At 59.6% G+C, this 136,663-nt stretch overlaps 8 protein-coding genes across 9 annotated transcripts in view; 5 read left to right on the forward strand and 3 right to left on the reverse strand.

The window, feature by feature from the left end:
• Positions 1–11,297: 11,297 nt before the first annotated feature.
• LOC308357231 (testis-expressed protein 19.2-like) lies at positions 11,298–12,353 on the reverse strand (the record flags this gene model as incomplete). Its single annotated transcript, XM_080826695.1, has 1 exon — positions 11,298–12,353. One exon carries the CDS (start codon positions 12,351–12,353, stop codon positions 11,298–11,300), a length of 1,056 nt encoding a protein of 351 aa, XP_080682821.1.
• An 8,641-nt stretch (positions 12,354–20,994) lies between these two features.
• Positions 20,995–22,050, forward strand: LOC308357232 (testis-expressed protein 19.2-like; the record flags this gene model as incomplete). Its single annotated transcript, XM_080826696.1, has 1 exon — positions 20,995–22,050. The coding sequence occupies one exon, from the start codon at positions 20,995–20,997 to the stop codon at positions 22,048–22,050; it is 1,056 nt and encodes a 351-aa protein (XP_080682822.1).
• An 8,547-nt stretch (positions 22,051–30,597) lies between these two features.
• On the forward strand, positions 30,598–35,538 carry UTS2R (urotensin 2 receptor; the record flags this gene model as incomplete). The annotated part of the gene is made up of 2 exons (XM_080826699.1): positions 30,598–31,696; positions 35,336–35,538. 2 exons carry the CDS (start codon positions 30,598–30,600, stop codon positions 35,536–35,538), a joined length of 1,302 nt encoding a protein of 433 aa, XP_080682825.1.
• A 6,780-nt stretch (positions 35,539–42,318) lies between these two features.
• Positions 42,319–61,374, reverse strand: OGFOD3 (2-oxoglutarate and iron dependent oxygenase domain containing 3). 2 transcript variants are annotated; one of them, XM_080825539.1, is made up of 9 exons: positions 60,805–60,998; positions 58,695–58,912; positions 54,938–55,013; positions 53,556–53,598; positions 51,248–51,312; positions 50,725–50,781; positions 47,522–47,675; positions 44,287–44,410; positions 42,319–43,228 (listed from the first exon to the last, which is right to left on the reverse strand). In XM_080825539.1, exons 1-9 carry the CDS (start codon positions 60,876–60,878, stop codon positions 43,092–43,094), a joined length of 948 nt encoding a protein of 315 aa, XP_080681665.1. In that variant the 5' UTR covers positions 60,879–60,998; the 3' UTR covers positions 42,319–43,091. The 2 variants fall into 2 exon arrangements, with proteins under 2 accessions (XP_080681665.1, XP_080681664.1); XM_080825538.1 differs by having other exon boundaries at positions 42,331–43,228; positions 44,169–44,410; positions 60,805–61,374.
• On the forward strand, positions 61,257–77,466 carry HEXD (hexosaminidase D). The gene is made up of 13 exons (XM_080825498.1): positions 61,257–61,390; positions 62,617–62,756; positions 66,722–66,831; positions 68,446–68,533; positions 71,639–71,803; positions 72,386–72,569; positions 73,450–73,521; positions 73,911–74,106; positions 74,729–74,811; positions 75,708–75,786; positions 75,861–75,962; positions 76,173–76,262; positions 76,832–77,466. Exons 2-13 carry the CDS (start codon positions 62,658–62,660, stop codon positions 77,016–77,018), a joined length of 1,455 nt encoding a protein of 484 aa, XP_080681624.1. The 5' UTR covers positions 61,257–61,390; positions 62,617–62,657; the 3' UTR covers positions 77,019–77,466.
• CYBC1 (cytochrome b-245 chaperone 1) lies at positions 77,401–83,600 on the reverse strand. Its single transcript, XM_080825557.1, has 8 exons — positions 83,000–83,600; positions 82,560–82,891; positions 81,776–81,897; positions 80,956–80,997; positions 80,154–80,227; positions 79,463–79,559; positions 78,828–78,972; positions 77,401–78,489 (listed from the first exon to the last, which is right to left on the reverse strand). Exons 3-8 carry the CDS (start codon positions 81,858–81,860, stop codon positions 78,369–78,371), a joined length of 564 nt encoding a protein of 187 aa, XP_080681683.1. The 5' UTR covers positions 81,861–81,897; positions 82,560–82,891; positions 83,000–83,600; the 3' UTR covers positions 77,401–78,368.
• Positions 83,601–89,140: 5,540 nt separating this feature from the next.
• On the forward strand, positions 89,141–108,285 carry NARF (nuclear prelamin A recognition factor). Its single transcript, XM_080825507.1, has 11 exons — positions 89,141–89,269; positions 91,049–91,129; positions 93,152–93,295; positions 95,971–96,103; positions 98,719–98,853; positions 101,025–101,143; positions 102,401–102,530; positions 103,549–103,612; positions 104,449–104,586; positions 105,032–105,189; positions 106,823–108,285. Exons 1-11 carry the CDS (start codon positions 89,243–89,245, stop codon positions 107,062–107,064), a joined length of 1,371 nt encoding a protein of 456 aa, XP_080681633.1. The 5' UTR covers positions 89,141–89,242; the 3' UTR covers positions 107,065–108,285.
• Positions 108,286–130,744: 22,459 nt separating this feature from the next.
• FOXK2 (forkhead box K2) overlaps positions 130,745–136,663 on the forward strand; it is a gene marked incomplete at its 5' end in the record, with an annotated part of 69,528 nt that continues 63,609 nt past the window's right edge. Inside the window, one exon of the mRNA XM_080825477.1 lies at positions 130,745–131,157. Within this exon, the coding sequence (XP_080681603.1) occupies positions 130,745–131,157 (413 nt within the window). The remainder of the gene's footprint in view (positions 131,158–136,663) is intronic.

The raw sequence follows: 136,663 nt of genomic DNA on the forward strand, positions 1-136,663 counted from the left end.
GCAAGCGTGTTTTCTGGAGAATCCGGGCTCAGGTCGGCTTCATAAAACCCCGACGCTTCGCAGAGCTCGCCGTGTCGCGTCCGGGCGGGCATCTTGGCGCCGTGGCCATGCCCCAGGCTTCCCTCGGTGCAGAGCTCCGGGACGCCCTCCGCCGGCCTCCGGCTCTCAGCCCCCGGGACCTCGTGACACCGACGCTCACACTGCTGTGTGCACCCTCACCGCTACATTTCAAAAGATGTTTTCAACCGTCACGTGTGTCGCCGTTTAAATGGGCTTCTCGGGGACGGTGTATAGCAGAGTTTTATTTGCGGGAGTTGTTTTCTTAGCAGAGAAGACATCCTCTGTGTAATTACAAGGAAATTCATTTCATTCCTTGGTTGCCTGGACAAACAGTGCTATTTCTAGACGTCTAGCAGACTCTCTCTCAGCAAAGTACAATCAGTGATATTTAGAACATCTTTGAATGATCACAGCACGATGACGGCTTTGAGCCTGCCAGCTCGGGTCCCATCCGAGGCCACCAGGGGCCCCGCCCGCAGATGCCCGGCAGCGCCCGAGACGCTGACCCCCGGTGTCAGAACACAGGCCTTCCCGGTGGCGAGCGGGCGGACTCAGACTTTGTATCTCTCCTGACATGAGGACATCGTCCTCCCCCCTCCCCCTGCAGCTGGTCTCACCCTGCCCCACCCCGACTTTCGAAGCCCTTTGCAAGCTGTGTGGGCGCCACAGCTCACCGGCTCCCCTAAGGACGGTTTGATGAGATTCGGAGGCTAGAGGGAGGTGTGGACCTCTGCTCCTGAGAGAGGGGCCTGGCCAGGGGCGAGGAGTCACGTTGGATGAGGGAATTTCCACTCTCGCCGGCTCGTAGCTGGCACGGGCGGATGAGGGGGCAGCGGGCGTGGGTCCTGGGTGGAGCGGTGTTCTCTTCTCCGGAGCCAAGCTGTGAGGGGCGGAGGGCCCTGGACGGAGCGGCAGGCCCACAGGGAGCCCCGCCTTCCGCCCCACGCACCCTGACACGCCTCTGGGAGGGTGCAAGACCGTCAGAGGGTGACCGGGTGGTGGTGGGAGGGAGGTCTGCGCTCCTGTCCTTTCCCAGGTCAGGCCTTCCCTCGCAGGTTCCAAGGGAGTGGAGCCTCCGTGGGTGCGCCCAGAGGGCAGAGTCAGGCTGGCCATCAGCTTCCTGCCGTCCCCGCTGTCCTGCCAGCCCATCGCGCGGCCCCCAGTGGCACCCAGCTTCCTGGGAGCTCAGGGCTGGTCCAGTGGGCGGCTGTCTGTCCATCAGGATGTCTGGGACCCTCAGTCCTTAAATCAGAAGGAGTTGGAAACACCCTTGCTCATGGGAGGAAGGAGGACATTCTCACCCAGGAATTTCCTTTCCCACTTTTAGGGGGAAGGAGGAGCATCCCCCGCCCCCCAGCAGCGACATGCCGACCACCCCTGCAGCCAACCCCTCTCCGGCGAGTGAGCGACCCTTCCCAGTTTCCTCCTAAACCCTAATCCGGAGGACCTTCCCTTTCTCTCCAGACTTGCCTGTGGTTCCCCGTCGTGTGCACGTCCTGCTCCGTACTTCCTCTAGTGTTCCCGAATAAACTCGTTTTGCTGGTAAAATAACTGGCTACTTTATTTTTAAGGTTAACAAAACCCCTCAGGAAAGGGCCTCTTTGCCTTCCCCCAGGATCCCCGACTTCTCCCGGCCACCTGCTTCGCACAAGGCCCAGACTCGCTGGTCCCTCCTGACTGTCCCCCAGGACGGGGGACACAGCCCGCCTTACAGGGACTCTGGGGGCCTCAGGGGCCCTTCTTAGGTTACTTTAGGGACCATAGGGGAGAGTTATATTCTTCTCGGAATGGGGTTTGGACCAGCAATTAAGTCGTCTGCACAGGCAGGGAGTGAGAGGAATGCGGTCATGTTCTTCTGTAGTGTCCTTCTGGATCCTTCCGGAACTTCTTTATGCAAAGAAAATCAAAGAGAATATGCTCTTGTCCACTTCCACCACACTGTTGACGAAGGCAGCCGGTGAATCCTGCGCGGGGAACCGAGCTTCTACGGCCCAGTGAAGGTGGGGCTGAGGGCAGCTGGGCTGTGACGGGGCCTTGGGCCTGTGTCCCGCCTTTGTCAAATGAGTCAGCCGTGACAGACACCCTCGTTCCTCATTTTCCAGGTCACGAGTGTGGCTTCAGGACAGAAGCCCGACAGGAGCAGCCGATCGCCTCCTCCAAGGGGCTGTGGTGGTGACGAGCTTGGCCTCCCCTCTTGACACGACTCCTGGCGGCCAGGGAACGCCCTCCATGCCCCGAGAACGTGCTGCCGGCCTCCCCCTCTCTGCTCTGGTTCTGTTCCTCCCCTGCCTCGTTCCCGTGAGCTGCCAACTGCCCCCCGCCCCGGCTCTGTCGTGGGCTCTGTCACCATGCAGGGTCGCCTGTACAAGTCAGAGGCAAAATTCTGAGCAGTGGTTGGCCTTTGCCTGCAGCTGTTTGTCCCCGTGAGGACTCACTGGCATGAAGTCAGACAGCCACGTGGGCCACTGCTCGGAGCCACGGCCATGTCCATCAGTCTCTGGACACAGCTTTCCTTGGCAGAGCCATCCAGCTGGGCCCCAGCATCTGTAGACATGGCTGGGCAACTGTGCTTCCCAGCCCCCTGCACGAAGGGGGGACCCGAAGATACCCATTGACCTGAAATTAATAAAATTCGAGGTCACAGGCACCTGGGTGGCTCAATGGGTTAAAGCCTCTGCCTTCGGCTCAGGTCATGATCCCAGGGTCCTGGGATCGAGCCCCGCATCGGGCTCTCTGCTCTGCAGGGAGCCTGCTTCCCCCTCTCTGCCTGCTTGTGATCTCTGTCTGCCAAATAAATAAATAAAATCTTTAAAAAAAAAATTCGAGGTCATTCCTAAGAGAGCTTGTTATGAGATTAGAAAAATTGGTTCTAAAATTCATATGAAAGAGCAGTGTCTAGAGCAGCTACGATGTTTGAAGGATGGAAACGGGCCTTGATCCTCTGCGGCCACGGAGCTCCCCGCTGCCCTGCCCCAGGCCGACTGAATGGGAGGGGCCGGGGCCGGGTCCCCCCCGGGTCCCCCCCACCTCGCGCAGAGCTGGTCCGGAGAGAGGGGCCCGAGGACCAGGAGCTCGGAGGAGCCCTCAGACCGGAGAGGGGGATGGGGGCATCTTCTGCTGGGTGAGGCTCTCTGACTTTCACGCCCCTCGGTTGTGTGGGTGTGCACAGGTGTGCGCCTGGGAGTGTGGGGATGCGTGTGTGAGCGGCAGTCCCTGGGGTGAGACGCGGGCCCGCCTGTGGGAAGGCGCTCTGAATGGGACGTGGCTATGACAAAGGCACAGGCCTGCTGACCGAGGACAGCTCCGACCCTCAGAAGACGCTGGGAAGGGGTGCGGAGGGGCGCGGCACAGACCCCCTGGGGTGGGCGGGGAGCAGACCCCCGTCGGGAGCTGATGCCGGCGGGGCCGGGGGGAGCCCGAGCTGAGGGCCGGCAGGGCCCCGAGGAGGCAGGAGGCTCGCACACCCTGGATGCCACGGAGGCCCCCAGCGCCACACGCTCGGCCTGCCCCGCCGCCCCTGCACTCCCACGCACGCAGGCCGCACGCATGTGTACACGCGTGTGTACGTTCGCAAGCGTGACGCACACACACTCACACGCGGCCGTCACAGGCCATCACTGCTTTCCTGGAGCCAGACGAGAATCGGCTCTGGGACAGGTTCGGTTCACAAACTGCCAGATTAGCTTTTACCTTTTTTTTTTTTTTTTAGTGTTTACCTTTAAAGCCACCCGCGGCTGAAGGGGCGGCTGAGGGGACCGGAGGGGCCTGCGCGCTCCGCAGGGAGAGGCGGGAGGGAGAGGCGGGCGGGAGCCAGCCCGCGCCAGCAGCCCCACCCGCAGCCGCCCCGAAACCGGGAGGCTCCGCGTCAGGCCGACCCGACGGGCTCGGGGGGCAGCCGCGGCCGCCCGGAGCCCGAGCGGGAGTCGGGGCCCCAGAGCTCCCGGGTCACCCGCCGGACGCGCGCCGCGTCCCAGCAGAGGCATGTGGTTCCCCAAGGATGTCCCCGTCGTTCTCTCCCGTTGGAGCCGACTTCCCGGTCCCGCGTGTCCTCACACCGCCCTGTCCCCGCTGTGGGAAGTGGCGTCCGGTTCCGAGGTACTTCTGGGCCCAGGGCTCGGAAGGACGGAAGACCCGAGAGCCGCGGGGCCGCCGGGCAGCAGCGCGGCGGGTCCTGCCAGGCCGCACACTCAGCGCCGCGCGGGGCCGCCCCCCACCTCTCGCCCCGACCGAAACGTGTGCGAGAACGTTCGCGGGGCCCCGTTCGTCACCCCCCGCGGGCGCTACGCCGGCCGGCTGCCCGCCGCCCAGTGGGCAAACGCCTCGGTGGGCCGGACGCGGACGCGGTGACGCGCTGACACCGGGATGAGGCGCGGGACCTCGTGCTGAGGGACGGAAGGCCACGGAGCCCCCCATGTGGGCTCCGTCTACACGGAGGGCCCAGCACAGGCAGATCCACAGAGGAAGAAAGGAGATCGTGTTTGAGGGGGCTGGGGGTGGGGAAGGGAGTGACGCGGCGCCCCAGGGTTTCCTTTGGGGGCTGAAAGGCCCCACGATGACAGACGCGCTGCTGGCACAGGGCTGTGGACACATGAACCGCCCCGGGACAGTGCACGCGAGGAAAGCCCGTGGGGCTGAGCGTGCACCTGACTTTGACCCTCAGCACAGTCCACTCTCCCACCCTATGTGCCGGCTCCGAGCGGTGCTAAGGGTGACAGCTGTGCCCTCACGCCCCTCTCTGGCTGGGGTCACAGCCACGTGCCCTCCAGTGTCCGTGAGACCCCGTCCTCGGTCCTCCAGGCTCACTGGGGACGTGACAGTTGACACCAAGTGGTTCTCCAGTGTCCCAGCGGAGACAAGACCAACCATCCTCACCCTGGGGCCACTGAGGCAGAGGCCTCAGAGAGGCTGATGTCCAAAACAGCTTTTATTCTGGAAAAGTCCCAGCGTAAACACAAATACTGAGTGACGCGGCTACCCTGAATCTCACCTTTCAAGCTCCGGCCTCGTCCATGTCCTCCCTGCGTCCCCGTGGAAGCAAGGTCTGGGGTCCGGGCTGGCGTGTGCGATGGGACATGGCTGGTTTCAATTAGCAAGTGACCCGGTGACCTCCTTCCCCCACAGGCCCGGCCCTGCCTGTCTTCCTGCGTGTGGGAAACCGAGTTTGCTGTATTGGCGTGCAGCTTGGGTTTGACGTGAATAGCATTTCTCTTACAAGTTTTCCCAATTACGAAACCGTTGGAACCAGGCTGACGTCCCCTGGACCCCTCTGTCCTGTTCCCCACGCCCCGGCACAAACACCTTACAGACCTCTCGGTCTGTTACTTCGAGGACGGGGCTCTCCCAAATGTCCTGAGGGTCACACTTCTAGCGTCGGGCTTTCCAAGTGGGAATGCAGGGCGTGGCTTCAAGCAAGGGGCCCGAATGGGGTGTCTGCCCCGTGCCGCGTCCCCTCCTCCACGGGCAGCACGTCACTTTCCCGTGCCACCTGGCATTTTTGAAAGCCTTGGATGTTAAGCAGTTGGTGTTTTCAGTTGTGCCAGGATGACCCTGGGGTCAAACCCTTTCATCGAGACGTGAGCACTGCCCAGTTCTCGGGGCCTCTCTCCCGTGGGCCCGGACAGAGAACACGGTGCTCGGGACAAGATGCCCAGAGCTTGAGACAGTCAACGTCAGGCCTGAGCCGCCAGCACGTGAAGTTCTGCAGACAAGGGTGACCTTTGGCAGGAGACACAGGGCCCTGGACTCTGACATGACACCCTACGTTTGTCCCGTTCTCAGGGAATTTCACTGGAGTTGGGGCCCAGCTGGTGGCGGGCACACCCAGCTGTCAGGTCCTTGACAGCCTGGCTGTTTGAGGCCTGAGACTCCCGACGGGGGACACCGGCCTCACCCCATCTTGGGGATGAACACGCCTTCCTATGTACACGGCTGTCGTCCTGGGTGCGTGCCGGGTGAGTGACCATCCCTGGAGCTTTGTGACAAACACCAGCTGTGGGCGACTTGGAGTCCCGGGCAGTGTTGCGGGCGCACAGGGCCACAAGGGGGTGCTGCAGGACCCACGCTGTCAACCCCCTGCTGTTTCTGGACACAGTCCCAGTTGTCACCGGTGAAACGGAGCAAGCAAAGGCGGACTTTGTCAACGTCCACGACGACAGCGCAGGAGTTGGGCCCATGTCGGCCCTGGTGCCTGGCCGCCCGGCCTGGGCTCTCTGTCCGCGAGGGAAGGTTGCACCAGTCTCCTCCTTGGCTGTTTTCCACGCTTCTCGGCGGCTCGGCCCAGCCTGGGCTGCCTGTTTGGCCGCCTCAGCAGTTCAAGTTCATTTCAGAAGCCACGGAAAACAGATGAGCAGAAAGGGTCGATGTTCTGTGTCCTCCACCTCAAAGGGGACTTTGGCCAGCATCTGGGTCAGCCCTTGAACTCTGCGGCCCTGTCTTCGGGGTCAGCCTTCCCCGGCCAGGTCCTGGGGTTAGAGGCTGGCTGTCCTGTTTTCTTCGGCTCTCCAGACAGGTCTGGCAGGGGTGGGACCCAGAAACCAAGGCCCCTGCTCCGAGGGGTCGGAGGGCGTGCACACACTCAGACACTGCACACCCACGCTCACACCTGCCAACATGCACCACTCACGCCCACACCACGCGCTTGCCCACACTCGCAGGTGCTCACGAACTCACAAGTGCGCGCTGCCAGCGGGTCTCTGCGGCGGGAGCGGGAAGCAGAGCTGGTTTGGTGGGACATGTTTCCCGTCCCACCACAGCCCAGCACCCAGGGTCCCTGCTAGAGAGGACCCCGGACCCCGGACCCTGGGAGCCGTCAGGAGCCCCGTAAAGTGTCCTGACCTCACAGGTCAGAAAACGGGGTCCAGAGCAGATTGCGGAGCTGGGCGCTCCCGGGGAGTTTCTGACGACAGGCGCTGGTGCTGGTTCTTCCTGGAGCCAGTGGGAATAGCACGTGGCTGGGGCTCCTTTGCTCAAGGCGGATGGTGTGGGGAGTCCACCCTGCCGGAAATGACCACCAGGGGCGCCATTGGCACACAGTCACTCAGACCGGCCTGGGCCTGGACCTGTGTGGGGTCTGGGACCCCCCAGGCCACATGGGGGCGGGGCGGGTGCAAGTTGCCACGGTCTCATTTTCACAGCCCAAACATTTATGGGTTTGAGTCAACCCAGTGTTTATGTGCCTAGTTCTCTCCAGTGGCAGATCTTTAAACCAAGCGCGCCGAGCCCAGCAGGGTCAGGAACAAGTGAGAAGGAGCCCAGCCCCCAGGGGGCTATCACACCCTCCTCCCTGCCTCCTCCGCGTGGGCATGTCGCTGTGCACCTCCGCCGCTGGCCTAGCAGAGCCCAGCCTGCGACAGGACCCCAGGAGCCCATCCAGGAGCCGGGTTCTGACCAGAAGGACAAAGAAGAAGGGGAGGCTCTGCTGCCTCCGTGTGCCCAGCAGTGTCCCCGACAGTGCCCCCGGGAGGTCCAGCTGCAGGGTCCACGATGGCTGTGAGGGCAGTGGGACTGACCCGAGGGTCACCCACGTGGGTTTGGTGGCCTTCTCTCCAGTGGCAGGGAGGCGCAGCCTGCTCCTGGGGTCCTCCCGGAGGGGAGCTGAGTGGGTGCAGCCCTGGCCGGAGCCTCCCAGCGGTGCTCTCTGCCGTCCGGTCTTGCTCTCACTTCAACATAAGCAGGTCGACTGAAGTCAGGCTGTCTTAACCAAAAAGGATGTGATTCGCTGAGCTCAGGAGACAAGGAGACGAGCCAGTGCCCTGGGGGCCCACTGGCCAGTCACTGGGGGAGGCCAGTGTAACACGGCTCCAGATTTTTTTTTAAGTTTTTATTTATTCATTTATTTAAGTAATCCCTACACCCAACATGGGGCTTGAACCCTGAGATCAAGAGTCACGTGCTCCGACCGAGCCAGCTGGGTGGGCGCCCCGATTCACCCAGAATCATGATCCTCGCCATTTCCTTTCCTGAGCTTCGCCCAACACATGTTTTTAAGGAGATGCCGCTTTCACTGGGCGATTGGACAAAAGAAGATGGACCAAAGGGTCTTTTATGTTGGGTGCATTGAAGCAAAGGCGTCCGTGGCTAACGTCCCCACACCCACGGGTGGGCCCCCCATTCCCGGTGGGGGGCCGAGGAGGAGGCTTGTCCAGATCAGCAGTGCTCGGAACTTTAGAAGGGGGACCCTCCCCCGAGCCCGTGCAGCCCAGAAGCATGAGCCCTGAGTCCCCGGCGGTGGTGGCTGGATGGGGAGGGCCAGATGGTCTGTGACCTCAGGGGGCCCAGGGGCACCCCACGGTGAATCACGGCTTCTGCAGGCTGTGGTGGGGGACGCAGAGTCCTGGGGGTGCGAATCTACCCACAGAACCTACGCAAGAGTGGGGAGCAGAGGGAATGTGAGCCGGCTGAGTGGTGGTGCCGCATCCTCCGGAGTCTTCTGGTGCGGGAGCCTGCAGCCCCAACGCCAAAGGCGCCCAGACTTCTGCGCCCAGCGGGAGCGGGAAGCCGAGGCCGGAGAGCCACGTCCAGGACGGTGGAGACGGGAGCCCAGCCCCTTCTGCGCCCACACTCGCCCCACGCACTCGTCTTCCTCCTCCTCTCACAAACCTGCTCGGCCTCCATCCCCTGCCCGCCTCCACCACATGGCGTACCCCAGGCACCCCCGAGAAAGGGGGTGCACCCCAGCCGTCCCTACCCCGCCACCGAGACAGGCAGGACCCAGCAAGAACGCGGGAAGAAGTCGCTCTGAAACCAGCACCCGGGCAGGCGGGAGCCCAGAATGGACGTTTTCAGCCCCGTGGCCCCGGTCACTCACCACCGGTGTGGCGGCACTTGAGGGAAACAGGCCCAGTCTGCTGCACAGAGGAGTCTAGAAAACACGACGACTGCGAGCCCAGGGGGGCCGTGTGGCTGCGGGGCCAGAACCAATCTCCCCCGGACCGACATGCGTGAGGGGACGCCCTGCTGCCCTCAGACCCTGCCCTGGTCCCTGACTGGGGAGCAGCGGTTCCCAAGGTCGGACCTCCCGGCTCTGGCCCATCCCCCGCAGCCGCCACTCCGGCCGCACCCCGCCACGGCTGCGCACAGCTGTGTCAAGACCCTTCCCCGAGGAGGGGTCTTTGCTGCCTCCACGGCGCGGCCTGTGCCCTCACCGTGGCCCCCAGCCGCCCGGAAACCCCTCTTTCCGCGGTGTCAGGGTGTCTGCAGACGTGTTCTGCCACAAAGCGAGGGCATGCACGTGCCGTCCAGACCCCCTGGCCGTTGCAGGGGAAGGCTTTGGGGCCCCCGCGCGCATTCGCCCCTTTCGGGCTCAGGGACCATCTCCAGCACACGCACCCCTGAGGCCGCTGGGAAAGTCATGGACTCTGGATTCAGGGGCACGACCCGGCCATGAGGGAAAAGAGGGGACGCTGGGCCTCCGCCAGGCGCTGGGCCTGCCCCGGGGAGATGGTAGGGCCCACCTCACCTAGACCCCACCCCGGAAGGGCTAGGGACAGTGCTGGCCACACGGGGTGTCAGTGCCTTGGCTGTCCCCCTCCTGCCTGACCTGCCGCTGCTCTCCCGCTCAACACTGCCACAGACACTACACTGTGAAAGAAATCTTTAACAAAATTTCTAACTACCCACAGAAAAAAGGCTATGAACGATACGAGCCAAACAGTGACAGCACTGGCTCTGAGAGTTCGGTTACTGCTGTTCATTTCCCTCTAATTTGCATATGTTTTCTAAATTGTGAGCAACGAATATGCATTATTTCGAAATAAACACTATCGGAAGCCGTTTCTAGAAGGGCGGCCTGGAAGCGTGTTATGACCCCGGTGCTGAGAACAGTGTCTGGGGGCTCTAGTCTCACACAGCACTCTGACACCCAGCTGGACACTTCCATGCTCCAGCGTCCTGGCCCTCTGGAAGGACAGGGGCCACCAACAGGTCACGGGGCTCAGTACGTGGGCAAAGCGTGTAAGACAAGGAAAGTAGGCTGGACGTGAGGGGAAGTTGCCTGCGGTCTCCTGGACACTGTTTCCAAGGGGCCCCACCACCTTTGTACACCTGACTCTCCTCAACCACTACCTTCTCCACCCGCAGCCGCCCGTTTGCTCTTCCGTCTCCCACCCTGGAGAGAAGCCCCACCCCCGGAAGCTCCCCATCTGTTTCGTATGTTGACGTATCCCGATACCTGGAACATGGCATGGTACATAGTAGGTGCTCAATACCTGCTTAGTGACGGATGCTTTCCCACACCAGTCACAGAAGGGGGTGTGCAACGTCCGTGGCACAATTTACTGACGTTCTATACTGACGCGTGCCTATGGCACATGGGACGTGTGGCGTGAATTAATGTGAACGTGAGTGCTGTGGATGTTAGGTCCGAAGTCCCGTAAACCATGCCTGGGATTTCAACTGGATGTTTATTGGGTTACTGCGGTGTCTGGCTGGGGCTGCGGGAGGGAGGAAACCCCGCCAGGCATTACTTCCCTCTCTTCCTGGGACACGTTCTCTACCCAGTCCTGATCCTTCCCAGGAGTCCTAACAGGAGAGCCGACAGGTCACCCTCGGGCTTCCCGTCGTCACTAGCTCGGAAGCCATGGCCTTCACGTGTGACTGGAGAAGCTGGTGTTGCCGGGACACGTCTGGGCCAGAACAGGAGAAGACAAGGCAAACCGACGGGGGCTTTCGGAGGGAGAGTCCCGACAAGAATTGAAGCAAAACTCTTCGGACTTTATTTAGTTAAAAAACAACACACAAAGAAACAGGTACTAAACGGTCCGACTGCATAGAAGGGCCAACCTCTGAAGCCAGGCGTCTCCCGGGGCGGACCGGAGGCCCCACGGCGGCTGGCGGGGTCCCGTGGGGCCCCGGACACCATCCGGGCAAAGGCAAGGCCGCATCCCCGTCGCCCCCACGCCCGCGTGCTCCTGGGACACGGGCCCCACCGGAGACCTGCCTGCGTGTGGCCAGGGCAGGGCCGGCGCCCAGACACGCGTCCCGCAGCCACTCACCAGGCGTGTCCCGGGGCGCGCCACGCTCCTCGCTCCGTGGCCTCTGACGGAGAAGAACTTCTCTCCCGGTTCCGCGCCCCTGGGTCCCCTCCACGGAGGCGGCGATGGGTCCCCTTTCTCAGTCCCCGGGCAGCTCCCCGTCCTCCCTCCCCAGGCACGAGTCCCCTGTCTCCCTTGCCACCGCTCCCCCGGCTGTCGCGGGGAGGGGACAGCCAGGACGGGAGCGGCCGCTTGGGCCGCCGTCCCTCAGTCCCGGGGCCCTGGGCCGAAGGGCTGGAGCGGGGGCAGCTGCCCCAGGGCCGAGGCTGCCCCGGCAGCCGGGCCCTCCCCGGGCCCCCCGGGCCCCCCGGGCCCACGGCCCTGGGAGGACGCGGACTGCGGCGTGGACGCCGAGGCCCCCTCCTCCGCCTCCCTCGTGGCCCAGGGCGAGTAGGAGAGGATGGTGAAGCCCCTCTTGAGCAGGGCCGAGGCCGCGGGGACCAGCTCTTCGGTCTGGCCCGGAGGCGAGGACTCCAGGACGCTCAGCTGCCACCGGTGCAGGTCCGGCTCCCGCGGCGCGTCCTGCAGCCTCACCACCCACACCTCGTCGGGCTCCAGCAGCACTCGCCAGCCCTGGCCCGGCGTCCTCCGCGTCCAGCCCGGCGTCATCTTCCGGAGGTAGACGGCGTCGTAGCAGCCCACCATGGAGATGACCTGCAGGTTCCTCAGCCAGGCCTCGGCCTCGGCGGGGTCCACGGCCCGGGCGGCGCCCAGCTCCAGCACCATGGGCTCCCCCGGGGGCAGGTCCACCTTGAGGAAGCCCTGCCACGGAGGAGGGAGGCTCGGCCAGTGCGAGCAGGTGGGGGGCCCCTCGAGTCTCCAGGGGAGGCTCTGCATCCAGTCCGCGTCCTCGGGCCCCAGGCCCAGGGGGGCCGCGTCCTGAGGCTCCAGCTCGGTGGGCACGAAGTGGTGGTCCGGGCCGGCCTCCTCGGACCCCGCAGGGGCCGGCGCCGGGGGCCCCGGCCCCCAGCCCGCCGCACCCCCCTGTGCGGGGTGACCTTGGCCCTGCCCCCAGCCGAGCCCCGAGCCCGGGGACCCCCCCTGCTCCGGCCCCGCCACCGGGACCAGCTCCGCCAGCTCGGGGTCCCAGTCTTCGTCCTCCCAGTCTTCCAACTCCAGCAGGTCTCGGAGTTCCAGGAAGGCGACCTTGAAGCACGCGAAGCAAAGCCCTGGCTGGGCCCCGTGTTGCAGCTGATACAGCCAGGACGCGTGGAGGTAGGACATGCCCTCGGCCCCGTGCCGCGCACTGACCGGGGGGCACATGGCCCTGCGGGGCGGGGCAAGGAAGGGGATCCTCCTGCGGGTATCTGGGCCGGCCCGATGCAACAGGGACCCGCAGAGGTCGGGGACGTCGTCGGACTTCTGGAAAATTCTTCAGCTTACGCGATGGCGCTATCCTCTGGGAAGCTGCAAAGGACAAGCCACTGAGGTTGGGGGCCCCCCAGCAGGCGGGGTGGGACGGTCGCCGGTCGCCGGGGGGAGCACGGGCAGGGGGGCGATGGGTCGAGGCCCGGCCCGGCCCTTTCGGCCCTGCCCTGCTCCGCGTAGCTGCTCCCAGGCCCGTGGGGCACGCGGCCCTCCCCGCCCCCCACCCCCACACCCCGGCACCCAGCCAGCGGAACCTGCGAGAGCCGGGTGGATCCCGACGGAACCTGAGGGAAGCTGGCGGGGCCTCAGAGAACCGGAGGGAAACTGAGGGAGGCTGACAGAAGCGGAGGGATCCTGACAGACCCTGACAGAACCTCCCAGAAGCTGAAGGGAGCTGAGGGAACCTGACAGGATCTGACGGAAGCCGACAGAAGCCGAGGGACCCTCACGCGAGCTGACGAAACCCGAGGGAACCTGATGGACGACCCCCACCCGCCACAGGCCGGGCTGGGCCCCGGGCGCTTCGGCCTCTCGGCGCACCCCAGCCCGCCCGCCCGTGTCCCCCAGACCCTCTCCTCAGCCCCAAGGTTCTCACCCTGCCCGGCACCGCCCTCCTGTGGGTGCCCCCCAGAAAGGAGGGGAAGCAGCCCCCCCTGGGAATATAAAGGGCCCTTTCCCATGGTGCCCTGGGCTCATCTGCATATCTCCCAGGAGCCTCAGCCCACCAGGAAGTGAAAGTGCTGAGTCATCGCCCCCCCCAGGAGAGCCCCGCGTGGCGCCCCCAGGGGGGCAGGCTGCCCCCTCCCCCAGCACCACCAGGCCTTCCCCGGGTCGCCCCGCCCCTCCCCCCAGCCCGCTCTTCTCAGGCTCTTTCCATCTGCAGGTTTCTGAAGCCGTGCGGGCGGGCGCCACTGTGATGGTCCTTGTCCCTTCGTGGGTGACCCGCCTGGTCGTGGGTCCTGTCCTGTGGCTGAAAGTGGATTCTTTCTTGTTGTCTTTTTTTTTTTTTTTTAAGAATGTTGTTTTTATTTGGGAGAGAGACACAGGGAGGGAGGGAACACAAGTAGGGTGGTTGGAGAGGGAGAAGCAGGCTTCCCGCTGAGCAGGGAGCCCGACGTGGGGCTCGATCCCGGGACCCTGAGATCTTGACCCGAATGGAAGGCAGAGACTTAACAACTGAACCACCCAGGCACCCCTCTTGCTGTCTTTTGATTAAAGGTTCCTTATAAATTCCTGAAACTGATCAAGTCTCAATGATTTACGTTTTAAACACATTGCCTCCTTTTGTGGCGTATCTCACTTTGTTTAGATTCTGCAGATATGGTCTAATGTGTCAGTCTTTCCTTTGAGAAAAGATCTTTTTGGTCTTTATACAGAACATCTTCAATTCCCCAAGACCGTAATGTCAGTTTCTTATATTTTTCACCTTATTCTTTTACTCTTTTGCTTGTTTCCTTTGCTTCATAATTTTTTATTTAAATATAAGTTGCTCTTGTAAAAATACAAGAATAGAGATAGATGGCTTTTTGAACAATTCACTAAATTGGTCAGGCCATTCGGCCCTTCTTTGGAAGTTTAGAAACAAACTTCCAACCCATGCATCCAACTGGCTCATCTCCCCCAGGACACCTGATGAGTGTCCCCAGATGAACAAGTCCGCAGCCAGGCCCAGACTGGGCAGCGCCTGCAGGAAAAGACACACCTGCTTCTGTCATTAGCTGATGGCAAAGTTCCTTAGATCAGTTTCTCAAATTTTTTTGCAATTCAAATTGTCTCAGGCGTTTGAAAAGTCCCGGTGTCCATGTCCCTCTATGTGGCAGACACCCTGAGGTCCCCCCCTGCCCGTCACCCCTCGCTGTGATTGAAGGTGGAAACTGTGACTTGTTTTGGACCAACAGAAGTAGCGAAGTTGATGGATGTCACTCCCTCAATTACATTATATATACACGTAGTCCTGCTTTTAGGGTACGTATTTTGCATGATTACATCATGTTTTACACACACAGTATTACATACTGGTATATGTTTCTACGTTCACACATGACGCGTATCTGCGCAGACCTACACGCACGCATGTACACGCACAAACTCCAACTTACCCTCGCTCTCCCTTCCGGCCCTGAAGAGGGAAAGAACCGGGCTGTGGACACTGGGCAGAGATTGGAGCCTTTGGTCCGTGACTGGGAGGCGCAGTTGGCTGCCTCGGGAGACTGGGGTAGGGGGACGTTCCATGGCCCGCGGGGATGCGCTGTCCCCCTTTCTGGCTCTTCCCGGGGCTGGGACTGTAATGGACAATAGTGGCTCCTCTGGTGAATGTTTGCTTGTCTGCTGAACCAGCCGTCAGCTTCCTGGCATGGCTTCGGCTGTCGACACACGCCTTTACCATTGCCTCTGTCACAGTGTGTGATTCCTTTGTTTTTTGAGCTCTCCTGACCGACCACCGGAGCGTAAGACTGATTCCGGGGCAGGTCTCTATTTGACACAGAGAAGAGACTCAGGGCACAAGACAAAATAATCTGGGGAGACGTTTTTTCATTTCCCTTCTCAGTACCCGGATCACCAGCCTTCTGCTGCACCAGGAACATCTTGCGGCAGGGCCCATGCCTCCACCCCTTACCCACACCCCTGTCTCCCCCTCCAGCAGATGAGCAGTGTTGAGGACAAGGGGGGCTGTGCCTGCAGACGTTGCCCTGGGCCCCCACTGAGAGGTCCGGCAGGGGTGATATCTGAACCCTGGCAGGTCCGAATTACCACCCGTGTGCCCAGGTCCCCATCAGCTACCTCTCCCTGGGGCTCGTGTGTCCAGGGGGCTCTCTCAGTCATGAATCCTCGAGAACTTGGCCATTCAAAATGACACCCTGGCTGTGGGTGTGGATGGACTGCCCATCCCGGCTGGCCCGGCTGTGTGGAGCGTGTATGACACTGAGAAGAGGGAAGACACTCAGGCCCCAGGAGGGGCAGCGCCCCCCCCCCCCTGCATCCGATCCACACGGGTCCACAGTCCTGTGACCCAGAGGGCAGAGCCAGCGCCCTTTGCTCCCTTGTTTTCCACTGATCCGTCCGCTCATCTGTTGGCCAGGTACTAAGTGGGCACTCTTGGGCCAGTGAAGGCTCAGCAAGGAGCCGGGGCCGCATACTGGCCGCCCCCGGAGGGTGCACAGACGTCAGAAGCGGGATGCGGAGCGAGTGGAACCAACGCCGGCTCCGTGCGGGAGCGGCTGCCCCCCGCGGGGCTTCCGGCGCGGCCGTCCACGGTAGGATGAATGGGGATTTGTCCTCTGGGAGCCACGCAGACATGGACACAGGCTTCCCAACCTCCGTGCACCCTTCAGAATGCTTGGGTGAGTCACGGGAGGAATCATCTAAGAGTTACAACCACTTAGGGTGCCCTCAGACCTCAGGTCCCTTCACAAACAAAAGGCGGTGGCCAGGGTAGAGAAAGCGGTGAATGTGATGTGCGAGTCGGACAGAAGAGAGCGCAGCGTTCGGTAGAGGAAGGTCGAAACCCGATCCTAGGAGGGGTGACCGAGAGAGGCGGGGATTTACAGGAATAAGCTTAAAATTGCAAAACAAGATGTCCATTTTGGAATGATATGAAGGAGTGGAAACTGGGAAGGCGCACCGGTACCTGATGGGGAACTCATCAGGATGTGGCCATCCCACACAGTACCGCGTCCCCGCAGAAAACTAGTTCTCAAAGAAGCCCCAGGGTAAGGTCATTAGCCTCCGTTAAGGGAAAAGAAAAAAAGCAGGTTATAGGTTTGTATGCACAGTACTCTCACCACTCTGTGAAAGAGGAAAGTCTGTAGCCATGTTTGCAAGTGTTGGGTGTGTACGCATGTCAGGTGTCACGTGCGTGTCCTTGCCCTCTGTACGTGTGTTGGGCATCACGTGTCTGTGAGCCTATAAAGAATGACCGAAGAGGAACGCACCAACATCAGCTGTGATCGCCTCTGGGTGGATTACGAGTCACTGAATTTTCTTTATAGATTTCCACATCCGCTTAATTCTCTAGAATAAATATGTGCTCTGACCGCACTGAAAGCCTCTGGAAGAGCTTCACGGCAGTGGGAGTATCTAAATCAGCCCTTCTCGGTTGGGGTCCTATGGGGTCCCCACAGATCACCTCCCCCAGCTGCTCTCTGGCACCTGCTTATCAGACTCCCTTGGAATGTGGACCCTCCAGGGGAGGCCTGGGTCCCACCCTCCACCCTTGCAGGCCCCGGCCAGGGGCTGGTGCTGGGTACATTGACAGAACAGTAGGGGGAAGGATGTCCCCACCACAGCAGGGCGGGGACATCCTTCCCCTGGCCTTCTACAGCCCAAACCCTTGTGGGGATGACTCTGGAGCCCTTGGAATCTCCCTCAAGTTCCTTTATGTCAAACCTCGTGAGTGTCTGAAGCTCTACCACAGCCAAGGCTGCCGCGTCCACACAGACCCCACGTGGCTAGACACACGCCCATCAGTCGTGCCGCTGCCGTCGTCACTTCCAAGCAGGGAGGCTCTGTGCCCGGCTGCAGCAGCTGTGAGAAGAGCCAGACTCAGGGTGAACTTCCCTCCAAGGAGGGAGCACCGGGTCTTCCCTGAGTCCCCACAAGACCGCCTCCTCGCACGGTGTTTGCCGGCCCAGCCCGGGCCCCGTCACACTCTGCCTGGGAGCAGCCGTGCCCTGGACGCTGCTGTCCTTAGACACGCTGCCCCCGCCCAGGGGTGCACTGGGAATGGGGCATCTTCAGAACCCCAAATCTCCCCGGAGAAACACCATCATCCTGTACGAGCTTCCCGTGGCCGCCAGACAAACAACCACTGACTGAGTGGCTCGACGCGACTCAGGTTTGCTCTCCTGCGGTTCCGGACTTGCGAAGCCTGTGGGCCTGCGGGGCCGGCTCCTTCTGGAAGCTCCAGGGACCGATCCCTCCTGGGCCTTTCCCAGGTTCCGGAGCCACTTGCGGCCCTTCCCCACCTCCCGGCCGGCAGCACGGAATTCTCTCTCCTCCGTCCTCCCAGAGTCTCTCTCTGACTCTGACCCCCACCTCCCTCTTGTAAGGACCCTTGGAGATGCCGTGAAGCCCACTTGAATGCAAGCTAACCCCCACCTCAAGACCCTAACTTAATCTCCACCGCGGCAGTGACATGGACGCAGGACGTGGGCATCTTTGGGGACACTGTCTAGCGGACGACCTACCCATCCTGGGCTCTAGATGGTTCCTGCCTGGCTCTGGAATTTCCAGAAAAAGCCTTTTTTCTCTCACTATGCGTGAGAAGCACCGTGGCTTTCAGACTCCCATTTCTTGGGTGGGTTTCTGGTCCTCGGCTCTGGCAGCTGCCGCCCCGACACCCCAGCCGAGCAGGACCCGCGTGCCCATCTGCCGGAGGTGGGAGATGGACAAGGAATTTGGGGCAGGGGAAGCACCTTCTCAAAATTTCAAAACTCGATTCTGTAACAGGTGGTAAGGAGCCAACAGTCAGAACACAAAAACAGATAAACAGATAAACGCTACAACCCAGCCTGCGTGGGCCCTGTGCCGGGGGAGGCCTCGCAAAACTCCCCAAACCAGGGCCAGATCTGGCCTAACCAGGCTTTTTGAGTTTCTGGGTAGACAGGTAAATAAAACTGGGGGGACCATAGGGGTTACCAGTAGCTTACTTTTTAACCCTAACCAAGGCAGCTTTCCAGAAAGACATTTTTCACACCGGAGGTAAAAAGTCCATACTTTTTTAAAAAAGTCCACAAGTGGGGGGTGGGAGGGGCAGAGGGAGAGGGAGAATCAGACCCCCCGCCTGGGGGCAGGGAGGCCGCCAATCCCAGGACCCCGGGATCCTGCCCTGAGCCGAAGGCAGAGGCTTCACGGACTCAGCCACCAGGCTCCCAGGACAAAAGGATTTTAAATGGAATAAATTTCACTTCACGAAAAGCTTTCTCCTACTTTTCCCCTTAGGCTTCAGAGCAAGGTGACTTTGGTGGCCAGATTCTGGTCCCTGCTGCCCCTGGAAGGGCCATGAGGCGGGTCCAATCATGTGCTTTCCAGTGTGTGGCAGGTGACGGTAAGGTGTTTAGTCACAGGTTCGTTGGTGATCATAGCTGTTTGGGCTCCATGCAGAGCCTGGGTTGAGTATGAGTTAGGCTAAGACCAGGGGAGGGTGGAGGATTAATGGCTCAGAATCTGTGGAAACTTCTAAGCTCATCCAGGTGTCTAGGCACTGGTTCTGGAATTGTACTGCATATTGAAAACATCTGGAGAGTCTGAGACACTGACCGATGCCTGAATCCCATGTGAGAATTCTGATATAACTGGTGTGGGCAAAGGTTAGTTTTCTGCTGATTTGTAACAGGTGACCGAATTTAGGCTTAAAACAACACACATTTATTTTCTAGTTTCCATGGATTAGGAGTTAGGATAGGCCTTGGCTAGGCCCTCGTTCAGGGTCTCACAGCTGCAGCCAAAGTGCTAGAGGGACTGCGCTCACGGCTGGCAGAGTTTCTATCCTCGTGGGCTTGAGACTAAGGGCCTCGGCTTCACTGGATGTCAGCTGGAGCCACTTTTGGGTCCCAGAGGGTGACCAGTGTCCTGCACAGTTCACGGCCTGGCTGTTTCCGTTTTCAAGGCCAGGAAGGGACAGCAAGAGCTGGCTTGGGGTCTTATGTACACTCGAAGTAATGTCATTGCAGGAGGGACACACAATGTGATTTCAGGCAGGAGCATCCACCCCCTGTACCACTTCTTAGGTAGAAGTGAGTCACAGGCTCCACATCCAGTCACAGGGAGGGTATGACCACTGGCGGTCACTCAGGTGTGTCTGTCACATGCTGTGACATGAGCAGTGGGACTCTTCAACTTCCCAAGAATATTTTAATGTACAACAAAATTTGAGACCCACCGGTCCAAGGACCTTTGCCTTCATCTTTTCCAGACTAGCTGTGTCTTGTCCTGCAGGCCCTGCTCCGTCCAGCTCACCAGTTAGGACAAATATACCACTGGTGCAGCTGTTGGTAGTGGGGAGGCTACAGACGTGAGGGGCATGTGTACAGGAACTCTGGACCTTCTACTTAATTTTGCTCTGTACCCAGAATGATATAAAAATAAAGTTTGTGTTCAAAAAAGAGTTCAAATAGTCTAATTTTGAAAATGAAAAGAAGAGCCACAAAAGGGGGCAATGTGTTTAAAACGTAAATCATTGAGACTTGATCAGTTTCAGGAATTTATAAGGAACCTTTAATCAAAAGACAGCAAGAGGGGTGCCTGGGTGGTTCAGTTGTTAAGTCTCTGCCTTCCATTCGGGTCAAGATCTCAGGGTCCCGGGATCGAGCCCCACGTCGGGCTCCCTGCTCAGCGGGAAGCCTGCTTCTCCCTCTCCAACCACCCTACTTGTGTTCCCTCCCTCCCTGTGTCTCTCTCCCAAATAAAAACAACATTCTTAAAAAAAAAAAAAAAAGACAACAAGAAAGAATCCACTTTCAGCCACAGGACAGGACCCACGACCAGGCGGGTCACCCACGAAGGGACAAGGACCATCACAGTGGCGCCCGCCCGCACGGCTTCAGAAACCTGCAGATGGAAAGAGCCTGAGAAGAGCGGGCTGGGGGGAGGGGCGGGGCGACCCGGGGAAGGCCTGGTGGTGCTGGGGGAGGGGGCAGCCTGCCCCCCTGGGGGCGCCACGCGGGGCTCTCCTGGGGGGGGCGATGACTCAGCACTTTCACTTCCTGGTGGGCTGAGGCTCCTGGGAGATATGCAGATGAGCCCAGGGCACCATGGGAAAGGGCCCTTTATATTCCCAGGGGGGGCTGCTTCCCCTCCTTTCTGGGGGGCACCCACAGGAGGGCGGTGCCGGGCAGGGTGAGAACCTTGGGGCTGAGGAGAGGGTCTGGGGGACACGGGCGGGCGGGCTGGGGTGCGCCGAGAGGCCGAAGCGCCCGGGGCCCAGCCCGGCCTGTGGCGGGTGGGGGTCGTCCATCAGGTTCCCTCGGGTTTCGTCAGCTCGCGTGAGGGTCCCTCGGCTTCTGTCGGCTTCCGTCAGATCCTGTCAGGTTCCCTCAGCTCCCTTCAGCTTCTGGGAGGTTCTGTCAGGGTCTGTCAGGATCCCTCCGCTTCTGTCAGCCTCCCTCAGTTTCCCTCCGGTTCTCTGAGGCCCCGCCAGCTTCCCTCAGGTTCCGTCGGGATCCACCCGGCTCTCGCAGGTTCCGCTGGCTGGGTGCCGGGGTGTGGGGGTGGGGGGCGGGGAGGGCCGCGTGCCCCACGGGCCTGGGAGCAGCTACGCGGAGCAGGGCAGGGCCGAAAGGGCCGGGCCGGGCCTCGACCCATCGCCCCCCTGCCCGTGCTCCCCCCGGCGACCGGCGACCGTCCCACCCCGCCTGCTGGGGGGCCCCCAACCTCAGTGGCTTGTCCTTTGCAGCTTCCCAGAGGATAGCGCCATCGCGTAAGCTGAAGAATTTTCCAGAAGTCCGACGACGTCCCCGACCTCTGCGGGTCCCTGTTGCATCGGGCCGGCCCAGATACCCGCAGGAGGATCCCCTTCCTTGCCCCGCCCCGCAGGGCCATGTGCCCCCCGGTCAGTGCGCGGCACGGGGCCGAGGGCATGTCCTACCTCCACGCGTCCTGGCTGTATCAGCTGCAACACGGGGCCCAGCCAGGGCTTTGCTTCGCGTGCTTCAAGGTCGCCTTCCTGGAACTCCGAGACCTGCTGGAGTTGGAAGACTGGGAGGACGAAGACTGGGACCCCGAGCTGGCGGAGCTGGTCCCGGTGGCGGGGCCGGAGCAGGGGGGGTCCCCGGGCTCGGGGCTCGGCTGGGGGCAGGGCCAAGGTCACCCCGCACAGGGGGGTGCGGCGGGCTGGGGGCCGGGGCCCCCGGCGCCGGCCCCTGCGGGGTCCGAGGAGGCCGGCCCGGACCACCACTTCGTGCCCACCGAGCTGGAGCCTCAGGACGCGGCCCCCCTGGGCCTGGGGCCCGAGGACGCGGACTGGATGCAGAGCCTCCCCTGGAGACTCGAGGGGCCCCCCACCTGCTCGCACTGGCCGAGCCTCCCTCCTCCGTGGCAGGGCTTCCTCAAGGTGGACCTGCCCCCGGGGGAGCCCATGGTGCTGGAGCTGGGCGCCGCCCGGGCCGTGGACCCCGCCGAGGCCGAGGCCTGGCTGAGGAACCTGCAGGTCATCTCCATGGTGGGCTGCTACGACGCCGTCTACCTCCGGAAGATGACGCCGGGCTGGACGCGGAGGACGCCGGGCCAGGGCTGGCGAGTGCTGCTGGAGCCCGACGAGGTGTGGGTGGTGAGGCTGCAGGACGCGCCGCGGGAGCCGGACCTGCACCGGTGGCAGCTGAGCGTCCTGGAGTCCTCGCCTCCGGGCCAGACCGAAGAGCTGGTCCCCGCGGCCTCGGCCCTGCTCAAGAGGGGCTTCACCATCCTCTCCTACTCGCCCTGGGCCACGAGGGAGGCGGAGGAGGGGGCCTCGGCGTCCACGCCGCAGTCCGCGTCCTCCCAGGGCCGTGGGCCCGGGGGGCCCGGGGGGCCCGGGGAGGGCCCGGCTGCCGGGGCAGCCTCGGCCCTGGGGCAGCTGCCCCCGCTCCAGCCCTTCGGCCCAGGGCCCCGGGACTGAGGGACGGCGGCCCAAGCGGCCGCTCCCGTCCTGGCTGTCCCCTCCCCGCGACAGCCGGGGGAGCGGTGGCAAGGGAGACAGGGGACTCGTGCCTGGGGAGGGAGGACGGGGAGCTGCCCGGGGACTGAGAAAGGGGACCCATCGCCGCCTCCGTGGAGGGGACCCAGGGGCGCGGAACCGGGAGAGAAGTTCTTCTCCGTCAGAGGCCACGGAGCGAGGAGCGTGGCGCGCCCCGGGACACGCCTGGTGAGTGGCTGCGGGACGCGTGTCTGGGCGCCGGCCCTGCCCTGGCCACACGCAGGCAGGTCTCCGGTGGGGCCCGTGTCCCAGGAGCACGCGGGCGTGGGGGCGACGGGGATGCGGCCTTGCCTTTGCCCGGATGGTGTCCGGGGCCCCACGGGACCCCGCCAGCCGCCGTGGGGCCTCCGGTCCGCCCCGGGAGACGCCTGGCTTCAGAGGTTGGCCCTTCTATGCAGTCGGACCGTTTAGTACCTGTTTCTTTGTGTGTTGTTTTTTAACTAAATAAAGTCCGAAGAGTTTTGCTTCAGGCCCCTGGGGTGAGTCATCATTTGGTTGGTCCTTGTTGATTGACATCGTCATCTTTGTGTCTTGCACGAGCCACCGTGACAGGTTTAAGTCTCCCAGGAGCAGGAGGCAGAGGTGGGGACAGCAGAGGCCCCTCGAGTCCGTGTTTTGGCTCACAGTAAGAGTTTGTTTCACGAGTGTTTGTCACATTATTTATAAACAAACACATGCGCGCTTAAGGGCATGTTGTGAACAATAATGACTGTGTCATCAAAAACAGATTTTAATCAATCCGAATCTGTGTCCTGACTTAAAAAATTTTTCAGGCAGAACATGAGTGAGGAATGCTAATATCATCAGGAGACGGAGACGGAGGCGGGGGCAGGTGCCAGCACCCCAGGGCGATGCTCACTCTGCAGTTCCGGGCACCAGGGCGCCAGAGGCAGGGGAGAGACTCTTCCTCGGGGAAGATGCTCTCAGCAGGTTTTCCTTCTCGCGAATGATGGATCTGAGGCTGCTGTCGCCTCAGCCGGCGGTTTCTGGCTGACACAGCCTTCCAGTGATTCCCGGCGGGCTGTTTGCGTTTCGGTGACAGATACAGTTCTAAGGGTTCATTCTGGAGGGTTTTACAGTGTGTTAGGCTAACGCTATCCCATCTGAGGCCAGTCTTCCTCCCATGGGTCTTTCCCAAGCACCTGGTCTTGAATCATGGAGGCTTCGGATGCTGGTTACGTGGGCAAAGCTTTAATGCAGCAGCCTTCCAACAGCCCCGGTCGTTCCGGAGCATTTCGTGAGTTGGAGTCTATATTAGAACATGAACCTGCCTTCTCTCCCAAACAAACCCAGCCCGGTCTTACCGTCGTCCCTTCTCCTTTCCATCCCTCCAGATGAAACAGTCCATTTATTCCTTATTGCAGCGAACTCTCGTTTTGGGCGGCCTTTTTTCCCCCCTTAACGACCAGGCTTCTTGCAGATCTCCCAGGGTGGCAGGTCAGGAGCAGGAATCGTGCCGCAGGCCCAGGTGAGAAAGCCCCAGCTCTGTTCGAGCAGCCGCCAGAGCGCTCCTCAGGACTCTCATCTGAAATCAGAAGATACCAGCTCACGAGTCACGGTGAAAATGAGAAAAGATAAAATACATCCTCAAAAAATGAAATCTCTAATTACCATATGAATTATGTACCCAAGCGAACTAAAAACATGTAGGTACATGCTCATAACAGCACTGCGCACGATCCACACGTCCAGACGAAGGGATAAACGCACCGCGGCACGGCCGCATGGCGCCACGTGCTTCACCGTAAACAGGGATGAAGAACCGAACTACGCTCTGACGTGGATGAACTTGGAAGCCATCATGCTCGGTGAAAGAAGCTTGTCCCAAAGGCCACATGCTGTAGGGTTCCACTAGGAAATGACTACAAATAGGCAACTGCCTACAGACAGCGCTGATAAGGGGTTACCAGGGGCTGAGGGAAAGGGGGAATGGCAAGGAACTGCTTAATGGGTGTAGGGTCTCCTTTGGAGATAATGGCAATGTTCTGGAACTGGACAGAGGCAACCGTTGGACAATAGTTAACTTTATGTTATGTGGACTTCACCTCAAATTTAAAAAATCAAATGTAAAAGTTGTAGCATATTGGTCCGGAGCAGGGATAAGTGTGTGTCTTCTTCCCGGAGGACGTGCGGAGAACACCCCCCCACACGCCAGATGCGGCTGCAGTGTGAATTACTCCGCTTAAAACAGCTGCAGTCGGTTCTGGCTGTTAGTGGAATTAGCTGGGGTGTGTGCAGCCGAATACCACAGAGCCTTTCAGAGGGGCGAATGAGCTCTTATTTTTCAGATTGAGAGGAAACAGAAAATCGCGAAAAGATAGGTACAGTCCAGTCCCATGTATGAAAATTTTAAAGCACGTTATTAAGTGCACATGGAAAATACATGGTCAAAAAAAAGTTTGGGAATTTCCCCAAAGTCAGGGCAGTGGTGCCTCTAGGGAGGGAGGAGAATGGGAATGACGACTAGGGACTTAGTACTTCCTAAAACAACACTGAAACAAATACTAAAAATACCAGCACTTGATCTAGATGGTGGTGCCCAGGTGTGTGTTATATACTGAGCAAATGTAAAAATGATGATGGCTTTGGTGATGCTGCTGCTGCTGATAGTGGTGGAGGTGGTGGTGATGGAGGCGGTGGTGGTGGAGGTTGTGGTGGAGGTGGTGGGGGTGGGGGTGATGGACGGTGGTCATGGAAGTGGTGATGGAGATGGTGGTGATGGTGGTGATGGTGATGGAGGTGGTGGTGGTGATGGAGGCGGTGGTGGTGGAGGTTGTGGTGGTGGTGGAGGTGGTGGGGGTGGGGGTGATGGACGGTGGTCATGGGAGTGGTGATGGAGATGGTGGTGATGGTGTTGATGGACGGTGGTGATGGAGGTGGTATGGAGATGGTGGTGATGGTGGTGATGGTGATGGAGGTGGTGGTGGTGATGGAGGTGGTGGTGGTGATGGTGGTGGTGGTGATGGTGGTGGTGGTGAGGGAGACAGTGGTGAGGGAGATGGTGGTGATGGAGGTGGTGGTGGACTTGCTGATGATGGTGGTGATGGGGATGGTGATGCTGCTGATGGTCTTAGTGATCATGGTGATGGTGAAGGAAGCCCCCAGGAGAGACCTGCAAGGACAAGACTCCCACCTCCTTGAATTTGGGCTGCTACAGAGGCCCCTTCATCAGTTTCGAGGCTGGGGCACCCCACTGCTGTTTTCATGAAAGGGGCTGATGGGCTTCAGGAAGGAGGCGGGGCTCCTGACCTCTTTGTTTCCTAGGGAGGTTGGGAGGAGTGGGGCCGCTGTGCTGAGGGGAAGGACACTGCAGTCTGCTACCCGGACGCTGTCAGGAGTTACACTCCGTGGATGCAAAGAGAACACAGGGCCTTGGCTAAACTGCTCGCAGAGAAATCTGGAGCACCTGCAGTTTCTAGCCTCGCTTGGGCATCAACCCCACCTTTGCAGATCCCGGAACGGCTCTCAAGGGCTCTGTAACCAGCCTCTTTACTCAGAACGGAGGTTTCGTAGACCCTGAATCAGGCCCTTTCCCGCAGGTCCCCCAGCCTCAGTGGCTCCATTGGTTCAGACCCCAGCACTTCTCTGGGCGCTGGGGGCCCACATGCTTTCCCGAAGGGCCCCAAGTGTCAGCTCTGAGAGAAGACAGTGTTTTGTCTACTTGAAATATCTCCCTCCTCTCCCTGCACTCAGCCCTCCGAGGCTTGGCCATTTGAAGTCAGGGGAGCACTCTGCCCCTTACACCGCTTTGTGTGGGCCAAAGGGCTTGCTCTCCGCTGATTAACAGGGGTTCCCCCAACTGGAGACCTGGGTATGTTTTAGTTTGGAACCAGGACTGGGAAAATTGCAGCTTCTGAAATGGAAAACAAGGAATAACATTAGCAGAAGCACCAAGGGAAGGGTCTCCTGGAAAAATACAATGAGCCACTGACTATAGAGGGGTCCTGGGGAGGTGGTAGGACAGATGGGAGGGTGTATCCCTGCTGGAACATTCCTCCTGGGCAGGTGCCCTTAGCTGTGGGCAGTGCCGGGAGCCTAGGGCCCTGACTGAGTTCTGGGTGGGGCTAAAGTTTGGCCATTTCTGCCCAAGGTGGGCCTCCTCAGATAGCCTTTGCCAGGACCCTGTCAGGGGTTCATTCCCCCAACCCCTAGTCATGCTCCCTCCCCTTTATCTATTTCCGGCAGGATTTGGGCAGGGGGTGGTGATGGGATGTGCCTCTTGGACCAGTCTCTGGTCCAGTTGGATGGGCAACTGTAAAGAGACTCACGATGCCAGATTTCTGTCTATGGAACCTCATTTCCCACGCAATTTAGTAATGCAATTGGAAATGAGTTCTTACAGAAAAATTATTATTTCAAAACATAATGAACCCAAAAGCAAAACTTTAAAGTCACATTAGTGGAAAGTGGGGGTTTTATGATTATAATTTATGACTCGATGGTTCACAAAGTGAATCACATGTGTGCAGTGTTACTTCGGCACAGAGCACACTAGGTTTTAGGGTTGGGGCCCCCACACCCCCTGAGGGCAACAGCAGCCCCTGCGTTCCTGTTTCCCCGAAGGAGCCCTGGCCCCAGGCCCCTTTCCCTTGCTCTGGACTGAGCAGTGAGCGCCTCTCTGTGGACAACCAGCTCCTCTTGGGTCCAGGGCAAGGTCACCGTGCAGAAGAGGAAGGTTCTCCTGGTCACCATGTGGAAGAGGAAGGTGCTCAGCGTCCCCCCACCTACAAGAGGCTGCCCTGGCCACCAGCATCTTCAGGCCTCTCCCTACCTCCCTGTCCCCATCCTTGGCCCCTGTCGCCCACACTCAGGACGGCCAAGCCCCTGCCCCACTGTCTGCCGGGTGTGTCCAGCACGCACACCGGATGGCACCTGTCCTTCCCTCGTGGTGCGAATGGAGAGAAGGCCGTGGACTGTGTGGCCGGCGGCTCTGCAGGACGTCCTGACCGGGAGATGGGGGACCAAGGCTGCTCTTGGGAAGGCAGGGACCTGACCCACAATTTTGGTGATAACTATCCTTGGTCACTTGTACATCCCAGTCTGTGGTCCTGGCTGCTCTCCCACTTTGGGAGCTGGCTAAGGGCTGTGTTCCTGGAGGTTTCGCTCTGTGACCCATATAGGCCCGGGGTGATGGGGGTGTTTGGACCAAAGGCAGCAGATAAGCTGAAACATGATGAGGCCCATCTGGCTGAATCACCTGCCCATGGAGGTGAGAATAAGACTTGTTCATGAATCCCCGGGGCCAAGAGCTGTGGTGGGGGTGACGCAGAGACGTCCCTGTACTGAGATCCGCAGGCTCGTGGTCTCCATCCATCAGTGAGAAATGGGGAGCAGTGCTCAGAGAGTCCTGGGCTCCTTGAAAATGACGGAGCCATCTGAAAAAGACCTGACAATAAGGACGGTTAGGATTTTTCAGAGATAAAAGAATAGCACCCATAGAAGGAAAAGAAAATTATTAAACAAAACAGCCACAGCTCCAAGAGGTGGGACGGCCGGAGGGTCACGTGTGAAGGACAGAATGTGGAGTGTACACACAATGGGGTATTACTGAGCCGTGAAAAGGAAGGGAATTCAGACACAAGCTGCACAATGGAAGAGCCTTGAGGGCGTCGTACTAAGGGACATAAGCCAGACACTAAAGGACAAATTCTGCATGGTTGCAGCGAGCGAGGTCCCTAGAGGACTGACCTCCACAGAGACAGAACAAAGACGCAGGGATGGAGACAGGATTCGCTGGGGCAGAGTCTCAGTTGGGGAAGATAAGACGCGTTTGGAGATAGTGATGGCTGCACGATGTGAATGTCCTTATCGCCCCTGGGTCACCGCCCTTTCGGTTTCTCGGATCCCCCACCCCCATGGTCCCCCCCGCAGCAGGCACACGGGTCCAGGGCTTGACCGACAACCAGAAGTCGGGGGAGTTCTGGCAACTGAGGGGAGCAGGTGGAGGGAAACAGAGGCGCCTGCCCCTGCCCACCCCGAGGCGCGCCGGCTCAGACGCCCACTGGGGCTGCTGCCCCGGACGCGACCTGTGGCCTCAGGGTTCCAGCGCCTGCCTCCCCCCCCCCCCCGGGGCTGTCGCAAGCCCGAACCCCAACCCTCTCGCCCTGCCTGGAGACGTCCCTGCGCTGGACCCTCCCGCCCCCAACGCCACCAGCCCCCATGAGACGCCCCGCCCCCCCCCGCCCCCGCCGCGCCCGCCCTCCAGCGCCCCGCTCGCCCCGGGTTATTACGACCCGCGCGGCGCATTCTCCGCTGGCGGCCGGGCCGGTGGCAGCGACGACCGGGTCGGACGCGGAGCCGCCGGCTTTCCCGGCGGGACCTGCGGGCGTCCCTCCGCCCCGCCCAGCGCTCGGGGACGTGCAGGGCGACCCGAGGCTCAGGGTGGACCCCACGCTGGGTGAGTGAGCGGGGCGCCCGCTCGAGCGCCGGGGCGGGGCTGGAGCAGTGGGGGTGGGGCGGGTGTCGGGGAGTAGGACAGGGTGTTGGGGCTTCGGGGTGTCCGCGTGGTGGGGTGCTGGGCTGTCGCGCGCCCTCCCGCCGGCCCCCTGCGGGCGCGGGCCCCACTTGGAAGCCGCAGGTGCGCAGGGCGGGATCCGCGGGCCTTTGCCACCGGCCTGGTGGTCCCTCCCGCAAGGCTTGCTGCCCTCAGGAGAGCGGGAGAGGGCCCCGGCCGGACGACGACCCCTGGCCAGGCAGCAGACCAGAGGCTGGGCCGGTCCTCTCGGGGCGCTGGGCTCAGGTCAGGCAGGGTGGGACGGTCCAGACTTTATCACGATGATGGTAGATCCTGGGCTGCAGAGGGAGGCGGCCGGAAGCCACTATTATCCCTGGACCCTGGGAGGTGGGGTCACAGGGGCCTCTCCCCTCCCCTCCCCTCCCCTGCAGTTAGGTATCCCAGGCTTCCGGTCGTCTGTCTGTCTGTCTGTCTGTCTTTTCCTTGTGAGGATGATCCTCATCCCGGAAGCGCAGGCCTCAGGTGCCCCTTTCTGTGCCCATGGAACCGTCAGCCAGACCGGCAGAGAGCATGCTTCGGCCCCCCACTCCCGGGCTCCCCAGGGCCCCCTACCTCCCCCAGAACCACTACTCTGACCTCCACTGTCACAACCGTCTTGCCCTCTGTGAACGTCACGTAAGGGAGCCCATGGCTGCATTCTTCAGGCTGGTCCCCTCCGCTCGTCGCCGTCACCCAAGTTACTGACCGAAGCGCGGTTCCGTCGACTTCATCGCTACCGAGCATTTTCAGGGAGATGCTGCAGTTAGTGTATCCACATTAGTATTTCTGGACGTTGCTTCCAGCTCCCGAGTATTAGGAACAGGCTGCTTGTCAACGTTCTCGCTCTTGGCTTTTTGTGGACAATCACACTCGTTTCTCTTGGGGGCAGGTGGAGAGAGGGACCGTCTCACTGATAGCCCTGGGCTGCTTTCTGAAGGGACTGCAAACTTCACACTCCCCCAGCTGCTCTGTGTGAGCCCTGACACCCGCATCTGCCCCCAGCTCCTCCGTGTGTGTCCTGACCCCCGGGACCTGCCCCCAGCCGCTCCGTGTACCCCGACCCCCGGGACCTGCCCCCAGCCGCTCCGTGTACCCCGACCCCCGGGACCTGCCCCCAGCCGCTCCGTGTACCCCGACCCCCGGGACCTGCCTTTCTGGCTCTGGCCATTGCAGTGGGCATGCGGTGGTTTCGACCTGTGTTTCCCTGATGGCTAACGATGCTGAGTGTGTCTTCCAGTACCTCTCAAACATTTGGCTACCCTCTTTGGAGAAGTTCCTTTTTCTTCTCTTTTTCTTCAAATCCAAACAAGTCGTTAGATTGTATGGATTTATAGTTAGTTCGTATAGTTTGGTTACTAGTTTTTGGCTTCTAATAATCTTTTCTCAGTCCATAATTTAAATTTTTACTCTCTTGGTGAGGTCGCTAATTTTAACAAAGTCCATTAGATTGGTCTTTTCTTTTATTGCAAGTGTTTCCTGTTCTTTTGTGAGAAATCTCTGCCTGTCCATGGTCACGCGGGTACTCTGTATTTCTGCCAGAGCTTGATTGGTTGGTTGGCTGATTGATTTAAATGATTCTATGCGGGTCCACAATCCAATTCAATAGTCCTTGAATTATTTTTGTGTATGGCATGAGGTCGGGGTCAAGGCTCATTTCCCTCATGTGGGTAGAGAGAGGTTACAAATGCTTTCCCTCAGCAGACATTACTTTTGCAATCTAAGCCATATTTTTTAAAACATGCAAAAGAACTAAATTGGGAGAAAGGACTACTCTGGGGTAAGCACAGCCGTCCGCGGGTCCCCCAGCCGGGTGGGGGCACTGTGCCCTCACGTGGCCTCCTGGGAGTGGGGGGGGCCCAGAGCTGATCTTTAATGAGCATCTACTCCTGCAGACCAAGTCTGCTGCCCACAGATGCCTCCTCCCCACCCAGAGGAGCTGCACAGCCCGGCACCAAGCCCCGTGTGAGGCAGCGGAGATGGCGCCGAGCTCCGAGCCCGTGAGCAGGTTCCCCGTGCTGGCCACGACGGGCAGGCCTGAGCCCGAGCCATCTGGCGCCCCCAACGCCTCCCTCAACGGCTCCTGGGCCGGCCCAGCGGAGCCCAGCTCCCTGGAGGACCTGGCGGCCACCGGGGCCATCGGGGCGGTGCTCTCGGCCATGGGCGTGGTGGGTGTGGCCGGCAACGCGTACACGCTGGTGGTCACGTGCCGCTGCCTGCGCGCCGCGGCCTCCCTGTCCGTCTACGTCATCAGCCTGGCGCTGGCCGACCTGCTCTACCTGCTCAGCATCCCCTTCGTCGTGGCCACCTACGGCACCCAGCGGTGGCACTTCGGCGACCTGGGCTGCCGAGTCCTCTTCAGCCTGGACTTCCTGACCATGCACGCCAGCATCTTCACGCTGACCGTCATGAGCAGCGAGCGCTACGCGGCCGTGCTCAGGCCCCTGGACACGGCGCGGCGCTCCAAGGCCTACCGCAAGGTGCTGGCTCTGGGCGCGTGGCTGCTGGCGCTGCTGCTGGCGCTGCCCATGATGCTGGCCATCCGGCTGGTCCGCAGGGGCCGCAAGAGCCTCTGCCTGCCCGTCTGGGGGCCGCGCGCCCACCGCGCCTACCTGACGCTGCTCTTCGGGACCAGCATGGCCGGGCCCGGCCTGGTCATCGGGCTGCTCTACGCGCGCCTGGCCCGGGCCTACTGGCGCTCGCAGCGGGCCTCCTTCCCGCAGACGCGGCGGCTGCCCAACCCCCGGGTGCTGCGCCTCATCGCGGCCGTCGTGCTGCTCTTCTGGGCCTGCTTCCTGCCCTTCTGGCTGTGGCAGCTCCTCGCCCAGTACCTCGGGGCTGCGCCGCTCTCGCCCCGCGCCGCCCGCCTGGTCAACTACCTGACCGCCTGCCTCACCTACGGCAACAGCTGCGTGGACCCCTTCCTCTACACGCTGCTCTCCAGGCGCTACCGCGACTACCGCCGCCGCCTGCCGCGCGGCCCACGGGCCCGGCCTCCCCCGGCAGGGCCCTGGCCTCTCACCATCCTCCGGGGGCTGGGGAGGGGCCCGCGGCCCCCTGTGAGCGCCGGGGTCCGGGGTGGGAGGTGGCCTGAGCCCTGCAGGGGACCCCCCCACCCCGGAAGGCAGGCTGCCACCCCCAGTCCCTCCTAGGCCCCCACCGCCCCCGCGACTTAGTTGTCTTCCAGAAAGTTCTCTGCTCTCCCTTCCATACGGCTCAGGGAGTGTCATCGGTCCAGCCCTCTTCCTCGTGCTGCCCAGAAGGCCCCACACCCAGACCGACTGGGAGGGTGCGTAGGAGGCTCAGGCCCAGAGCCAGCTTCTGAAGATCACAGCGGGACTCCCCAATCCACAGCAGTGGACGTGAGTGTGGCCGGGGCCTGTGGTGAACCACGGCAGCCCTCTGTTCTCCGGGCCGGGGTGCGGGCCCTGGGGCACCTGCCCCGTCCCTATCCCTGTCTGTGTTCCCAACCACGCGCCACCGTGTCAGCACTGGAACAATAAAGTCTGAGCTCTGCACCCAGTCGCGCCTCCGCGTGGGGACGGCACATTGGGGGGAGGGGGTGGGGAGGTGGGGGCGGGCTCAGGGTGCTGCCCAAAGCACCACAGGCGGGTCGCTCTGTCTGCAAGGGTGCGCGTCTTCGTCTGAGGCTTTGCTGCTGGCTGGTCCAGCTGTCCTGACCTGGTGGCCTAGTGCCACCCAGCCCAAGCCAGGCCCAGGGTGTGGGGCCTGAAACCCTGTGGTGAGGCAGGAAAACACTGGCCCGGCTGGTTCAGGGATAGCACTATAGGGGGTGGGGTCCGGTTCACACTTCTTCTCCACCTGGGGATTTATCTCCTGCCTCCTGGGGACACTGAGGCCACCAGTCTCCGCCCACAGAGAGCCCACGGGGAAGGGTTTTAGACCTCTACTCACCCCCAGAGGCCTGTACCCCCCTGTCCTGTGGCCCAGCTCCCACCCTGTGGGTGGGTCTCTGTGCCATCTGGGCCCTGGTCCCCTTCAAGGCCCGCCGGGATTCCGATGTGTGGGCAGGCAGAGAATGGCTACCCCTGCTGCAGCCCCTAAAGGGGGGTCTGGGGCCACTGGCCCCACTCAAGACCCCAAACGTTTCTGGAAAGGAATGGCCCAAAGTTTGCACCTTGACCGAGACTCCAGGTCCCCACTTCCCAAGTCCTGATTTTAGGATGCGCCCAGGAGCCCTAGCCTTGGAGAACAGACAGCCCCGAAAGCGTCCCTGCCGCCCCCATTCATCTGGACAGGAGAATGCTTTTGGCACCATTTCTGGGAGTGATACTGAGGAAGTTACATTTAAAATAAATTTCTTTTAAGTAGGCTGCATGCCCAGCGCGGAACCCAGTGCACGCCTTGAACCCATGACCTTGAAACCAAGACCTGAGCTGCGAGCATGAGCCAGATGCCTGCCAACTGGGCCACCCAGGCATCCCAGGAAGTTCAATTTTTACCCAAAACTTAAGACCTGGATGGAAGCATGATCCATGTCAGAGTGGACCTGAGTGTCCTGGTTAGTCCTCGCGGGGACACCCGGCTGTGCTGAGCCGCACGCAGAGGGAATGGTGGAGGTGAGGGCAGGCAGGGGGGCAGAGATGAGACTTGGACTTGGGCAGCATCCTGACCCGAGGCCTTGCGTGGGGGGGGGATCGAGACCGTAGTGGGGGCGTGGAAGGACTTAGGGTAAGGCTGTCAGGAGGCTGGGAGGTTAGGCTAGGAAGCCCCTGCCTCTGGGGTCAGGGGAGGCTGGGCAAGGGCAGTAGCACAGGGCAGGGCAGGAGCTGAGATGTTCTGGACACTCAGCAAAGGGCTTCTGGCCAGGGTGGGGAGACCCCCAGCGGGACGGTCCTGACTCACTGCCAGGAGGGTGCCTGCAAGTCCTGGGGGAGGGGTGAGGTCAGAGATACACACACATATGGGGCAGGAGTTAGCCACCTCCAGGGAGGGGGGAGATTCTGCTAGAGGGCCCATCAGAGCAGGGGAGACACTCGGGCCAGGTCCCTGCAGGCTGAACCGGGCCCAGGGGCCCTTTGGAAATACAAGATGGAGGTCCTGGCCCCGTGCGGTCACGCTTCGCCTCTGCCCAGCTGGCCTAGGGATTCCTGTCCTGTGTGTCTGTCTCCATCACTCAGGGCCAAGCCTGTCCTTCCAGCCTCACGGCATAGGTCCTTGAGCGCGGCGGCTGCCCCAGGACAGTCCATTCTTCCAGGCCTCCAGAGCCTGGGACGCTGGGACCTCAGATGTCCAACATCCACTGGGGCACAGTGGGCTCAGCAGCGCAGGTGCACCTGAGGCGCTGGGGATCCGGGAAGGAGGGACCACCTGGCAAAGGGCCGGGGCTTCAGGGGCAGAAAGGGAGAGCTCGAGGCTGCCGGCTTCGCAGGCCTCACGGCCGTGGGCTTAGGTCTGGTCAGAGACGAAGTCAAGGTTCAGCCTGCGGCAGCCTCCTCGCTGTGTCCCCGAGAGACCCCCACACACCGTGGCCATCCACCGTGTCTCCCTGATGACAACTCTCTCCAGTCCCCAGGCCCAGCTGACTGCGCCCATCCCTGTCCCGTGTCCTCCCACCCTCGCCCCCCGCCCCATCCCGTGTGCTTCAGAGTTTAGAACGTTAGGCAGGTGCTCGCGTGGACACACTCAGCTCCCACACTTGTGCACACTCTGTGCCTGTGCGCTCACACCCACACTGCCACGTGGAGACCCCACAGGCTCACTGTGGCTTCGCTGGTGTCCCTGGGCCCTCGGCCCGCAGCCCTGGCACCCAGGACCCACTCGGTCAAGGCCAGGTGACCGAGAGAGGCCTTATCGGGCTTGAGCCCCACAGCCGTCGGGCACGGTGCTCGGCTCTCCGGCACCCAGGACCCACTCGGTCAAGGCCAGGTGACCGAGAGAGGCCTTATCGGGCTTGAGCCCCACAGCCATCAGGCACAGTGCTCGGCCAGGGTGCTCTGCCTGCTCAGAGGTCGGGCTGGCTCCTGCAAGGGGACCCCCTGCCCGCAGGGGCCCCTTCCAGGGCCTTGAATCCCAGTCTGGGGCCCCAGGGTGCAGAGGGTTGCAGGTGGCCCGAGCCAGGGCAGGAGCTGGAGCTCGGGAGGGTCCCAGGGTGAGGGCCCCCGGGTCGGAGCGTGCAGCGGCCAGAATGAGCTCAGACCCGTCAGGGCCGTCCTTGTTCGGCTACGGCTCTCCCGAGGCCCCGTCACCCACCCCAGCATTGCCCCACCCGCAGGTGCACGCATTTTCCGTCGGTCTACAGAGCTGGGCGGGCGTCATCCCGCCCAAAGCCAGACTTCGACCAGAGAAACCGAACCATCAGCACAAAAGGTAGAAAGGGTTTCTTTGAGGAACTGACTCACGCCGCGAGGGGCTGGCCTGCGTGCGATGCACAGGACTGGACACTCAGGGCCGGCAGGCTGGACGCTCAGGCAGGAGAGGAAGCTGCAGCCTTGAGGCAGAAACCCTCCTTTTCTGGAAAAGCTCTGTTTTTTGCTCTTAAGGCTTTCCGTTGCACGGATGAGGCCCCCCTGCCCACCCATGTCATGAACAGTCTTCCTCGCGAGCAGTTAGCCGATCGGAGGTGTCCAGCCACGCCGTCCTGGGGGTCCGCACCCCATTCCTTTGCAGAGCTGAGTACTCCTTGCGGGGTCACGCAGCGTGGTCTGTCTGTCCCTCCGTTACGGGCTGGAGCTGCCGTCCCATCTTCCCTAACAGGGACGGAGCTGCTCCGGACACGCGTGGGCACGTCCCCATGTCAGCGCCTTTGCACTGTCTCGGGGAGGTTCCTGCAGAATTTCCAGGCTGTTTTCCGCCGCAGAGCAGGAGGCTTCCGGCGCCCGCAGGGTCCCATCGCCGCCTTCCTCCGGGCGCGCGCGGTTTGTATTGAAGAGCAGCTGCTCTGGGCAGACTTGGACTGACCCTGGCCGCTCTGGGACCTTGTCTGTCTCTCGGAGGCAAGCGTCTGCGAGGCCGGGGCCCCTGGCCTGGCTCAGACCCGCTAGCTCGTGTCAGGACGGCGCTGCTCAGGGGCTCGCGGCCGGCTGAGGCCGGACCGCTCCCTTCCCGAGCCAGGGGAGCCCGGGCTTCCCCTCCTGTAACGTGGGGGGGGGGGCCGCAGGGCCCCTCAGGAGACAGGGACGGTGTCACGGCAGTCCTCACCATGGGTCATCTTGGCTCCGGAGCCTCTTGGGTTGGGGATCATCTGAGCCCTTTTTGGCCAGTTTCCCCGTTTCTGAGAAGATGCTGACCAGATTCCCTCATCCCCCGTCCTTGGGAAGACAGCGACCAGGTCCCCCATCCCCTGGCCCAAGGAGGGCTCTGACCAGACATGTCCATGGCCCCAGCTGGCCTCAGATGCGGCTGGGAGGCTGGGGGCCTGTTCCCACATTCCCGGTTCCCAGGGAGGAAGGGACACTCAGCACCGAGGGGCCTTCTCTGTGAACCCCCTCATGTCATCTAGAGCATGCGGTCATAGGGCTTTGCTCGACAGCTCTCTTGGCTGATGGGGGCTCAGTGGCCCAGGCCGGCCTGCCTCCACGGGCCCTGAGGTCCATCTGCCGGCTCCTCCGCCAGCTTCTGGGGACCCAGGGGACTGCGCCTTTTCGGGGGACGAGTGGCAACTGTCAGTCGCAATGTGATGTTTCCTCCTTCTCCAGGAAAGTTTAACTTAGAGGGGAGGGTGCTGGTCGCGGGCGACTCCCGGTGAGCAGGGGACAGGCGGGAGAGGCAGAGCCAGGGAGGGACACAGCGTGTCTTCCCCCATGGGCCCTGGAGCAAAAGAGACAGAGAGACAGACACGGGGAAGGAGGGCATCGGCCGTCTGCCCAAGGGAGCAGAACGCAGCCAACAGGGTCTGGGGGCTGGAGGCGGAGGGGTGGGCATGGGGCACCTGGGGGTGCCGGGTGCTGCCCCAGGAACAGTCCTTGGGCTGCACCCTCGGCCACAGTCACTGCGGCTTTTTTGCGGATGTTTCTGTTCTTCCTGGGTGTGAAGGAGCCTCTGGTCACACTTTGAGCTGCATGTCTCGGGGTTCCAGTGTCCCCAGAAAGCTCCAGACCTATCCAGGGGCCAAAGCCCCGGAGAAGGTAAGGGACAGACGTGGGGTGCCCAGACGCCAAATCACCATCACAACCAGGGAGACCTTCCGTGGGTGCCAGGACCAGTATCCTGTTTGGAAAGTGGGGTGGGGTGGCCATTGGAGGGACCCGGCAGCCTTGGGTAATGGGACAGGAGGCCCACAGGGTCAGCCTAGGGTCGGGGACTCCTTGGGAGCTGAGTGAGACCCCAAGGAATCAGCCCTGAAGAGAGCCCGTGAGGCCCCCAGTGGGTGCTCAGCCCAGGGCACTGGTGCCCTCTGACCCCGGCCCCCACGGGCCCAGGAATGACCGGAGCCCGACGCGCTCTCAGACCTGAACGGCCTCCCTGTGTTCATCCTGCCGGTTTCCCGCAATGACCCCGAGCCCTCGGGTCCTTCCCCCGCAGCCATGGCCCCCGGGGCCCAGAGGCCTGCCGCGGCTGCCCTGGACACCAGCGCTTCCTCGGCCCAACCTCTGCAGCTAGAGGAAGCCAAGTCCTGGGACGGAGCAGGCGACCGGCCGAGCTGTGCATGGGGCCCCTTCACACGTAACCAGGAGGGACCCAGGCCACAGCCCAGGTGTGTCAGTATCAGGGTCCACTCCGGAAGCTTCAGACCAAACCAAACTCCCAAGGCCTGCAGGCCTCACCCGGGTGACCTTCCTGGACAGTGGGGCCTGTGGGGGTGGGGGCAGGGAGAAGGGAGGAGAAAGGGGAGGCGATGGGGAGCAGCCGGGGCTCCGAGGCCGTGGTGCTGGCTGGTGTGATGCTGTGAGACGAGAGGACCCTCCGTCCGGGTCCGGCCCTGGCCCCAGAGCGGCAGGCTCGGAGCAGAGATGGGAGGGGTGTGGACGTGGGTTGAGGAGCACATGAAGGTGAGGGACACACGGGGTGACGACGGGCTCCCTGGGCATTCAACGTTGTCCACTCGACACCCTGACCTGCAGACGAGGAAGCAGACCCGCACGCCTGGCCGGGCCGACGGCAGTGTCCAGCGTCCAGCTCACGTCGGCCTTCGGTCGCCTCACCATGGCCCGTCCAGCCCCACCCTGCCGTCCGTCTTGGGGTGCTTGGGCTGCTCCCGGAGCTCTGGAAGCGTCAGGGACAGTCCGCGTGCTCGCTTCCTTCTGGATGTGCTGAGCCGTCCCACCTGCCCTCATGCCCCGGCTTGGAGGGAGGTCTCTGCTTGTGCTGGGCCCGGGGTGCCGCGCTGGGGCCGCAGGGCTCGGAGAGGACGGGACACTCCCTCTGCAGTTCACCTAAAACGCAGTGATGACAATAGCTACGAAGGCTGAGAAAAAAGGCGCCGGTGTGATTCCCTTGGAGGCATTAAGACGGTCCTGAGGGGACAGGGTGGCCGGGGACTCGGGAATGAAACAGCCTAGAGTCCAGGGTCCCCCTGGATATAAGGCAGATGTGCTAACCACTACATCAGGGGACCTGGGGTCCCCCTGGAAACGAAGCATCCAGGCCAGGAGGGAGGTGAATTCTAGCAGGGAATGTGGGCTGGGCCCCTGAGCAAAGTAAAACCCAGACAGATTTTATGTGCAGATGTGAGCCATAACCTCGTCAAAACAATGAAGAGAAAACACAGAGAATATATTTCTTTTCTTTTTTATTCTTAAAGTAAGCTCCACACCCAGCGCAGAGCCCAACACAGGGCTGGAAACTCACAACCGTTGAGTTCAAGACCTGAACTGAGCTCAAGAGTTGGGTGCTGGGGTGCCAGGGGGGCTCAGTTGGTGAAGCGTCTGCCTTTGGCCCAGATCATGATCCTGGGGTCCTGAGATCGAGTCCCGATAGGACTCCCTGTTCAGTGGGAAGCCTGCTTCTCCCTCTGCCCACCCCCCCATCCCCAGTCATGCTCGGTCTCTAATAAATAAAATCTTGAAAAAAAAAGTCGGGTATTAACCAACGGAGGCACCTAGGCGTCCCTCACAGTGAACGTATTTGTAGTATAAGGAATGGGAAGGCTTTTGTAAGTTGGCCTAGAAGCCAGAACCCGCGAGGAAAAGAGATTCACTTAGAGACATCATTTAAAATTGCAATGCAGAAAAATATATTTAAGGCCAAAACAGAAATGATATCCCTGAGAGTGAAGTTAGCATGACCCACCAAGAGGTAGGTAAACTTCTGTACTCGTGCTCTGGGAACCCCACTTCCAGGATTTTATCCTAAATCGGAGTCAGACGCAAATAAAGGTTTATATACAGAGGTACTGATTCCAAGCATCACTCTAAGAACCAGACACCTCGGAATGCTACGCAGCTTTAAATAAATTACGGCAGGTGTCAAGAGAGGAAGGTGGTGTTCCCCGAGATCCGCAATCTCTCTGAGTTGATCTAAGGCGCGATGGTAGAGGGGAGACGGGAGGTAAAGCTGTACAACGTAACCCCAAGTTTTATTGAAAACCAGTGCGTGTGGGTGCACACACATGCATCAACGCCGGACAGAGATGCTCGGCAGTCCCGTGACACGAGGACTGGGACCCGGCAATGTCCTACCCCCATGTCCCGCCAGGGCCCCGCCACCCCAGAGCTGTGCAGACACCCCCCTCCCCCTGCAGAGCCCCCAAAAGCCGTGTCCTCGCGGCTTGCTTTGCTGCTGGGACTTCCTACAAACAGGACCCGTCGGGGGCTGTCTTCTGTGGCTCCCCAGGGCGGCAGGCCGTGCTCGGCGGTGCGGCGTTCCTTTGGTCACGAGGCGCTATGCGGATGGATGGGAGGCCTCGTGGTCTCAGGCCATTACCTAGGACGACGGCGACGCTGCGGGGAGCGCCGGTGTGGGAGCCTCGGCCTCCACTTCCCATAGCTCCAGGCGGGGAGCTGCTGGGCCGTGCGTCCGTCTTGCGTAGAAACTGCTTCACCAGCTGGTACGAGCCGTCCTGTGCCGCGTCCCCCCAGAATTGACTGCATTTTGGGTGCGTGTGGGAACGGATTTCTCTTCACAGAAGGCTACTGGAGTCCCCGTGAGGCAACAACTGCCCTTGACTGAACGTATCGTGAACTCGGACTCCGTCTGTGGGGCTGGCTTGGGCTGGGGGCAGCAGAGGCCTCTGCAGGGGGGGCCCGTGCCCCTCTGGAAGACCCCGGGCAGCAGAGCCAGTGGGACGAGGACTGGCCGGGATGGGGTGTCCCGCTGCATCAGGAGACCGGCCGATGCCAGGCGTCGGGGTACTTCCCCTGCACGCCCCCACCCCCGCCAGGGTCCCAGGCAGGCTGTGGGCCCCCTCCCCGGGGGAGGACACCCAATGGGGACTGAGTGAGACAATGAACTCTGTTCTAGACACGCCCCCCCCCCCCTGCTGACTTCAAGAGGTGGTGGGGGGAGGCTAGAGGGCGGGGGAGGAGCCGGAGTCCAGGTTTCACGGCCAAGCGGCCTTCTCGCTTCCCTGAGGCTCCAGAGCCAGTGCGGATGATGGGTTTTCCAGGCACAGGCACATTCCCACCCGGGCTCCAGGAGGTCCAGGCTTGGCGGGGACCCTGTGGTGCAGACCCGTGAGTCCGCGTCACAGGCCACTGGCCCCCAGGAGCTGCATCGGGACATTCTCTATCAACAAGAAACCCACACGTCCGAGTTCCCCAGGCCCCTCATGTTTCCAGGAACTTGTTCTTTGGGAAGTAAGTTGTACCCAAACCAGCAGCCACCACTGTTTCCCTGCCCGGGGGGCCTCTGCTTGTGGACACTGTGCTCCCCAGACAGACCTCGGTGGGGTGGGGGGGCCAGCGCTTGTCTGGGGGGCCACACGGCGCTGGTGGGGTGTGGGGCCCTATCTGGGAGGGCACCCTGAGCGGTTTTGAGAGGATGCACACCCAGCTGACAGGTGCTCCTCACCAGGGTCACCTGAAGGGCCAGCCTTAGGGGACAGGACGCTGGGGCTCCTTTGTCCCCTGGAGAAAGCACTCAGAGCTCACCCCCAGCTGCCGGACCACCTTCCTTCCACTATTCACCAGGCATGAGAAAGGAGGGGAGCTTGGCCAGCGGAAGGTCAGGGAGCCCCCAGCCCCATGTAAGGGGAGGCAGGGGTGGCCCAGTCCAGCCTGGGCCCCTAAGCACCCCCAAACCGCCCAACCAGGAGCCCCAGGGCCAGGGCAGGTTTTTCCACTGGCATTCCGGACGGATGACACTCGAGCGGGAAGTGGGGCTGCCAGGGCCAACAGCCAGGAGCGCCAGACTCGCTTTTTCCAGCCTGGCCGAGGGCTCACCCCCACGTGGGGGGCGAGGGGCCAGTTCTCCCCCGGAGAGCCCCGTCCCGAGCTGCCCAGAGCAGGCTCCCAGGCTGGACAGCTCTGACCTGCCCCTTTCTCCCCCTGGCACCGGACACTGGGGTCCGGATGCCAAGCAGGGTCGGAGCAGGAAACAGCCTCAGGCGGTCTGTGGCCTGGGGAGCCCCTGTCCAGCGCCTCCCTGCCCTGCTTCCATGTGTGTGTTCCCAGGTCCCCCTGGGGCCCGCGGGGTGGGTACCCCCGTTTCTGCCTACCAGCCCCACCCCCTCTTCCTCCTCCCTCCCCAAGCCCACGGCCGCCAGGCAGAGCGGAGGTGGCTGGTGTGTGCCCCACCGCACGCCAGGCTGGGCCGCAGGGGGCTGGCAGCCAGGAGCCTTCAAGATGGCCAGGACGTGGCCCTGGGGTGGGTAACTCTAGGGGTGGGAAGGCGGTGACGAATAGTGTGGGCAGGTGAGCCACCTGTGTCGGGCGGGGAGGGGGTCCCTGAGCTGACAGTGAGGCTGCGGCACCGGCTGGGATCTCGGGTGGTCTCGACCCAGGCTGAGGGGTCTGGGCTCAGCCCCCGAACACAGCGTGTCAGAGGCAAGATCCACGCACCCAGGACGCGAGGCCTCTGCTGGGGCTCTGAGGAGGCAGGGTGCAGACCACCAACCCCAGCCCCCACGCTGCGCTGGCTTCCTGCAGACAGGAGGGGTCCACTGTGCAGCCAGCCCCTGCTGTGCCCCCCCCAAAGCCCACCAGGTCCCCACAGCCCCCACCGGTAAGGCGGGTCTCGGCTGTGCGGGGCAGGTGGGGAGGATCTCTTCTGGGGTCTGGGGGCCTGGAGAGGGGAGCAGCCCACCTTTTCCTGAAGACAAAGCCTTGGTCCAGTGACCCACCCTGGGCGTGTGGAGACCCCGAGTGGTGCCCATTCTCCTACCACTTCCCCTCTCTTCCCTCCTCCTCACCACTCACGGCAATCCTCCAGGAGTGGGGTCCTTGCTGGCTGCCCCCCACCCTCCCAGATCTGTTTTCTCTATTGAGGGAGACCCGGAGAGCCCTGTCCGGGCACCACCAAGACCGCGAGCCCTGCTGTGTGTCCACAGGGATGGGGACGGTGGCTGGGACACCTGCACTGCAGGCTCCTCAGAGGGACTGTCCACAGCCCTGGCTCTGCTGGGATCCACAGGGCCCCAGAGGTGCTGACAGAAGGGACGTCACGGTGGGGCCTGCAAGTCTACGGGGGGGACCGGGCCCGGGTGTCCGCCGCGGCCACTCCGTGGGGCTTGGCTGGTTCAGGCGGGAATGGAGGGGCAGGCAGGGGGCTGGGACGGTCACAGAACCTGCAGAGCCCTTCCTGGGGGGCAGGGGGACCCTACAAAGTACATTCAGGGCCAGCGGCCTATGCGCGCTTCTCCTGGGACTAAGAGCAAGTGAAAAACTGGTATTCACAGTGTCAGTCAGCCCAAAGGGGACGGGACATGCCCCGCACGCCCCTCCCCCTCAGCCTCCCGGGGCCCGGTGTTAAGGGCCCTCAGCCCCCCGCACTCCCCGCTTGGCTTTGGCTCCAGTCTGCTACTGCTCCGTGTCTGTCCTGCCGCCTGGCCCTCGGCCACTGCTTCCCCAAGTCACACCCACGGTCTCCCCCGGGGCCCCCCGCGCCCTGGCCTCCCACACAGCACGGCTGGGGTGCACGCAGGGCGCCCGCGTGGGGTGTGACCGGCTTGCTTTTGGGAGGATGCTGTGTGAGCTGGGACTCATGTCCCCGCTGTCTTAGGTCCTCAGCCCGCACCGGTCTCCCAGAGCCACCCCCGTGCTGGACCTTTGCTACGGGCCACGGCACAGTCCACGTCCCGACGTCGGTCTTCAGCGGGCGGGCTGGTTTCTGTTTGGATGCGGCCCGGGGGAATGACTGTTCACAAATGGGAGTTTCCACCCGGGGCCCGAGGACCCCTTCTTGAGTGGGAGGGCGCGTCAGCTCACTGCCAGTTCCCGGGCCCGATGTGGACAGCACGCTGAGTCACTCACGGGAGTCGCTTCCCCGATTTACCTACAGACGAGGAATGACCAGCACAGCAGCGGATCGACTCCGGGTGATTCCTAAGGCACCTTGTTCAATGGGAAAGGCCTGAGGTGGCGGGAGGGGCACATGCTCAGTGTGGCTGCTCCGGGGCGGGGGGTCGTGGCCGGGGCTATGTGAACACAGGGTCTGCAATGCCGTGGTCGGGGTTGCAGGTAAAGGCGATGGTGACGGCGTAACGGGTGCCCCAGTGGACCTTCTCCACACGGTGCAGGTTCTCGGACCCCGAGGTGAAGAAGGACACCCGACCTGGACGGAAGAGAGAAGTGACCAGAAGTGACCAGAAGTGACCAGAGGCCAGCGCCGCGAACACCACACGGGGCAAAGAGCAAACGCAGACCCGTAACACCAACAGCGGTGGGCAGATCTCCCAGGGGCAAGTCCCCGAGGGCCACGTCCCTAGGGGTGTGTCAAGTTGTTTGAACCACACTGCCCACCTAATTCTCAAAACATGAAACACTTCAGAATTCAGAAGAAGGTTCTTTAGTAAAAGATTTAGCTCAGCAACTGAGTAACCAAAAATGTGAAATCATCTCGGTTTTCGTAATCCTTTACATTTTTTTCCTATCAGGCCACAGGGTACCTGTCAAAAGCAATGACAGGTGACACCCAGCCGTGGTGCTGGAAGCGTCTCTGGTCCTTAATCCGTTCAGTTGCTGGAGCTGCAGGGCGTCCGGAGGCCCCTCCTGCCTGCTGACTGAGCCCGGGGGGGGCATCCCTTCCCGCGCCCACCCACAGAGCGGGGAGACCAAACCCTGGGCTGCTTAATCTCCTTCTCACGCCCTTGATGTCCAAGCTACCTTCTGTCCCCTTCACAGCTTCGCCAGGGAGCAGTGTGGACCCACCAGCTCGGAGGACGGTCCCATGGCGGGCAGAGCACTGAGCCAACCCAGGTGGGCAGCCTCACTGGCCTGACTGGGCCCCCACAAGCAATGCCACAGAACAGGTGAGACGTGGCAGCAGGAGGACGGCATGGGCGCGGTCCGGGGGCCAAGTGGCCGGGCTCTCCTGGGAGTCTCTGGGAGTCCTTCCCCACACACGCCAGGAGGGAGGGCGCGCGCTCACGGGGCAGCTCTGGGGGGTCCCTGCCAGGCTGGGGGCCCCGGGGGCTCTGGGGAGGCGGGTCCCGGAGCCCAGTGCCGTCAGCATGACGGGGTCAGCCTCTGCGGAGGGACAGGGCGCGACGCACCCTGGGGAGAGGGGCTCTGGGGCCCGCTGTGCTGTGACAGCAGTGACCGAGGGCAGCGGGGCGTGTGGAGGCCTGCCTGCCCGCCTGCCAGCCCGGGGCCGCCGCGGGAGGGTCCCACCTGCCCTCGGCTCCACTGCCTTGTCGGCTCCCTCCTCCACGAACACAAATCTGCCTCCGCCGAAGTCGTCCAGGTAGTCGGAGAGGTAGAGCAGCGAGGTGTAGTCGAAGGAGCCGTAGGTCACCTGCGGGCGGGGCGCGACGGAGCTGGTCAGCGACCGGTGCTCGTGGGGCACAGCCGCCCAGACGGTGACGCCGGCTTCCGGGCCGCGGAGACGCCTCGGTCAGGCCCACGTGCGCGCTTCTGCCCGGGGCTCCCGCACGGCTCACACGGCCGGGCCGCGGCTCCCGGCAAAGGCAGCGTGTGCGGACGCCAGGCGGACAAGCCCGCGCCACGGCGGTTCCTGGGACGGTGGCCGTGTCACCGCGACCCAGTAGCTCCCACCTCCCGCGTTGGCACACAGAACAAACGTGGCAGCGACAAGTGCTCTCGCTCCTTCTTCACACTGGGGGGGCGGGGGCAACTGTGACCTCTGTGCCATCTTAACCCCTTCACGCCCGGCCCAGGAGCACGAAGCACACTGCGGTCGCAAAGCCGTCGCCACCGACCGTCCCCAGAACCCCGCTTGGCACCTCCCCCAACTGAAACCATCCTGTGAGACACTCACTCCGCCCCCGCCCCTGCCCCCTGCCTGTCTCTGACTCTGACGACCCCAGGAGCCTCTTCCCGGCCGGGGAAGGGACGGGGTCTGGCGGGGGGCTCGTCTGAGCACGGACCCTCTGATAACCGACCCCCACCCGCCGCCCGGACGGACGATGTGAACAGGCGGCGGCTATCACTTGTTTCCTCAGATGCCCTGAAGTCAGGGAGGCGAGGCCCTGCTCGCGGCCAGCACAGACAAGGGCGCCACACGGACACGGTGCTTTCCGTGCGGCATCGGCAGGGCTTGGTTTAGAACCTTCAGCTGCTGGGAAGAGCTGACTGTCTGCCCTGCGTAAGGAAGGCCTTGTCCCCAGGGGCTGACCAGACCAGTCGGGATCTGGTCGGTAAAGGGAATTACTGAGATACACGTTTTTTCGTGCCAAGATAATGATGTGCGGCAAACAAGGAATTTTCATCACATAAGAACATTTTGCAGGCTGATGAATCGCTCCATGGGCAAGTCTGGGCTAGGAGATGAAAAGAAGTGTCTGAAGAACTCAGTCCGACTGTCAACCCAGCGCTGGCACACAGCCCGACTCTGGCCTGCAACGGTGGGGCTGACAGCCGGTCCCACACTCTGCAGACACCTGCAGGCATCCTGGGAACGACTCAGAAGCTCCAAGCCGATCTCACACGACATTCCTGATCAAGGCTCGAAAAGCCTTCCCCCTGCCACCATCTCTACCCCTCACCATAACGACAGTCACCTCCTGACGGGAGGTGGGCTGACCACGGTGCCACGGTACCGAGAGCAACGTCACCTTCTCATAAACTCGGCACCAGGCCACGGGAGGCTGGATTCCTACGCACCTGGGCTCAGCTCCGCACCCCCCACTAAGACCCTGTCTTGGATTCCCCTCGTCCCGAATCTCTTCACCAAACAAACCTCAGGGAGACAGAAGCCCGCGCGTCTCCCGGGGCCCTGCTTCCCGAGCAGGTTCAGCCGTGAACCTCACGTCCATCGAAACCACACGTGAGCCGTGTGAAATGTAAGAGAGGCTCCGGTGCGGCGGGAGGGGAGTCCGCAAAGCGGACCCTCTCCCACCCGTCCACCTCCAGATACGGCAAAGGAACCCTCAGAACGCGTGTGAAAACCAGGGACCTGGGTAAGGAGGCCGTGGGAGGGGCAGATGCGGGCGTCTCCGTTCCGAGCTGGAGACCAGAGCCTGGCGATGACCAGCGGACGCCGCGTTCTGGAGTTCTCTTGTGTCTGAGGACAACTTTCGGCCACACCCACACGCCAGCGGCCTGGGGCTGCTCGTGCTACCCGGCTCCGGCAGACCCTCCTGGGTCTGAGCATCGCTGTGGAGAGCCTGAGGCTGCCCACCTGCTCCGGGCGGCGTCTCCTCCCGCCTGAAGTGTATTATCTTCGAAGTTCGAGAACTCAGTCGGGCCCTGTGCCGTTGTTTCTCCTGAACTGACCCTTCCTGGCGGTGGAGGGCTGGCCTCCCTTCGTGCAGGAAGTCCTCCTGGGCTCCCGCTCCCGCTGGGGCTTCCCTTCTCCATGCGCTGGACGTTCCTGTCTGTCCTCTGCACACACCGTCTTTGCCGTCAGCACCCTAACAACCGTTTCCGGCTCTGCGGGCAGTGGTCACCGCACAGCTGAGGCCTCGGCTGACCCCTCGCACAGTGACCCTGGGGCGAGGGTTACCAACAGGCCAACAGCCGCTAAAGCTGCAAGGGGCACGGGGTTGGACCACAGCTGGACCGGACTGGCGTCTGCACGCCCTGGAGGAAGACCACAGGGGCGCTGGGCCTCCTGCCGTGAGGCCAGAAACCCCACCGTCCTGGCCTGAACCGGCTGCAGGCCCCAGAGTGGCGCTGGCCTGCGGCAATCCCTGGCCACAGACGCCACATCCGCTGAAGCTGGCTGACCGGTGACATACTGAGGTCCTCGGGTTCGATAACCACGCCCCTGCGCTCACGGCCACGCGTGGTGCTGTCTCCGTCGGCTCAGCTGAGATCCAACAAAGGCTGAGCGCCCGGCTGGGTTTCAGAGCCAGAGCCCCACTGGCGAGCGTGGTCCCAACCCGCCCTCACCGCCCACCCCATGCTCCCTGGGTGTTTCTCACTTGCTTCTTCCATTCTAGCTTCAAGGAACACAAGGCACGGTCCTGGGTCACCTGAGCACACCCGCAGCCAGGCCACCCCCTGCAGCCCTCAGGTGTCTGCAGCACCACGCTGAGAACACGGGGGGACGTGGGATGGGCTCCAGTTCAGTGGGTCAAGATCACGGATTGGCCAGGACTGTGTCTGAGAGCAACAGGAGACCGAGGACAGGAGAGCCGGGGGTTCTGAGGGGCTGCAAGATGTTCCCGCAAAGAGGCGGGGCGTGGGCGGAGGGCAGGCTGCAGGGGAGGCGACAGAGGCTGCCTGGGGGCCCGCGGTGGAGCGTGCGGTTCCCGGGGAGGCGGCCACGGATGACCCGGTGCCACGGGGCCTGCCACTCCTAGCACACATTTCACTGTCCAGGGGTTTAGGGTCCAACCCGAAGGTCGGAGAGGAAGACGTCTAAAACCCCAACCACAGAAACACCACGGGGCAGATGCCCAGAAAGCCAGGCCGAGCGCCTGGCCGGAGAGTGGGTGCTCACCTTGTCCACATGCGCGTGCCAGTACTCGTCGTGAGCCGTCCGGGCCTGGGTGCTGTTGATGCGCGAGAAGAACGTGGGCTTTGTCAGGTGCAGCGAGGATGCGCTGATGCCGAAAGCCTGGGCGATTGTAAGCTGGACCTTCTGCCGCACATCCCTGTTGGGAGGACACACGTCACTGCACACACGCACACATGCACCTACCTGCACACACTGAGCACACTCACCGCCCCACGCATGGCAAAACACGTCTGCAAGACACGTGTACACACGTACACATGCCTACACATACAGTGCCCACCCACGTACCTGCGTGCACCTGTGGAACGAAGGTGACCCGGGCCCAGGGCCGCACATGCGCACGTACGGGAGGGACGGTGACCCGGGCCCAGGGCCCGCGTGTGCGCACGTACGGGAGGGACGGCGAACCAGGGTTAGGACCACGCGTGATGCAGCCCCAGCGCAACAGGATGGGGTATCGTTTCAACATTTCCAAACCACTGGCTGATGTCTCCACACGGGCAGCACTAGCTCGTGTGCTCCCATGTGGCAGGTCACCAACAAGGGGCGCAGCAGACCTTTCCTGGGACCCCCTTAAGCTCATTTCAGCAAGGGGAGCCGTCACTCTAACACCAGCGACGCTCACGGAACTTCTGCTGGGCCAACAACTACATTCGGCGCTGCACCCGTCAGCGAGGCGGGAGGTCGTGTGTGCTCAGCTCTTACCAGCCCGCTCATGAGGAAGCATCGATTCAGTGCACTTCGTTTCTCTGTCTTTGTTCACCGTCAGGGCGCAAAGCCGTTTAGCCAAATGTCCCAGTTCAACGACGTGAAAGACCTCGGAGGCTCGTGGCGTTCCTCCACGGTCACCCGGCCACACGCTCCGTGGCTGGCCTGCTCACGGCATGACAGTGCTCCTTCTGGAACCCACGCTCTGCGCGGGCGCGCCGGCCTCCCATTCCTCGGTGCCCGCTGCGGTGACGGCGCCCGCTGCGGTGACGGTGACGGTGCCCGGGGGCCCGCCCCGGATGGTCCTCTGATTCTCACGGTTCTGGGTTCTGCATGTCTGCTGCACACGCTCCCTGAGGTCGGCGGACAGACAACAGCCCAGAAGAGAGGGGAAGCAGTCCGACCGTTTTACCTTCAGCACATCAGAGAGGGCGAGCTCAGGGACTGACGGAACCCAACGGACATCCTGATGAAGCCTGTGTCCAGGGCCTCCGTGGTGGCCTCCTCGAAGCTGCCTCCTCCAGCACCCACGTGCCCAGCAACAGCACTCACGCCTCTGACTAGGTTTTCACTCCAGAAATACAAACTCTGTCCCATACGTGCGGCTCTCCTAGGCCCCCTGTGCGACCACCAGCCGCTCCTGACCGCGGTTGGATCGACACCCCTTCCTCTCTGCAGGCTCGCACTCGAATGAGACACAAATCCGCTGTTTTCTCTTCATTTGCAGTGAGCATTTTTACGCCTCATAGACCCTTGAACTTACAAACATTAAAATACTCACGCTTTTCGCTTAGCGACAAACACAATAAACAAAGCAAACGAGTCACCGGGTGATCGCAGGCCAGGCTCCCGTCAGGCTGGTCACCCAGCCCTTTGTGCTGCAAAACCCCGCCTCGCCCCAGGCCCAGAGCTCAGGGCCCACCCGGGGAGGTCACTAGCGTGCGGCAGGGGTCAAGGGCACCATTCACTGATGCTACTATTTGTGTGTCAAGTTCACCTGACCCTATGCTTCTCTCTAGACCAGAAGCCCGGCTCACTCTCTGGCCGTCTCCCTGGGAACGTCACCAAGGGGAAGCAGCCGCTGTCCCCAGACCTCGAGGCTATGGTAGCAACAGACCCTGCTGACTGCTGGTCAGGGACGGGTGCTGGGGCTGAGGGGACAGAAGGGCAACGTGGGGTCCGTGTGGTGATGAGATCCTCGGTACCGTGACTGGCAGCCCTTACATGACCTACCCAGAGGCCAGAATTGCACACGCTCACACAAATAAGGTAGAACTTGGGATTCTGAGCAAGATGGTGGGGGCAGCACTGGGGCCGGCTCCCGGGGGCAATGCCCGGTTTTGCTAACACCAACTCATGCCATCAGGGGAAAAGGTACATGGGATTGCACGATGTTATTTCCTGAAATAGTCTATGAGTCTTGATTACCTAAAAATTACAAGTTTTACTTAATGAAAACCACACCCTCATGGGGGAGCTGTCAGGGCAGGAGGGCTGTGCCTGACTCCTGGCATGGGGAGGGAGCCTGGTGCTGGCTCTTGTGCTGTGACTCGTGAGTGGGCACGGCCCCTTAGCGCCCTGGGCCACTCGTGGGGCTGTCACAAGAGCTGCTGGACCCACCTGGGGCTGGCTCTGCCTCCCTCCATGTGAGCTATTGGGAGGGGCAGAGAGCAGCCCTGGGCAGAAGGGGAGGGGGCTCACAAGGCCCCCACAGGGTCGTGTGGGCTCCATGGCCTGGCTGGACCCACAGCGACGAGTCAGGGGCGGCCCTGTGCACCGGCTACGAGCACAAAGTGCTCTGGACGCTGGCGCAGACTGTAACCCCACAGCTGTTCTAGTACTTTCTGCCCATCCGCCCTGACTGCACAGGGTGTCGGGGAAGGAGAAAGACCATGGAGCCGGGAGAACAGCCGAACCCCGACCAGTCCTAGAGTTCCCTGCCCCGCCCCCAGCCCCCCAGGCCCCCCCCGGGGGGGTGGGGGGAAGGGGAGGGAGGTACCGCCCCAGCACCCACCCGCCAGGATTCTGATAAAGCAAACTGTGCATTTCATGGGACCCTCTGCTCACAACGTGCCCAGACAAGCCGGGGGCGTGTCACATCCCTGGGTACGTGCAGCACCTGGCCCGGGCAAGGGTGGACACGGGGCGGGCGTGGTCAGTGGGCATGACTGGGTGCTGTGGTGGGACGGACACAGTTGAGGGGAGGAGAGCCAGGATCAGGGTGGGTGTGGCCAAGTGGGTGTGGCCAGGGGCGTGGCATGGCCGGGGAGGTGGGTGGGCGTGGCCTGCCAGGGGCGTGGCCTAGGCCCCTGAACAGGGTCTGGTGCAGGTGGTGATCGCATGGGCGTGGCCCAGGCAGGTGGTGGGCGTGGCGCGGTGGGCGTGGCGCGCCTGGATCCCGCCCCTGGATGGGCGGGGCTCTGGTGGCCCCAACCTTCAGCCCAACCACCTGCCCCCCGCTCGGACCTCCTCCTCACCGGTACAACCGGAAGTCCTCTTCTGAGAAGACGGTTTGTATTTTATCTCCAAAGTATCTGTGAAAAATAGGCTGTTAACACATGTAACGTTTCACTGGACGTGTCGACACTTTCTTACAACACTGACTCTTCTTTAGTCTCCTTGTTTCCTCCTGCGGCAGAGCTCTGTCCCCACAGGGATAACCCCGTGATTAAAGGGAGGGACGCCACTCCGTCGAGGTCGGGGAATCTCTGCTTCTCTGGCCTCAGGGAGGATCAGAGTCCTATCAGCTCTTTCCAACTCTTTCCTCCCACCCCAGAGCCTGGCCTGCCTCTCCGTCCTCCCCCCTCTTCCGCTAGCTGTCCCTCGCCTCGGGTAGGTCCTGCTTTCTCAAGAAGGCCCCTGAGGACCCTCCATGGAGCCGGAGACTGTTCCCTGCAGCTGGTGAACCAGGACCCTGACCCCTGAGAAGGGCCCTGCCCCCCAGCTCTGGCCAAGAAACGCAGAGGCACAGTGAGGGCTGCAGCCTGTCTGGGCTCTCACCTGTACAGGTTCACAAAGTGCTTCCCGACAGACAGAGCTCCTGAGTGCAAGTCCAAGATGGACGCCTGGAAAAGACGTGCGCAGACAGGGTAGCAGGGCCCCCGTCCTGTGAGAGCCATCCTACCCTTACCCGGGGTCAGGCAGGCGATGCCAGGTTTCAAGAAAGGTGGATCCCGGGTATATACAAGACAGATCTCATTCCCTCCCGCACAGTCTGATCTTCTGAAAATGGGGCACAGACCTGTGAACTCCTGCAGCTGAATCATACCCCCAGCTCTGTGGAGGTGTCACGGCCGGATGAGCTGTACAGTCTGATGAGCTTTGATGTCACATACCCGTGAACCACTGTCACCATCAGGATGGCAAACACATCCCAGAATGTCCTTGTACCCCTCTGCCACCCTGCCTCCTGCCTCCCTCCCCCACCCCTCCCCACCAGTTAACCACCAATGTGCTTCCTGCTGTCACGGGCAGATGTCCACTTCTAAAGTTACATGTGAACGTGGTCACGTGGGATGTGCCCTTCCTGAGTCTGCCTCCTTCTCCTCAGCATAGTCACTCTGGTTCACTCGAGCTGCCGTGTCCACAGACACCCAGCCCATCTTCCTGCTGAGGACACTCCATGGTTTGGGGTAATACAACCACGTGGGTTGTTTCCAGTAAAGCTGCTCTGAACACGGGTGGGCAAGTCTGTGCAGACAGACGCTTTCGTGCTCCTGGGTAATCCCCAGAAGGGAACTGCTGCGTCCTACCTTTCACGGGACCGTCAAAGTGTTCCGCACCCCTGCCCACCCCACCTCTATGGGTCCTTCCCCACGTCCAGGAAACGTGGTCACCAGCATGGACCATTTTCACACTATCTGGAAGCTAACTATATTTCTCCTCATTGATGCGGTGACCAGCCCCAGGGTTTGAACATAATTTGAGCTTAATAAATGTCAACTGAACTTAAAGGCGTCAGATCAGGTTCCTTTGCTGCAAGATGACTTCCCGAGGGAAAGCCCAGCAAAGAGTAAGAGATGAGTCCATGCACAAATGGGTTTTTAATAGATGCTACTCCTGAGTCAAACCAAACTGAAATAAAAGGAGCTTAATTTTTGGAACTCCAGGGAAAAATTTGCAGAATAAAATAAAGTCACGCAGATAATCACAGAAATACATAGAAATTCTAACAAAGTCCGTAAACTAATCTTCCCAAGAAGGTTACACGTCTTGAAACGTGTAGACATTTGGGTCCACATATGGCAATAATTTTGCCATCAGAGAACAGTGCAGAGAACACTATCTTCCACAGCCTCACACGCTGGGTGTTCAGGACCCCACACGGGAATGCAAGCTAACGTGCGGTGTTTGTAGGAACACGTTCAGGACCCCACACGGGAATGCAAGCTAACGTGTGGTGTTTGTAGGAACACGACTCCCAGAGGCTGCCCGGATGAGACACAGGGCTGCCCTGGCCCTCTGTTTCCAGCAGCTGCTGGGACCGATCGCCACAAACTGGGGACTTAAACTCATCGGAATTTACCTTCTCACAGCTACTGACACCGGAGACCCTAAAATCAAGCTGTGGCCAGGGCCAGGCTCCCTTCGAAGGTCCAGGGGAGAACACCTCCTGCCTCCTCCAGCTTCTGGTGGCTCCAGGCGCCCCCGGCTTACGGCCGCACCCCTCTCCCTCCGTCTTCCTGCAGCCCCTCCTCTCTCACCTCCAATCTCCTCTGACTCTCTCATACAAGGACGCGTTTGCCATTGGACTCAGGGCCCCCCCAATCCAGAATGATCTCATCTTCAGACCCTTAACTTAGAGGTGTCTGCAAAGATCGCTTTTCCAAATAAGGTCCTATCCCCATGTTCTGGGTGGACGCATTGTCCACGTGACCCCCTGGAAACGACCCCCCAGCCCCTGGCCCCCTGCACTCTAGTGCCCACACCGTGTCTGGGGGCCTCCCGCCTGGAGGCTGGGGAGCATGTCTGTCACCGTGTCCTAGGAGCCCTGCCCACTTTTGCCTCTCCCCAATCCAGGCCTGGCCACCCTCCTCACTGGGCTCCTAGACCCTCTGTCAGCTCACTGTGTGCACCCAGACCTGCCTGCCCCCTGCAGATTGTCTGAAATATGAATGAGATCTGGGCAGGCTGTTGTGACTCACTGTGAAGAGAGGGGACAGTCTTGTGCCCACTGACTATGGCCTGTCCCTGCTGGTGACATGGGGAGAGGAGAGACACCCAAGGGCCCCCCCACACACAGTGGCTCCTTGCCCTTGGGCGGAGAGCAAGTTAAAGGGGTAGAAAGAAAACTGAAGCAGGAACTCACCCCTCCATCAGATCCTCCGAGGGACAGCCCCTTCTCGGCTATGCTGCGGGGGAAAGGTCATTGTAAGTCAGGATTTGGGTGACAGGAGCGTCTGTGATAGAGCTAGGGAAGTAACAGCTAACACGATTCTTATAATGTTAATAGATTATTTAATATTTGTGAATTAAACACATATTTAGACCAAAAGACTTGATTCTCAAAGTTAAGTGAGTAAATGACAATATTTCCTCACTATCTTGTTAATTAAATACAACAGTTTAGAAACAACTAGGCTTAATTTCCATTTTTAGTACCGAGAGCTGGTGCCCACCCGAACGGGCCAAGCGACTCCCACTGGATCCCTGACCTGGTCATCACGGGCTGGCGGGGGGACGCCTTTGTGATCAGCAGCCCGGGGGGCAGAGGAGCTGCGGAGGCCTACGGTGCACCGAACAGGACCTCCCGCCTCACTGAAGACTCAAGAGCTTCCTGACAAGTCACAGCAACTGGGGAACGGAGCTGGGGAGCGATTAACCCGGATTCCAGGGACTCCTGCCCAAGGAGCCCTGACAGTGCTTTCTAGAAACAGGAACAACGTCCCCTGCTGGGACAGGCAGCCAGGCACCTGGCGGCTTGAGGGCCCGGGCCGCTCCACCTCGCACACGCATCTAAACACCTCGTGTCTGAACAACTTGTTGCAAAATCAAAGCTTGAAGATCTCGTCTTTAAAACCCCAACAGGGGCTCCTGGAGGGCTCAGTGGGTTAAGCCTCTGCCTTCGGCTCAGGTCATAATCCCAGGGTCCTGGGATCGAGCCCCGCATTGGGCTCCCTGCTTGGTGGAGAGCCTGCTTCTCCTTCTCCCTCTGCCTGCCAGCTCTGCCTACTTGTGCTATCTCTCTGTCAAATAAACAAATAAAATATAACAAAAAAACCCAACAAAGAAAAACCCAGTGTCAACAGCATCCGAGTAAGACTTCCTGCCCGGTCAGAGTCACAGCTGGTCAGCCCCGGGGCTAATCCCCGGCCGGTTTCAGGACAGACACTGAACTGCTCTCTCGTGTTCCCCTGCCGCAGCGGGGAGCGTCACGCGGGCGCCCACTGGGGCTCCCCGAACGGCCAAGAAGGCAGCATGTCCCTACGCCTCCTACACAGGTCGGAACCGCTTCCCCCAAAGAGGGTTGAGGCCTCGGCAGGCTCCATCAGCAGCACCTCACTGAGGGCAACGGCCTTTGCTTCCGAAAAGTGGAAAAGCCCACTTTTGCCCTCGGAAGCACATGAGGAAATTCTCATGAAATGCTAACTGAATTTCTTTAAATCGTCTTTTTTTTCCCCGTAGTAACTGTCCGCTTCCTGTCCCACAGCCCCACTTGCCCGCTTGTCCAGACGGAAGAGTCTTGGGTACCTGCGAATCCGCTGGGCTTCGTCCCTGCTGATGACGGTGTCGGTGACGCCCCGGCCACACTTCCTCGGGGAGCAGCCTGCAGAGAGCGGAGCAGGAATGCGACGCTGACCCCATGCTGAACCCCAACAACCGGGCCACGCGCGTTTATTGAGGACTTGCCTGTAGGTGGCCCTCCGCAGGGCACTTCTGTGGGGCGGTCCGTGCCTTCCACAGGATTCGGGGCCAGATTTGGCAAATAAAATGCAGGACACCCCCACAGAGGGGTGAATTTCAGAGCCGCAACAATGACCTTTCCGGAGTAAGCGCACCCTCTGCAGGACACACCGACACCCGGCGGGACGCGGCACACTGCGGGCGGCCCACACCGCTGGGACCCGCGGGAAGCAGCCTGCTTACCCCTGGGAAGAGATCCCTGAGCCCGAGGCGGTGTCCGTGACAGCCTGTGACCACGGGCCCAGCCTTCCAAAGCGCCCGTGAGAAAGCCCTTCAGGACTGAAGCTGTGCTTATACTTCTGGTCACTGTCCCGTCCCGGGGCCTGGCAAACACCGTCACCAAAGGTGCCCACCGCGTGTCCCGCCCCGCGCGCCCTCCGTCTCTCCACAGCCGGCACGTGCAGCTGCTTAGGGCCGGGGGTGGTCAAGCTCGGACGGCGCCGAGGCCGAAGCCGGGGCCAGGATGAGGCAAAGCGTCCGACACGGACAGGCTGACAAACCCCTGGTGTTCCAGCGCACAGGGCGGCCGCTCCCTCGCACGGTCCGGCCAGTGAGGCGGAGCCGCGGGCCCTCTCAGGGCGGGTGGGGCCGGCTGACCCCCGCTTTCCACCCTTCTTCCCCGCCCGCAGCCCGCACGCCAGCCTGGAGCCCGCACGCGGAGCGAGTGTCCCGGGACCGCGTGAGCCACGCGCGGAGCGTCAGCGCGGCGGGGCTCACAGAGCGGCCGGCCGGCCGGGGGGCTTCTCTCCGCACCCTGGTGTGTGGGAAAAATAAACTTCTGCTTGGGGGCCATCGGGGGGGTGTCCCAGTTTCAGGAGACCAAACCCGGTCCCACGGATCCCACAGGTGTTTTCATCACGAACAAAAGCCACGTGTATGCTCTTTGTAAGGGACACCCCCGAACATGACGACACGGACGGTACAAAATAAAAGCAGATACAACGATAATCAAAAGGGAGCTGGGAGCGTGCCCTCTGTGTGACCACCGCACTTTCACACAAAAGAATCATGACAGGGAAAGACGGTCATGTCTGCAGGTGACAGAGCAGGAAGACGGGGACAGGACAAAGAGCAACGGACGGTGTCATTTCAGATACGAAACGGCCAGCACGAAGACCAGTCCCGAGCCGCTGCCAGACCCGCAGTCGCGCGGAGATCCCCGCACGCCGCCCTCAGGACACGACGGACAAAGAGACAAATCTGTGAGGGTGCGGACCAGGAGGATCCCAGAGATCCTTGCAGGCGCCCGTCAGGAAACGGTTCCCCGGTCCACGCAGGACATTAACAGAAACACACTGGGTCAAAGAGAAAGTTGGAGGGCGCCTGGGTGACTCGGTCGGTCCAGTGTCTGACTCTTGATTTTAGCTCACGTCGTGATCTCAGGGTCGAGACCTCGAGCCACGACCGGCCCCACGCTCAGCTCGAGGTCAGCTTGAGACTCTCTCTCTCCCTGCCTCCCCCCACCCCGACGAGCAAGCATACACGCTCTCTCTCTCTCTCTCTCAAATACATTAGTCTTTAAAAAAAGGAAAGTCCGAGCCAAAATCCAAGGACCTGTAACATACAGATCATGTTATCTAGCCACAATGCAATTAGATTAGAAATCGATCTTTTTTTAAAGATTTTATTTATTTATTTGACAGACAGAGATCACAAGTAGGCAGAGAGGCAGGCAGAGAGAGACGGGGCAGGGGGGAAGCAGGCTCCCCGCAGAGCAGAGAGCCTGATGAGGGGCTCGATCCCGGGACCCTGAGATCATGACCTGAGCCAAAGGCAGCAGCTTTAAGCCACTGAGCCACCCAGGCGCCCCTTTCTTAAGATTTATTTACTTATTTATTTGACAGAAAGAGAGAGCACAGCAGGGGGAGCAGCAGGCAGAGGGAGAGGGAGAAGCAGGCTTGCGGAGCAGGGAGCCTGATGCGGGGCTCGATCCCAGGACCCTGAGACCATGATCTGAGCCAAAGGCAGAGGCTTTAACCCACTGAGCCACCCAGGCGCCCTAGAAATAGATTTTTTTAAAAAATATTTTTATTTATTTATTTGAGAGAGAGTGAGAAAGAAGAGAGCATGAGAGGGGAGTGCTCAGAGCGAGAAGCAGACTCCCCGCTGAGCAGGGAGCCAATGTGGGACTTGATCCCGGGACTCCAGGATCATGACCTGAGCCAAAAGCAGTTGCTTAACCAACTGAGCCACTCAGGTGCCCCTAGAAATAGATTTTTAAAGAGAGAACCAAAATGCTGTGAATTCTGAAATGCTAACACCCAGCAGCGATACAGCATCTTCAGCATGAGTAAGGGTCAAGAGCATATCTGGGGTGAAAAAGTGAATTCTGGACAGCTGACTCATCAGCGCATGTGTGTGTGAGCACAACCCCCCAAAACACGGTGTGGTGCTCCATCCAGACGCCTCCACAGTGGCCGGAGCCCCGTCGCCTCTCTGGCCACCCACCAGGGGCCACCAGGAATGAGCCTCCAGCCCAAAGGAGAAGCCCCTCCAGCCCGGGAGGCAGGAGAAAAGTCCAGAAGCTTTCAATGTACCTCAACGATTCCCTGGCATTGTGCCAAAAACACATAACTCAAAATTTACCATTTTACATTCACGGGATTGTGCCAACATCATTACCATTCATCCCCAGGATTTTTTCTGCTTCCCCAACTGGAGCCCTGCACTGTTAAATAATTCTAACTCCCTACAACCCTGCCCTTGGGGGAACTTTTAGTGTTGCTTAATTATTAGGTGGGTGAGAAGAAAAACTTCAGTTCTAACTGCTGAGAAATATTCTTTCTTTCTTTCTTTTGTTTTAAAGATTTTATTTATTTATTTGACAGGCAGAGATCACAAGTAGGCAGAGAGAGAGGGGGAAGCAGGCTCCCTGCTGAGCAGAGAGCCTAATGCGGGGCTCGATCCCAGGACCCTGGGATCACGACCTGAGCTGAAGACAAAGGCTTTAACCCACTGAGCCAGACAGGTGCCCCTTATTATTTCTTTTTTTATTTTATTTATTTACTTATTTGAGAGCAAGTGAGAATATGACCAGGTGTGGGGGCAGAGAGAGAAGCAGACCCCCTTCTGAGCTGGGACACCCCAAGGCAGGACTCAATCCCAGGACCCGGAGATCATGACCTAAGCCGGAGGCAGAGGCTCAACCGACTGAGCCCCCCAGGTGTCCCCAGGAGTCACATTTCTTGTTGGGACATTTTCTGCAGGGACAACACTCTAGGATACTCTACAGCCAATGCCTTTTCTGGCTTCAACTTTCTCATCCTCTTTACCTTTCCAGTTCTGTCCTGTCTCTCCGTCAGAGCGCAGGACACCTCAGTAAAATGCTGCCCAGTGAGCGGTGGGCCTGCCCTGCCTTTCCCAGTCCAGGTGTAGATTAACCCACCCGAAGGAGGGAGAGTCTGCCCGTACCCTGCCCCCGGCCCCCACACCACCTTCAATCTGATTCCCACCAATTCACGGCCCCAAAAGACCGTCGCATCGCCAACGCAGTGCGCCCCTGTGGACAGGCTGCCCCTTCCCAGGCCGCAGCAGCGTCGCCTACCTTCAAACCGCCGGTGACTGTCATAGTCCTCAGAGCAGGGCACCTCGATGAACCTGCCGGGTAGGATCTCGCTGCGGTGAGCCAGGACCTCCGTGACGCCGTCGTCGCCCCCCAGCCTGCCCCAGAGCAGCAGCCCGGCCAGCGCGGCACAGGCCCCCAGGACGGCGGTTTTCAACCACTTTGTCTGCACCTCCCGTGGGGCCTGGACACTCTTTGTGCTGAGGACGAAACACAGCCGCCGTCACCCAAAGGCACCCGTGTGTGCTGAAAATCAGACGGTGATGACCGCGAACCGTACCCACGCTTGGTTACTGTTCTGCAGTAATGGGGGTCAGAGCTCCTCACAACCAATCCAGGGGCACTCGCCAGCCTGAGAGGACGTGCCAGGGCAGGCGCCCCTCCTCCCTGCTCCATCTGCCCCGTGCGGGCGACAAGATGGGCTGCTGGTCTAGGCCACAGAGAAACCCAATCTGTGTTGCCAATCACACTGCCTGCAACTGACACTGACCGCCGGGAACCATGTGCCAGGGCCCACACCCACGCCCAGGGCCCACGTCCAGGCCCCAGGCCCCCACCCAAAGCCAAGGCCCATGCCCAGGCCACAAGCCTTCGCCCAGGGCCCCAGGCCTATGCACAGGGGCCACATGCCCATGCCCACACCCAGGGCCCATGCCACACCCAGGCCACAAACTAAGTGTGAGTTAAGGCCACTGCACTAAAAACATGAGCCCGTCGAGAAGAGAATACAATCACAATGAAAATGATCTGCAATTAAGACACTTTTACACAACCTACACTCCTCACTGCCATGCTGAAGTTGCATGCGTACGTCTGTGCACACATCTGTACCACGTATATGCCCACGTGGGTCTCTGTGTGTGCATGTGGGTAACTGGGAAGCTGAGTACTCTGTTTAGGAAAGACTTGGTGACTGTAGGGCTCAAAGAACTTACAAAAAATAAAAAAAAGATCAAGCCACCCTTTTCAGGAGGTGTGCCCTCCTTCTTCAAGTATGTAATTAATCCCTAAAAAGCAGGGAGTCTGCCTTCTATTTTATATGTCCCCTAACGCTTTGCAGTGCTATATGAATAAAACGAATTCCAACAAATACATCCCAAGGAGGGCACAGCATGGTCACACCGCGCTGAGTGGATACCTGATGATTTTAAACAGGGAACATAGATACCTGAGGGGGAACAGGGGGCCTGCCTAGCTCAAAAACATGCCCCACCCCTAGAACCGCTGTCTGGCCTCAAGGCCACCCAGCCTTCTCTAGTCAGAGCAGGGTGGACACCAGACACCCGAGGCCAGTGGGCCCATCATCTCTCTTCCCCCCAAATCCCAGACGGGGCAGGGAGACTGCCAGCCCGTCTCAGCAGCAGCTGGCTGGAGCCCCGGCCCGCAAGGCGGAGGCGCAGCTGCGGACCACACCTCCCCCCACGGCGCGGCTGCCCCGTCTGGAAGCGACAGAGCGGGACGCACAGAGTCGCCAGCGACGAAGAAACCGCATCTGGGCGGGATTCGGCCGCAGCAGCCCCCGCGGGGTCTGCTCAAGGCGGGCACCCCTGCTCGGAGGAGCGGGGCTCAAGCTGCGCCCGGAGAATCTTGCCGAAACAGAAGGGGCTGCGGTCCGAGTCTCAGAGCAAGGTCCACGGCCGCGGGGCAAGCTCTGGGGCTCCGCGCTCGTCCCGGCTCCGACGGCTTTCCGGACAACGCCCTGGAAGGCTCCGTGATGACCCTCGTGCGCCCCCCGGCCGTCCACCGCCGGCCCTGAGGACAGCGCACAGGGAGGGACGACGGGGCCTCGCAACCCGTGCGCGTCGGGAGGCCGGCCGTGGAGGCCTCTGCACACACGGTCCGAGCCGGGGCAGGGCCCCCGCCCCGCGCGCCCGCCGGAAGTCCGAACCGCGAGCCTCCCCTCTGCGCCGCACCGGGACGCTGCAGGCCCCGCCCCCGCAGGCCCCGCCCCCGCAAGGGCCCCGCCCCTCGCCAGGCCCCGCCCCTCCAGGCCACGCCCCGGTAGATGCCCCGCCCCTCGCCTGGCCGCGCCCCGCCCCGCCCGCCGCCGCCGCCGCCGCCGCCGCCCGCCCGTCCCCCCGCTGCTCGGTACCTGCTGCCGCGCCGGCGTTCGGCCGCCCCGCTGCCCTCGGGCGCCTTGGGCGCGCCTCTCCGCTGCGGCGCCATCGGGCCGGGCCGCTGCGGAGCCGGGCCGAACGCGGGAGCCGCCCGAGCCCGGGACGAGCGCCGCGAGAGGGTGCGCGAGGCCGGCGCGGCCGGGGACGCAGAGCGACGCGCTCGACCGTCGACCCCGGGCCTGGCGGCCAGACCCGAGCAATCGCAGGCCGAGCGCCGAGCAGGGCGGGGCGGAGCGCGCAGCCCGCAGACCCCGCGCCGCCCGCCGCCCGCCGCCCGCCGCCCGCCGCCCGCCGCCCGCCGCCCCGGAAAGCGGCCGGGACCCGGGACCCGCGGTCGCCGTCGTGTGCGCGCTCCGCGGCCCCCCGGGGTCTCCCCGCAGGGCCGGCGCGGGCTGTGCCGTCGGCCCCGCGCTCCCCTCCCGCGGCGTGCGGGGCTCCCGCGCCCTGGGGCCTCTCCCGGCGGGGCCTCTCCCGGCGCCGGCCGCGGGGTCTCCGTCGCTCCCCGCGCTCGGCCGCGCTCCCGGGGGCCGGGGCAGCCCCGTCCGGCCGGCGCGGGAGCAGGTGAGTGACGCGCGGAGGGCGCCGCGGGGCCGCGTCCCTGGGAGGGTCCCGGGGGCCGCGGGCGCGCCGCAGCCCCGAGCGGTCAGCGTCCCGGGCGGACCCCGGTTCGGCCGCGGCGACCTGCGCGCCGGGGCTCGGAACCCGCTCGCCGTGTAGACGGTGCAGGAGCGAGGCCGAGCGAGGCCCCCGCGCGCCCGCGGCTCTTCGCTCGGGGCCTGCGGGGCCGGCGCGGTGGCCGCGGCGGGGGGCGGGGGGCGGGGGGGGGCGGGCCGGGCTCCTCTCGCCGGGGAGGGCTGCCCGCGCCGCGCGCCCGCCCGCCGGAGCCCGTCCCCGCAGCCCCGGGTTTCCCCGCGGTCCGGCTCGAGCCGCGCTCGGGACGCGTTTGCGCGAAACCCACCGGCCCGTCGGGTGACTTGGGTCGTCACTCCGGGAGTTTCGTCGCTGAGGCCGTTTTGAATACGATTTCTGTTTTAGAAAGTTGAACTGGTTTCTGCGTGCGCCGGTTTAGAACAGATTTCGCAGGGTCGGGGGTCCTCGCGCCCCGCGAGTCGTTTGAATGACCCTCCCGCAAGCCGGACCCATACGCAGAGATTTCCTTTCACTTTTCTCATCTGGTCCTTTGTGTTTTTTACAATGGGGAGGGGGGCTGCACTCTTTCCCAGCGACGTCACTGTCCTCCAGACCCTTCCTCTAATTTAATAGAAGCGAGTCAGCCTGACCCAGGGTGGTCTGTCTTGAATTCTGGACAGTCTTCTCTGACCTGGACCCAATTTTAGTGTCTTCCATACGGCCAGGTCTGGAGCCGACCTCACCTGTGGAAATGTAAATTATTTTTAATGCTCTTGAAAGCAAAATAAAGGATAAATTTTCTACAGAGCATCATACTGTAGGACGACGTGAAAGATGCCTCTTTTCGCCAGCACAGTATGGACAACTTGAGACGGTCTTTAAAACAATTATTTTGTAGTCATTTGTGTTGTTGCAGATCATAGCCCTCTTACGAGGAAACCAGTGCTCTTCTGTTTTAGGAGCAAATCCTAATTGAATGGCAGAGGTCTCTTTATTTGAGCATGAAGTAGACTTCTTGATTCATTTTCATGTTGGTGAAATGAGTTTCCTCCCAGCGAAAAACGCAAAACTGGGCATGTGGGAATGGAAGCACAGAGTGGAAGGGCAGAGGCTAAAAGGGGCCTCTGCCCACTTATAACTTTGAATTTCTCCACTAGGAAGAAGTGCCCAGACAAGAGATTTTTGTTATAAAAACTTCATGAAAAATAGTGAAATGTCAGGCTCTTCACCCTTTAAGATGCGATTAGTTCATTTGGACCTTAAAGGAGCTCCACCAAAGGTTTCCTACCTCTCAGAGGTAAGTGCCCCTTTCCCTGTAGACAATCTTCCTTGCCTCGGGTTTGGTCTTCAAAGTTGTGAACAGTATTCTATAGAAATGTGTGCTTAGAGCACAACCATGGGGTCCTAGGCAGGGGCACGATGGTGGCAGCAGCAGAGACTGTGAATTTCCATCAAATCTCTTCATAGAACAGAGCAGCTAAGATAGGAAAAGGAGGCAAGGGTTAGGGAACCCAGCAAAGGAGACCCACAGACTCTCTGTTGTGGGCTGAATTGTGTCTCCCAAAAAGGTGATGTTCAAATCTTAACTACTCGTACCTATGAAGGTAACCTCAGTTGGAAATAGGGTCTTTGCAATTACAGTGGACATAAGATGAGGCCACATTGGAGTCAGGCAGCCCCAGTCCAGTAAGTGACGTCCTTATAGGAAGAGGGAACTTTAGACACAGGGGCACCGTGTGAAGACAGAGGCAGAGATCGGAGGGATGCGGCTGTAAGCCAGGGAGTGCTGGGACTGCCAGCAGCACCAGACGCTGGAAGAGGCAAGGAAGGGTTCTTCCGTGGAGCCTTCAGAGAGAGCACCGCCCTGCCCACACCCTGATGTTTTATATTTCTGACTCCTAGAACTGGAAGAGAAAATTCTCATTGTATTAAGCCACCCAGTTTGTGTTCATTGGTATAGCAGCCCTAGAAAACTAATACACTCTTCAACAAAAGTAGGTATGAGGGTATCCCCGTGAATTCCAAAATGCATGTGGTACAGCATACCACCCATGTGGGATTAGGAACCAGGCAGGAGGTGATGGAGGAGAGAGGAAGGAATTCTGACAGGTCCAAGACCAGAGGACCCAGGCCCGCAAGTACAGGTCCTCCGTCAGAGAGCAGTGGGGGAAGGTTTCACTGGCTGCAGTGCACAAAGACTCAGAAGAAGATGCTGGAGAGGCCTAGGGCTCTCAGAAACACCTTCCAGAAACTTCTAGAAAGGCAGAGCCATGCATAAAGAACACAGTGTTGAGGAGAGAATCGTGGGGAGCTGGACTGGGACATGGAAAGTAAAGCAGAGCAAAGGTTCTAGTGCGGGGAGCATGGAGGCAGAGGCAGCCTCTGGCGGAGAGGCAGACGAGAGGAGAGGAGCCAACATGAGCAGGCGTCGCAGAAAGTCCCAACTTACTGTTGGGAAGTAAGTACGGAAAGAGAGAACGCCACGCGTGCAGGGACAAATGCGTTCTGACGGATGAGAAGATGAGCCAAGAAGGTCCAGCTCACCTGTCGCAGGAGCCCCGTGGGCTGGTCCGCCCCGGGCTCCCTCCCGTGTTGGCAGTCCCCTGACAACTAGGAACACCCGATGGTCCAGGATGGTCCCACGCGTCCAGCAGTTGTGCTGGCTGTGCACTGGGTGCCTGGGTCTGGTCCTGCACGCGGCCCCCTCCCTCCCAGCGGCTAGGCCGGCCTCTCAGCGCGGTGCTCACAGGGCTTGGAGAGCACGGGAGCCGAAGCCGCGAGTCTCAGGTCAGCTGGGAACAGACCCCCGCCTCGATGCGGAAGGCACTACTGTCACCGTGTTTTCAGTTTGCAGCGGGCCCAGGGAGGAGAACACATGCTCGGGACCCCAGAGGCAGTTCCCTGAAGTCTAGGGATACTTGGGTCTGCGCACGGAGAGGGCAGAGCTGGGGCGCCCGGTTGGCTCGGCCAGTTGAGCATCTGACTCTCCGCTTCAGCTCACTTCACGAACTCTTGGGGCGTGGGATCAAGCCTGGAGTCAGTGTCCCAGCTCTGGGCTGGGAGGTCGCTTGTGCCTCTCTCCCTCTGCCCCTCCCCCATGCATGCGCTCTCTCCCTCTCTCCCTCAAGTAATAAATAAATCTTCAAAAAGGAAAGGGCATACCATATACCGAGAATGGTAGACATTAAGGCGTCTTTTCGTAAGTGTATCAGATTTTAAAGAAAATGAAAGTGAACAACTCATTTGGGCACACGGGGGAAAGCTACAAGTTCTGTATGAGGGAAGGATAATCAGATCAGCATCAGGTCCTTTGAGAGCAGCGTTTTAGGACAGAAGACAAGGGCGTAACATATTTAAGATACTGAAAGATTTTGTATCCAACCGAGTGGACCATCGGGTACGAGAGCCGCAGGCCAGCTATCGTGGACGTCCAAGGAGTGAGTGAGTGACTGAAGACCAAGAACGAGCTGCAGCAGCATCGGGACTGGAACGACCATGTAACGGCCCAGCGGAAGTAGAGTTCCAGCCAGTGATCGCAGGAAGGACGGCATGGCGATCGCCCCGTGCAGCCCCCGTTGAGTGGGCTGGGCGGCGATGTCAGCAGCCGCTAAAACCAGGAGACAGAAGTTCAAGGCGTGGGTCTGGCTGATGCCCCTGGGCCCACTGGTCAGCCTAACACCAGTCTGCTGGGGCAGCCAGACTTGGGACTTCTAGAATCATCTGTGAAGTACTTGTGCCCAAAGAATGACACCTGGGTCCAGTCCCCCCTTCAGGTCTGACCACCATCACACACGAGAGTAGGAAATGGGCAAACACACTACAGGATATTGTGAGAATCCAAAACCTGGAAAATTATACAAAACAAGTGACTCGGTTTCTTCAACAAATAAATTCCAAATTAAAAAAGCAGAGGGGACTATTAAAAATCAGAGAACCTTAAAAGATCTATTCAAACGATGCAGTGTATGACCTTGTTTGGACTGGGCTCCAACAAGCCACATGTGAGAAGGTCTTAGCACAGGGAGCTTTGAACGGAATGACACTGAAGATTTGGTTAGGTGGGATCCTGGCGTGTGGTCGTGTTTCTGTAAAAAATCTTCATCAGGGATATATACTGAAGTGTTTACACACGCACAGTTGTTTTGTCTGGGATTTGCTTAGAAATACTCCAGTCAGAAAGGGGGAAATTAGGGGAAATGATGTTGAGTTTCGGGGACAGATGCGTGAGGCTGGCATAGCACGCCCCGTGTGTGTGTGTGTGTGTGTGTGTGTGTGTGTGTGTGTGTGTGCGCGCGCGCGCCCGCGCGTGTGCAGCTTTACAGCGAGGACCTTCCCTGTCCCAGCACCCGGCAGGAGTGTGCATTGGGGACACCCGGGCCGCCCCACCCCACAGCCTCCCCCCGACCCACGGCACAGAGGATCACCGCCGACCCCAACAGCCGAAGCGCCCAGCAGGCTGTGGCGGTCCGATGGCCGCAGGGGGCTGAGGAGGTGGGAAGATGCCAAGAACGTTGTGCGGCGTCACCCGCCTGCCTGACCTGCGCCCGCCCGCTCCTTCCCAGTCTGTCTGCCTCTCTTCGTAGCTGGCGTCAGCTCTTGGTTGTGCGTTGGCCACGGTGAAGTTTCGGCCCCAGGCTGTCCTGCTTCCGTCCAGCTTGCTCCCGAAGGTCCCCACGCTCGTGGGAAAGGAAAGCTCCCACGGGCACGTCAGCAGGAGTGTGAAAAGTCTCGTGGAACCTGCAGGGACCCTTGTCCGGGGAGGGCTTGCTGTTTAGTTACCTGCTGGAGGCCCTTCCGCTGGTGCCCATGATCCCTTTCCCACCCTGGACTTGACATCAGACCGGAAGGAAATAATTCTGTAGACGTGAACTAGACCCGAAAGTCCTTGAGAATAAGAGCTCGTCTCCTTTGAAGCAAAGGTAGAGGACGAAATGGGGTGAACGAGGGGAGGCCCCGTGAGCGCAGCCGGGAGCAGCCCGCCCCCGTCCCACCCTCAGCCCCCACCGCCTCGGGGTTAACCGCGGGGCTGAGCCACGGCTCCGTTCCGCGGGTGCAGACCCCCCAGCCCCGTGCCGAGCACGCGGGTTAGCCGTGTCAGAGTTTGATCGGTGCGACGCGAAGTACGCATTCCAGGTTCAGTGTTTCCAGGAGAAATGAGAACATCGACAGCCCGTGTCCACGGGCAGGAAGACGGGCCACGTGTGGCACCTCTGTCGGCCTCCTTCACGTAGTCGCTTCCTCACAGCGTCTCTGGTCCTCCAGGTCTTTCCTCTGTTCCACGCGTTGGGCGCCAACGGGCTCCTCCTCGAGTATGAGGACATGTTTCCCTACGAGGGCCGCCTCAGGCTGCTGAGAGCCAAGCACGCATACAGGTATCCCCAGCCACGGAGAGAGCGGGGCCGCCGGCGGTGTGGGCAGGCTGGGCGAGGGTTTGGCAGTGGTGGGCAGCCCTCTCCTGGCTTTTAAACTCATGTCTTAGTTACAAAAATAAGATACCTTTGCTGGAGAGAATTTGAGAACATTTTGGGGGGAAGGAGAAAGATGGGGAGACGGGGGGGATTAAGGGGACGGGGATGCTGCTCTTTAAGGCCACAGTTGGGACCCTCACCAGGAAAGCAAAGATTAAAGGGGGTCGGAGGGTCAGAGTCAGTAAACGCAGATGTGGCGGCCGTGGGCGCACCCCGCTTGGCTTCAGGGTTCTGGTGTCCGTGTTAGTCAGTAACAGCCCGACAGGAAAATAAGCAAAGGACATTTGGGCCAGTCCCCCCCAAAAGTAAAAATGGCCAATAAGCAATACAGTAGTAATAAAGTGAATTAAATCAAGTGAAATGCCATTCTGGCTATCAAATTGGTAAGGATTTTTAAAAGGTTCTGATGCCCTGTGTTCATGAGGGTCAGAAGAAGCCAGCGTCCGGCTGGCGGGCCGCTCTGCGGGGAGGGTCGGCTCCGTGTCAGAGCTGCGCGAGGGGCTCGTGCCCCACGTGTGTGTCTCGAGTGTTCATGCTGCAGGGAGTTGCTGGAAGTCTCCGTTCTTCCCATGCTGCTCGCTTTGTTTGTCTTCTAACGACAAACATGGTCTGTTCATTTGCTTGTTTGTTAAGTGGAAGCAAGTGCTGGGATACCTGTGGAGCTTGAAAGGGTCTGTGTGGAGCCCGTGCACTGGTAGAACTGGTTAGGAGATGATCAGACACACACCCAGAACCTGGAGCTCGCTTTCATCTTGAGATAAATTCCTGTGTAGAAGCTCATGCCGGAGCAGGCAGCCGGCCCTTCCCGGGTGCCATCCATGTCCCCGCCAGAGCATCCCCCCATTCAGGCATGTCTCAGAGGTCACCAGCCCCCGACAGGGATGAGTCCCCCCCACCCAGTGTAACCTTGAAGGTCTTTTAAACTTCCTCTATTAAAGGGGTCACCAGCTTCTCTGGAAAGGGCCAGACGGTCCGTAGTTTGGGCTATGCAGCCCACCTGGTCTCTGCTGCAGCAGTCTGGGGGCACAAGCAGCCGGCCCTGGTGGATTTCCCGTAAGGTTCCTCTGGTGGGTACTGAAATGGGAATTTCGTGGAACTTCGACACGTCACGAAAAATTTTTCTCCTGATTTCTCTCCACCAAGTTATTAGGTAACGGGTCGTATGAAAACGGGCGAATTTGTCCTTGGGCCCGTCTGCCGACTCCTGTTCCAGAATATGACTCCATGTATGGCCCAGTTTCTTATAAAAGGACTTTAGCTTTTTACAGAGCTTGGGTGAAAATAGCTGGTAAAAAGCAAACTGTTCCTTGAGGACCTAACAGAGCATCATTTCCCCCAGTTCCAGGTGGGAGCCCTCTGTGAAGTCTTAGGAGTATCTTTTGAGCTTTTTGGAAATAGTGAGCATACTAGCTTCTGCAGGAATATGCACCGCCGGAACCTGACAGGGGAGGGGGGAGTGTGAACAGGGGCTGGTGTGAAGGCACCGGAGTGAACCTCTGGGTGATCTTTGTCTCCCAGCCCCCCTGAAATCAAAGAGATCCTACACCTGGCTACACTGAACAAGCTAGAGGTCATTCCATTGGTGCAGACATTTGGACACATGGAGGTAAGTGGGAGGAACAGCAGTTACCTGGTGCCAGGTGTGGGGCTCGGGGGTCCACAGGCAGTGGCTAGCCACAGGCGGGGAGCAGCTCTTTCTCAAGCTCTGCCCGGCACGTGGCGGAAGAGCACAGAGCTCCAGGTCCGAGCATCCTCTGTCCAGGGCATGGAGGGGCGGGGCTGGGGCGGAGGCCTGATCCCTTGGAGCCCTGCGGGCCACGGTGGTCTCCGTTCTAACTTGCCTTCCTCACTTAACACTGGAGATGTTCCCGGCTCCTGTGTGCTCTTCAGAAACAGTTTCCACACCGGGGCGCCTGGGTGGCTCCGTGGGTTAAAGCCTCTGCCTTCGGCTCAGGTCGTGATCTCAGGGTCCTGGGATCGAGCCCCACGTCGGGCTCTCTGCTCAGCAGGGAGCCTGCTTCCCTTCCTCTCTCTCTCTGCCTGCCTCTCTGCCTACTTGTGATCTCTATCTGATAGATAAAATCTTTAAAAAAAAAAAAAAAAGAAATAGTTTTCACACCTGCACAAAAGACGGGCAGCGGATTAGACGCAGCTTGGATGTAATGGCTGCAGGTTCCGGGTGCTCCTCACTGGACGCCCCTGGCCCCGTGGCCGGCCCTCCCCCAGCTGTTCAGGTGCGAGTTGCGTCAGAGCAGCTGCGCCCACGTCCGCTCACGCGCCCCCTCCCCTGCCTGCGTCCCCCGCGCCCAGGCCTCCGGAGCGGACGGCCCGGCCGTGCTCCCTGGGCTCCTCGCTTCCCGCCGCCTCGGCTGCAGTCCACAGAGCGCCCCTCCAGGGCCCCGCTGTCCTCCAAGTCGCTAAATGTAGTGACAGGTTCTGGTCCGTCTTCCTTGACTCCGGCTTTTCGCAGCCCCGGCAGTTCCCTCCCAAGCCCCCCACTCTCCCGGCCCCCACTCCCGGCCACACTGCTTCTGGAGCGGCGTGCCATCCTGTCGCTCCCGCTGGGTGTGGCGGCGGTCCCCGCGGCTCCTCTCCAGACCCTCCCTGTGCAGACAGTGCCATGTCCACTCCTGCTTCCCCTTCGTCCTCCACGACCCCCAGAGGCTCCCCTGCCCCGTCCTGGCGCCCCGCACGCCCCCACACTCGGGCCATCGCGCGCCCTGCTGCCTTTGCTCCTCTGTCTCGGGGCGGCGGCCGCCAGCCCTCTGCCTCCAGCCCTGTGTGAACCGCCGCCTGACCTGCCCGAAGGCCCCCCTCATGGTGCCGCTCTGACCCCTTCTCCCAGTCGCTCCCCCACTCCTGCTCCTCGAGGAGCCTGGCTGCTCTGAGTCGGTTTGTTTCCTGGGGCCACCGCAGCAAAGGACTCCAACCAGGTGACTTGCGCCTCCGGAAGCCCAAGGCCCGGGTGTCCTCAGGGTTGGCTCCTGGAGAAAGACCGTTAACGTGCACTTACTTGCCATCAGGATGTGCCCTCTGGTGAAATCACTACAGGGACTTTGCACGTTTGATCTTCCGAACTGTTGGGTTCAGTTCTCTGGACGTTCTGGATACGAAGGTTGTTGTTGGATGACGACTTGCAGGCGTTTGCTCCCGGTCTGGTCTTTGTGTTTTCAGTCCTTCCAAGGATCTCAAAGAGCAAAAGTGTCTGATTTTGATCGTGCGACTTCTCGGTTTTGCTTTGATGGGCTCTGCTCCTCGTGTCGTTTCCAAGAACTCCGCCACTCACTGGCTCCCGGAGATTTTTCCTCTTTCCTTCTAAAGTTCTACGTTCGCACACTTCCCACTTGCTGTCACGGTCCATGCCGAGTTAATTTTTGTGTAAGCTGTGAGGGTTAGAGTGAGGGTCATTGTTTTTTTGCATATAGTGCATGACCGCTGAGACGGCCGGTCGGGCCAGCACCACTTACTGAGGGATGATCCTACCTTTAGACTCCGGAATCTGGGGTTGCTTCTGTACCTGTGTCAAAGCCACTTGACCTTTTTTGTGAAGGTCCGTTTCTGAACTGTTCTGTTCATCGATCTGTGCGTCTGTCCCTTCGTCCTTCTTGTCTTTATTCCTGTTGTTTCACTGTGACTCTTAAGTAAAATCAGGTAACAAGAGCTTTATTTTCCACTCAGTTTGTACATCTGTAAGAAACCTTGCTGGGATTGGGGCGCCTGGGGGGCTCAGTCTGTTAAGCATCTGTCTTCGGGCTCTGGTCATGAGCTCAGGGTCCTGGGATTGAGCCCCGCGTCGGGCTCCCTGCTCAGCGGGGAGTCTGCCTGAGTCTCTCACTCTGCCCCTCCCCCCAGCTTGTGCTCGCTTGCTTTCTCTCTTTCAAATAAATAAAATCTTTTTAAAATTTTTTATTTATTCATTTGACAGACAGAGATCACAAGAAGGCAGAGAGGCAGGCAGAGAGAGGGGAAGGGGAGAAGCAGGCTCCCCGCTGAGCAGAGAGCCCGACGCAGGGCTCGACCCCAGGACCCTGGGATCATGACCTGAGCCGAAGGCAGAGGCTTTAACCCACTGAGCCACCCAGGCGCCCCTGCGCATCTCATGATTTTTCGCTGAAAATTGGGCATTTCAGATAGTATCGTGAATCTGACTTTTGCCGCTGCAGCTGGTTGTAAATTGCTTTCAGTCTCAGAGCCCGTGCCCCGGCCGTGCGGCCACTGACGGCTTCGGTCAGCTGCTGTTCGTACTTGCGGTTGTGGCCTGGCTTCCTAGGGCCACCCCTCTGCCTTCATGGCTGGTGTTCAGCCAGGGTCTGGGCCGCGGTGGCTTGGGGCTGTGAGGACCCACCCTGTGGTACGGGCTGGGGGCACTGGGAGTTCAGCCAGTGCCCCATCTGCCTCGGCTGTGGGTGTGCGTGTGGCCTCTGGTCAGCCGGGGTGTGAGGAGAGTGTGTGTCACCTCTGTGGCTCTCATGTCCAGTCACCCATCCCATTTCAGGCTGGTGGCCGCTCCATCTGAGTGTGAATGAGCCTGGCTTTTACTTTTCTCACCGGGCCCAGGTAGACCTGGCAGAAGGGCCATGAGCCAGCCACAGGCTCCGCCCGGCCCCCCAGCACCCTTGGGGGGGGGGACCTGGAGCCAACCCTTGCTTTGGGTCAGCTGCAGGCTTCTGCATCCCAGTGTCCCCTCCTGTCACCTCCTGTATCTCTGCAGTTTGTGCTGAAGCACGAGGCTCTCGCTCACCTCCGAGAAGTGGCACTTTTCCCGAACACCCTGAACCCCCATGAGGCGGAGGCCCTGGCGCTGGTGGGAGCCATGGTCAACCAGGTCTTGGAGCTGCACCCGGGTGCCCGGTGGTTCCATGTCGGCTGTGACGAGGTGGGTCCTTCGATGCTCTGTCCACCCCTGAGCCTCGCCTGCCCGGTGTGTCCCTCCCAGACCGCAGCAGCCTCTCTTCTTCCCTTCAAGGGCCCTTTTCCCACCTTGTGGGGTAGTTTCTTACATAGAAAACTAGTCCACGTGCCAAGGATAAAGAAGAACCGGCCGAGGAGACGTCCCCGGTGAGGGCATCCATCGCAGCTGACCCGGGACCTTGTGTGGGCAAAGCTGTATTGCTGAGCACAGCGAGGGGTGCCCTGCAGGATGGACGAGGGCTGGGCTCTGACCTGAAATGGCCATGCTGTCCACACCCGAGCGGCGGCAGAGCCAGCCCCCGCATTGGTCATCTGCTTGCTGGCTGGTGGACACCTTGGTTATTTCTGCCCTCGGGCTGCTGTGAATGCTTAAAGGAAGCCTGGAGTGGACGTCAGGTCTCGGGGAAGGAGGAGCCCCTCCCCCAACTCCTCTGCGCGGGCAGCCGCCGCTGCAACCCTGGCAGACGTGGCCTGGGCCGGCCTCTCCCAGGTGTGTCCGCAGTGAGGCTGGGCAGTCCGGGCAGACCCGTCCTGTGCTTCCTTCCAGGTCTATTACCTTGGCGAGGGCGAGGCCTCGAGACGGTGGCTGCAGCAGGAGCGTAACACCAAAGCAAGACTGTGTCTGTCCCACATAAAGGCAGTGGCCTGCCACGTGCTGGCCCGGCACCCTGCCACGAGGCCCCTGGTGTGGGACGACATGCTGCGGGCCATCCCCGAGGACCAGCTCTCAGGTCAGCAGGTGCCTCCCCCAGGCCGCTGGTGCCGGGAGTGAGGAGGCGAGTGACTGCTGGGGGCGGACTCTGGGACCCCTCCCCCAAAGCTCTCACTCCGGGCGACCCCCTTAGAGTCACTCTCCAAACTTTCTCACACAAAATGCCATTCCCCCAGCAGGGAGTGCACAGTGGTAGGTCTGAAGCCGAGAGTAGCCATGGGGCCCTGGTGGGCCTGGCCAGCAGGGGGAGGAGGGTGGGGAGAGGGTCCCACTGGGCCTGGAGTGTCCAGTGCTTCCGGCCGCCTTGACCCCATGGGACCCCGTGGCCAACCCTGCGGGCGCTGTGGCTGAGACTCACACAGGCTGCCGGTCAAGGACAGCAGCCCCTCCAGCCCGCCAGGGCTCAGCCCATCTGAGGCTCCGGGCTGAGACCGGAGACGCACCTCATGGTCCACTCAGAGCCCCCGCCCAGAGCGTGGCCACTGCCCCAGCCTCTGCAAGGCCAGGTGTCCCGGAGGCAGCCCCGAACAGTGTGGCCGTTGGGTTCTCATGAGACGAGACAGGATCCAGCCCAGGTGGTGGTGTGTTCCTGCTGCACCGGTCGCGGCGCCCCCACCGCGGCACGCGGACAGGGCAGTTCCCCCGCGCAGGAAGCTCTGGGGTTCCCGGCTTGGGGGTTCCCCTTTCGCAGAACTCAGTCTGCTCGTTGCCAGAGTTGGCCAGCCCATGGTTGCGGCATTTGCCGTGTCTGGTCTGCACCTACAGCCCGGACTCCCGAGCGCGTCAGCGTGCGCTCTGTTGTAACGCTGGGGCCGGGGTGGAAGGGTGCGGGCTGCGGGGCCGTGGGGCCGTGGGGCCAGGGCAGTGGCTCTTGGCTCACAGCCTCTCTCTGCCCCCAGCATCGGGGGTACCACAGCTCGTGGAGCCTGTGCTCTGGGACTACGGGGCCGACCTAGACGTCCGTGGCAAAGGTCAGTACCCGGACCACGGCCCCTAAGACCCTGGAGCCCTGACTGCCTGGCCAGGGGCGTGCAAGGGCCTCCGTCCCTTGGTTCATCAGGACCCTGCCAGCTGCCTCCGCTTCCCCACAGGCCCCTCCCTGAGGGAGCTCGGCCAACCACAGGGCCACCGGGGCACCCATCCCGGCCCACGTCACTCCCGGGGTGTCCCATGTTGTCTGCTGTTTTCCTCACGAGCATCTGGGCGGCATCTCTGATCTCGCTGAGACTTCAGTCTGCCTGGAACTCGAGCTGGCGGCTGGGGGCTCCTCCTGCTCTCCGGTCCGACAGGCGCCGTGTCCAGGCTTGGCGGCCTCGGCTCCTCAGACCAGGCCCGTCACACCACTCACCTTCCCGCCTAGCTCTTCTCATGGAAAAGTACCGGAAGTGTGGTTTTCTCCGGCTGTGGGCTGCCAGCGCCTTCAAGGGGGCCACGGGGGTGAGCCAGGCCCTGACCCCCATCGAGCACCACCTCAGGAACAACGTGCAGTGGCTGCAGGTGGCGGCCCGTGGGCCTGCGGACATGCTGCAGGGCATCGTCCTGACCGGCTGGCAGAGGTGAGGCGGCGCCCACCCGCCTGGCAGGGGCCAAGCAGCTCTGATGGCCCGGGACAGACCACCCCTCCTTGGCCCGTCTGGTCTGGGCCCCTAACACCCCCCACAGCCGTCCCCCAAACCCTGCAGAGGGGACGTCACTCCGGGTGTCTGGGGCGATGAACCCTGGTCCTCCCAGCCCCCACACACACCTCCGCACCCTCGGCAACCTTGCCTCCAGGGCCACACAAAACGTGTCTCACGTGTGGCCAGCACAAGGAGAGATTTTCTCTCTTTAGGGATTTCGCCCTATTTGAAAAGTGAGCTACAGGTGAACCCTGGCTCCTGGCCAAGTCCTAGCCACGGGTCTGGCCCTGCGATGGGGAGGGCAGAGGGGGGGAGGCCCCTGCCCGTGACTTGCTGAGCCCTAGGTCTCCCAGAGCGCAGTCAGAGAACTTACTAAGGATGTCAGGGTGTCCGCCCCAAGCAGCAAGCCTAGGCGGGGCCTCCGGGTGGGACGCGGCCCGAGGCAGCAGCCAGCCCTGTAGGAGCATCTCAAGGCCGGTCGGGTGTGCGCGGGAGAGGCGCAGGCGTCCGCTGTGCAGGTGGGCGGTGGGAGCTGAGCGGCCCTCTCCCCCGGACGTAGGTACGACCACTTCTCCGTGCTGTGCGAGCTGCTTCCCGTGGGAATCCCGTCCCTGGCCGTCTGCCTGCAGTCGCTGCTCCACGGTACGGTTCCCTGCTCCTCCCGGGCGGCAGGAGGGTAGATGCCCCCGATCGCGTCTCCTCAGAGCGGGACTGTGGTCATGCTCACCGGTGGACGGGGCTTCAGCCGCCCACCCGCCCCGCGGCCCCCAGACACAGTGAGCCTGTGAGAGCAGTTCGTCCCGGGTGCATGCTGACAAGGACTCTGCCCTGAGCCGGCCAAGCTCCCCACACGGGCAGAGACGTGGGCTCACGGGGGACAGCCCGTCAGTGAGGGCGCGGGGCACAAGGGTGGGGCAGCACGAGGCAAGCAGGGTCCGGCTCCCGGACAGACACTGAGCCTCCCCGTGCGTCATGCCTTCTGAAGGGTTAGCGGGAACCGTTCAGACAGAGGCGTGGGGACGCTGCAGCCAACTCTGGTGTTGACGCTGGGTGCTGGCTTCCGCTGCCCCGCCTCTGAGGTGGGCACCGCTGCCACACAGCCCTCCTCCCTCTGTGGAGACGGGCCGGGCCTCGTGCCCCACCAGCTGCTCCCGCGCGAGCTGACATGGAGCCCGGTCCACATTGGTACGTGCAGGCCTCACTGGCTCGTTTCAGTTGTCCTGGAATGTTCCGCATCTGAGAAACCGCAGCGGCCGGGTCCTGCGCACGTCCGGGACAGCTGTGGGCGCGCCGGGCAGCACAGGCTGATGGTCCCCCCGGTGGCGGGGCTGCTTCTCCTCTTCGGTTTCTCATTTTTAACACAGTGAGCCCGTTTCATGTGTTTCGTACGAAGCCCCGTCGCTGAGGTCTGCTTGGGGCTGGCACGTGCACGCTGACCTCCTTGGTCACTTTGCCACCGGGCCTGCACGGTGGTGCCGGGGCCCTGCCACTCTCTCCCCAGAGGCCCCTCTGACCCCTCCGTCTGCGCTTGGTTGCAGGAGGGTTTACCGAAGACGTTAAAGCAAAAGTGGAGAACTTTCTCGGGATTTCAAACCTAGAAATAACTGATTTTACAAGGTAACCCCCCGCCCCCGGCCCTGCCTCTCCCCTCACATTTGGGTCCCCAGCTCAGCACGGCGGCTCTCGTGCAGCGAGGGGCCCGGCTCCTTCCCTGGCAGCGACATCCTGGCCCTCGTCACGCACGTCAGCCTCCACTTGCGCAGCTCCGTGGACACGCTGCTGGAGAGGGACAGGTGAGCGGGCAGGGGCTGAGCCCACACTCCCTACAGGACAGGGTGAGGGTGGCCCGTCCCAGACAAAGACTTTCTGGGGGGAGCCGGCGTTTTACATGTTCCACCAGACTCTTTAAGGTTTTTCAGAGACGTTCTCTTAACCACCCCCGCCCCCGAGGCTGCCCGGCCAGCCGCAGTGGGCGCACCTGCATGTGTGGGTCTGCCCCCCAGGTACGTGAGCGGCTGGTTCAGCCCTTACCACCGCAGGCGGAAGCTCATCCACCCGGTCATGGTCCAGCACATCCAGCCCCAGGTGCTCAGGTTAGTTGCTCCCGCTCCTGGCAGTGCCCACCCCCAGAGCTGCACGTCCTCTGTGGCTTCTGACTTTGAACCTGGACGAGCTTTCTAGGTCTTAAGCCATGAGTTCTTAGGTGAATCATCTTGGCTGAAACAGCTGTGCCGTATGTGTTCGAGAAGCCAGGGCATTCCTAGCCTAAAAGGGTGAGGGGTCACCCCGGGCAGGGTCCAGGGCCCCTCCTGGCCAGCAGCCCTCCTTGCTGCTCTCATGGCTCACGACTCTGAGCTGAGGCCGATGCAGTGTCCTCACTGAGTGGAAGACACGGTCAGATGTTGACAGGCTCACGCGTAGAGACAGACCCTGCCAGCCGCTCGTAGAGCGCGTTCCCGTTTCCGATGTTGAAACGTACCAACTTTTATTCCCATCTCGCTGTGACATGGGCACGGATAGCCATTTTATGCACGGGTAAACAGGCACAGAACCGTAGCGACCCGTGAGGTTGTTGAGGACATGAGTGTCGCGCAGAGGCTGGCTGTGAGCTGGTGCCCAGGGGTGCCCACCAGGCAGGCTCACTGCCGGCTGTGGTGCTCAGCCTGCTGGCCAGGTGGAGCGCCGTGGTGCGGGAGCTGGAGGCCGCCCTGCATCGTGTCTTCTATCCGGACGCTGTGGAGGAGTGGCTGGAGGAGAACGTGCAGCCCAGCCTGAGGCGGCTACAGGCCTTGCTGCGGGACCTTAGAGAGGCGGCCGGCACCAGGCCGCACGTGGCTCAGGACCCCTGAGGGGGCGGGCCAGGCACCCCGTCCAGCTGTGTCCATCCTGGCGCCGGCCGCCCGCCTCCCCCTGTACCCGGGACTCCCTGCAACAGGCCACACCCAGGGAGCAGACGGTTCTCACTGGGCAAGACGAGTGGCGAGGTCTAGGGAAGACACGCTGAGGCCTGCGAACCGATCCGCGTGTGGAACTCGTGCGCTTGAAATACAACGGAGAGCGGGAGCTGGAGCCGCTGCTGGTGGGAGTCAGACCTCACTGCCAGCACGCGTCCCACACCGGTGGTCCCGAGACCCTCCTCACCCTGCAAGCCCAGCCAAGGCGGAGGGGAGTTGGCCACACGGGTCCCTCCAACTCAGGGCACCCTCCAGTCGGGGTGACCACGCCAGAAACCAGTGACAGCATTTCATACTTTATTTTAGAAAAAGAAAGCTTTCAAATTTTACCACTTAAAAACCCAACTTTGGCATGTGTCAATGACTGTTCCCCAAACTAGATCTGTCGGTGGCCCCTGTGGAGAAGGGGGCGGGGCTCCCCAGAGACAACCCTCCTCTGCGGGGCTCCCCGCTTCTTAGCTGTTCCTGGCTCAGCTGCTGAGTGCCGGCTCAGAGGTGCCCTCGCTGCCTCACCTCTGTGGGGGCTGCTGTAGCAGCCCTGGGCCCCACGTCCTGCTTGGGTTCCTAAGGGAGCCACCCTGGCCTAGGCCCTGTGTGGGGCCCCCCCGACCCTGCGCAAGCCCCATGGCAGGCAGGCCCGGCTGGTCAGGGACTGTGTGCGGGCTGGGGAGGCCTTGGGAGTGGCTGCAGTGCACACAGCCAGGTGGGACCCTCAGCGCCCGCCCTGGGCCCTGCAGACCCTGGGCGAGCACCGCACTCTAGCCTCGGAGGGGACCGAGCCAGGGAAGGGTTGCGGCATGTGGGGCAGGGCCCACTGGGATCCCCGGGGACATCATGCCAGTGTGGGCGTCGTCCTGGTGCCCTCTGAGCCTGACCCAGCTGCCGGCACTGTGCACACCTGCAGAAGTCTTGCTGTCACTGGGGAGCTGAACTGCGGGGGAGCCGGTACTGACGAACCTCTCCGGGTGTCCCATTTCAGAGACCTGATGCCCACGCAGCTGGTGGGCAGCGGGGTACGTGTGCCCTCAGAGTCCGCCCTCACATCAGAGGGGCCAGCCCTCTGATGCCAGGAGGCAGCTCTGAGGCCTGTGCCCTCCCTGGACAGCTCAGAGCCTGCAGAAGGTCCAGCCTGTGGATTTGCTCAGAGGGCAAAAGCAAGCAGCAGGAATGGCTGAGGGTCCCGCCCTGGAGCCGCGGGGACACAGCCAGGCGCTGGAGGAAGGCTTGCCAGGGGCTCTACGGGCGTTAGCTCTGGCTCCCCGGGCCATCAGCCTCGCTGTCGCTGCTCTGAGACAGCTCCACGGGACTCTCCAGGCGGTGCAGTTCCAGGAAGGTGGCAATAAGCTTGGCGATGGCTTCCACGTCGCTGGGCCAGGCCGACACCGGGAGAAAGGGCAGGTTACCAGGGCCAGCCCTGAGGCAGCCACGAAGACCACACCATTCTCCTGCTGGACCACCCACCTCCAGCACCCCCAGGGGTCCCTCCAGGACATGGTGCCTTCTGTTCTGGGCCCCATCTCCCATGACTCCCAGACCCCTCTGTCCCCTGTGGGGACTCCCCAATATTCCCCTAGCAGCAGGGGCTACTTCCTCCAAGTCCTCTCCCTGGGCCCAGCCACACAGTCCACTGTGGGGGCCACCTGTTGGGGGCGAGGGGCACAGCCAGCCAGCTGTGACCAATCCAGTCACCTGCCCAGAGCTTACCTTCGGTGGCCCATGACAGCGTTCTGTGTGAGGGGGTGGGAGAAGCCTGTTGCAAACCGCAACACCACCACGTAGCCCTTCCCAAAATATCGGACTTTCTCCTCCTCCACGTTCACATCCCGGATGTCATTCAGCAGGACCACCACTGCGGGGCGTGGCGGGAGACAGTCAGTGGTCCCCCCTCCTCGCCTGCCCTTCCCGCCTGTGTGCTGGGCACAGCACTTTGGGGCCACTCTCCGGAAGATGGCAGCAGGGGCCAGTGACCACCGCACAGGCTGGCACGGAGAGCGCCGTCGGGTGAGCAGCAGCAGCCTGCCCGTGGTCACCCCGGCAGGCCTGCCCGTGCTCTCGTGAGCGGCACACCAAGGACGGGCTAAGCTCTATACTGCCTGTGTTTCTGCTTTATCTTACCCCCCAGCGGCTGAAAAACGCCTTCCTCGTGCCTACTGGCCGGCCACTGAGCTTGAGGCTGCCCAGCAGTGTCTGGGGGCACCCTGTGTCACCCAGCGGGCAGCTCTGACCCACCCCATTTCTAGGCCTCGGGCCTGGTCTCTGGGTCTTGCTCACCACCTTCCATCCAGCCTGGAATCGGCAGCCTCCTGCCACAGCCCGTGCGCCTGCGCCGCGCGCCTCACCTTGGTCGTGGCCGGCTCTGAGAAGAGTCAGCAGCTTCCTGTACAAGCTGAATGTCTTCAGGACAACCTGCCCGGTGTTCTTGTCGAAGACGGCTTCCTGGAAAACCAGCCAGAGGGGCTCACCCGGCTGCAGCCTCTGTGCGTGCAGACCGGCCACACACGGGACTTCCAGGGCCCAGACTGGCCAGAGCAGGCACTCGAGAGGGCACCCGGCTGACACCCAGCCCGGACGGCCACGTGCGGCTCCGCCAGAACCGCACACCTATAGCCACACCCTCTCGGACTCCCCCATCTGTTGGGCCCCCCGGGGGCCAGGGGTGTAGAGAGAGAGGGGGCCGTGGAAGCAGATGCTCTACCCAAGGGAAAGAGAAGTACAGCAGTGAGGCCATCAAGCAAAGGACTGGAGGTGAAAGTCCGGAGGTCAGAGAGCCCCCAAGTTCTGTGGTTCCTGGTGAAGAGGCCCACCCACGGGGGAGAGCGCTGGCCCTCATTCTGTCCTGGGCTACAGCAGCACTAGGGAGTAAAGAATTTCGGTGGAAACCGTCACGAAGAGCTTCTAGGAGAAACGAAGATTCCTTGGCGCAGAAACCAGTAAGGTCAAATTTCAGGATGGGGCGTGTGAGGCCCCAGAGCCCTTCCCCCTGCTGTGACCCCCACTGCACCCTCACGCCCTTGCCTGTGCCGGCCTTACCTCCCAGTCCTCCAGGTTCTGCACGGCCACGAACAGGCAGCCCGTGACATAGAAGAGCTTCCAGCCCAGACTGTCTAAAGAGCAAACACAGCAGACAGCCAGGTGAGGGGCAGCAGCAGAGGCCCAAAGGCTGACATGCCCTGGGGGGCCCCTCCCCAGCCGACACTGGGCAAGGGTGGTCTCCGGGGCTGGCTGACCCCGGCCCAGGGCAGCCACCCGACACTGCTGGCCCTGCCTGTCATGCAGAACCACGTGTGAAATGCCGGCCAGCTCTGTGTGCCCTCTGCTCTCCCTCCAGTGTCTACCGGAGACAGGAGTCAGGGGACGTGCAGGGGCGGCTGGAAGTGTGGTTCAGCCTGCAGTGTGGCCTCAGGCAAACACAAGAGAGCACGTTTCTGAAGAATGTGTCACGACGCGGGAGAGGGCTTCAGATACAAGAAGGTGGGGCACCAGGGGGCTCAGTGGGTTAAGCCTCTGCCTTCAGCTCAGGTCATGGTCCGGGGGTCCTGGGATTGAGCCCTGCATTAGGCTCCCTGCTCCACAGGGAGCCTGCTTCTCCCTCTCCCACTCCTTGCTGCGCTGCCCACTCATGATCTCTCTCTCTGTCAAATAAATACATAAAATCTTGAAGGAGAAGAAGGGGACACCAGCACACGTTGCTGGGGCTGCACCTGCGCGGAGGTGCCTTGGCCCCAAAGGCTGGGCCTTGGGGAGCACCACAAAGGGTGGGTTCTCTCTCTTTTTCTCTTTCCCAAAGGGCCACGGAAGTTCCTGCGGGAGGGGGAGGAGGTGATGCACCCACCTCCACTGTAGTAGGCAGCAGCCAGGCCAATCGACAAGATTCCTGCAAACAGAAAAGAAAGCAAGTGCCTCCCTATTGGGTCCCCACGAGTCCAGAGTCCCCTCCTGCCAGGAGCCACAGGCTCAGACGAGCAGGCCCTTCCCTTCCCGGTGCCAGAGACGGCTGGGGATGGGGGTGGGGGACAGAAGACCACCAGGCTCAGAAGTTGGGGATACAGCCAGGAAGCGCACTCAGAAACATGGCGAATGCCTTTCACAGTATTCCCGGAGTATGTTCCTCCGGTCGAGGCTCCGGACCTGAGGAGCCAGAGCCAGACAGCGTTCCACGTGGTGTGGATGAAGAACAGGCAGGCGGCCGCATGCAGGGTCACGGGAAAGATGGACAGAGACACGCCACGGAGGGCACAGCCACACCGCTCTTCACACGGCCACTCTCGTCAACACCGTGCCACCGCCCCTGCAGTGTAGGACCCTTGGATGGACGGTTAGAGGGACGGGGGAAAAACGGGAGTGAACTGTGGCCCATCACGTGAGCCTCTAACATACACTTGCAACCAGATGTATGAAAGCAAACAAAAGGGGAACACGAGGACCTCAGAAGAACTTGCACAACAATAACATGAAGTGGTGGAAAAAGGACAGATCCTCAGGTAAGAGAACTCATGGAGGTCAAAAGCAGTGCATATAGGGTAAAAGCTGGGAAGATACAAAGTAACAAAACAATTGCTACACTTGGGGGTAACAGAACAGAGGACAGTTTCTTTTTCTTTTTTTTTTTTTAATTAGGTTTTTAACCTGGGGGGAAATACGGACATCCTTACCAACAAGCAAAGACCAGGACCTGATGCCTGGCGCCCTCTTCAGATGGAGGCAGGAGCTGGTGCGGGACTCCACCTGCATGTACATCCCTGGTCTGGGCGCGCACCACTCCGGACAGGACGCGCTGGGGAAGGGCAGAACACACCGCGGCTGGAGTCCTCTCGCCGCCGCCTGCACACAAGCGCCCAGCTCCTCACCAGCCTGGGAGCCGGTCAGCTTGTGTCCACGGCGGTCTCTTCGGTCCCCCAGGGACCCTTCCTCTGCAAGGCCCTTCTCTGCTCAGTTACGCCGACTGCACGGGGGCCACCTGCCCAGCCAGTACCCGCGAAGCGGCCACAAGCGCTTGGCCATCAGCTGCCCCGTCCTACCCGGAAGCCGCAGTCCTCGGAAGCCTCGGCAGCATCCGAGCTCCCGACACCCCAGCGGAACCTATCAGAGGGCCCGCACCGCCCTGTGCTGCCCCCGAGAAAGGGACTCCAAGTCTCGTCGTGGTCTGAGTCTGTCTCCGGCCGCTCGGACAACAGGCTACGTGCGGCGGAGGGTCCGGGGGCTCCGGCTGGGGCCCCCGGGTCTGGGGCGCGGTGAAGTCAAACTCACGACAGTAAAGGGTGGGTTCGGTTGGTACCGACGAGTCCCGCGTCTCGGTCCCCCCCGGGCTGCCCCCGCTGCGGCTGGACCCGCCCGACCCCTCCAGCCAGGCCCCACGCCCTCGGCCCGCTTCCCGCGGCTCTGGGACGCCTCGCCCGCCCCGGCCGCCCGCGACAGCGGCCCGACTCCCGCGCCTACCGAGCACTCGACCCGGCGGCGCGGGCGCAGGGCCGAGACCTGGGGCAGGTGGCCGGCCGCCAACTTCCGGGGTTGGGGGCGGGACGGCTGGCTTCCGGGCTCCGCGGAGCGGGCGGGGCCGGCTTCCGGGGGTTAGGGCGGGGCTGCGGCTGACTTCCGGGGCGGCGCCGCCAGCTCACCCACCCGCTGGCGGGAGGCTGGGCGGCGGAGCCCGGCGCCCGGGTGGCGTCCGGGTGGCGTCCGGGTGGCGTCCGGGTGGCGTCCGGGTGGCGTCCGGGTGGCGTCCGGGTGGCGTCCGGGTGGCGTCCGGGTGGCGTGGGGGGGCGCAGCGCCTGCGGGCGGGAAGCTGCGCTGGTGACGGCCGCCCCCGAGAACGTCTGGGGCGACTGAGCCCCACAGAGTCGGGAAGCCCGGATTATGCCGCAAAAACTCTCGCTTACGACGCCGATAAAGGGGGCGCCCGGGTGGCTCAGCCGGTGAAGCGTCGGCCTTCGGCTCCGTCGCGATCCCGCGGTCCCGGATCGAGCCCCGCATCGGGCTCCCTGCTCAGCGGGGGGCGTCTGCGTCTCCCCGCCCGGCCCGTGCTCGCTCGCCCTGTCGATCCCGCTCAGATAAAGTCGCTTTTAGCATCTGACGAGCCGGAGAGGGAGACAGAGCGCGAGCGGGGGCAGCAGGGCCGGAGGGAGCCCGACCTCGCTCCCCGGACCGCGGGGCCACGACCCGAGCCCAGGGCGGACGCCTCACCAACCCGGTGCCCCGCAAGCACAACCGCTCACAAGCGACGACGCTGACGGAGACGGGCGGTGTCCGAAGGTCCGCCAACCCCCGCGCGGGCGGACGGGCCCCTGCAGAACTCGGAGGACCTGGTTCTCCTGGGGCTGGAGCGGCTCGTGCCTTGAAAAGACAGAGCCTGCGCGTGTGGTCTGCAGAGTCAGTGCGGCCCCGGTCCGGCGCTAACCTGCCGAACGGCACCGCGGGCTCCGCCAGCGCAGAGTCCCCAGCCCAGCCCGCGGGGCTCCCGCCGGAACCCCGGGCAGGTGCGGACAGTCGGCGCGGCAGGCTCCTTTTATAGAGGGGGTGGGGTGGGCGGGGGCTGTTGCAAACAGAAAGTCCATTGGAGGGAACCGGGAGCTGGGAGGGTAGTGGCTTCTCATTGGCTGGACGGTGGCCCCTCCCCATCAGATGGGCCGTGACCGTCTCGTTGGCTGGACCGTGGACTTCTCCCTCTGGCTGGGTTGTGACTGTCTCTCCATCGGCGGGACTGTGTGTCTCCCCTTGGCTGGGCTTTTGCCAGAAAATTGCCGTAGGAGAGACCATTTGCTGCAGGAAAACCTTGCCGCAGGCACGTAGGCGGCCTACCTGCTCCCTCTCCACCAAAACGCCACCTTCCCTTACTGCCGAAAGGTGAAGACCCAAGCAGGACTCAATCACGTGGTCCCTCCCTGGTCAGGGCCCTAACTTGCCTGGCTGACTCGGACCACGTGAGGGAAGGAGCATACCTGAAACAGGGGCGCCTACCTCCCTGCGTGGCCTCTGCAGGGGGAGGGCCGCGTGGTCCGTGGGGTGCTGGGAGAGCACAGGAGAGCTTGTATTCCCATTTTTCTCTTTTCCTACTTACTCTCAATGTGTCTTAGAACGTATATAACATTAGTACAACCGTGCATATTTCCTGGTAAAGAAATAATGTACGTCGGCATGCATAACCCTAGAAGACTGACCAATAGACGCGCACGACCAACAGTTACACTTCATCAGTCTGCTTCAGATACCCTCTGCCTGCGGCTCCCGAACCTGAGCAGGCATCAGAATCACCAGGCAGGTTTTTGGGCTTTTTTATTTTGTTTTGTTTTTAAAAGATTTTATTTATTTATTTGACAGAGATCACAAGTAGGCAGAGAGGCAGCAGGGGGGGTGGGGGGGAGCAGGCTCCCTGCTGAGCAGAGAGCCCCATCCCGGGCTCGATCCCAGGACTCTGGGATCATGACCTGAGCCCAAGGCAGAGGCTTTAACCCACTGAGCCACCCAGGCGCCCCACCTGGCGGGTTTTTGAAACAGAATGCTGGCCCTTGTTCCCAGTGGTGGGTGGTGGTCATACTGCTGGTCCAGGAACCACACTTTGAGCCCATCTACTCTAGCTGCAGCAAATCTAGGCTGCATCTGAACACAGCAGGCTCCCCAACCAGACCCCTCAGCGCGCATTCTATCTTCCCCTACACTATCTTGAAGGTTTATTTGAATTGTTAATACCTTCTTTAAGTCCTTCCTGCTTGCCGCAAGCCTCAGAATTTAGGTAGAACTGAGAGGATACCCAGGAAATTCTACTTTGCATTACATGTATTTGCATAATTTCACCTTTTCTACTGGATCATAAGCCATTTAAAAATGAAGACTGCACTGGACTTTTACAAAGGTTAAGTGTGTGAACAAGTGACAGTTAATTTGGTCAGAATCCTGCTAAATATTGGTTATAGCAAGACTGGAAATACAATATCCATAAATAGGGGACTGAGTGAATAAAATTGTATATCGTGCCAATTATCAGTGCATTCTATCTCAGCTCTAAATTCAAACTTCATTGCGTGATCCCTGAAAATGGATCTGAGCCCTCTATTTTTTGTGCGCTCTCTGGTGTGATGCTAAACTTTGTCAGTAGAGGAGAGACACTGCGGGAGGAAGAGCTCTTCCGGCTTCTGGCTCCTGCAGCTCCCAGGGCTTCTGCCGCGCCCAGCCCTTGCTGGGCACACTGGCCAGCGTAACCAGTATCCACCAGCTTCTCCTTACAACCCCCTTGAGTGGTTTTGTAGAAAAGTACCTCTAGTGAGATCCCTTGTGTGTGTGTGGTTGGGGGGGACCTTTCCCCAGCACCCTGTAGATTAGATTTCCAGCAAATTCCGTCAGTGCGACATCTGACAGCTTCTCTGCCATCCGGTGAGCCAAAGGCGGCCTCCTCCAACAGTCTAGATCTCATCCTGGGGCACAGAGTGGGCTCCTCACATCATAGCCCTGGTTGGGGGGGCTGTGGTTACTCCTTGTTTCTTACTATTCTTGCATTCTCTTTTTACTGGGCAATCCCTCACTCCAATCCCCAGTTATTGCTAGTGATTCTTTATATTAAACTCTATTCAAATTATTGTGTGCTTCCTCTCTCCTGATTGGACCCCATGAAGGAACAAGGACTATCTCTATATACTGCGATAACGTGCTCTCCAGCATGTCCTGTTGAACCATAAAAGCAAGATGGAGAAACGTGAGTAAGGTACTATCATTTAAGCAGGGGATGTACAGGATGCAAATATATATTGAAACGGAATATGTAAAATGTGGTGGTTTTATTGTGGATAGTAGAGTGAGTTAGCATTGTTAGTCTGAGACTTTTTAATGTATGTAATATGAGATATGCAGATGAGTGTGTTAGGTTGGTACTACTGGGAACCAGGAATTTCAGATAGGAGTGATGGATGTGAGGTCGGTAAGGGCAATTATTCAGAACCCTGTATGCCTAGATTTGAGTCAGAAGGACTAGCGTGAGTTCATAATGCATTTTGCTTTAAAAAGCACATTTTTCCTCATGCTGTCCACTGAAAAGTCCTAGAAACAATGACCAGTGCAGTAGCAATGAGCAATTCTAGCATCCGTTCTGTGGTTTTTAAATACCAATTCCTACTAAAGGAACCAGGCTTTTTGGAGAAAGGACTGATTTCAAGTCTAAAGCAGGAAATGTACAAGCAAATGTATCAAAAAGCAAAAAGACTGCTAACATTTGAGCATCTTCTCAAAACATTTTGGAGCCTAGCTGAAGAAATGCTCTTAGCAAAAAAGAAAAAAGGATTTGAGTATCAATAAGAATAATTCAAATGAATTGAAAATCTCCAACCGTTTAAATCCATAACTTTTTTTTTTTTTTAAGTAATCTCCATGCCCAACATGAAGGCCAACATGGGGTTGGAACTCACAACCCTGAGATCAAGACCTGAGCTATGAAGCTCAACCAACTGAGCCACCCAGGAGCTCCCAAAATCCATAATTCATAAAGATATTTTTTTAATTCTTTGTTCACTTTCGGAGGATGCTGAGAAAGGAACTTGGTTTTTTGTTTTTTGTTTTTTTACAAATTTATGGATTCATCTTGTCTTTATAAAATTTACAACAGAGTAATCAAATAGTGAATGAGAGGAGTTTCTCATTATGAAAGTATTCCATGGGCGCTTGGGTCGTTCAATTGGTTAAGCATCTGCCTTCAGCTCAGGTCATGATCCTAGTCCCGGGATCGATGGGGTTCCTGCCCAGAGGGGACTCTGCTTCTTCCTCTCCCACTGCTTGTGCTCACGCGTACGCTCGCTCTCTCTCTTAAATAAATAAAATCTTTTAAAAAATATATTCCTGCTAGTAAATTAAGAAGAAATGATAGGATTAAGACATTGCTATCATGAATGGGGGCACCTGGGTGGCTCAGTGGGTTAAAGACTTTGCCTTCAGCTCAGGTCGTGATCTCAGGGTCCTGGGATCGAGTCCCACATCGGGCTCTCTGCTCAGCAGGGAGCCTGCTTCCCTCTCTCGCTCTGCCCGCCTCTCTGTCTACCTGTGATCTCTCTCTGTCAAATAAATTTTAAAAATCTAAAAAAAATAAAAAATAAAAAAAAGGAAGTGTTCTTATAAGATATTGCTATCATGAATGAATTGATCTATGCAGTTTTACTAATGGGCACTAATTAATATCACAGAACAGAGTTGGTGTTACTTCCTGATGGAATTACACAAGAACATCTATGAAATAGTCTTGCCAAAAAAATTTAACCTGGGATCAAAGCATGAGAATGCTTGACTACTTTTTACTGGGACTTCAGAGGACAAGGGTGTACTAAAGGACTCCACAAGGATGCAGGCAGCACTTCTTGGAAACCCTACAGCCAGACCACCTGACTTCTTTATAATGATATGCAAGGAGAAAGAGAGAGGGATGTGGATGGAATCTGCAAATTTAAACACACAGCCTTCAGACACTCTGTGGTGTCTTTGCAACATCTAACTGAGCCTCAAGTTATTTTAACTTGTTGGTGTTGGTGTTGGACACCTGGGTGGCCCCTTTGCTAAGTGTCTGCCTTCGGCTCAGGTCATGATCCAGGATCCAGGGACGGCGCCCTGCGCTGGGCTCCCTGCTCCGCGGGGAGCCCGCTTTCTCCCTCTCCCGCCTGATGCTCCCCCTGCTTGTGTGCTCACTCTCTCTCCGACAAATAAAGTCTCTCTCTTTTTTTAAAGGATAGATTTAGGGAAACCTGGACACTAAATACATATTCGGTGAAATTACGTAGTCGTAACTTGTTTTCACATGTGGTAATGGTATCGTGAAAATGTTTTTAAAACAGTAACGAGAAATACACACAAACGACAACCTAAAACGACCCTCTTATTCCCGCCGAAAATGGAGGGAACGGCGCCGACACGGACGGGAGCGGCGCAGGGGCTCGGCGGGCGGCCGATCCAGACCCCGCGGGTTTCCCTGCGGGATCTGCGAGAAGCCGCAGGAACCACCACAAAGCCAAGCGGCACCAAGAGAACGTCCGTGGGGCGGGGCTGGGGCGGGGCTGGGGCGGGCCGGGGAAGCCGCCCCCAGCACTGCGCTCAGCGGCGCACCAGCAGGAACGTCGCAGTAGCCACCGCCGCGCCGTCGCGGCGGGAGGACGCCGGCCCCCCTGCCGCAGTCACAGCCCGGGGCTGGCCAAGCACCGTCCAGTCTGCAGCCGCCCCTCCCTGCGCCCCCGTGGCCTCCGCGGAAGTGGGCTGCTCCCCGCGGGGCAGCCGGCTCGGTGGGGACGGCAGCTCCCCGCTGCCCCCGAAGAAGCCCGGCGCGCCGGTGCGACGGCCGGAAGACACCGGACTCCCTCGTGGCCCCTCGGGCTGCCCCCGGCGGGCTTCCCGCCCCGACCATCCTGCCAAGAGCGGACACCGCGGACGTCGTAGGGCGTCAGCTCTCACGGCCATGCGTTAGACCGCGTCACCTGTGCCCCGCAGGCGGGCTCATCGCCCCCAGAAGCAACAACTGCCCATTCCCGGCAACGCCGGCGCCGGACCGTCCACGCACGTGCTGGAGCGGCCGGCGGACTTGACCTCACACCCACCCCGCGCTCCCCAGGCGCCACGTGGTGCGCACCCGCGCATGCGCACTGCCGCCCGGCCGGCCTACGTGACGCGCCTCCGGGCGGCAATGGCGGTGGCCTGGCGAAGCCTGTCTCCAGGTCCAAATGACGGACCAGGCGCCCCAGGATAACTCCTACAGAGGGTCTGCCTGTCCGCCTCCTGGAGAAGGTCTGCTTGTCCGCTCCGGGCCGCGCCCGACCCGCGAGCCGCGGAAAAGGGCGAGATGACCGGCGGGGCCTCCCGGGCGACCGCCGCTCTCCGCCCCCGCGCTCCGATTGGCTCCACGGCCCGGCCCGCCCCTTCCCGGGGTTGTCATTGGCCCAGGAGGAGGCATGTGGGCGGAGCCGCACCGCCCCCTCTGCGCTCCTATTGGCTTAGAGTTGTGGCCCGCCCCTTCCCGGCGTTCTCATTGGTCGATCGGAGCCTCCGGGGGTGGGGCCGCGCTGGGGGTGACTTCAACAAAGGGCGGCGGGCGCCGGGCGTCTGTGACCGAGTCTCCCGGTGCTACTCTGAGGCCGAGCCCTGGCCCCCGGCCTGCCCCGCTCCAGATGAAGTGTGAGCACTGCACGCGGAAGGTGGGCCCCGCGCGCTCGGGGTCGAGCATCGGTCGCGCCGGGGTCGGGCGTCGGTCGCGCCGGGGTCGGGGCTGTTCCGGGTCAGGGGGTCAGTCCTGCCGGGGTCGGAGGTGCTCCGCGTCAGGGGGTCAGTCCTGCCGGGGTCAGGGGGTCAGTCCTGCTGGGGTCGGGGCTGTTCCGCGTCAGGGGGTCAGTCCTGCCGGGGTCAGGGGGTCAGTCCTGCTGGGGTCAGGGGGTCAGTCCTGCTGGGGTCGGGGCTGTTCCGCGTCAGGGGGTCAGTCCTGCCGGGGTCGAGGCTGCTCCGCGTCAGGGGCTCAGTCCTGCTGGGGTCAGGGGGTCAGTCCTGCCGGGGTCGGGGCTGTTCCGCGTCAGGGGGTCAGTCCTGCCGGGGTCGGGGCTGCTCTGGGTCGGGGGGTCGGGGGTCGTTCCAGCCCAGGCTGCTAGGGGTCAGGAGGTTGGTCCGGGCGGGGTCGGGGCTGTTCGAGATAAGGGGGTCAGGTCGGGGTCGGAGCCGCCTGCGGTCACCGGCCTCCCGGAGACCTGGTGCCCGGAGCTGGCGTCCGGTCCCAGCTGCGGCGCGGTCCCGGGTTCCCTGGTCCCTTGGTCCCCCGACCCCCATCGCCGGTCTCCAAGACATGCCGCTCCCGGCGCCTGTGCGTCCGCATCATCCCGCAGACTCGGTCTCCTGTGTGACAGAGCTGGTTCGGGTTAGACTGGGTGCAGGGCAGTTGGCAAGCGGCTGTCGCTGCACCTCCCAGGTGCCCGGCGCTCCTCGCGTCAGGTTGCACTTGCAGGTGCCTCGCAGTCAGTCACCTTACATTTGGGCTCACGCTCAGTCTTTCTAGTTCTTGGGCACTTGTCTGTCGTTTCAAAATATGTTTGAAGCCCCCCCTCCAAAAAAAGCAAAACCCAAAAACACCCACTTAGAAAAACAAAGTAACCTCTGTTACCACTCAGGGCAATCCTAGCGGACACCGTTCTTGATGTGCATGATTGAAACAATGATCAAAACATGTTTTCTGTGTGTTTGCCTGTTTTTAAAGATTTTTATTTATTTATTTATTTGACAGAGAGAGACACAGCGAGAGAGGGAACACAGCAGAGGGAGAGAGAGAGAAGCAGGCTTCCCGCTGAGCGGGAGCCTGATGCGGGGCTCCATCCCAGGACAGGGATCATGACCTGAGCCGAAGGCAGACGCTTAACTCCTGAGCCACCCAGGCACCCCCAAAACATGTTTTTAAGGAGTTTTTATACAACTTAATGATTACAGTAAGAAAACAGGAATGTAGGAAGGACAGGGCTGGTCCTCCTCTCCCCCTGGGTAACCATAGGGACCGTGGTAGCCTTCCACACTTGCTTCTAGGCTGTAACAACATAAAGAGCCGTTCGCTGTGGAATGGGGTTTTTTGGTTTGCTTTTCCAAAAATTGGATCATATGAATATTCTATCACTTCCTCTTTTTTTTTTAACTTAACATTATACAGAGATACATTTCCAGAGCATTACTCACAATTCTAGTTCAGCGTAATCTGAATGTAGCAGGTGTCCAGGCTGTCGGTGTTCGTTTACCTGTCGGTGGAAGGCCACGTTGCTTCTAGTTTTCAGTTACCACAAGGACACGGATAGGGGAGGGCACGCATGTGTATGCACAGTCCGGGTACTTTTATTTTTATAGAAAAGATTTCTACATGTGAGGTTAATGGATCAGACTGTACATACATCTTTCTAAATCGAGAGTCAAATTAAAAGTACTCTTCTATGTTCCTTTGCTTTTTCAAGGAATGTAGTAAGAAAACAAAAACCGAGGACCAAGAGAATGCGTCAGTTGAAGTACCGAGTCTGGCCCAGGAGAACGGAGAGGCAAGTAATTTCTCAGTTTCGCGTTAGCCTGGAGTAAACGGCCGGGGCTGTTTTTCTCCTCTCGGAGGGCTCCTGTCCCTAGCACACCACTGCTCCAAGACAGAGCATGCTGAAGTGGTGCCCCTGCAGGGGCTGCGGGCATGTGGGGCCGTCATTCCTCCCATCCAAGAACTAACGAGGCCCTGGGTTGGTCATTCCGAGGCACGTGACCTTCGAGACAGAAGTGCCAAGTGCAAGAGTTCTCAGAGTACACCCAGCCGAAACCGACTGAGCGAAGAACAAAGGAAAATATCATCTTTAGCCACTGATTGGAAATAGTGGTATCATATTTAAGTCTCCAATTTTTTTAAAGAAAAATTTCACTCTGTAAAATGGGAGTTTGCGTAGGTAATTTATAAAATAATTCAAATCTCATGATCCTGTAAGTTTATTTTTCTGGTGGTTTCTTCCCTGTCTCCATTCTTGAGGGTTTAAATCCTTCTTAGCAGCGGTGGCTTCAGTTTCTTGGGTAGGGGAGGGCACTCTTCCCTTGGAAAGGACTGGCCCCGGCTTCGCTCGTGGAGAGGTGGCAGCGTGGGAGAAACAGCAGCAGGTTTCGCTTTAGTCTCTTGATGCCAGCACAAGGTCTGGCCGGGCAGGAGCTGATCTCATCCCTCTTACGCTAGCTCTGCTCTGTGCTCTGGCAGCTTAGGGCTGGGCAAGCAGTAGATGAAACAGGCACCCAGGGCGCAGAGGCAGAAGTAGCGGGGAGCGCCTGGCGCCTCCCACAGCTGCCCTCTGGCCGCATCACCTCGGACAGATGTCTAAACCCGGGAGCCTGGGGTTTCCTTATCAGTGACTGGGGAGCTGGGTCCCTTCCCTGTCAGGGCTGTGGTCATGCAGAGATAAGGTATGCACACAGCCTCAGCAGACATCCTGCCAGTGTGGTGGGTGGCACCCCGGTAGGGTGAGGAGCTCAGGGGCGGGGTGCGCTCACCAGGCGTGGGGAGGTGTCAGAGTGGTCTGGGGCAGGAGACAGACCGTAGGGGGGGGCAGGTGGCCTAAAGCAGCTAGCGCAGGGGAAAATGAAGGAAAGGACCTGGGAGACAGGGCGGTGGGGGGCCCAGGCAGGCCACCGCAGTGCGGAAGGCAGGAAAGCGGGTGTGGCGCAGGAAGCTGAGTGCAGCGTGAGGTCCACAGGCACGGAGTTCTGTGGGGCTTGGGAAAGGAGAGGGCTCCGCCAGAGGTGAAGGTGGGAGAGGTGTCGGGGCTTGCGGGCGCCGGCACTGCTCTGGGAGCCGAGGCTGACGGCCGAGAAGGGGCGATGGACAGTCTTCCACAGGGTACACATGTTGAGGAGACCAGGAGAGGTGGAAGGAGCCAGACCCAGCCCAGGAGAGCTTGCAGAAAGGAGAACCGTGCGGTGCGTAGCACACCGGGCACGGAGCAAGTCCCGCCGGGAGCAGCGCAGAGAATGCGCACGGGCACCTCTGCCGGGCCAGACGGCCAGGATTCTCGGAGCGACATAGCAGTGTCTGCTAGGCCCCAGCTGTGTGCCAGGCCACGTGCTCCAGACCCTTGCAGTGGCTGCTCTGGCCCCCCTGGGAGCTTGTTGGAAACTCTTGGGCCCCATTCAAACCTCGGGAAGCCAGGCTGCCGACGTCCTTGGGGCGCTGTGGGCCTTGATGAGCTCACCGGGGAGTACAGAGCAGGCCAAGAGTGGGAATCCCCAGGGGCAACACAGAAGGGAACAGAGGGACGAGAGGCGCCGGGCCAGCTCCTAAGACACAGGAATGTGGATTTCTTCCAACCATGTGACAGTGCTGTCCTGTTCTCACCCTGGATTGTCATCTGTGTGAGTCCTTGATGTCACTGTGGCCTATTCTGTGCCCCTCCGGCACCCAGAGCTCCAGGCCTGGCTCTGTGCTGTCCAAGATGATCCGTGTCTGTGTTCTGTGTTGGTCTCATGCTGTCATTCTCCCCAGAGAAGCACATGTTTTAGTCTTTATTGAAGAATCAGACCAAAACATCCTTCTTTCTTAGAAGGGAGAATTCCATAAATTGGCCGATGCCAAGATCTTTCTCAGTGACTGCCTGGCGTGTGACAGCTGTGTGACAGCGGAAGAAGGAGTCCAGGTTTCCCAGCAGAATGCCAAGGACTTCTTTCGAGTTCTGAACCTTAATAAGGTAGGGCTCCTGGGCACTTGCTGGTTCCGTGGTCGGGGGGCGGGAGGTGAGGGTGAGGCATGGAAGCCTCTGCTGGGGCACCGTGCACGCGTCTCGGCCCCGGCCCCAGGTCCCTTGCTGGAGTCAAGTCTCTCCAGAGCCCCTGCCCAGGGTCATGTTCTCTCACTAACGTGATATGAGGCAAGGTCCCTAGTCTGTTCCTAGAGGCAGGGCTCTGGTCCGATGGGCTTTTCAGGCTGGGGCAAGGCCGTGGTCCCTCAGCTGTCCTGTAGAGCTGTGTCACTGTAGAGCTTTGAAGAGGTGAAAGGAGAGGCCAGGTGAGCCAGAGGGGCTGAAGCGTACCTGGGTTGACCCCTCGCTCACGGCCGCTCTCAGGAAGCCTGGTCACAGCCCGGCCTGCCTGCGGCGGTGCAGGTGCCCCTGGGAGCTGCCCCCGCCGTCTCGATAACAGCCATTGTGCCAGGGCCGGGCAGAGCCCGTGAGCCATGTGGGCTGCACGTGGGCGCCGCGGCACAGAGGACAGAGCCCGGCGGTGTTGTGCGTGTCTGCCGCCACCCCTGTGGCGTGCTCCTGGGATGTCGTCCAGCACTTTTAGGCCACGGTTTCAGAGAGAAATATGTGTCTTCCTGTCGTCAGCAGTGTGTCTGGTGGTCAGGTTCCCCGGGAGGCCCCGAGTGAGCAGCGGTCCCCACCTACTCTTGCTTGTCTTTCTCTGAACAAAATGGCTTTTGCTCTGTTACTACATTGAACAGACTCGGCTCGTGTATGATGCTGCTTAGCTCCTCCCCACAGCGACAGCTTGATTCAGGCTTCAGTGGGAAGTTTTACTCTTAAGTTGATTTTTTTTTTTTAAAGATTTTATTTATTTATTTGACAGAGAGAGAGATCACAAGTAGGCAGAGAGGCAGGCAGAGAGAAAGGGGGAAGCAGGCTCCCTGCTGAGCAGAGAGCCCGACGTGGGGCTCGATCCCAGGACCCTGAGATCATGACCCGAGCTGAAGGCAGAGGCTTAACCCACTGAGCCACCCAGGCGCCCCTATTAAGTAGATGTTTATAGAAACTTCCGGTAGATGTGCATACCAATCAGCATTGCCGTGGCAGAAGCGGACATAAAGAAGAAAGAAATGGTTATTTCGCGAAACTGGACGGAGGAGAGGTTCCGGGTTGGTTGAGCCGGATGCTCCCGCTGCCGTCGGGGGCACCGCGGTTTCCCTTTGTCCGCTGCCCGTGGGCCTGGGCTCTGTCTGCTCCCCTGCTGGTCACAGAGCAGCTCCCTCAGAGAGGGGACGTTTGCGTGAGAACAGCGTGAGGCCTGGAGACCTCCCGGGCAGGGCATCCGGTGGAAGGACTGGAAGCACGGAGTCTGGCTCCGGAGCTGGGGACAGACGACCCTCCGCCCTCCCGCTTCTGTTAGCAGCTGGGACTCGCACGCCCCCGGCCCCGGCCTCCGCGCTCGGTTGGGCTGCGTTCACAAGCACAACTTGCGGACCTCGCCTGACCCACGCAGCTCTGCCGGGGCAATCCTGTGTGTACCCTGGACGCCAGGTTAGAGGGTCACTTGGGAGACCTTCTGACGCCGGCGTCCTCACCTGCGCTGCTCTCCTGGGTCATGGCCCTTGTGTTGCTGATGAATTGTTCGTGTTCTTTCTCCGGAGTTCCTGAGCTGCCACTGTCAGTTTTGACTCAGGGTGTTGATAGCCTTGTGGTTTCATGTTTACACGATCATTTTTTTTAAAGATTTTATTTATTTTTTTTGTCAGAGAGTGAGCACAGGCAGGGGAAGCAGCAGGCAGAGGGAGAAGTGGGCTCCCTGTTGAGCAGGGAGCCCGATGCGGGGCTCCCTCCCAGGACCCCGGGATCATGACCTGAGCTGAAGGCAGACGCTTCACTGACTGAGCCCCCCAGGCGCCCCATACTGTATTTTTTAGAACAGTTTATAGAAGGTGAGAATGATCCACTCCTTAAAAATATCCTGCAGTTTGGGGATCCTGGGTGGCTCTGTCAGTTAAGTGTCTGACTCTCGGTTTCAGCTTTGGTTATGATCTTGGGGTCATGAGATCAAGCCTTGTGTCAGGCTCTGTGGTGAACATGGAGCCTACTTAAGTGTCTCTCTGTCGCCCTCTGCCCCAACCCCTGCTCTGTCTCTTTCTCTCTCCTTAAAACACACACACACACACGTGTATGTATATATATATATATATATGTGTATATATATATATATATATATATATACCCCCCACAGTTTGCCATAATGACCAGGGATTGAGGTCCTGTGGGGACAGATCTCTGGACACGGTTTCAGTGTGTATGTATTTTGTTCTAATTGAAATATGTTGGTGTGTGTGTATCTTTAAATTGTTATTGGGTCATTTCAGTTATTTATGGGCCAATATTATAATATTTATTTTTCCTTTAGAATTATCCACTTTTGTTCAGGTATTCATATTTATCGATAGAATATTGTTTTTAAAAATTGATGAAATCTCTAGGGACATCACACTTCTTAATCCTAATTTTTTCCTAATTACTTAATTATATTTGCTAGTACGTGTGTATTTTATCACTGTTTTCATAGAACGCTTACTACAGTCTGTGTGACTGGAGTTTTTATTACAGTGTCTTACTTCCCTCTGTGCACCTGGCACGCGTGTCACTCTCTTCTCTGTTTCCCCCAGAAATGTGACCCCTCGCAGCACAAGGTGCTGGTAGTGTCAGTGTGTCCTCAGTCTCTGCCTTACTTTGCCGCCAAATTCCGCCTCAGCGTGACTGATGCATCTAGAAGACTCTGTGGCTTCCTCAAAAGTCTTGGTGAGGCGCCTTGATACTGTCTTGAGTCTACAAAGCCAGCCGACAGCTGCCCTCTGTGTCTCCAGCGTTCAGCTCCCGGGGGGCACAGCTTAGACCAGGACTCCCACCAGCATCTCGAGGAACGTAAGAGGACCCTGCCTCCGACCTGCAGGAGGCGGGCGTCCCTCACCCCCTTACCGTGCAGGCGGGTGTGGTGTGAGGTCTGTGGCTGGCTCTCCGGGAGCAGCAGGTGATGGGGTGGCGGGGACATGTGGGAGGCTCCGGGGCTTGCCAAAGAGTGTGGTGTCGTCTTGGCCCCAGGGCCCGCAGAGGGCTGGGATAAGCCTAACCATGGCAAGATGACCGGCATCCAGTTTTCCAGGGTGCTCTCCGGAGAGCAGAGCAGGGAGGGAACGGGCTATCTCCCTTGCACAGAAAAGGACGGTGGTCCCTCTCAGACGTGCCCAAGAGCCCAAATGTAAATGAGCTGGAATGGAACCATCCAGAGTAGCGATGAGCAGGCTCCTGTGTCGTCCACTGCTGTCCACCTGCCCAGCCCCGAGCCCCCAGCCTACCCGCCCTCTGTGCAGCGTCTGCCACCCTGGGCTGTCCTCCTGCACAAGCCCACCAGGCGGGCTCAGGAGAGGAGAACTGGAGGCATTTGCCAACATGAGTTTTAGTTTTTCTGCAGTGGCTTCTTTTTTTTTTTTTTAAAGATCTCATTCATTTATTCATGAGTGACAAACAGGGAGAGAAAGCAGAGGCAGTGGGAGAAGCAGACCCCCCCTGGAGCAGAGAACCCAACACAGGGCTTCATCCCAGGACCCTGGGATTATGACCCGGGCCGAAGGCAGACGCTTAACCAACTGAGCCACCCAGTCGCCCAGTGGGTTCTTTTTTTGTTGTTGTTTTTGGTTTTTGTTTAAGATTGATTTATTTAGGGGCACCTGGGTGGCTCAGTCGTTAAGCATCTGCCTTCGGCTCAGGTCATGATCCCAGGGTTCTGGGATTGAGTCCCTCATTGGGCTCCCTGCTCAGCGGGAAGCCTGCTTGTCCCTCTCCCCCTGCTTGTGTTCCCTCTCTCACCGTGTCTCTCTTTGTCAAACAAATAAAATCTTAAAAAAAAGAAAAAAAAAAGATTGATTTATTTATTTTAGAAAGAGTGTGTGTGCGAGCATGCCAGCTGGGGTAGGGGCAGAAGGAGAGGGAATCCCAAGCGGACTCCCTGCTGAGCACAGAGCCCGACACGGGGCTCAGTCTCTAGACGCCAAGATCATGACCTGAGTAGAAACCAAGAGTCAGATGCTCAACCAGCTGAGCCACCGAGGCACCCTGCAGTGGCTTTTAAAGACCTGAACACGTGGAGGATTACTAAGAAAATAAGGCGGCACTTGGAATAAGCCCCTGGTCCTTGGGGCACTTTGCATGGTTCCTGCGCGCACTGCCCGCTGCCAGACTGGGCCACAGCTCCGAGTGTGGGTGGGGCCGTTCCCTCAGGCTTGTGATCTGAGAAAGCTTCAGGTGGGCTTGGCTTTACCAGAGACCAAAGTTCCTAGATACTGTCTCTTCTCATAGTGAAAGGCCCTATTGGGGAGAGAATTTTTTAAAGAGCGGGGCGTTAAATATTAGTAAAACATATCCACAGTGAAACTGACTTAAGTATCATCTTAAAACGTTACCTTATGTTTTAAGAAAAATTATCTAGCTGCAGATATTAAGGTTATTTAACTCACTTTGCTGTAATTATTAAAAGTATAATGTTTTGTTTCAGACTTATGTGCCAGTATTAAGAAGACTTATTTTAAAGATAGCTAAAAAGAGGCCCCTGGGTGGCGTAGTCATTCAAGCCTCCAACACTTGATTTCGGCTCAGGTCATGATCTCAGGGTCCTAGGGTTGAGCTCCACGTCAGATCCGTGCCCACTCTGCGGCTCTCTCTCTTGCTCTGCCCCTCCCTCTGCTTGCACTCTCTCTCTCAAATAAAATCTCTCTTAAGAAAGAAATGCTAAAAGCTTTAAAAAGAAGAAAAAAGGTAGTTACAAATCAGCATAAAAATTATGGCCATCAGAAAGGGATGGGCTGCCAATTTATTTTATTTTTTTTAAAGATTTTATTTATTTGACAGAGAGATCACAAGCAGGCAGACAGGCAGGCACAGAGAGAGAGGAGGGGAGGCAGGCTCCCCGCCGAGCAGAGAGCCCGATGCGGGGCTCGATCCCAGGACCCTGGGACCATGACCTGAGCCGAAGGCAGAGGCTTAACCCCCTGAGCCACCCAGGCGCCCCGACTCTATTTTAAAGAGACCAAGGATCATCAGACTGAGATCTAACCTCTGGCCAGAAGAGAGTGCTGCTGGTACTGTAATCTCACGTTCCCTTTATGGCTCCTGTGAGGCGTCTGCATAAGTGTAGATGTAGAGAGGTCAAGAGGAAGCCAGAGAGAAAACAAACATATTTTCTTGTGAAAAACGGTCCTGTTTGTTGTTTGAAGAAGGTGAGGCACGGTCCTGGGCTTATGCAGTCTGTGGTACAGACGAGGTAAGAGGGAGGCACAGAGCTTGGGGTGCTGTGGAGTCTGCAGACTCGCCGGGGTCCCCCGATAGGTGACGAGAAGCTGAACGCGCCCTCTTTCCCGCAGGGGTGCACTATGTCTTCGATACTGCGGTAGCCGTGGACTTCAGCATCCTGGAGAGTCAGAAGGAGTTCGTGCGCCGGTACCAGCAGCACAGTGAGGAGGAGCCTGCGCTGCCCATGCTCACCTCCGCCTGTCCTGGTGAGTGCCCAGGGCCGGAGGCTGCGCCTCCATGCGCCAGAGGCACCATTTCCCACGAGTCTGCCTTGGGGGCAGGCGCTCAGATGGGTGAGGTCAGAGGTCACACAGGCCCAGCGCACTGGGTGTCCTGGACCTGGAGGGAGTGGAGTGTTGGTGGGGACCCCCGCAGGCCCACCCCAGAGCCCTCCACCTCACTCAGCCCCTGCCTGGTGCACACCGACCAGCCACCCCCCACTCCCAATCTGGCCTGATACTTGCTGCATCCAGGATCTTGAGCCCTTTAAGTCTGTTTATGTGTAGGTTTGGAAGTTCTAGAATGTTCTTCCTAAATGATGATGCACTTTCCCCGGGGAGTTCTTTATACCCAAGTGTGTCAGAACTATAACGGGTTCAGCTTCACATCACCTCTCAAATTTAGGGACATGAGGTGAGATTCGGTTCAAAACTAACCCTCGTCTACAGTCAGTGTTGTCCTTTTGCTTCTCAATGACCGTAAGGAGACGAAAGCAACGTCAAGGTCGGATGATCTGACCTGGCAGATGGGATCAGGGCCGTGGGCAGTCCTGTGCCGGCTCGCGGGGCATGTCTTCCTCACGCGGGGCTCCCGCTCTTGGGGTGCCCTTGCTGCCCACAGACTGACAGGTGTCTCCTGTGGGGTGTACCTCTGCAGAGCTCCTGGGCGCCTTGTGCCAGGCCTCTTCTCCCAGTATGTCCCCTCTTGTTCCGGCCTGTCGGTGGTGGCCCAGGGGTGGGGAGTGTCTGCAGTGCTGCCAGAGAGAGCCAGCACCCAGGTAGGATGTGAGCGCTGCTGTCGTCCCCTGCTGCTGTGGGGCCCACAGCCGCTTCTCTGTTCTCCTGACTCCATGGGAGCCAGCAGGGGCTGTCCCGGGCACAGGCCAGTGTGTCTGCCCCCGGGCAGTGTCGAGTAACAAGTTTCCGATCACAGGTCTCCTCAGGAAAGTGCTGACCTGTCTGGTTTCAGATGCAGGGCACCATGGGCTCTGGGACCCTGAGTCCTCCTTCCCGTCCCTGCTCGGTCCTCTTCCCCACCCCCCGGCTACGCATCCTCCGTGGGCCCCGGCCCTTACCTCCTGCTGTTTGGCGTGATGTCCGGTGCCCCTGGCCGCCCCACATCAGCTTGCCTGCAGCACTGAGATGCCCTCCGCCAGGGAGCCACGTCTGCAGGTGCTGGCCGGGCACGGAGGCCGGGTGGGCGGGGCCTTGCCAGGCCTGCTGTGCAGTGGGAGGGGCCGTGGGCCCCCAAAGGCTCCGTTGTGCTTGGCAGTTTTTTGTTTTTAATGTTCAGAGGCAAGGGATAAGGAGAGTCCCTGCAGTGGCCGCTCCCCTCGGAGCTTCCGTGGGTCGTCGTGGACTTTTCCCTGTGCGCACTCGGGCCCGCGCGCCGCTGACGGCTGCGGTCGGCGTTTGTTCAGACAGGGTTGTCGCGTCGTCTGACGTGCCTGCTGCTCCTCCTGGCCAGCAGCGGTCAGCGGGAGGTAGCCGGCTGTCCCCGGGGTCCGATGAGCCAGCTTCGCACTCGCCCGTGATGCTGTGGTGGGGACGTCTGTCCCTAGGGTCGGCCTCTCACCAGGCTGTGCCCAGGAGGTGAAGGATGCGAGCCCTGCCTCCTGCAGGCCTTCTCTGGCCCGCGTTCCCCGGACAGCCCCGCCGCAGGGGGAGCCCGGCACGCAGCGGCCCTCGGCAGTTCAGGAGATGCTCAGTACCAGGCCAGGTGCTTGGGCGGAGACCCCGTGTGCTCTCTGGACATCACCTGGGCCTGTGAAATTCTGTTCTTGCCCTAAAGAGGGGACAGTTGTTGGCTGGTAACTTGCGGTAGGCTTTGTGGCTGCTGGCGGCAGCACAGTGGGAGGCCGGATGCCCTGGGACGATGCCGCACGGCTGCTCCGTGAAACTTGTTTTCTGCACCAGTTTTCACTTCCTTCTACTGCATCCTCTCTGGTCCGGGGCTGGCAGGGCCATCTTCCAGTCTAGGGCATAGGCACCTGGGGTCCCTGGGGCCCAAGGTGCCACGAGTTCCCGGGAAGGTCAAAAGAAGAGGTGTCTGGCTTTCCCCCAAGTGACAGGGTCTGGGAGCTCAGAACTCCTCGTGTGTGACGGAAAGGAGAAGGAAGCCCCTGCGCGGAGCTGACAGGGGGCCGTTCTCTCCCCAGGCTGGGTCCGATATGCCGAACGGGTGCTGGGCCACCCTGTTACTCCACACCTCTGCACCGCCAAGTCTCCCCAGCAGATCATGGGCTCCCTGGTGAAGGATTACTTCGCCAGACGGCAGGTAAGCGGACCACCTCCCAGAGGACACAGAGGACACGGGCTAGGAGACGGTGGATGTTCCCACCAGGCACAACCAAGGTGGTCTAGGCCTCAGATCGAGTGGAAACACTGTCTGTCCTGGTAATCCGGAGATGGTTGCAGTGAAGGAGGCCCTGTGTGGGGTCCGGGCCTGTCTCCCAGACCGCAGCGAGTAGGCATGTGGCTCCCTCAGCCACTTCTGCCGTCACATAGTGGGAGAACTCCCAGGCGGGCTCCTGGAGGCCTCCCCGTGCCCCTCACCTGCCTGCACCCCCTGTGGGTGGCAGCTGTGTCGAGCTGGTCCCTGTGCCGTGCCTCCCCACTGCGGGCCCCCACTCAGACCCCCTGCATGCCATCTAGGGCCACCTCAGGGTTCCTCCCGGAGGTCCCCAACACCCCGGCGGTGCCTGTGATGTGGCCCCCTCTTGTGGTCGGGTCTCCAGCTGCCAGGGTGCCCACAGTCCCCCTCAGATGACACATCTCTCCAGGGAACCAGTGAGGTCTGGCCCTGGAGACACTGGAGAACACAGCGGAGTGCGGGATCCCACAGACCCAAAGCTGTAAGGAGCCACACGCCTTTGACAGCCTCGCGCACTTGGGGTGCAGGAAAAGGAGCTATGGGACTTCTCCCTCGTGCTTGCCCCGTCCCCACTGTTTGGGGGAATCCGGGAGTTTGCCAGCCCGAGAGGGCAACCGGGCCTGTGGGCCTGCTGAGGGACAGCCAGGCGCCCTCCTCAAGCTCTGCCCTGCGTGGGGCCACTCTGCTGAGGCCTCGCCACAGATGTCACTCAGCAGCCGCTCGTGGTGTGGCTCCGATTCAGCTGCAGGCAACAGAGGAGCGTCCTGAATAGGTGTCCCTTGGGAAGTTTCCGGAAAGTTTGAGGGTCAGCCAGCCCAGGCGACAGTCCCACAGTGCCTGATCCTTTTTGGCGTTTGGTCAGCCTGTGCACAGGTCTAGGGCTGGCGGGTTCAGCTCTCGGCAGCTCTCCCCCAGCATCTCCGGCTGCCGGAACTTCCGGGCTCTGGGTGGCTCGGCCCCGTCCAAAGCGAGGTGGCCCTGCGGGGGGCCGGTGCAGCTGGGAGGCAGGCACGGGTCACAGCTTGGTCTGCAGGAGGCCGGCCCGGACCCGGAGTGGCCTCAGCACATGGGAGCGCACCTGGGGAGGGGTTTCGGGCACCAGCTCTTAGCTGGCCTCCTCATTCCCCACAGCCCCAAGCACGGTTTGCCCTTTCTTCCCAGAACCTGTCTCCGGACAAGATCTTCCATGTCATCGTGGCTCCTTGCTACGATAAGAAACTGGAGGCCCTTCGAGAAGACTTGCCCACCGCTGCCCACGGCTCCCGGGGTGCTGACTGCGTGTTAACCTCAGGTGAGGGCTGGGTGAGCAGGGTACACCTGGGGCCTCTGGCCGCCATCCTCCGAGGTCCCGACAGGACCCCCGAGGGTATGACTGCAGGGAAGTAGGGGGCAGCGCTCCCACGGCCTGACGTCCCACGTGAGACAGAGGCTCTGCCGACCGACTGGACCTGCACGTGGCAACACAGGGACTTTTTTTTTGTTTAGAGTCAAGTGGGGGCCCGTGGGGCTCCAGTGACCTTGCCGGCAGCCCCCACACAGCGCGCCTGGCAGAGAGCCTGCGGCAGGTTCTGTGTGCTAGGGTGGAAGTGATCCTCTGGTGTCCTCGAGAGCCGCTCCGTGGGACGCTGCCGTCGGACACTGCCGTCGGGGGGTGGCTTACGTCCGCAAACGCCATGCCGTGTCGCAGGGCGGCCGGCTCTCGGGGGCAGAGACTCCAGCGTGAGGACCCGAGGCGGCTCTGCTTCCCCGGTAGCCAGTGGGGTTGCGTGAGAACCGCGCGCCAGCCTTGCTCGGGCACAGTGCCAGCTTTACTGTTCTGTCCCGTGTTGAGTCGCTGCATGCGCGTGTGATGCCACGGCAGTGGGTAGCAAGGGTTTCTGGAGGCCCTGGTGTAAAGGGAAGTAGGAAAGTGGTTCTGATTCTCAGTTCATCTTTGCACACCACCGACCTCCAAGTAAATGCAGCCACTGTGTCCTGGTCCTCTGTCCACAGGTGGCTATACACAGGCGTTTTCTGCTTCAGGAACAAAAATTCGGAGAGATTGTTGGCAAAAGCATCCCTTGTTTCAAGGGCAGGAGGAGGACTTGGACTCTTCTCTTAAGTTTTACCAGAATTTTTCACGTTAGCATTATGCTGCGCTGGAGATGGGTTCCTGCCCTCTGTAAGGGTGACCATGCCCAGGGTCACCTTAACAGAAGCCCCCGTGGGGGCGACAACCTTGGAAACCAGCTCCTCAGGAGGCCTGACGTCCAGCGGCGTGGGCCGCGTGGCTCCTTCTGCCGTGACTTATGCCGCCTCTTTGTCTGTAGGTGAGGTCGTTCAGATGATGGAGCAAAGTGACCACGCAGTGAAAGATGCTGCCGTTGACACTTTGTAAGTGACTTTTGCAGGAAGGGGCACCTTGTGGGTGGCCTCCCTTCCTGATGAGGCCATGGGCAGCAGAGAGATTGGGGGGGGGGGGCTGACCTGGGATTGCCACTTCCTGTGTTGTGGCTCGTCCCCCACCATGACCCTCGGTCATCCTCGAAGCTATCCAGCGGAACACCAGCGGGGCCCTGGTGTGCGGTACCAACCGCTGGGGTGTGGGGATTTGGGTTTCCATGGGGATATCTACGTGTCCACGCCCTCCACCTCTGAATTCTGTGTGTTCCTGGTGTTGTGTGTCTGGACCCGCCCAAGGATGGGTCACCTGTGGGGAAGAACAGCTCCCCCACGTCTCTGCGTGCTGAGAGCACTGGGCCGGGGTTCTGTGGTCCTGGTGTTCCGAACCCGCAGCCGGTGCTCCCCTACGTGCAGGCCTCGGGCTCCGGGGTGAGCCTGGGCTGCTGAGCGGTGGCAGCCCTCGTGTGGGAGGCCACCCTGAGGCGCACAGAACTGACGGCCACGGAGCCTGTGGCCAGAGCCCATGTGTGTCCCTAATGGGGCGTGTATGCGCAGAGTCCCAGCCCTGGCCCAAGCGCCGCGGTTCCTGGGGACACGCGGATGCCGGGCGGCAGAGAGGGGAGCGACCAGCCCAGCGCGCTGAGCGGGGCCCCACCTGCTGCTTTGGCCACAGCGGTCGCAGGGAACTCCTCGTGTTGGTTGTTAAAACTCAGCAACGTGAGATTTTTGCCTGAAGTGTAAATATCTGTAAAAGGTTTCTCTTTTCACGGGGAATCCTGAGACTCCGGAAGTCTGACTCCCGCTTGTGTCACTGTCTGCCTGGCCAGGTTCGGAGGCGTGAAGGAGGAAGAGGTGAGACGCCATGACGGGGTCAGCTCGGACGGGTACCTGGCGCACGTCTTCAGACACGCGGCCAAGCAGCTGTTCGACGAGGACGTGGGGGAGGTCACCTACCGCACCCTGAGGTCTGTCCCGGGCACGCTGCCCCAAGCCAACGGGCGTGCACGCGTGTGGTGTGTGCGTGCATGTGTGAGTTGGGGTGGGGGGCTAGCTTGCTTACAGGGTTTAGAATAGCCAAGACCAAAGTGCTGTGTTTATTCAGATTTTTCATTTTGCTAACATTTCAAACTTAGATTAGAAAACGATTGTCTGCCGCGGAGGAAGGACGCTGTAGATTAAAATCCATTTTGTTGGGATGCCTGGGTTGCTCAGTGGGTTAAGCGTCCGCCTCCCTGATCCCGGGGTCCTGGGATTGACCCCAGGTCCAGCCTCTTGCTCAGCGGGGAGTCTGCTTCTCCCTCTCCCTCTGCCCCGTCTCCGTGCTTGTGCTCTCTCTCACTGTCTCTCTCTTTCTGTGTCTCAATTAAAGTAAAACCTTTAGGAAAAAAACCCGCTGTGTTCATCTTACAGGAACAAAGATTTCCAGGAGGTCACCCTTGAAAAGAATGGGGAGGTTCTGTTACGCTTCGCTGCTGCGTACGGCTTTCGAAACATCCAGAACGTGGTTCTGAAACTGAAGAAGGGCAGGTTCCCATACCACTTCGTGGAGGTGCTCGCCTGCGCCGGGGGTAAGACATGGGGTCTGGGCCACACTGCCCCCAGCGTCCTCCCACGGCCCCCCCCACAACCCCTTACTAAGCAGGCCTTCCTGGGTTACCCCAAGCCATGCTCGTTCTGGCAGCTCTGTGGGACTGTGGAGGCTGCCCTGCTGGTTCTGACACAGTGGTCCCTCTCCATCCCTCACCACATGGTAGAAAAGCCAGGTGTCCCCTTAGAAGACCCCTGGGGACATGGTCCCAGAGAAGAGTTGCTCGTGGCAGCTCGTGAGAGCCTGATCTTGGTTCAGATGGCCCCACTGGTAGCCAGGTTCTTTCCTGAGGGACAGAGGCAGGCGGGGGAGACCCACATGGGAAATGGAGGCTGACAGGAGGCACCAGGGCCGGGGTTCCAGAGCAGAGGCCAGGGACTTGCTGGTGGAGTAGGTACCAGTGTCCAGGGAGAGGATCCCGTGGCGTCCCGGTGGCTGTGGGGCCACCTGCGCCCTACTGAGCGGGGAAGGCCCGCAGGTTTCGAGCCTGCCCAAGGAGAGGAGGTGTGGCCAGGGTGCCGGCGACAACCTGCCAGCGCTCTGGAAGGCGTGCGGGGCCGCGGAGGAGCAGACACAGTGAGGATGAGGCAGTGGGTGAGCTGGGCCTGTGGTGGGGGCGGGGTGTCCAACTCCCCTGAGCCATGGGTGGGGGCTGGGCAGACTCACCTGTGCCCTAACAGGGCAGGGATCTAAGGAGAGGAGCAGACCTTGGGAGAGTGGGCTCCCTGGGAAGGGGAGCAGGATCACCTGCCATGGCTCAGAGTCTTCGAGATTCAAGATCAAAAGTGCAGCTGGTGGAGGGGCGCCTGGGGGGCTCGGTCAGGGAAGCCTCTGCCTTTGGCTCAGGTCCGGATCCCAGGGTCCTGGGATGGAGTCCCGAGTCAGGGTCTCTGCTCAGCGGGGAGCCTGCTTCCCCCTCTGCCTCTGCCGCTCCCCCTCGCTCGTGCTTTCTCTTTCAAATAAATAAATAGAACCTTTTTTAGAAATAACAAGATAAAATTTTTAAAAGAAAAAAAAGGCACAGCTGATGGGTACTGCCAAGGGGCCAGTAGAGAGGGGCTTGGCCAGGGTGGCAATTTGCTACAAATTCTTTTAAATGAACTTAGCCCTGTAAATCATGGCATCATTTAATAAGCTGAGAGGAAACAGCACCAGGACGAGGGAGTTGCGCCCTTTCTCCAGGCTGCGGCGCTCGGGTGCATGGGCTCCCGTGTGGGCTCGCGGGTTCCCGCGCCCTCCCCGGTGCCGTGCAGCTGGGGGGCCCGCGCCCGAGGCCCTCGGAGACGCGTGTGGCGTGGCTGCCCCGGTCACAGTCTTCCTGCTCTTCTGCAAGTCCCGATGGGCATACACAGCCAGCCGGGCCTAGAGGCTGACAGCTTACTTCACTTTTAGGTAAAAAACGTTTCCTGGATAACGTACGTTAAGAGTAGGAAGCATAAGGGGCTGTGAGCCCGTAACCGGGGCTCTTGAGGCCTCGGGGGCCCCACGTCCAGAGTCCAGCTCCGGGCTCTGGCCCCATGGTGCTGCACAGCGTCGTCGTTCCTTTCCTGCTCCAGAACCATCCCCTTTAAAGCGGAAGGAAGAAGAGCATCAGCTCCCTGCTTGTCTTTCAGGCTGTCTGAGCGGCAGAGGCCAAGCCCAGACCGAGGACGGGCGGGCAGACAAGGCGCTGCTGCGGCAGATGGAAGGCATCTACGCGGACATCCCTGTGCGGCCCCCCGAGACCAGCGCCCACGTGCAGGAGCTGTACCAGGAGTGGCTGGACGGGGCCGACTCCCCCAGAGTCCAGGAAGCCCTGCACACCATGTACCAGGGCGCAGGGCTCCCCGCGGGCAGCCGGGACATCAAGTGGTAAAGGTCGAGCCGGCTGCCGGGGAGGGAGGCGCGGCTGAGCGCGGGCCTGAGACCCCGCAGGAAAACGGCTCGGCTTCTCGGCTGCTGCCTCGGTTTGCAGAATTCTCTACCCTCTTTGCCGGTGGTTCCCTCAGTTTGATGTGGTGCTATCTTTGTGACGCGCGCGACGGGAGTATTTTGACCTGAGAGGAGGATTGCCCCAATTTAAGTATCCTTTTATCTTAAGACTGAACGATATCCCAAAGAACAAGAATGAAGACAAACCACTATCTTTTGGGCTTAAAAGAAATCCAAAAAGTGTCCTGTGAAGAACTAAGACCCCAGAAGCGCAGGCTCGTGTGCCTCAGAGACGCGCGTGAGGAGGCGACAGGAGGCGGGCCGCTGTGGGTCTGCCCGATTCGGCTCTCGTTTTTACCCACTTCGCGTTGCTCCTGAGTGTTCTCGCAGGCTGTGAGTCAGTGGCGTCCCTTTGGAATTGGGAGCCGCTCCACGAGTCTGGATTCCGGCTTTTCTGGCCGCAGCGGGCCGCGTTTCTCACGGCTGCGGTGCCAGGGAGTGGCGGGCAGCAGCCCCCCCGGGCCCCGACCTCTAACCCGGGGGCTCCGTGGCTGCGGGTGCCGTAGGGCCCAGACACGCACCTGCTCGTTCGGCCGTTCAGGGGAGCGCCCCGCGAGGCGGGGGAGGCCTGGCGAGGCTGCCGGCTCTCTCCGGACCGGAGGACGGAGGACGGAGACGGGGCGGAGATGGGCTACCGCGTAGGCCAGGCCGTGCGATCGAGGGCCGCTCCCCTCCGGCCGTCCTGATGCCGCTGCGGTCCTGCCTCCCCCCAGCCTGTGCTTCCTGAGGGGCGCTCGGGCAGCCCGTGCTGCGCCCGTGACGCGCCGCAGAGAAGGAAGAGGGCGAGTGGCCGCGGCCGCCCCACAGGCGGGGCCGGCGAGCGGCCAGAACACACGGCCGCGCGCGCTCCGGGTCCGGGCTCGTCCCCAAAGTGCGAGACCTCCGCAGAGGGCGCGGGTATCGGGAACCTGAGTGACGACCTCCTCTCGACCCCTCCGTGCCGTGAAGCCTCCCTCCGTTTCCTCGGGTTGTGTGTCGTGCCGTAGCGCGTACCTGTCCGGGCTGGTGGCTGCGTGGGGCGTGAGATTGTACGTTTCTTTCTCTCTGTTCGCGACCGGGTTCATCCTCTGCGGTCGCGGAAGACGGAATAAACAGCTGAAGGGTGGGTCTGTGTGTGGAGAATCCGTGGACCAGGTGCTCCCCCCGTCCGGGGCCCGGGCTGCGCTCTGAGAGACACCTGTGTCGCACAGGCCGCGCCCTCCGTCGCCTCGCACCTCTGCAGCCAGTGCCTGGCCCGGAGCAGGAGAGCCGTCGTCCTCGGTCTCCTCAGTGGGCCTAGAAAGCCACCAGCCAGGTGCGCGGTCGGTTCCTCTCGCTTCGGAAGCAGCCCCTTCTCGCTGCACGAAGCGCTCCGGGGGCCAGAGCCCAGGCCGACAGGGCAGGGCCTACCCCGCGGGGTGCTGGGTCTCCGCTGCTGCTCACCTTGGGTTACGGCCACCTCCGTCCTGACCCCAGCCGTCCGTGCAGAGGGGCGGCCCCACGGCGGGGCTGGGTGGAAGCCGACCATGTGTCTGCCTGTAAGCAGTGGGTCCCAGGTGAGGGGGAGGGCAGGGCAAGCCCAGGTTCACATCGCACCCCGCGGCCACGCCACAGGCCCGCTGTCGTCAGGGCTGCGGTACGACGAGTCCCCACCCGGCGGACGGTGAGCGTGTCCGGCAGGTTTGCGTGCGTGCTCTGCCCCGTGCTGGTCACCGCGGCGACTAGCTCTGCCCTCCAGAGCTGTCCAGTGCCCTGCTCAGGACCATATCGGGGCCCAGATGCTTAATTCCATTTCCACCTGGCCTTCGAGCTTGGCCCAGTTCCCACCAGTGTAGACACCAGTCCCCCTCCTTGGCTCCACATGAGTGAGCAATGGAACTCCCGTTGTCTACACCATGAGTTTGACGCCGGCCGAGGGTGTGGAGTGAGGACACTGCCTGTCGCAGGCTCTCAGGCGATGCTGTGGACGTGAGGCTGTTCTGTGGCCTCAGCTGCTGGCCCGAAGCTGAGCGGCAGGCCTAGGACACTTGTCCGCAGTGGGGAGACAGACCACTGATTCCGAGTCTAGTCAGGTGGGCCAGGTGAGGGAACCCGGCCCAGGCGGGCAGCTCGCTGGCCTGAGGCCGCTTGGCCACCGACACGGGCCCAACCTTGGTCTTGACGTGCACCTCCTTCCGCACAGGTGCCGGGTTTGTTCCCAGCCGGCCGGAGCGCTCGTCTGAAGCAAGTGACCCCTCCACTCTTCCGTCCAGGGAAGCAGAGCGTTTGCTGTCCTTTCTGGACAGAGGCCGGCCCCTTATTTTCTGAACAAGGATAAGATGTGTGCTTTGAAAACAGAGGAGCAAGTGCCAGGATGGAAGACGACTTTACAGTTGAATACACATCCACGCACGTCCGTGTACACACCAGCACACGTATACACGCACTCATGCACACACACAGGCGTTCACACCTGTGTGCACTTGGATGCACGCACACTCGTACACATGAATGTAGACCCAGAAGCCTGTTCCTGGCGTCCGTGAGGAGCGGGCCCCCTCCCGGCACTGGGCACTTTCGCTCTCAGGAGCCTTCCCTGAGCAGCACCGCCCACAGGTGCCCCGTGGCAAGTACGAGACATTCTCTATGACGCTCGCATGAGAGTAAGTGACCAAGTTCCTGGTGGAGAACGGCCGGCCGATTGTACATCCAAACTGGAATGTGAGAGGCAGTTAAAACGTGGATTTTTTTTTTAATGCACAAATAGGGAAATAACCTGCAGTACGTCCCCAAGGAACCCTCAGAATAGGCCCTTGTCATACGTGAGCCAGTGTGGGGAGCGAGGCTCCTCTGGGCCCTCACCTGGGCTCCGGGTGGGACACGAGCCCATTTTCACGAAGACAGGTGGAGAACGGGAATGAGGAGGACATTGGGTCCCAGGGTCCCATAGCAGTCAGGGGCAGGATAGAAATCACATTTGTGCAGCAGAGTTGGGATGAACCCCAGGGGACCAGCTCACCCAACTCTCCTCACTGTGCAGATGAGGAAGCTGATGTCCCAAGAGGGCAGGGTCTTTCCAAGGTCACAAGAGAAGCAGATGCAGAGTTAGGCTCCTGGGCCTTTACTCGGGACTCTTAAATCTGCTCTAATAAAAAGAATTCAAGATTTCTTGGCACTGACAGTATGAGCCCCTTTTGGTCTCCTTTTTTAAAAGTCAAGCTAGAGAGAGGAAGTGCACGTTGAAAAGACAGATCAGGAAATCCCTGATGTGCTCCCTCTGGGGAAGGAGCAGGAGCTCTGGCAAACCGCCCATACAACCCAGCTCAAGGGCCCTTACCTGGAGGTCTCTCGAGAGGTGCGCTTAGGAGCAGGGTGAGAAGAGTCCTGGGCCCTGAAGAGTCCTGGACCCTGGGCACCCTGAGGGAAGATTAGGAGAAGCAGAGGTTTCAGAGTCAACCCTCCCCTCCACCAGACTATGTCCTGTAGGCCACAGGCAGCAGTGCGCAGGGATAAGAGGGGTCCTGGGCATGTGGACAGGTAAGGAAAAGGTGACAGGTGACCATGGAAGGGCCAGTGGGTTAAATGGAATTTGCAGCCAGGGGTCTCCACATGGGCTCAAAAGAGGAGACCCTGATCTGGGAAGGTACCAGCTTGTCCTGGGGAGGACTGCGTTGCCCACTACCGGGGATGGGTGTCGGGGGGGGGGGGGGACAAAAGAGCCACAGGTGAGGCAGATTCTACCAAGATTTGAACTTGGATTGCTGGATTCAAAGTCCAGAGTGTTGACCATTACACCATAGAACCACAAGACACCAGGGTCACCAGGGGGTCACCCTTGGCCTGAGTGCACAAGGAAGAAGGGACACCAAAGTGGGGATGGAGAGACAAAAGGGGGAGGGGGACAAACAAGTCGTGCAGTCCCACGGAGACTTGAACTCTGATCACTGGATTCAGAGTCCAGAGTGTTGACCGTTACGCCATGGAACTGGCTGCTGCCGGGCCCTGCACACCCTGATGGGGAAATGGAAGGGGGACAAGGACAGGGACAGGTCTGCAGGCAACTGCCCAGGGAAAGATGACCATGTAGCAGGGGATGGTTTTGACCGATCAACCTCTGGGTTATGGGCCCAGCACACTTCCACCGCACCACTCTGCTTCCCCTGGCACCACTAGGCCAGGCCCCGACTGTGAAAGGTGTGCGGGCCACAGCCCCTCCAGGCCAGGGGGACGAGGCTGGCAGGCTCCTGTCGCAGCTGGAATAGGGCAAGGCACGTGCCCATTGACAAATGAAGTGGACTGGTTTTCCCTCCTTTGACTTCTGAAAACTCTGAATTCGTGTCCTTTTCTGCTGTTCAAAACCCCCCAAAAGTCAAGAAACAGAACAGTCACGGCCCACAGTGTCCGTGTCACTGGGCTGTGGTGGCAGGTTCTGTAATGTGGTGGCGGTGGTTGGGTTTTGGAAAGGAACAAAACAATGTTTCTCCCCATCGTTGGAAAATGACTAATCTACGTGATTATGAATAAACTCTTCTTGCAATTCCACTTCTCTTGGTCTCCTCCTTTTCCGTGACCTGTCAAGTTGTTTTTTCAATACAAAACTGCTTTCAAGTGTTTGGACGCTTTGCTGTTCATCTTTACAATTCGGGGGGAAAAAACCCATAGATAAAACCCTTTCAAGGAAGTATGAACTGTCCCCCCAGAACATTCTGGATATGCATCCTTTGAGCGAAAAAAAAAAAAAATATTTCACATTGAACCTATTCGAGTAAAAAGCGTGTATGGAACTCGCCACTGTAGATAGCGATCTCCTCTCACAAGTCGGTAGGAGCGTCAGGAAAGAGACACACAGCCTGGAACTGCCAAGGTCACACTGCGAGTGTCAGCCAGGACGCTCAAAGGATGTGGCAGCAGGGAGCGCAGGGAGCAGGGTTAGGGGAGGCGGGCAAGCACTGCCCCACTAGCCACTGCACCGGCGGCCAGCATGCTGAGGCTAGGGAGCAGCGGCGTCCTCCGTGGAGTGTCAGCCCGCCCGCAGGCAAGAACGCGCCGAGGGGCACCCGGCCTTCCCTTCTCTCTAACCTGCTTGCCCCTGGCGGCAGCCCCTTGGCTCTCCCGCCCTCGAGCTCCAGGTGGGTCTCAGAGGAGAGACAGGTGAATGTCGAGAGCAAGCAGAGACATCCACAACTGTGGGGCCAAGTACCACCTCAGATGGACGACCGCAAGCCAAGGGCTCTCCTCCAAGGGAGAGCAAGGGCGGGGGAGGGCCTGAGGTGGAGGCCTGCGCGGCGCCAGCGGCAGGGCCTTCGGAAGCAGCGGCGATACACCCAGCCGGGCACAGGGGCAGCCCGCGGCTCGCAACATCGAGATGGGTCGGCAGGTGCCCCAGGGGACGAGGGGCTGTCCTGAGCCTGAAGGCCACCGCAGGGTCCTAGGGGTATTGTCTGAGCCTCATAAATCCAGGCACACAGGTCAGTGAGACAGGAAGGCGGGCTCGGGACAGGACAGTGGCAACCCCTCCGAGCAACGCGCCCCACGAAGCCCCCGCGCCGGGGCTCGAGGATCGGCGTCGAGGCGGCTTGCCGGTGAGGTGTGCGGGCGGACTTCCCGGGGGGCCCGGGGCTCGGGCACACCCAGGTTCCCCCGGAAGCTGGTCAGAAGGTCTCCGCGGCGGGAAAGGCTCAGGCGGGCGGACGAGGTGACCCACAGCTGAGCTGTGCGCCCGTCGGAGCCTTTCTCCTGCCACCCCGAGGGCGGCCGACTGACCCTGGGACCCGACCGGCCCGGGGACAGGGACGAGGCTGGACCACACGGACGCCCCAGCGCCCGCTCACACGGCTGAGTGGCCAACGGCAACCCCCAGCGCTGGCTGCGGGGGCGCGGGGGGCGACGCCAGACACCCGAAGGCGGGTGACCTCGCGGATGCTCCCGCTGCAGGAGACGCGCGAGGCCACGCCGGGGCGGATCCTCACCCGGACCCGGATCGTGGAGGTCCCCTTCCGGTCCCCTTCAGGTCCCCGCCGTCCTTGCCGCCCGGGCGACACCGCTCGCGGTCACGGCACGCGCGGCCCGGGGAGGCCCGGGCAGGGGCCCCGGGAAGGCGCGCCCGAGCCCGTCCGGGACCGTCCTGCGCGCGAGGCTGCGGGGGCGAGGCCCGCGGGGTCCCAACGTCGCCCAGTCGCCGCGGCGCCACGTCCACCTCGCGGGAGGCGCCGTCTTACTCACGCGGGGCCCGCGCCCCCGCCGGCGTGCGCGGGCGGCCACAGCTCCCCCGGCCTCGCCCGCCCAGCGGGTCGCGGGACTCAGGCCCCACGCGGCCGCCACGCCCCGCCGGGCCGTCGTCAGTCACGTGGGCGGCCGGTCACGTGCTCGCGCGCGTCGGGGGCACAGGCGCGCGCACGTTCGCGCGTGCGCACTTGATGGCACGGGGGGGCGTGGGGGGTGCTGCGCGCTCCCGGGGCTGGGGGGCGCGGCCGAGGCGGGGGTCGGGGACGCGGGGTTCAGGGACGCGGGGCGGCCGGGCCGCCGCCGGCGTGGGGAGGAACGCGGCGGCTTCGGGGCGTTCGCCTTCCGCGGGGTCCGTGGTGACTCAACGCCCGCGGCCCGACGTGGCGGGCGGGAGCGGTCGCCGCCGCGGCCCCGCCTTCGCCCCCCGCCCCCCGGGACGCCGCCCCGGGCCCGCCCCCGCCCGCCCGTCCGGGCCTCCGACCCGCGCGCGCCGGAGCGCCTCGCTGCGGACAGACGGGGAGGCCGGCGGCGGGGGCCCGCGGGGAGCCGGGCCTGCCCGGAGCGGGTCGGAGCCGCGGCCCCTGCGCCCCGGGAGACGCCCCGGGAGACGCCCCGCAGGTCGTCCTTGTTTCTTCAGGACATTTTCTGCGTTTCTGCGCGCGCCCAGGCGGGGGGACGCGGGCTCCCGCGAGCGGGGAGCGCGGGGCGCGGCTCGGACCCGGACCCAGCGGGAGGCAGGCGCCCCGCGGCCGAGCCCCGGGGCTCAAAGGGCGCTTCCCGGGAGCGGCGGCCGTTGGGCCTCAGCTCCGCCCTGGGGCCGCGCGCGCTCGGAGCCGTCGGACGGGCCCCGCGTGAGCCGAAGGGCGCGGACGCGGGGCTCGAGGGTCCCTGTTGGTGGCAAGTCCGTGTCCAGCCGGGAGGGGGGACCCTCTCGTGCGCGGTCCGTGCGTCGCACCCGCGGGCCGCACTCTCGCCTGCTTCGTTTCCGCGACGAGCGCGGAGGCCCCGACCCCCCGCGGAGTCCGCGTGACGCTCGAGCTTCCGAGGACGCGGGTCTGCGCGCCGGTGACGAGGCGGCGGCGCCCGCGGACTCCGGCCCCGGAACACGAACGCCCGGCCGCGGCGAAGGACGGGCTCCGCCCGGGGCACCTGCCTGGCGCGTTCGCGGAGCACGCGACTCCCTCCCTCTGCGACTTCAGTTCAAGCCCACGTCTGGTGTGGAGATACTTAAAGTCTTTTTTTTTTTTAAAGATTTTATTTATTTACTGGACAGAGATCACAAGTAGGCAGAGCAGAGAGGCAGGCAGAGGTGCAGCGGGGGGGGGGAAGCAGGCTCCCGCTGAGCAGAGAGCCCGATGCGGGGCTCGATCCCAGGACCCTGAGATCATGACCCGAGCCCGAGGCAGAGGCTTCAACCCACTGAGCCACCCAGACGCCCCTAAAGTCTTTTTTTTAAAATGCACGACAACTAATTTTTTTTTAGAGATTTTATTTATTTATTTATTTGCCAGACAGAGCGCGAGAGCGAGCGAGCACAGGCAGAGGGAGAAGCGGGCTCCCTGCCCAGGAAGGAGCCCGATGCGGGACTCGATCCCAGGACCCCGGGATCATGACCTGAGCCGAAGGCAGACGCTTCACCCACTGAGCCACCCAGGCATCCCATGGACAACAAGTTTTTTACAAAAATACTTCTTTGCAAACATTTTGAGAAGCATCTCTCCCCCATTGTACATTTATTTGATCTCTGTAAATGGAGTCACGATATGAAACATGAATTTTTCATTGTACGTGGTTGGCCAGAATTATTGCTCATCATAACAGGTGTAACGCAACATCCTAGTACTCAATGAGGTCAACAGTCTTTAAAGTCAGGGGGTCTGGGGCTCTGGGGTCATGGCCACGTCATGGTTTCCTGTCCGTCACCATCTTCCTTCCACTTTGCTTTCCTTCTGCTTTTTTGCTCCCTGTTGAGGACTGTCCCGGTTCTCAGAATATCTTTCATTTCTGTGTTATTTCCATTATCCACGTTTTCTTAGCTGTCATGATTCTTTCTGTTCGTGATTTTGACCATTGAGTGGTTTTGGTTTCCATTGTGATACACTTGATTTTTTGAAGTGTCTACAAGACTTTGTTTCAGCTTTTCCTATCAGTAGCATATTTCCTTCTGGTTGTGTTTGGATTTCCTGTGATAAGTCATCTTTACGTGTGCCAGGTTGGTCTGAACTTAAGGCAAACACAGTGCAGCTCCAATGCGTTTGAAAACTGCCCGTCTGCGGTGTTGGACTGTGACGGGTGCACAGCACGTGCAGGGACTCATGAGCACGTGGAGTCCTGTCATCGGGGCATCTTGCTTTCTTCAGGCCCTTTGCTGCATCATTACCAGCTTGGACGTTGTTTCTTCAGAGACTTCCAGACGTTGGACAAGATGCCTCAGACACACTGGGCCGGTAAGACGTGGTCTGCACTGGCTCGCTGCACAGACTTCCCTTCTCCCGCGGTGTGCTTACTGGCGGGGCCGCTGCAGACGTGCCCTCCAAGCACAGGAGTTGAGAGACACTAAGAAGGAAGCGCATTTGCCGGGATGATGGGGGCCACTTGTGCAGGGCGTGTTCCTACATGCACGTGCTCCCAGCCGACCTGCGTTCATGGGATAGGACCTTTGCTCAGCTGGGACGTCTGATGTTGTGGGGGGTGCTGCCCCCTGCTGCCTCAGTCTTTCAGACCTCTCTGCCCCACGTGCTCCTGGGGTCTGGGGCTGGACGACAGGACCCCCTTGGGGCAGCCTCTGGCTGAGTGAGCACCTAGGCAGCTGGCCGTAGGATAGGCGGAATGCTCTGCAGGCCCCAAGAGGTGCCGCCCACAGGCTCCTCTCCAGGCCCCTTGGGCAGGGCTACCTTCACCCTCTACCCTTCTTCTGGGGAAGTGGGGGGCGCAGGAGTGGACATCCCAGCTGAGCAAAGACCTGTCTCCTAATGCTGCCTGCTCGCCTCAGCCGGGGTCCAGCTCCAGCCATGGGACCCCACGCAGCGGGCTTCACCTCCCACCATCCTGAGAGAGTCTCGATGGTTACCCATGGTAACTGGGGGTTACGTGAGTTAGTGTGCCCAGAGTGTGGCTCTGGGCACACCTGGCACTCTCAGAGGCTGAGGAGGCCCGGCTCCACGTGCTGGTGTTGTCTGCAGCGGTGGTAGGCATCAGAGCCCTAATGTAACCTGGCCGTCCCGGCCACTCTGTCCCGGTGGGAGGCTGGGACCCGGACCCGTTCACGTTTCCAAGCCTCCCCTCTCCAGTAAGGCCCCTGCAGCACAGACGCACATCTCTCTGGTCCCGAGAAGAACACCGGTGACCAAGAAACCCTTGCTCCGATCATGACCAGTCAGCCCAGGACAAGATGCCCGGCATCTGTAGCTGGGGGTGGACGCAGCACACCCACTGAAAAGGCTGCCCTTACCACACGCGGGGAAGGTGGGGCAAGAGGAACCCTCGTGTGCGGTGGACGGGAACAGAGAATGGTGTGGCCACTTCGGAATACAGTTCGGCAGTTCCCTCGTGTTTCTCCAAGGAGTTCTGGTTCTTGGAGGATGGTGTTTGCTGCTATTTCAGGGTGCACTGGTGTCCCCGTGTCTTGCCATCTCTGGGTGTGGGGACTGACCCAGGCGGCACCCCGCGGTCTGTGCCGTGCGGGGCTGCGGGGCCAGCACGTGCAGGTGTGGGCACTCACCCGAGGACGCAGGCGCGTCTGTGATTGTCCGTGTGTCTACACGAAAGTCGGAACACGCTCCACCGGTGGCCCAGAGCCATGGGGCTCCCGGTCTCTCCTCGCCCCTCTGTCATTCACTCGGCAGTATCAGAAACCTTCCTCGCCCACTTTTGGAAGTGGTGTTTCTCTTTCTGTTACCCTCCGTTGGAGGCAGGATCTGTTTCCTTTTGTTTTTGTTTCCCAGACTGAAGCCGTGTGGGTCTCCTGTGGATGTAGCTCTCCGTAGGTACCGTTGGACGGAAGTGGACTTTAAAGGGCTTTTACAGCTTTGGGGTGTTTCTGTTCGCTAGGTGGTCGGCTGTGTGGCTACGGGGCCAGGCCATGTGCCCAGTACAGCTTTGAGGCGGGCCATCAGAATGCTGTCCTGGCGTCCCCTCTCTTTTGTGCACCTGTCCCAATGGCCTGCTTTCTCTTCCAGGTCCCACCCCGGCCCACGGACCTCCAGGATGAGGAAGGGTTTCATCGTCGCCCTCATGAGCTCAGGAAGGGTTCTGCGTGGGCCGGCGGACGGCAGCCAGTTACCGGTATTCGTAACGCCTCTCTCCCAGGCCGAGGCGTCGGGCAAGTGCTGAGAGCAGCGAGCCTGAGTCCCATCAGGAGAACGTCTGCGCGCAGTGATCGTCGTCCCGTGGGCCCGGAGTGAGGCGGCGCCTGCGTGGCCCGTGTCGGAGTGGCAAATGGAAGCAGGGGGAGGGGGGTCTCGTAGCTGGGGCTGGGCGTGTGTGCGCGCGCGCGCGCGCGTGTGTGTGTGTGTGTGTGGTGGGAGGGGGTCTTGGGGAAGGGGCTGAGTGTGTATGCGTGTGTGTGTGCACGCACTCGTGTGGTGGGAGGGAGTCTCAGGGAAGGGGCTGGCTCTGTGGGAGGTGGGGAGGAGGGTCTCATGGGGGGAGTGCTGGGCGTGTGTGTGTGTGTGTGTGCGCATGTGTGTGTGTGTGGTGGGAGCAGGGTCTTGGGGAAGGGGCTGGCTCTGGGAGGTGGGGGGGGATCTTGTTGGGGCGGGGTGTGTGTGTGTGTGTGAGCGCGCATGTGGTGGGGGGGTCTTGGGGAAGGGGCTGAGCTTGTGTGTGTGTGCACGCGTGCACATGCGTGTGGTGGGGGGTCTCGGGGAAGGGGCTGAGCTTGTGTGTGTGTGCACGCGTGCACATGCGTGTGGTGGGGGGTCTCGGGGAAGGGGCTGGCTCTGTGGGAGAGAAGGGGCTGCTCCAGGTGAGGCGTGTGGGTCGCTTGAACAAGGTCTCCTCCCCTCCTTGGCCTGACAGGTGGCCTGCGTCCGCTTGGCTCTCGGTGAGCCCTCGGCGTCTGGCACAGGAATGAGGCTGGGGACAGGAAACGCTTGCCGAGCGGATGTGCCCGTGAACACAGGCGCGGGGCTGCAGTAGCACAGGGGTTAAAGCCTGGCGGTGTCACCTCTCGGAGGTGGAGAACCAGCCAGGCCCGGGGTGCTGAGAGGACGCGGGGAGCGCCAGGGATGGCTGAGCTGGGGTGAGGAGGCCCCTCGGTTTGGAAACCACCCGCAGCCTTGCTGTTTTGATTCATGTCTGTCCCGCAGTCTGCATTTTGCATGTTTTCCTTTGGGGGACACCCATGTCAGCACAGAGATGTACAAAGGCGGCCTGGAGGAGGAGACACAGCTGGACCCTGACACTAAGGGCAACGGGTGTATGGGTGGCCAGCATGGGACACCAGCCGCGACAAGGGCCCCAATGCCCTCTTACTGCCCCCAACCAGGCCATACCTGGTGCACCTCCCAAACTCAGATAAAATGGCTGAGAACGCAGGAACGTGGGGCAACTTACGTAGGGCCTGCCCGCCCCCTGGTCCCTTGCTGACGGCTGCCTTTCTGGGAGCATTGCCTTAACCAAGCAGGTAAGTACAGGCAGCCGCTCTGTGACGGCTTCTGTGATGTGTGTGCAGGAGGCGCATCTGGGCAGAGCTGTCACCCCTCTTCCTGCCCCTGGAGTACACACGTGCGAACACGCCTCTCCCTGTGTCCAGAGCCCCTGAGGGATGTCTGTGGAGAAGAGAGTTTGATGACGGGTGCCTTATAGCCATTTCCAGGTCCAGTTAATAACAGTACACTTAACAATTTTCTTTTAAAAATTGGTATTATAAGATTTATCTCTAAAGGTCTCGTTTATTTAGGATGAAATTCGATGAGGAATGTACGTATTATTCATCTTATAAAACTCACTCTTTCCTAAAATCAGATGGAATTTAAAACATTTTACTAATTTTTACCTTTTAAGGGATCTAGTGGTGGTTTCCAATCTTAATTAAAATGTAATTTTAAATTGAAATTACAAAGCAAGACATATTAATTTTTTGGTGGAAAAGGACAGCGTCCTAAGACGTGGGAGTGGCTCCTGGTAGCAGCCAGTGAGTGTTGCTGGGACTTTGCTTGGTTACCAGGCAGCAAATCAGCCCCATCCATGAAAAGGGCACCACGCTTGGCCCTCCCCTCCCTTGGCGCTACACCGCGGCCCATTTCCTTCGCAGTAATGTCCAGCTGGCCACCACTGCTGTCCATCGGAGTCAGGGGTTGATCTGTTTCTCCGCAGAGCAGGAGCGGACAGGTGTGTGCAGTCAGTTCTAGAACGGCACGGCCACCCGAAACTGTGTTAGATTCTAAATTATTATGTTTTTAAGATTTTATTTATTGACTTATTTACTTACTTACTTATGGGGGGGTGGAGAACCCCAAACAGACTCCATGCTGAGCACAGATGTGGGCCTTGATCCCATGACCCTGAGGGCACAACTGGAGCTGAAATCAAGAGTCGGACGCCCGACGGACTACCCCGCACAGGTGCCCCGCGCCGTTTCAGTTTCTGATTCTTCTGAATAAAGAAGATTTATTATTTTTTTAAAGATTTTATTTATTTATTTGACAGACAGAGATCACAAGCAGGCAGAGAGGCAGGCAGAGAGAGAGGGGGAAGCAGGCTCCCTGCAGAGCAGAGAGCCCGATGCGGGGCTCGATCCCAGAACCCTGAGACCACAGCCCGAGCTGAAGGCAGAGGCTTTAAACCCACCGAGCCACCCAGTCGCCCCAAGAAGATTTATTCTTTATGGAAGAGTCTCGTACAGGCCATTTTTCGGGCCTAGGCTTTGCCTTCTCCTAGGGGAGTACTTAGGAGAGGAATGGCTGCATTTTGTGTGAGGGGGTGTGTGCATGTGTGCAAAACTTTATAGAAGGAACTGACAAACCCTTTCCCAAAGTGGTTGCCCCATTCTGTGTCTCCAGCAATGTCTAAGATTCCCAGTTGCCTCGCGTCACCATGGGCACGTGGTAAGGCCGCTCTTCCTCACTACGGCGCCGTCCTGTCCTGGTTGTGGTGCAGCTTGCGTCTCCCCGACGACTACTGAGGTGGCGCGCTTCGCCCGTGCTGACTGGCTTCTCGCACCTTTGGGTGAGGTAGCGGCTCAAGCCTCCTGCCTGTTTTTTTAAAAAATTTAGGTTTTTTAAAACTGTGGAGTTTTGTTTTTTTTGGTAAAGATTCTATCCATTCACTTGACAGACGATCACAAGCAGGCAGAGAGGCAGGCAGAGAGAGAGAGAGGGGGAAGCAGGCCCTCCGCTGAGCAGACAGCCCGATGCGGGGCTCGATCCCAGGACCCCAGGACCGTGACCTGAGCCAAAGGCAGAGGCCTCAACCCACTGAGCCACCCAGGCGCCCCAAGGGTTCTGTGTTTTAATTTTTTTAAGATTTATTTATTTTAGAGAGAGATGAAGAGTTGGTGTGGGCGGGGGGGGGGGCAGAGGGGGAGAGAGAAGCAGGCTCCCCACTGCGCACAGAGCCCATGACCCTGAGATCAAGATCTGAGCTGAAACCAAGAGCTCGCTGCTGTTAAGCCCGAGCCACCCAGGCTCCCCCGCAGGGGTTCCTTTAAATTCTGTTTAGATATTCTTGTCTGGTATGTGTATTGTGGATATTTTCTCAGTCTGTGGCTCATATTTTCATAGTCCTGGAGGAGCAAAATGTAAAAATTTTTCATACTTCTAATGTAGCAACTTTTCCCTTTTATGGTTTTCACTGTTTGGGTTCTAAGACCTCAAAGGCACTAGGATAGTCTGTTACATTTTGGGCTTCCTGGTCTTAGCTGTTCACATAGGCTCTGTGACCCAGCTCACGCTGGTATGTGCGGTGCCAGGTATGGTGAGTTCACACTTGTGGTTGCCACCGTTATTAGGACAACCAGTTGTTCCAGTGCACCTGTAGACTTCCTGAAGGAAACCTCCTTCTCCACTCATAATACTCCAGACACAAAATGTGTGGGTTTTCCACACCAAGTAGTTCTCCAGTCCTCTGTGGATGCCAGCTGGGCATCCCACGGTCCAACCCAGTTCCGCCACCAACTGCCCAGAGTTAGTGCAGGTCCCACAGATTGGGCTCTGGGCCGCCAGACAGCCCCCTGTTTTAGACACCATTTGTAAGTAATGGGTCCCAGGGAACCCACACTTCTGACTCAGCTACAAATCAGGGGTTCCCATCACTCCGTCTCAGGTTCAGTAATTTGCTAGAATAGCTCAATGGAAGTTTCATAGCAGATTATTAACCTCAACCTCCAGTCCCTGTCCCAGAGGATGAGGGCTGGAGCTGAACGATCCAACTTCTCATCCTGGTGACCATCCCCCATCCAGGAGCCCACTCAGAGTCCCCTCATCAGAAAAAAAGATGCTCCCATCCCCTAGGAAATTCCAAGGGATTTAGGAGCTCTGTGTCAGTAACTAGGGGCAGAGACCAAACACATACTTAAATCATACTTCCCTTCCTCTATAAATAACTTTGACATCTTTGTTGAAAATCAGTTGATTGGGGGGGGGGTGCCTGGGTGGCTCAGTTGGTTAAGCATCTGACTCAGGCCATGATGCTGGGGTCCTGGGATTGAGCCCCCACTGCATGGGGCTCCCTGCTCAGCAGAGAGTCTGCTTCTCCCTTTCCCACTCACCCTGCTTGTGCGCGCTCTCTCTCCCTAATAAATAAAATCTTTTTTAAAAGTTTTAAAAGATCAATTGGTTCTGTACATGGAGGTCTATTTCTGGATCTTTTATTTTGTTGCACTGACTTGTCTATTCTTACCCCAATACCACACAACTTTACTACAGCTTTGTATTTGGTTACTCTAGTTTATTAGCTATAGCTTATAGGTTACCAAATCTCCTCTTTAAAAGCCAAGTCAGAGGAGGCGTCTTATATTCACTTGGCGCCTGTAGCGACAGCAGCCTTCTACTGATTTACATGAATGCGGCCCCAACCTCGTGGCCCGCTCGCTCTGGTTTCCCGCGCCCCCCTGCACTGCCGTATGAGTATGAAAGCTGGCTTGTCAGTTTCTACAAAAAAAGCCAGTTTAGGTTTTGCCTGGGATGATACTTACTCTATAGACCAAACAGGGCATAAGTTTAGCAAATCAATATTCCAGAACCTGTTGCTTTGGGTTAGTGATCTTTACCAGTACAGTTACTCGAGCCCATTGGGGTGGGCTCTATACTGACAGGAACTTCTCTGGATAACACCATGTAGTACTTGTATTTCTGAAAGAAGAAAACCAGAAAATGAGAAAACTATCATTTAGGTAATATAGTGCTTACATCCATGATAATACTTTTTAAAATTTACAGTATCGATTATCAGCATGACCATCTTTTCATGAATATACCCTATATTTTCTTTGAAATCTTGGCCAAATAAGAATATGTGTTTGCTCCGTGTCCCCCACAGCCAAGGACGGGTCGACAGCAGCTCCTGGCGGCCACGTCAGAGGAGTGAAGTTATGTGATTTCCCGAGACAGACTTGTCCTGAGTCAGTCACTCAGGAGAGGGAGTGAGGTCCGGGCGGCGGGGGAGGCGGACCTAACGGTACAGAAACTAAGTAACAATGAAGGCAGCAAGAAACATCAGCAGCCGTAAGTTACTAAATGTCAGATAACTTACAGACACAGGTTACAAAATCCACACACACAGTTGCCCCAATGAGGGAGCATGGGGGACCCTTGGGCCGCATGGGTTTGAACCATGTAGGTCCACTTACAGGTGAACTTTTTTCTTTTTTTAAAAGATTTTATTTATTTGACAGAGATCACAAGTAGGCAGAGAGGCAGGAGAGAGAGAAGGGGAAGCAGGCTCCCCGCTGAGCAGAGAGCCCGATATGAGGCTCGATCCTAGGACCCTGAGATCATGACCTGAGCCGAAGGCAGAGGCTTTAACCCACTGAGCCACCCAGGCGCCCCTATACCCAGTTTTTGACTGTGCTGGGAGTTGGTGTCCCTAACCCTCGAGTTGTTAAGTGCTGACTATACTATATATCAGGAGGGAATTGGATCGATGGGGAGGAGGCTGCCTGGGCGTAGGCAAGAGAACTGTATGAACAAGGGTGGGGCGTAAGAATAAACAGGGAAGGGGGCTGTTGGTGGGGGGGGGGGTTGTGGGCAGAGCCCAGCACCTGGGCTCTCCCATACTGCTTGGGAGTAGTGGGAGGACATGGAGATTTGGGCAAGAGCTGGACAGGGAGAGTCTCTGGTTGCAGGACACGCAGACTTCTGGGTCCGGCGGTCTCCCAGGGAAGATGTTTTGGTTCAGGGAGAAATGCTGAAGCATGGGCTGACATGCTTAGGGCCACAGGCCTTTGAGTCACAGGTTGTATGAGTTTGGTAAATGAAACCAGTTGCAGTGCTGGATTGTGCTCTGAGTTTTTGTTTCTTAAAGACTATCAAAATTCACAATTATAACCTTAATAAGCACCCCTTTTTACATGAGGGGTCTGTGGGGGTGGCCTTACTTCTTCAAGGGAAGTGGTGTGGAGCCATCTGGGCTGTGCTGGTGTGGGCAGCCTACCGTCCCTGGGTGTACCACAGCCCGAGAGGGACACGCAGGCTGTCCCCGCACCCATCAGGTCCAGGTGTCATGAGAACAGCCCAAGTCAGTACCCAGAAAGGTCCTTCAAACAGCACCTGGCACGCAGCAAACACCACACAGTGCTTGTTAACCAACACACGCTTCCGACAGCGCCTTCTCCGGACAGTCCTGCCTGACCTCAGGCCCGGAAGGGCCCGGCCTCGTCTTACTCTCTTTTCTTTCTAGACTTTTCCTCCTCGTTCTAATAACTACATAGCCAGGTGTTAACATCTTGAACTATGTCTGTGGGCTCTTTTGTTTTCATTTCAGTTCTGTCCACTTTTGCTTTGAGCATTTGGAAGTTAGGTTTTGTTTTAGTTTTTTAGATTTCATCTCTTGAAGTCATCTCTACATCCAGTGTGGGGGCCCGAACCCACAACCCCAAGATCCAGTGTTGCGTGCTCCCCTGACTGAGCCGGCTGCACACCCTGGAGGTTGTGTTCTGAGAAGCATCAGGCTTCTTGCATCTTCCTGCCGAGCCGACCCTGTCACTACTGACCCATCTCGCACGTTTCCCCAGGTCTCATGTCAGTGTCACTGACGATCACACGTGTATTTAAATGATGCTTTTTTCCATCCTCGTAACTTTGGCTTGTCCTGGTCTTTATTTTTTTTTTTTTTTTTTTTTTTTTTTTAAAGATTTTATTTATTTATTTGACAGATAGAGAGATCACAAGTAGGCAGAGAGGCAGGCAGAGAGAGAAGGGGAAGCAGGCTCCCCGCTGAGCAGAGAGCCCGATGCGGGGCTCAATCCCAGGACCCTGAGATCATGACCCGAGCTGAAGGCAGCGGCTTAATCCACTGAGCCACCCAGGCGCCCCTTGTCCTGGTCTTTAGATTCCAAGTGTGTTTTGTAAACTCATGAATCAGGTGGGATTTTTTTTCCTTTTTACTAAAGTTCCTGGCTTCTAATTGTAGTGTTCTACGCACTTACATTTAACATAAAGATCGACACCGCTGGGTTTAAAGCTACTACCTTATTCTATATTTGTGCCATCTGTTCCTTTTGCCTTCTTTCTTGCCTGCTGTTGGACTGTTCGTGTATTTTTAAAATTCCATTTATCTCCTTTATTGTATTTTTATATGTAGGTTATTATATAACATTATATATAACGCATACATGTACACTTACTTAGTGGCTGAGCTAGAAGTTATAGTATATGCCCTTCAGCTGCCACAGTTCACTTTGAAATCATACAGCACTTTATAAACCACATAGGAACCTTGAAACTGTGAAATAACACTGACGGTCTCCTAACCCTTTGTTCTCTTGTGATCCTACTTGTTTCTTTCTGAGGGCTGCATTGTCTCCTCTGGCGGCCACCAGCCACATGCGGCTATTTAAACATCAAGTTACATTAATTATAACCAAGTACAACTTTAAAGTTCAGTTCCGCAGTCACACCAGCCACGCTGGCAGTGCACGCGAGCCCCTGGGGATACGCTCCGTGCTGGACAGGCGCTGTGACAGGACACTTCCCGTAGAAGGCAGGGAATGAGCATCCACTACGCGTGACTTTAAATTTTGCTTTAAGCAGTCATCCGATAATCTTTTAAAGAAATCGTTTTCAGTGTCTTTTTTTTTTTATTTTTTAAGGTGTTCTTTTTTTTTTTTAAGATTTTATTTATTTATTTGACAGAGATCACAAGTAGGCAGAGAGGCAGGCAGAGAGAGAGGAGGAAGCAGGCTCCCCGCTCAGCAGGGAGCCCGATGTGGGGCTCGATCCCAGGACCCTGGGATCATGACCTGAGCCGAAGGCAGAGGCTTTAACCCACTGAGCCACCCAGGCACCCCTTCAGTGTCTTTTACAGTTACCTGTGTTGTCATCTGGTCGGGTGTCCTCCATCCCTTAGGCAGATCTGGGAGTCCACTGGGGTCCCTTTCCTCTGGCCTGAAGAACGTCAGTACCTTCTGAAGACCAGCTCCTCTGGTGACAGTTTTCGGCTTTTGTTTATCTGAAAATGCCTTTTATTACAGATGTTAAAAATTAACTACGGCCTTAATTTTTGAAGGGTATTTTGGTTAGGTATTGGATACTGGACTCTAGGACGGTTGGATCTTTAGCGTTTTGTGGACACTGTCTTTCTTCTGGTGCCCACTGCTCTTGGTAAGTCATTCTCAGTGATGTTTCCCTGACTGTAATGTGTCTCTTAAATTTTTGTCACCTTTTAGGGGCGCCTGGGTGGCACAGTTGGTTAAGCAGCCAACTCCTGATTTGGGCTCATGTCAGTCATCATCCCAGATTGTGAGCTTGGGGTCGCGAGAGTGAGCCCCACATCAGGCTCCACACTCAGCAGGGAGTGCGCTCGGGATTCTCTCTGTCCCTCTGCCCTTCTGCACCCCCCGCTCTCCCGCACTCTCTTTCCAAAATAAACAAATCTTTAAAAAAATAAATTTTCTCTCCTTTTAGGACTTTTATTTTTACTTTCGGTTTTCAGAAGTTGGGCTGTATTATGCCTGCAAGTGTTTTTCTTTGAATTTGTCCTCCTTGGGACGAATTTTGCTTGGGACAAAGTTTACTGAACTTTCTGGATCTGAATCAGTGTATTCACCGATTTGTAAAATCCTTACACATTCTCTCTTCAAATATTTCTATTCATACATTTTCTTTTCCCTTTCTTCTGGACATCCAACTTTCAGTACACTGCAGTGTCTGATCTTGCCCACAGTTCCTAACATTCCTTTCTGTTATCTTTCTAATTTTTTTCTGTGTTTTCAGTTGCCTTCTACTGATGGGACTTTTGAGTTGAAAAATCCTCTTTTGAGCCGTCTCCAGTCTGGTGTTCAGAAAATTCAATGAGCTCTTCATTTCAGGTATTTTGCTTTCTCCTTCACTACTGGTGTGTAGCCCTTCCTCCTACGGTGTGTCCCTGGCTGCACAGAGACCCGGCACCTCCCAGTCCCACAAGGCCTCTGCCCTCACATCACACTTGCAACTAGGAGAGGTTCAAAGAACAGTGTTAGGTCACTATAATGAAACTTCCTCTAGTTCTATTTCCTTATGTGTATGCATTTATGAAAAAGAGGGATAACACTGGCTCTGTGCCCTGCCTCACGCCAGCATTTCTCATCACCAGCTATGTGACCTAGGTGTTGAGGGGAACAAAGCCCCAGACACAGTAAGAGATAAATCTCCAATATACTCAACCTTTTAGTCTTAATCAAAACCTACATATATTTACATTGTTCTCATCAATTATGTTAACAATAATTGTAATGCTAATTAAATCCAAGATAAATGTTTTAACATGACACTTTTTTTTGCAGGAATTGCAAATTAATGTACGTGTGTGTGTGTGTGTGTGTGTCTGTCTGTCTGTCTGTCTCTGTCTGTCTCTCTCCAAGGATAAATAATAAGTTCATGAATAAATACCCAAGCCTAAACACTTACTGTATTTAGGATAAAATTTGTGGGGGAATTTGAATGGAAATGAGTTTAGGATTAAAGTTGTTGTTGTTGTTTAAGATTTTATTTATGGGGCACCTGGGTGGCTCAGTGCGTTAAAGCCTCTGCCTTCAGCTCAGGTCATGGTCCCGGGGTCCTGGGATCGAGCCCCACATTGGGCTCTCTGCTCAGCAGGGAGCCTGCTTCCCCCCTCTCTCTGCCTGCCTCTCTGCCTACTTGTGATCTCTCTGTCCTGTCAAATAAAACAAATAAAATCTTTTAAAAAAAAAGAAAAAGAAAAGATTTTATTTATTTATTTGATAGACAGAGATCAGAAGTGGGCAGAGAGGCAGGCAGAGAGAGAGAGAGGGAAGCAGGCTCCCTGCCGAGCAGAGAGCCCGATGCGGGGCTCAGTCCCAGGACCCCGGGATCATGACCTGAGCCGAAGGCAGCGGCTTTAACCCACTGAGCCACCCAAGCGCCCCAGTAAAGGGGTTTTTATTGTATTTTTTTAATAAGAATTTATTTATTTGACAGAGACAGAGATAGCGAGAGCAGGAACACAAGCAGGCGGACTGGGAGAGGGAGAAGCAGACTTCCTGATGAGCAAGGAGCCTAATGTGAGACTCGATCCCAGGACCCTGGGACCATGACCTGAGTTGAAGGCAGACGCCCAACCGACTGAGCCACCCAGGCACCCCAGGATTTTTAAAAAAGATTTTTTTATTTATTTGAGAGAGTGAGAGAGCAAACGCAGGGGGAGGACCAGAGGGAAAGGGACACTTGGACTCCACAAAGCAGAGAGCCCAACACAGGGCTCGATCACATGACCCTGAGACCATCACCTGAGCTGAAACCAAGAGTCGGATGCTTAACTGACTGAGCCATGCAGGTGCCCTAGGAATAAAGGATTTAATAAAACTGGTTAACTAAGAGACTGTTCATATGTTTATAAAACATGCTAGTGGTTTCAAATCACAATGGCATTCACAATCCTTTTCATACACTTAAGGAATGATGCCATGATTTATTTAAAAAGTCAGTATTTACAACATTTGAGAAATTACATCTACCGCAATTATTTTTTTTAAGATTTTATTTATTTATTAGACACACAGAGAGAGATCACAAGTAGGCAGAGAGGCAGGCAGAGAGGGGGGGGGGGAAGCAGGCTCCCTGCTGAGCAGAGAGCCAGATGTGGGGCTTGATCCTGGGACCCTGAGATCATAACCCCAGCTGAAGGCAGAGGCTTAACCCATTGAGCCACCCAGGTGCCCCTACCGCAATTATTTAAACACGATGGAAATTTTTGCTATTATCTTAAACGTGGGGGCTTACAAGGTTTCACAAGATTAGTTCATTAATACTGTGCAAAGTGCTTTGAGGACTCTGGGGCCGGCTATTGCTTTCCGCAGCCTGAATCATTAGAGGGGACACACGTGGGTCTCCCCGCTTTCACGTTTGTTACAAGAAGGCTGACATTTGTAACAGTTAACCCGGATCATACTACTCTTCGCTTGAACTGCCCCGTTTTCCATTTCCCTAGATGAGAAGCCTTCTCCAATGCTCTGTGTTTCTCCGACCGTCATTCCCGGCCTCCTGCCCGGGACGCGCCCAGCCCACTCCCTCCTCAGACCCGCTGCCCCTGCTCTTTGCCCAGAGGTTCTTGTGGTCCCTGGTGCCTGTCCTTCGGGTGTCAGGTCGGATGTCTCCTCCTCTGCTCGCCCCTGGCTCCCACACTCTGCCCTGCAGCCCACGCCGCTCTTGGGCTGTCCTGCGCCCTCGTTCTCATGTGCGCCCGAGGGTCCCCCGTGAGCATCTGCGCTCTTCTTCCTCCTGTGTCTGGCACAAACCAGGTGCTCAGGGCACCTCGGAAGGAAAGAACAAAGCCGAGTCCAGAGTCTGGCCGTGCACCTGCCACATCTCTGGCTTCGGCGTCCTGATGCGAAGAGCGGTGGGTGCCCACCTCGTGCGCGTCTTCGGCGGCTGCTCCCCGGCCCTTTGTCCCGCGGGCTCTTGCTCGCCGGCGCCCTCTCGGTCCTCCTGAGCGCACGCGGCTGCCCGCCGGCTCGTCTTCCCGGACCACGCGTGACGTTCGCCGTTTCGCCTGCCCAGGGCTTGGCATCACCTAACCTCCGTGAAGGCGCTTTGCGTCCACGCTGCGAGGACGGAACGGACGCGCCTCGGGGCGGTGGTACAAGCCCATCCCCCGCGTCTGCGGGTCCGGCTTCCCCGCACGAGGGACAGCGCTGCTGACCACGGCCTGAGAGGGCTCAAGCCGCTGGAGTCGGCCTCGAGCGGCGCGACCCTTCGCCGCAGGGGCACCTCCGCGAGCCAGGCGGGGGGTCCCCGAGGGTGCGCACCGCGCCGGGTCGCCGTCGTCGGGGGTCGGGGGTCGGGGGCACGGGTCACGCTCGCTGCTTCCTCCAGTCGCCGCGCTGCCGTCCACTCTTCGGAAGACGCGACTTCGAGTCACGTCCGCGGCCCGCGGGGTCCGCTCGGTCCGCTCGGTGCACTCGCGGCCGGAGGCCGGCGTCGCGGGCTCCACGCCCCGGCCCGCGGGGACCCCGCACTCCGCATGAGGCCCCGCTGCCACCCCGCGCCCGTCTCAAGACCCCCGCGCGCGAACACGTAACGGGGCCCGGGTCCGTCCACGGCGCCCTCCGCCCCCCGGACCGCAACTGGCGAACCGCCCCGCGGCCGGAGCTCCGGCGGGTGCGGGCCCGGCCTCCCGCGGGCGCCCCGCGCGCCGCCTCGGGCCCGGGTGAGACGCGCCGCCCGCCCCCGCGCGCCGCACCCCCGGCCCCCGGCCCCCGGCCCCCGCGCCGACCCGGCCGTAGGTGGTCTCCCGCCCGCCCCCCGCCGGGGAGGCCGTTCCCGCTCCGCCCGAGGCCGTGCGGATGCCAGAGCAGGCCACGCGCGCTCCACCCGCCCCGTGGTCCGAGCCGCCGCCCCTCGGGGCAGACGTCACGCGCCCCCCGCCCAGCCCGCGGCGACCTGCGCCCGCCGCGAGCCGCCCCGAAGCTCCGCGCCAGCCACGCTCTAGCCCGGGTTTTCCAGGCCGCTGGGAGCCGCGCCTGCGCCGGGCGCCGCGGCCGGACGTGCGGGCGCTCGGCCAGCGTGCCTCGCTATTGGCCGGGCGCCGGTAGCCCCACTGCTGCGCGCCGCCCCCATTGGCCGGCCCGGCCGTCAGTCAGCGGCGCCCGCCGGCTCGCAGCGCGCCGCGCGTGTCCCGCCCCTCGCCGCCGCTCGTCGCTCGCCGGCCGGCGGCCTCGCGCGGCCCTCAGCTCCGTGGCGGCGGCGGCGGCGGCGGCGGAAGGCGGCCCGGGCCCTCGCAGGCCCATGGCGGCGGCCGCGGCGCTCCCGGGCGCGGGCGGGCCTCCCGCGGGCGGCGGGGCCGGGGGCGGCGGGGGCGCGGGCGGCGGGTCCCCGCCGGGCGGCTGGGCCGTGGCGCGCCTCGAGGGCCGCGAGTTCGAGTACCTGATGAAGAAGCGCTCGGTGACCATCGGGCGCAACTCGTCGCAGGGCTCGGTGGACGTGAGCATGGGCCACTCGAGCTTCATCTCGCGGCGCCACCTCGAGATCTTCACGCCCCCGGGCGGCGGCGGCCATGGCGGGGCGGCCCCGGAGCCGTCCGCGCAGCCCGGGCCCGACGCGGGCGGCGACTTCTACCTGCGCTGCCTCGGCAAGAACGGCGTGTTCGTGGACGGCGTGTTCCAGAGGCGCGGGGCGCCGCCGCTGCAGCTGCCGCGCGTGTGAGTGGGGCCGGGGCCGGGGCCGGGCCGGGCCGGGCCGGGGGGCGGGGGGCGGGGGCGGGGGCCCGGCCGGCGGGGCGGACGCGAGCCGGACCCGCCGCCGCAGCCCGGGCCCCCGCCGGACGCGCCGGCCTGCCCGTCGCAGCGCGAGGCCCGGGCCGCTGCGCACGTGGGCCGACGCTCGCTCCGGGGCCTCGCGTGTCTGGCTCGAGCCCGGCCCGCCGCCCCGCCGCCCCGCCGCCCCGCCGCCGCAGCGGCGGCCCCCGCGGAAGCGTGTTTCCCTCGCCCGGGCCTGCGCTGAGCGGCCGCGGGAGGCCCGCGGCTGGCGTTTCGGGGGGTCGCTCCGCGCTGCGAGGGCTCCGTCCCGTCGCGCTCTGGGCCACCGCGCAGTGCGGGCTCCGCAAGCGCGGCGGTTCTCGGACTCGCGCCCGCCCCGTAACGTCCGGGGACCGGGCCCTTCTCGCAGGGCTCCGCGCTGCGGCCCGTCGGCTCCTCGGAAGCCGGCGCAGGGTCCCGGCGCGTCGGGTGCGCGTCCGGGGGTGTCCGCGGCGCGCCCCGCCTGCTCTGCCTGGAGCGGGCTCCCGTCCCGTCTGCGCGGCGCGAGCGGAGCCGTCGTCCGCGACCCCGGGCGGCTGGGGCCGAGCAGCGCTGCCGCCCGCCCGCGCCCCGGTGTGCGCGCCGCCCGGGAGGCTGCCCCGGCCGCGGTGGGGGCGCGCGGCGGGCCGGCTCCTCGGGGGTCGCCCGGCGGCCGCGCGAGCGTTGTTGACCGACGGCCCGAGGTCGGCGCGGAGGACTTTGTCTCTCCGCTCCGAGCGTTTTGAGGTTTTTCAGGAAAATCCTTCCTGTCCGCAGCCGGACCTGCTTGTACGGACGGGCCGCGCACGAGGGTGAGTTGACCTTCGGGGGAGGGCGCCCACGGCCGACTTCCCGAGGGTCCCGGCCGCGCCGAGGACGGCTGCGGGCGGGGGGGGAGGCGGCGCCTGGGACCCGGCTCGGGGCCGCCGCGCCCGGCGTTTCTCCTGGGCCCGGGGCTCTTCTGAGAAGGGTCTTGGCGTTTCGACGGTGGAATAGGCAGTGCCTAGGACGTCGCGGCACCCCTCCTGGCGGCCGCGGCACCCCTCCTGGCGGCCGCGGCACCCCTCCTGGCGGCCGCGGCACCCCTCCTGGCGGCCGCGTCCCTGGCGTGTGGTGGAGGGCGCTGACGTGCGGCGGAGAGGAACGCTGTGAAGGCGGCTGGTACTAGCTGAATGTGGAGAAATTGCTTTAAAAAATCCTTTCTTCGAAACTTAGTTTTAAGTTACAAGTTCTTTTTGAGTTAAGTCCATTTGTGCAACTTTGTTTTTTTATTTTTAAGATTTCATTTATGTATTTGACAGAGATCACAAATAGGCAGAGGGGGGGGGGGCGGAAGCAGGCCCCCCGCGGAGCAGAGAGCCTAGTGCGGGGCTCGATCGTGACCCCAGCCGAAGGCAGAGGCTTAACCCACTGAGCCACCTAGTCTCCCCAGTTTGTGCAAGTTTAAAAGCACATGTAATTTCGAACAGTTATGCAGATTTGTCCCCTGAATTGAAAATCACTGTATAAGTTTAAAAAAAACCAGGACAATCCATGGTTGGTCTCTTATTTGAACAACAGTGATTTTAGTCCAATTCCAATTTTAGAGTGAATTTGTATCGTGTAGTTAGTGTTAAAAATTTACATACGGAGAACTTGCAGAGTACGTAGGTAATTTAGGCTTAAAGAATGATTCGTCATTCTGTTAAAATAGCAAGTAACCTATTAATTGAAGGGGAGTAGAGGAAGATGAGGCCGGTGATCCTGTGCACTGGCCGTTGTATTTTAAACCGTTTGGGTTAGAGCTGAATACAGATGGTTTTTCCATGATGATTGGTGAGCAAAACTGGGATCCTCAAGTGTGTGGGGAGGTTGCTGAGCATCCACATGAGTGCCAGTATGTGTGGTTTTTCCAGAAACAGGTGATTTCCACAAACTATGTGGGGCTGTGTGTACAGAAATGCAAACTTTTTTCTCTCCAGGAGCATCTAACTCAACTGGAGGTGCAGGTGTTATTGGTGCTCGGGAGTTCTCTGGGGTGGCCTCAGCGGAATAACCCTGGGCCACCTGTGTGCATGTGTGCCTGTGGGGGTGCTCCTGGAAGTGAGCAGGTGGAGGTGGCCTTATGGGTGTCCCTGGGCCAGGAGCCTGGTGCTGAAAAACATGGAATTTAGGCTGAAAGGGACCTTGGGCCTTGATGTAGAGTGTGACGTTTGCCTGGGCCTGGTTGGGGAGCATTTTCAATATGGTCAGTGACAGGATGAAGAGTGTCCTCTTTGAGGACAGGGTTCTTATTTGTCTAGGGACCCGTTCTGGTGCCTGAGTGGGCAATAAAGTGTTTAGGAAGATCTGCTGGGCAGGAATGTCTGGGTGTGTTGTTGCTCTTGTTGTTGCCATGGTAGCAAACTAAGTATAATTTATAAATAAAAATAAGCAACTCTTTAGCAGTTGTTCAAGTACTTTGAAACCTCTCAAGTGAATCTGACATATTTTTGATCAGAAAGGTCCTAGGATATCTAATAGCCAAACGTAAATAGAGCAGGTTGAATTTGCTATTGCCCCAAACTACTTAACATGTGAAACTACACTTGTGTTTATTTAGAAAAGTGACCTGTTCCTATGCTAAATTAATTGTCAATCAGTTCATGATACAGCACGACTTTCTTTCTTGTGTGGCATGTTTTAATTTGCAGATTAAGTTTGTTAATGTCACATTTGGAGACTTTCTCATTAAATCGGGGATAGCGTCCTTGAAGGTTGGGCCTGGAGAGAGGTGAGCAGAGAGTGGCTTCTGGAGCTTTCCACACAAAGACTCCCCAGAACAGAACTGAAGGAACTCACAGTGACTTGGCCGTGTTTAGAAGTGGGAATGGGGCAGAACCGAGGTTCTCAGAGCATACCAGTTAACAGAAAGAGGAGAGTAAGCGGAGTGCCAGGAGTGGAGATGGCCTCAGGAAAGTGCAGTGACTCAGATGTCACTGATGTCATGTTCCGCGGAGAGCCATGTGCTTGGCGATCAGGACCTCTTGGAGGATGAGGAAGGAGGCTAGGTGTGGGGCTGGAGAGTGAGTGGAAGTGAGGGTGTAAGAAGTTCGTGGGGCAGGGGAGTTGTGGGGAGGGTGGAGTTAAGAATAGGCTTGGGAAGAGTGGAGACCCTGTGGGTCCCTGGGGCCAAGTGGGTGAAGGAACCCCCGAGAGATGCAACAGAGGCCTGGTTGGCCCACAGAGCGCACACAGACGAGGTGTGAAGGACAGGGTTCCCTGTAGGAGAACATCCCATGGGGATGTCTTATTCGAAGACCAGAGACTAGTGAGGTCTCTCGTGTTTTCTTGTTCCGGGGCTGCCGGGTTGGCTGAGATGCCTTTATATTTTATGACCTGCGACTGACCAGTTTGTATACAAAGCTGAGAGCAGGGAACCAAGATGTCTGGACTCCAGGGCTCAGGAGTGGTTGATGAGTAGGGAGACATCCATAGCAGAAGGGCAGATGGGCTTTGCACTTTGAAAAGTGCTCAGCATACAAATTAACTGCTTTTAATGACCACTATGTGCTTTTCTTTAAAAGTTATAATATGGGGCGCCTGGGTGGCTCAGTGGGTTAAGCCTCTGCCTTCGGCTTGGTCATGGTCCCAGGGTCCTGGGATCGAGCCCCGCATCTGTCAAATAAATAAATTTAAAAATTTTTTTAAAAAGCTATGATATGTTTTCGTTTACCAAACAGATATATTTTATCACTGATTTGTAGATATTGGGAACACTGAGCAGCTATTTTAATGTAGTTGTTAATTTACTAAGTTAAAAATAACCCAACAACTGGGTTAACTCCTACTTCACCTAGTATGTGGTAATTCTTCCAGTGGCAAAACTCCGTTTATTTTAATGTTTAATGAGTGGTTTAAGAGAGTTTAGATTTAAACATTTTTTTTTTTAATTTTCAGCGTAACAGTATTCATTGTTTTTTCACCACACCCAGTGCTCCATGCAATCCGTGCCCTCCCTAATACCCACCACCTGGTTCCCCCAACCTCCCACCCCCCGCCCCTTCAAAACCCTCAGGTTGTTTTTCAGTCCATAGTCTCTCATGGTTCACCTAAACATTTTTTTTTTTAAAGATTTTATTTATTTGACAGAGATCACAAGTAGGCAGAGAGGCAGGGGGGCAGGGTGGGGGGGGGGGAAGCAGGCTCCCTGCTGAGCAGAGAGCCCGATGCGGGACTCGATCCCAGGACCCTGAGATCATGACCTGAGCTGAAGGCAGAGGCCTAACCCACTGACCCACCCAGGCTCCCCAAGACAGTTTAGATTTAAAATAACTTGAATTCATAACACATTTTGAGAAACAAGCCTGTGTGGCAGGACCTGTCACCTGCAGTGGTCTTATGTGTCTGACTGTATCAGGAGATGGTGAGGCTTTGGAGCTGGGCGTCCTGGGGCTTCACTCCACCCTTCCCGTTTAACCTGTTGGAATTTTTGTTCCCTCGTGTGTAACATAGGATAACAACTGTGTGACTTGTGCGACACAGCACTGTGCCTGTGTCCCTGGTACATCAGGGGCCTCGCGTGTTTTGTCCATGAGTGTGCCCTGGTGTGAAGGGGCCTGTGAGGACTTAATGTGTCACAAGATGTGACCCGAGGGCATCAGTGTTCTTGAGGGCCAGCACTCTTCAGCTTGCTCATAGCTCTGTACACATGCACACACGCCCGCAGCAAGTGGATCTAGGGCCTCTTGGAGTAGTGGGTGAAGTTTGAAGTTCCTTCAGCTGGGAGAAGTTGCCCTCTCCCTCCGAGCACCTAGGCATAGAGGCTGTGGGACGTGGTTGGTGTTGTCCAGCAGGCTGGGCCAGAAGAGGTCCATTGGGGGTGCCCTCCCGCTTGCAGTCTCTGTTGCTTCTGTTCCATTCCAAACTGTAAGCATCACCACAGAACTTTCCTGATTTGGGAGAGAAGAAAAACTGCTTCTGCCTTGGTTACAAAGTCAGAGAAGGGAACTGGTTAAAAGTTGTCCTGTTTGTGGTCTGATTTGAAGGATACTTGTTCATTAATGCCATTGGCCAAACTGTTGTTTTGGAAATTAAGAATGGCTTCTCTGTTCAGTGGAAGAACTTCATAATTCGCAATGCACTGTTTTTCTTTTTAAAATTGCTTTTTTATTGAAATGTAAGGAATCACATACATTTTTGAAATTTGGGCTATGTTTTCTTCCTGGGAGGCATTAACAGACCTGAAGCTGGGCTCCTCTGCAGGCCTGTCGTGTCAACTGAGCGCTTACCAGGCTGATATTGGTGCTCAGGACCCTTAGTAGTAGGTCGTGGAGCCTGTTCTCAGGACTAGTGCCCCCCCCCCCCCCCCCCACTGTGCTGTCAGGCTAAGGGAGGCAGAGATGTTCCCTCCTTTCCCTCCTCATTGTCTTGTGCCTTAACTCAACTCGCTCAGGTTCCTCTGTGCCGGTCT

The sequence above is a fragment of the Martes martes genome (assembly GCF_963455335.1).
Source record: "Martes martes genome assembly, chromosome: 16".
NCBI classification, from domain to species: domain Eukaryota; kingdom Metazoa; phylum Chordata; class Mammalia; order Carnivora; family Mustelidae; genus Martes; species Martes martes.

Excerpts from the sequence above, each read along its gene's own strand:
- OGFOD3 (XM_080825538.1), bottom strand. The coding sequence starts at position 60,878 with ATGGCGCCGCAGCGGAGAGGCGCGCCCAAGGCGCCCGAGGGCAGCGGG. Across the intron at positions 53,599-54,937 it reads GAAGCCCAGCGGATTCGCAG|CATAGCCGAGAAGGGGCTGT; the intron begins GTACCCAAGACT and ends TTTCCCCCGCAG. Across the intron at positions 47,676-50,724 it reads GAGGACTTCCGGTTGTACCG|GGATGTGCGGCAGAAGGTCC; the intron begins GTGAGGAGGAGG and ends TCCTCCCAACAG.
- HEXD (XM_080825498.1), top strand. The coding sequence starts at position 62,658 with ATGAAAAATAGTGAAATGTCAGGCTCTTCACCCTTTAAGATGCGATTA. Across the intron at positions 66,832-68,445 it reads AGAGCCAAGCACGCATACAG|CCCCCCTGAAATCAAAGAGA; the intron begins GTATCCCCAGCC and ends TTTGTCTCCCAG. Across the intron at positions 76,263-76,831 it reads ATCCAGCCCCAGGTGCTCAG|CCTGCTGGCCAGGTGGAGCG; the intron begins GTTAGTTGCTCC and ends TGTGGTGCTCAG.
- CYBC1 (XM_080825557.1), bottom strand. The coding sequence starts at position 81,860 with ATGTACATGCAGGTGGAGTCCCGCACCAGCTCCTGCCTCCATCTGAAG. Across the intron at positions 80,998-81,775 it reads GTCCTGGTCTTTGCTTGTTG|GAATCTTGTCGATTGGCCTG; the intron begins GTAAGGATGTCC and ends TTCTGTTTGCAG. Across the intron at positions 78,490-78,827 it reads GCTGTCATGGGCCACCGAAG|CGACGTGGAAGCCATCGCCA; the intron begins GTAAGCTCTGGG and ends GGCCTGGCCCAG.
- NARF (XM_080825507.1), top strand. The coding sequence starts at position 89,243 with ATGAAGTGTGAGCACTGCACGCGGAAG. Across the intron at positions 91,130-93,151 it reads TGGCCCAGGAGAACGGAGAG|AAGGGAGAATTCCATAAATT; the intron begins GCAAGTAATTTC and ends CTTCTTTCTTAG. Across the intron at positions 102,531-103,548 it reads TGACTGCGTGTTAACCTCAG|GTGAGGTCGTTCAGATGATG; the intron begins GTGAGGGCTGGG and ends CTTTGTCTGTAG.